The sequence below is a fragment of the Coptis chinensis genome, chromosome 3 (genome assembly GCF_015680905.1).
Source record: "Coptis chinensis isolate HL-2020 chromosome 3, ASM1568090v1, whole genome shotgun sequence".
In the NCBI taxonomy this organism is placed as follows: domain Eukaryota; kingdom Viridiplantae; phylum Streptophyta; class Magnoliopsida; order Ranunculales; family Ranunculaceae; genus Coptis; species Coptis chinensis.
The window spans coordinates 103,951,003-104,095,181 of NC_141458.1; the positions used below are offsets into that span (position 1 = coordinate 103,951,003).

At 35.5% G+C, this 144,179-nt stretch overlaps 11 protein-coding genes, 2 long non-coding RNA genes and 3 pseudogenes across 22 annotated transcripts; 5 read left to right on the forward strand and 11 right to left on the reverse strand.

Moving 5' to 3' along the window:
• Positions 1–739: 739 nt before the first annotated feature.
• On the reverse strand, positions 740–2,566 carry LOC147512403 (growth-regulating factor 1-like). Of its 2 annotated transcripts, none has more exons than XM_086595370.1 (4): positions 2,252–2,566; positions 1,688–2,138; positions 1,129–1,601; positions 740–1,051 (listed from the first exon to the last, which is right to left on the reverse strand). In XM_086595370.1, exons 1-3 carry the CDS (start codon positions 2,430–2,432, stop codon positions 1,136–1,138), a joined length of 1,098 nt encoding a protein of 365 aa, XP_086451496.1. In that variant the 5' UTR covers positions 2,433–2,566; the 3' UTR covers positions 740–1,051; positions 1,129–1,135. The 2 variants fall into 2 exon arrangements, with proteins under 2 accessions (XP_086451496.1, XP_086451495.1); XM_086595369.1 differs by having other exon boundaries at positions 1,129–1,607.
• A 4,047-nt stretch (positions 2,567–6,613) lies between these two features.
• Positions 6,614–12,725, reverse strand: LOC147512404 (O-fucosyltransferase family protein). Its single transcript, XM_086595371.1, has 9 exons — positions 12,210–12,725; positions 10,637–10,774; positions 10,482–10,554; positions 10,324–10,394; positions 10,144–10,232; positions 9,290–9,422; positions 8,562–8,794; positions 7,973–8,449; positions 6,614–7,236 (listed from the first exon to the last, which is right to left on the reverse strand). Exons 1-9 carry the CDS (start codon positions 12,624–12,626, stop codon positions 7,032–7,034), a joined length of 1,836 nt encoding a protein of 611 aa, XP_086451497.1. The 5' UTR covers positions 12,627–12,725; the 3' UTR covers positions 6,614–7,031.
• A 1,325-nt stretch (positions 12,726–14,050) lies between these two features.
• LOC147512405 (uncharacterized) lies at positions 14,051–18,687 on the reverse strand (annotated as a pseudogene). Its single transcript, XR_015214921.1, has 8 exons — positions 18,340–18,687; positions 18,217–18,256; positions 18,064–18,134; positions 17,034–17,129; positions 16,438–16,505; positions 15,552–15,662; positions 15,255–15,419; positions 14,051–14,343 (listed from the first exon to the last, which is right to left on the reverse strand). The product of XR_015214921.1 is annotated as an uncharacterized LOC147512405 (transcript).
• A 694-nt stretch (positions 18,688–19,381) lies between these two features.
• On the forward strand, positions 19,382–21,861 carry LOC147512406 (uncharacterized). Its single transcript, XM_086595376.1, has 2 exons — positions 19,382–19,583; positions 21,091–21,861. Exons 1-2 carry the CDS (start codon positions 19,517–19,519, stop codon positions 21,612–21,614), a joined length of 591 nt encoding a protein of 196 aa, XP_086451502.1. The 5' UTR covers positions 19,382–19,516; the 3' UTR covers positions 21,615–21,861.
• A 1,789-nt stretch (positions 21,862–23,650) lies between these two features.
• On the forward strand, positions 23,651–27,755 carry LOC147512407 (pentatricopeptide repeat-containing protein At4g38010 pseudogene; annotated as a pseudogene). The gene has a single exon (XR_015214922.1). The product of XR_015214922.1 is annotated as a pentatricopeptide repeat-containing protein At4g38010 pseudogene (transcript).
• On the reverse strand, positions 26,978–29,450 carry LOC147512408 (GCN5-related N-acetyltransferase 6, chloroplastic-like). Of its 3 annotated transcripts, none has more exons than XM_086595374.1 (9): positions 29,316–29,450; positions 28,690–28,900; positions 28,537–28,589; positions 28,249–28,285; positions 28,089–28,154; positions 27,798–27,902; positions 27,553–27,706; positions 27,305–27,381; positions 26,978–27,217 (listed from the first exon to the last, which is right to left on the reverse strand). In XM_086595374.1, coding segments are annotated over exons 1-9 (771 nt in total). In that variant the 5' UTR covers positions 29,318–29,450; the 3' UTR covers positions 26,978–27,151. The 3 variants fall into 3 exon arrangements, with proteins under 3 accessions (XP_086451500.1, XP_086451499.1, XP_086451501.1); XM_086595373.1 differs by having other exon boundaries at positions 27,798–27,920; XM_086595375.1 differs by lacking the exon at positions 27,798–27,902.
• A 10,273-nt stretch (positions 29,451–39,723) lies between these two features.
• LOC147512409 (uncharacterized) lies at positions 39,724–42,000 on the reverse strand (annotated as a pseudogene).
• Positions 42,001–43,122: 1,122 nt separating this feature from the next.
• On the reverse strand, positions 43,123–44,348 carry LOC147512410 (uncharacterized). Its single transcript, XM_086599464.1, has one exon. The coding sequence runs from the start codon at positions 44,294–44,296 to the stop codon at positions 43,163–43,165; it is 1,134 nt and encodes a 377-aa protein (XP_086455590.1). The 5' UTR covers positions 44,297–44,348; the 3' UTR covers positions 43,123–43,162.
• Positions 44,349–45,022: 674 nt separating this feature from the next.
• On the reverse strand, positions 45,023–48,194 carry YLMG2 (YGGT family protein). The gene is made up of 3 exons (XM_086595377.1): positions 47,824–48,194; positions 46,114–46,313; positions 45,023–45,527 (listed from the first exon to the last, which is right to left on the reverse strand). Exons 1-3 carry the CDS (start codon positions 48,124–48,126, stop codon positions 45,260–45,262), a joined length of 771 nt encoding a protein of 256 aa, XP_086451503.1. The 5' UTR covers positions 48,127–48,194; the 3' UTR covers positions 45,023–45,259.
• A 9,302-nt stretch (positions 48,195–57,496) lies between these two features.
• On the forward strand, positions 57,497–62,035 carry LOC147512412 (uncharacterized). Its single transcript, XR_015217205.1, has 2 exons — positions 57,497–57,577; positions 61,958–62,035. It is a non-coding gene; the product is annotated as an uncharacterized LOC147512412 (long non-coding RNA).
• A 7,144-nt stretch (positions 62,036–69,179) lies between these two features.
• On the forward strand, positions 69,180–78,437 carry ER (Leucine-rich receptor-like protein kinase family protein). 2 transcript variants are annotated; one of them, XM_086595378.1, is made up of 27 exons: positions 69,180–69,446; positions 70,446–70,578; positions 70,656–70,727; positions 70,828–70,899; positions 71,002–71,073; positions 71,175–71,246; positions 71,333–71,404; positions 71,543–71,614; positions 71,725–71,796; positions 71,895–71,963; positions 72,087–72,158; positions 72,346–72,417; positions 72,558–72,629; positions 73,101–73,172; positions 73,282–73,353; positions 73,445–73,516; positions 73,830–73,901; positions 73,976–74,047; positions 74,133–74,204; positions 74,294–74,365; positions 74,978–75,046; positions 75,147–75,218; positions 75,325–75,398; positions 75,731–75,859; positions 76,550–76,897; positions 77,143–77,513; positions 77,937–78,437. In XM_086595378.1, the coding sequence occupies exons 1-27, from the start codon at positions 69,335–69,337 to the stop codon at positions 78,300–78,302; spliced, it is 2,967 nt and encodes a 988-aa protein (XP_086451504.1). In that variant the 5' UTR covers positions 69,180–69,334; the 3' UTR covers positions 78,303–78,437. The 2 variants fall into 2 exon arrangements, with proteins under 2 accessions (XP_086451504.1, XP_086451505.1); XM_086595379.1 differs by having other exon boundaries at positions 69,187–69,446; positions 71,725–71,791.
• A 6,543-nt stretch (positions 78,438–84,980) lies between these two features.
• Positions 84,981–85,397, reverse strand: LOC147512414 (uncharacterized). Its single transcript, XM_086598725.1, has one exon. The coding sequence runs from the start codon at positions 85,395–85,397 to the stop codon at positions 84,981–84,983; it is 417 nt and encodes a 138-aa protein (XP_086454851.1).
• Positions 85,398–86,556: 1,159 nt separating this feature from the next.
• Positions 86,557–89,591, forward strand: LOC147512415 (uncharacterized). 4 transcript variants are annotated; one of them, XR_015214926.1, is made up of 6 exons: positions 86,557–86,728; positions 86,821–86,909; positions 86,983–87,075; positions 87,925–88,054; positions 88,240–88,477; positions 89,398–89,591. It is a non-coding gene; the product is annotated as an uncharacterized LOC147512415 (long non-coding RNA). The 4 variants fall into 4 exon arrangements; XR_015214923.1 differs by having other exon boundaries at positions 86,565–86,728; positions 86,814–86,909; XR_015214927.1 differs by lacking the exon at positions 86,983–87,075.
• A 30,073-nt stretch (positions 89,592–119,664) lies between these two features.
• On the reverse strand, positions 119,665–121,587 carry LOC147512416 (uncharacterized). Its single transcript, XM_086598726.1, has 2 exons — positions 121,498–121,587; positions 119,665–120,417 (listed from the first exon to the last, which is right to left on the reverse strand). Exons 1-2 carry the CDS (start codon positions 121,585–121,587, stop codon positions 119,665–119,667), a joined length of 843 nt encoding a protein of 280 aa, XP_086454852.1.
• A 208-nt stretch (positions 121,588–121,795) lies between these two features.
• Positions 121,796–123,905, reverse strand: LOC147512417 (GRAS family transcription factor). The gene has a single exon (XM_086595380.1). It carries the CDS (start codon positions 123,557–123,559, stop codon positions 121,931–121,933), a length of 1,629 nt encoding a protein of 542 aa, XP_086451506.1. The 5' UTR covers positions 123,560–123,905; the 3' UTR covers positions 121,796–121,930.
• A 14,042-nt stretch (positions 123,906–137,947) lies between these two features.
• Positions 137,948–140,055, reverse strand: LOC147512418 (hybrid signal transduction histidine kinase M-like protein). The gene is made up of 2 exons (XM_086595381.1): positions 139,561–140,055; positions 137,948–138,579 (listed from the first exon to the last, which is right to left on the reverse strand). Exons 1-2 carry the CDS (start codon positions 139,842–139,844, stop codon positions 138,102–138,104), a joined length of 762 nt encoding a protein of 253 aa, XP_086451507.1. The 5' UTR covers positions 139,845–140,055; the 3' UTR covers positions 137,948–138,101.
• Between the last annotated feature and the right edge of the window lie 4,124 nt (positions 140,056–144,179).

Here is a 144,179-nt window from a genome sequence, read left to right on the forward strand (position 1 = left end):
GTAGGCCTACCAAGACCAAGCGCTACCGAACCCTATTGAGCTGAACTTTCAACATTGAATCATTAGATCACCTTAGCAGTCGGATTGAGTCCGCGTGGGAAAGTTTTGCTAGTATCTGCTATCTGGTGAAGCTGATGGAGTTTGTTAGGTAACAGTAAAGGTACGGACTACTCTACTGTCCCTTCATCAGCCAGCACAAGAATAATGTCTCACCAGCAATTTATTTGTCGAACATTTTAGATGTTTTCCACTAAACATTAATACGTTACGTTGTCATTGTTAGTGTGTAACTGTATACCAACCACTTTCAGAACATTAATAAGAACAGGCCTATCTTCTTGATAATATCTTTTGGCAAGATTTTATTCCACGGCTGATTTGTATATCTCTGTTGAGACATGGTTAGCTACAATCATCCTAACATGGTTGCTCGAGTCTTGACCCCCACTCAGGAGTCAAGATGGGCACAAAACGAACTTGTCTTACAAATGATGCACGATTTTCCATCTTCAGTGGTTAGCAAAGAACAAATTTTCCACAGCCTTTTTCTTTGCTTTCACTGCAGTATATAGAGGTGTGTCTGTTCTTTGAATCTTGATTTGCATTTCTGCTTTCTTTCTCAACCCATTATCTTTTCTGACAACCATACTCCATACTCATGATACCACTTGGACCCCATTATCATTTTAGTCAGAAAATATTGTGTTGGCTACCAAGGAAGAAGCCAAAAGACATAAAGAAACCTAACAAAAAAACGACCAAATCCCCAAACTCCAAATATTGGCTCATCGGTCATTCAAATGAGTTATCAAAGCAACTGAACATAAAAATCAAGAAAACACGAAGTACAGGAATCTTACTGTTTGAGACACATTATTCAATTGCACACTTCAAAACATAAAACACTTCTCAAACCTCACTGATCAAATAAACTAAATAAACTAAAAAAAAGTCAATAAACAATACTAGTACTGAATTCGCACTGAACCCAACCTTGAACTACTCTGTTTGGCCATTAGTCCACGTCCAACCCCATTGAATATTCAACAACCTGTACCAAGAAAGTGAAGATTTAAGATGAAAACAATCAAGAACAAAACCACATTGTACCAAATGCAGTCTAGTTACCTTGGTATCAGGTTCTGGAATTTGAAACTGAGAAGTCTTGAGAAGACATAGGGATGGATATTGACAGTTGAGTGGTTGAAAATGAGGCTTGATCTGACCTATCATCCTCCAAACCCAACCAAGAATCTTTGCTCTTGGGTGGCCACTCATCAAAGAAATGCCGAAGTGGTTGTTGAGATTCTTCCTTCTCAATCTTTGTAGGTCTCTGAGACTTGAAATCAGTACCCAGGACAAAGCAATGCTGTTCTTGTTGCTGGTGTTGTTTGTGGTGCTGCTGATACTGAGAGTATCCACTTTGTAAATCAGAGAAGTTTCTATCTTTCTGTTGGTTATTATAAGAGGTGGAACTCATTTTAAGTGGTGTTAATCTCCAAGGATCATTTAGAGATGATTCTGGTACACTTCTTAGTGTTCCTGATGCTTCTGAGAAGAATGCTTTCTCATCTACCTCTTCCTTCAGCCCTTCGAAGTACCTGTTTCTTGACCACAGAAAACAAACTATAAAATAAAACTTGAAAAAATACAAGAACATATAATACGTATTCAGTTAAAAAAGAACCTGTGATCTTCATTAGAGTGGGAATAAGATCCAGTGTCTAGAACCAAATTGTTAGTATTGTTATGGGAGGAGTAACCAATACTTGAAGGTCTAGGAGAAGAACAAGAGTGAGGATAAAGGAAGGTATGAAGAGGGGTGTTATGGTAAGGATGGTTGTGTTCTTGATGCTGTTTTTCACAAGTTAGTGAGGAGGAGAGAGAGTAAGAAGAGGAGTTGTTGTTGGTGGGAGTTCTAGTGGCAAATGAAGAAATGGGAATGGAGGAATTTGTTGTATTAACTTCCACAGGCTTTCTTGAACGGTTTCTGCCTCTGTGCATGTGTCTCTCACAGTACTTTGAATCTGGGTATGCTTCTTTTGAGCATCTCCATTTCTTTCCATCTGTTCTTCTGCACCTTCCTGGCTCTGGATCAACTTTCCTGCCAAACCCCATCTGAAAACAACTCCATTCCACTGCAAAAAACACAGGTTCCCAAATCTTATTTTCAGAAAAATAAAATAAAATATACTAGTTACTCATTAGAGTAAACATGAAGGGGAAAATAAAAAAGGGTGTAGCTTCTTACTTGGTTGGTGAGGGAAGAGCCTTGAAGAGATTGAAGAGTCGAGACTTCTTTTAATGGGGAAAATGAGATCGGGTGGTATAGGCATTCCAGAAGCCATGTACTTAAAAATGAGAGCTTGATGTTCAAGCTCTTGCCATTGGGTAGCAGTGAATGGATTCCTGTTTCTAGAACTCAACATCATTACCAACACTCCAAAGACCAAGGAGAGAGAGAGAACAACGAGGGTCAGAATTAAAACTAAGTTGAAAGACAGAAAGAGAAGAGAAGAAAGACTAGTCTTTTTAAGCTGTTTGAAGAAGAGAATTGAAGATGAGGGAAGGATGCTTTTGTTACACTAAAAAAGGGAGTTTATTGGCTGCAGAATCTTGTGTGCATGGATAAAGAGCTTAATGGGGTCTTGAAGCAACCTCTCCTGAAGTTTACTCATAATATTATGACTGCAACTCTGTTGCTTCTGCTTCTTCTGCTACTGCTCTGTTGCCTTTGTTGTCTGTTGTCTCTGCCATCTTTACGGAAACCCATAAACAAAAAGCAGAGAGAGTGGATTAAAAAGACAGTGAAACTGTGAAAGAAAAGACAGTAAGAAAGAGAAAGTGTGTGTGTGAGCATGTGTCATAGAAGAGGGCCTGGGGACTGAGAAGATTGTACAGCAACCTCTTTTTCCATTTTTTCATACTTTTTCACTTTTACTTTTTTGTTTTTTTCACTTCAAACCCACATATATTTTGACTTTTTATAATTTGGGAAATTGCAGACTTATCAGAGAGTCTTCTGATGTTTAAGCTTACTAGCTGAACACCTGTGAGCCTATCACTAAAGCCTCTTTGTTTCATTGCTTTTGCTAAATTTTTTAAGTTTTTAACATTAAAAGGTGTACTAATGGAGTAATAGTGAATAAGAGTAGCTAGTTAGCTAAGCTACCTGCCTGGTGCCTATCTATGAATTGCTTGTACTTTGTACAATAAGGAGCGTCTCCAAACCTCCACTGGGTAAAGGGTCAATAGTTCAACAGTTATACATTCCCCTCGTTTTGGCCAGCCATGAGATAAGTCTCAATGAGACTAGCCACTGTAGTAGTTTTCATTAGGATAAGCATTCAATCCCACCCACTGGCCAGCCAAATTGTATACGCAGTACTTTATTTGCAATGTGATATGGAAGAATCAATGAGAACCTTGTTTGCGAGCGACCTTGTTATTACCAACATTGTGTAATAACATTAAACATTGATTATCACCAAAAAAAACATTAAACATTGACAGTTTTCAATAGCACAATAGTTAGCACTTAGCAAGTAGAAAAGGGGTTCGAGCCACAACTTCACTAAACTTTCGCCTCGACATACCTTACCTGGCTTGCTTCTTCTTGTTGGTGTGGATTTTTATTTTTATTTTTTGTTTTTGTTTTTTGTTTTTTGGCTTAGATATTTGAGCATTTGAGCTATATATTATCATCAATTCAGATCTTGCTTTTAAGGGGCTTTTCATGTGGATTAGCAAGTTCTATCATAAAATTTTGGTGCCGAACCAGGTTCAATTATGGGAGTCCACTAATTGAACTGTCTCATTCTCTCAGGATTACTACTTAGAAGTTGGACCTTAAAAGTTTCTTAAAAAGAGTCATATTCCATTTCAGACATATCATTAAATGTGCTGAACTGCGGATATAGGAAAGGGTATTCTGGTAATAGTTGTGTCATGCATTTTGAGTGAGTGAGATAACTCTTCGCCAGTAGTGTCATAGAAGACAGAAATAAGTGCAGGAATAGGTTTTGATTTTGTTTGGTGGCAATTGCATTTCTGCCATCTGCACCTCTTCCTTTGTTACAGATGTTTAGCAGACTGTCTGTCAGGGTTGTGTAAGAAAGTGCACCCATGACACTGTTCTCTCTGCCTCACACACATGCACTTACCTTTTTTTACCCACCCACTGGCCTATCCATTAAGGCACCAATTTCCTCATTTTCACATTTATCAGTCTTTTCAGAAGAAATTCCCTTATTGGCTATGTTTTTACTTATTAGTTAGCTTAGAAATACAGCGTTTACACTGTCCTCCAAATGTAAATTACACTGATGCTTTGACTAAGAGTCCTCAAGATTCCCAGTCAGTAAGCCCTATAATAAGAGAGTCCAATACTTTGTTGATTCCATGTCGGTTCGCTGACCTACTAGGACTACAGCCCCAGCCAAGAAGGTTAAGGATAGAACTAAAACGCATGGCCCAGCACAAAAAAAAAAAGTCCTAAATCGACTGTGATTGGTTGGAAAAAATAAAATAACAAGTTAAATTCTCTCTCTATCTCCTCTCTCCTGTTTTCTCTCTCTATACCAGCCAATCACAGCCGACTTCGGATGGATTTTTTGTGCTGGGCCATGTAGTGTAGTCGCCCCGAAGGTTAATGGGACTATGGGTGACATGACCAATCTCTAATAACTGGTTCATTGGGCCCACCAGATGCCTGATTTTGGTGAATCAACTAATAAACCCAGTTTGATATGTATAAATTCATCATGAAAAATGGTTGAGCTGAAATGAATCAAAATTGGCCATCCCTTCCTAATATGATTGTTTTTGGTGATATAAGCTTATGGGCCATCCAATCCAAATTTAAATACAACTCGACATCAATATGAGCAAATTACAATATTACATACACCAGATTTCGTAGGTTTGTGGATTTTTGGTAGGATTAAGGTTATTGATGCCATATCAATATCAATCGAATTAGTCTTTAAAAAAAAAAAAAAAAAAAAAAAAAAAAAGGTGCTGACTAAAATTGTGAGTGATGATATCAGATGTCTAGAAGTTGAACCGCGCCAATATCAAATAATTACTTATTTCATTTAAAACAGACTTACCAATCAAAAAAAAATATCAAAATAATTATTTATCTTATTTTAGTCTTCAAAATGTTTGCTAAGATCTAATTATAAGTAGATAAAAGTACTGTGTTCATAAGATGCCACTCTTAAATTCGTAATCCACACTTGCACACCGATCGATCTGCTACGAGGAGTAAGAATCATCATTTGGATTCAGGGCGAACGGACAATCTTACTGCAATATTCTCTAAAATTTAGAAAATACTTGAATATGAGAAAATTAGTCACGCTAAAATAATGGTTAAAATAATTGCTATAAATGATGTGAAAAGGAAAACTTGTTCTTACAAGAGAATTACTCACATTTTATTGTGAGCTAAGATAAATGAGATATCTAAACTATTTTAAAATCCGCAGCCCTGGTCAGCAGTCTCCCCAATAGCGATATATATATGTATTTTTTTATGTATCTTTAAATCTCTTGGTCATTTTTGGTCTTATATGGTTTTGTTTAGATTATTTTATTTCTATTTATTTAGTAAATTGACGATATTACCTTTCTATATTTTAAACAAAACGCACAGCCATCAGTCTAGTATTTAAAATTAAAAGGGAACAATATAATTAGTCTGGATGACCAACAAGAAAAGTATAAGGCAAATCCAAAGTTTCGCGGAGTTACTTGGATTTTCAGTAGTTCGACAATCTTACTGGAAACTAGACAACACACACTAGCTTCCAAGATTAAGCTGTGGAGTGTACAGCCATCAGATTCAGAGCTATGTGATATTGTGATGTGGGTCCTTGTGATGAATTATATTTTGTACCACCATTAAATATGCGATAGTCCATGTCTGCATTTTAATGAACTACATGTCTGGAGTCTGGAGACTGGACTACCCTGACTCATCAAGGTTCATGTTTTTTAATAATACCTTCTACGTTCATGTTGTCTAAAGATTTTCCCTAGATGACGGTATCTCTTTCACACTATGGTTGAAAATTCACGGTATCTAGAGAATTGTTGCAACAATAAATGCGACTTGAATGTGACGATGAGTAATAGCTATCAATGACTTGATGATCAATGGAGCTGCAATGTTGCGCAAGATCATTCAGATTTCAGACAGACGTGTTGTTTAGTATTTTCTAGATTCTAATGAGTAAGTTATCTTAGCTATTTCTTGATTCGTTTTCCTGTCCTTAAATTGACAGGGAGTTGTGTAGGCACCAACATGTTTTGGAAGCCTGCAACAAGTCTTTTCCGTCATCCATGGTATTTTCTGGTACCAGAGCTTTTGAATTGAGTACAGCGTGTAGGAGAAGCAGTTAAAAAATGTAACTGCTTCGAACAGGTTCTCAAATTACAAGCAACCCATTTCAAATGACTGCAAGTATTGCTTTAAACTTTGGTCATTGTTAAGGTTTTAAAAGGATTACTTCTGAAAAGCAATGCACAAACCCTGTAACTTGTACTAGCACTATTGTCATAGTGAAACCAAGACAAATACACAGAGACACCTTTACAGAGCTTGAGCTTGGGGTTAAAATTCCGACTATCATTAATGATGGAATGAATTACAATAAGTTCAGTTTGTACTGAAATCTCAGATGGTACATAAATACAGTGCACAAAACCAATCCCATCAAGAATTGCAGAGTTCTGGATTTTCAGCGTGATAATGGACTATTTTCTTTGTTCCCTAATAAGGCTCTGAGTAATCTTTAGACCGTATGTATCACAAGAATCTCGAAATACCATTTCTCGACCAGAACCTGTAAGCTTATTCCTGCTTGAGGGTATTATCGGATGGAAATGATTGATGTTTCTTTGGCTATTAATCTTGAAGTATATCGTCAGACGAGCTTTGCAGCAACATGAGAACTGCTGTGATCCTCGACTTTGAGCAAGGCCTGAGCCATGACTAAAAGTTACAGAGCGTGTAATTGCAGTCTTTACTTAACTTCTTGTGTTGTTTCACATATACATCCTGGATACGGATTAGCGTAGAAACTCTCCTCCAGCTTTGGAAACTCTCCAGGCTCCCTTGGAGCAGGACCTCCAATTCTGTCTTCATGAAGTTTCTTCACTTTCAAACTAAATTTTTTCCAAGTGATCTTCCCTTCATCAAATTCATCGACAAGTTTAACAAAATTCATCCTGCATAAACATAAGAAATTATTTATTTGAACAAGTTCACCATCTAGGCACTACGCCACTGACTTTTCACAATAGTTACAAGTAAATTAACTGCAAACAATATAGGAAATGTCTCCAGTTATTTGGAGATGTAGATTAATTATGAAACTAACACAAGTAACCACACAAACCAGCAACCCAAGTTAACTAAATGCTCTTTTATTAGATTAACTGCAATTTGGTTCAATCGTACCAAAAAAAAAAAAAACATTAACAAAATGTATACAAGTACAAAACCAACCATCCTTTTTCAAAGCTGATTCCTTTCCTTTTTCTCATCTATATACTAAGATAAATGTTTTACAAATCAAAACACAATATTTAGGATTTAATGTAGTACATATAGGGACGCGCATTGGTGGTTGGACCAGGAAAAGGAAAAAGCTAAGAAGGAATGAGCTAATTCAAATCAATATAAAATGAAGGCAAGTCAGCTGATGATGCTTCTGACACATATAAAGAAGAACAAGAGTAATGGTGATAAGTTTATTTATTCCATGTGAATGTGGGGGTTATAACTTAAGACGCTTAACCTGATTGCTAATATGGCTCAGATGAAGTTGAATGGCAAAATAGGATTCCTGTTGGTATGGGTAACAAAAAGGGATCCACAAACGCAGTATAACCCAAAGAGATGATTATGATCATAAGATACAAGACAGAAATGACAAAAAGGATGCATCTTAAACTAAAATACCTGTCAGGGTTGATTGTTTTCTTGAAGCCCTCAAAGCGTCTGTGACCTTGAACAGCCTTTGCCATATTTCCATCATAGGTATAAACAAACGCATCACTTCGAAGGGCGACAACATAGTCCAACCCAGCAAGCATGTTTTGGTGATTCCTAAGAGGTTTCAGCTCTGCTTCAGTAGTAAGTGTAGAGTGGGAGTAGATATTGGGAAAATCACTATTGAGCTGGTCCATGCTTCCATGTCCATAAGCCTCACCAGCCACCAAGTAAATTCTGGTACTAGATGGAAATCCTAATCCTTTGAGCAAAAGAGAAGTCTCCCTCGGAGTCAGGGGGCACCCACCGAGCTTCCTTCTCTCGGAACCATCTATTTCTTTTTCTTTCCAATGGTTGACTTCATAACGCATTGTAGTGAGCTCCTTGTCTTCCTCTGCCGTTAAATTATGACTGCAGCCTGTAAATGCCAGCATATCCTTCTCATATCTGAAAACATACAAACAAGAAGGTTGTTTCAAGAATACAAACATAATTGAAATGGCTACAGATTTCACACTTTGGCATACTTGAACATTTAGTCAAAACTACTAGAACTTACCTTAAATGGAGAGCAACATATGGGCCGCCATTCTGTCGTATCCTTGAAATCAAAGTGTCCCCAAGTTCTTCAATTGGGGGTGAATATTTCAATGCCCTGTAGTTCGCACGGCACCTTAGTCTTTGTATGGAACCAGGGATCCCATTGTTGGCAAGTCGGGAGTCAGTGTGAGTGAAGTATACAACTTTATGGTGCTTTAGAAGTGTGAGGATCTCTGACTTATAATAGCCAACCTGAACAAAACCGACTTTTAGGAAATATTCACCATAAAGTTGTATATGTGGAAATCAAAAATACCAAAGAAGTAAAATATACGCACTTTCCATGGAACATGATACTGTATTAGTAGGTTACCATAAATAAGAATGGTTACTTTGTTACTCCCTCTAAACACCAATTGATTTTTTTATATTTGTGCATTAAAAATTGAAATGTCCAATTGTTATTATTTTGGGTCCTTAAAAAGGTTCTGATCAACCCAGGTATGAAGTTCTAAAAAGTAAAACAACACTGATTTAACCAACCAGTCAACTAATTTTGTCCAGAACAATGAAACAAATTCTTATTTTAAGGTCAACAGATAGTAGATGAACAAATATGTGGATAATCCCTGCAGGTTTTGATGATGATAGGTATTTGAAGCACAGGGTATACACCGTCACCCATCACTGCACAGGTCCATAGAATATGTTTTTTGCTATCAGAAACAAGTTAAGAAATGTTGTCACCTTGGACCAGGATATAAGGGTCTTTTTGAATGGTCCAGTATCAGACAAAGAAGCTGGTAGCGTCTCAACAACGTGGATGTCTTCCTTTAATACTTCCATGAAGTGTTGCCAATCAAATAGGTCTTTGAAGCCACTGTAAATCAAATTATAACAACCATTTAGACTCAGATGAATTCTTTCCACTTGCCATTAAAAAGTCCTTCCTAAAATAACTTCAAAGTAGTGTAAAACATGGAAATCAGGGAAAAAAGAATCTAATCATTGCATTTCTTAGTATATTCACTATTCAGAGATTAGCAGTGAGGAATAAAGTTCGAAATAGATTTGATAATCATACACATCGAAAATAGAACATACTCTAACAAAACAATTAATAACTAATGCAAAAGCAAAACAGGATGTCTTTTTTACTGAGCACAAAGATAAGTGCCTCAAACAGGTTTCTAAAATGGTAGAGGAAGAAACAACATTGATTCGATTAAGGCCGTGTCAATTTGGTTTTCAGATATGTAATGATCATATAGTTCTTTCGATCTTTCGGCATCATAATTTTCTTCCACTATTGAAATAATCATTGACTCAGTCAGTTTCCAAGGTTACATAAACTTTCTCGTATCCATTTTCACTTATAATCGCTATATTCGTCAGATTTTAATAGGACTAAGTGCAATAGCAGTATGTGAACTTGGAGCCAAGTACGAGAGCATTAAACACAGTCTAAACACCAAAATGTGTTTTCACAACCAGAAATGCTTTAGAAAAAGAAAAGAAGAAGAAGAAGAAGAAGAAGACAGTGCTGAAATAATTTAAGTTGAAGACAAATGAACCAAACTGAAAAGAAATTAAGAAGAGACCTTTCATCAGCCCAGTAGGAGGTGTGGTCAAGATCAGGAAGGACAAGTGTAGCCTTCATGACCTTCGCAATGGCAACCATATCGCAGATCTGCATACTAAAATGTTTGTCTATCATTTTTTCTAGAATATAGATTTGAAGAACAGTATATCTAATTAGTTACAAGAGACAATAGCCAGACCCCAAATCTCATCTGATTCAAGCCACCATTAGCATTTATGAGAATGTATCCATTGGTTTTAGCCTCCAGCTCTGAATGAAAGAAAAAATAAGAGATGAGAACCATGATTTCCTGTAGATACAAAGCCATAATAATAACTGAAGCTTCCGGAATGTTACTTTTGTGACTTTTTGGGTGGTCAATGCACGGGACGAAATTATCACTCTGTGGCTTCAACCAGATGCCTGAATACTGAAAAAGAAATGGTCACGAGGTGTTTCTCCAGAGATTTTTTTTTGTAAAATCTTCAACAAACCAACATTTTGAAATTTACCTCCTTCACCGTGTTCTGGTCATTTAAAAGTTCCGATTCTACCATCTTTAATGTCCGTTCGACATCACTTCCACCCTCTTGCTCTCCATGTTCATGAGACCATGAGACCGTCTTGTAATTGTTTGTCTCTGAATGACCCTAAGTATCAAGTAGAACAGATTAGACGCAAAAAAGATGATGAGATCATGTCATGGTAATACTTGATGTCTGGGTTAAAGTAGAACATGCCTCGGAGAGTAAAAACATCTTAAGATAATTTTGATCAGAAATATGAGGTGAAGTATAAATGATATACCATTAAATCACTAATTGTAATAGCATATTACGAAATCCCAATACTACAAGCAACAAAGTAGTTACCCCCTGCATCTCAGGACCGATTCCCAGAATCAGGAGATTGAATACTTGCCTATTTATGAAGGGTGATTTTCCATAGAGCTATTGGACTACATTGGAACTGTCGCACTGCGTGGTACATTTTATTGAAGCATCTACCCATATCAATTTCAATCCCATACCATCCCAAAATTAGGTCATCTAAATCATCTCACAATCTATTATCCAGAATGTTAAACAATTTCTTCCCACCAAATACCGGTAAGGCAAATAAATGCAACCAGAGAACAATAAACTGAAAATATTGGGTATCACCATATATATTGAATTTTGGGGCAACTGTTGCAGACAGATACTAGATACCCAACAGTGAGTTAACGGCGGTTGGTGCCTACTGCCTAGTAAGGCATCATTGCCTCCAAGTTGCCTGAGGCGAAAGGGAAAAGGCGAGACACCCGCCCAAGTCAAGGAGTGCAGAAAAGTAAAAGAAGAAGAAATTCTAAACTATCTTTGAATAAAAGTACTCGTTAATTTCAGAAATTTTAAGTACATATTTCTAGAAATCTATATACCGAAAAATAAAAATAGTATGAACAATAAGTTATTCGAAAACTTCACACCGAAGATACCTTTATACCCTAGATATTTTTGGTAAATTCAATGAATCCAGGAGCATGAGAACATAAAGTGCAGAATCTATTATGTTGGCAACCATTGGTGATTAAAAAAGCTGATCATGCACAAAGTAGGAAATGAAATTTAACTAGCAGCATTTATTGTACCATTTACTCATTTTTCCTAGATTGTAACTAGAAGATCATGCAACATAAGATAGAATCCTGTCCTCTTTGGCAAAGAAAATAAACTCTTTATCATAAAAGGACACCATGTTACAGACATCCATCAGGTAGAATTTGTAGATTAAAAAAGGTCTGTATGGAACTATGGATAATTTTAGTTCTAACCAACATTCCAAACCCAAATATGTAAATTATAAGTACCTCTTTTTCCACTATATCAAAAATACATATTCCAAGAGTCAACTAAGATAAAAATACTCACTGGGTGTAAAGCAGGTAGTTAAGACTTAAATTAAAAGCAATATATTCAAACTCAAGTGCTTTCAAAAGCATTGCTAAACTTGGAAGGATGTTGACTCTTTCTAATGAGCAATCACTAAATAAAGAAACTGTTAAGAGATTTATAATCCTTTTTACGTTCAAATATATAAATTTACCTGAGAAGATCCTCCACCTCTTTCAACAGCAGATCCAAACCATCCATTAGCACAAAACTTCAAAACACCCAAAAACAAACAAACTCCACAAAAGACTAAAAACATCCAATGCCCCAATACTCTCTTCTCCTTTAAACTATTCTCAAACAAAGGAGCAGCAGCAGCAACCTCAAACCCCAAAGGACTAACTCTTTGTTTCTTCTCATCCAACCCATCACTTAAAACACCATTACTATCTGCTCTTGGAGAGTTGATTTGAACATCAATCTCATGATGGGTAATTGAGTTACTATTTTGATTATTATTATTGTTTCGTTTAAATGAGTGAAGTCTTCTGGTCATTGGCCCAGAAAATCTAGGACTATTAATTATATGTGAAACTCCATCATTTGATGAGTGGTTTTGCTGGAACCCCATTTTCTTAGTTGAATGCTGTTAATGGTGGGGGAAGTTATTGCGTGTGTTGAATTTTTTTGCCATTAACGAACCAACTTTTGTTTATTAAGCGCATGTCTCAAATTCTGTGTTTAGTTTTTTAGTTAAAAGTGCACTTAGATTTCAAGGGGGAAGTGAAGTTTCGTAATTGACCTTTTGTTTAGTTGGAAATATCATATCTGCCACTGATGTGTTGAAATTTGTTTACTATGTTTATATGTCTTCGTGAGTCGTGACGACAAACAATTGTTAATGTAGAAAGATATGACAAGCCATATAATTTCTCAATAATAGTATATTTAATTTGGATTTGAATGTGATTGCAATTGATGCCATCCTATCTTGTAGTTTCACAAATGTTCATTTTTATTTGTTGTTTAGCTATTCCGATGCCCAAAGATACTACTAGTCTAAAAATAAGATCGAAGCAATTTTTGGTATTATATTGATTATCCATAAAAAATTTACAAACACTTACATATGTCACACAAATATTTATCATTGGCACTAACTTAAAGGGCGCAGAATGGTGAAAGGGATTGCACTAATATATACATGAATACTAGGGGTGGAATTTGAGTTAATCAACTCGAGCTTCAATATATTCAAGCTCGGTTAAGCTTGACTCATATATTATATGAACGAGTTCGAGAACTTTTTAATAAAATTTGGGCCCAAATAGCTTCGATTATTATTTTATACCTCTGAAAAATATTATTTGAACTTATCGAGATGAGCTTCATCAATCTCATTTGTTATACTACTTAAAATGTAGGCTTAAGCTTGGTTCATTTAACTAGATAAACGAGTTCGAGCCGAGCCCAAACCACTCGGCTCAAACACAGAACAAATTGAACTGCAAAACCGTTCTCCGTTCTGAATAGCAAACTCAATTTTTCTAAACACGTATTCAACTTTCTGTCATCACATTATTGTTTATTACTTGATGCACCCTTCTAAACAACTCAACTGCTTATGATGCTAAAAAAATAATAATTGGCTTGACGATGCAACATTAAAGAAATCGATCGACCTCAAGTCCTTATCACAATTTAAAAGTTGTTGAATATGGATATCTAGTAGAATGGCAAGAATGTGAATGTAGGAACTGTGATGGTCACAATTGGAGGTCTTTATTAATTTTAATTAAATAGATTATTTTGATATGTGCTCCAAACATGATTGGTTTAGTAAGCACGCGTCTTCAGGGTGAGAGCTGTAATTGGCACATGCCCTTCTGGAAGTCTACTTCAATTTCCACTTCATTGCGCACCATGATTGACTTGTTAAAATGATTGACTTATAGATCAATATGGACGAAGTTGCATCGCAATCTTTTTCCAAACTTCTTTAACGACTAAGTATGGACCTTAAACATTTCAGTCAATGCCCTACATGACTATGTATTGAAATTTTTAAAGCAATTCACATTCTATTGTTTGACTTATAAGATTTTTTTTTTGGTAAATATATTTTTTGACTTATATGATTTAAATACTCAGATATCAGAGCTACTATCAACCTAAAAAAAAAAAAATGCACACACCAACAGAATATGGGAGATTGTTTATGTTCTCCCCTAGTTCCCTGGCATCTAAAATGTTGCCTAGTGTGATTGCGTCCATCACCTTCGATAAACAAATTGATAATGCCTCGGCGCTCCCATTTCTTTGATGCAATTCGACTCGCCATTTTTAACCTTTAAGAGAAACAGAAATAAACTCAGATGCATTTTATGTGATATAAAGGAGGAGCACCTCTAGCTGAGTAGTTGTACCAACTTATAATGTCTAGAAAGCACTTCTAATTTAGGATCACAATAATAGAGGATATCCTTACAGTGTATACCAAGGCCAGGAGTTATAGTTCGTGAAGGTGTTCAGCTTCATAAATGAAGTGAAAAGAAATCAGCTCCCAAATAGAGGACAGTCTCACACAGCCAAATCCTCTCCCTTACAAATAAATCGGGAGGGTAAAATATATTATTTAGTGTAATACAGTTAATGAGAGAGAGCAAGATCATTTTCAACGCATGATTACACTTTTACCTGTTTGACATTCAAATCCCTCTTTGTTGTATTATGGCATTATATAGATGAAAGTCTGGTCATACCATACCTAGATATTTACCTAGATATTACGTGCATCATTAACCACTGTGATTGTAGAGCAGGTACTAATATTGTGGATTGATGCATTTTAGTTAAAAGACCTGAAGTAGCAAATCCTTGGGTAAAAATAGCACTTGGCACAGCTATGGCAATTAATTTATTTTTGTGGTTTCTAAAATAGGGAACCATATGAATAATGGAGAAACTCCACGGAAGGAACATTAATGATTCATATAAAAGACATACCTCCTTGTAAAATAAACAAAGATGTATGCCTAACACCAGCCTAGATACAAAGCACATGCTTTCTTGATGACGGATGATGTCCTATATATGTGATATACATGCAAGCAGTATGAACCCAATGAAGTTAGAAGTTGTTATTATTTAACAGAACAGCAACCAAAAAATTTAACGAAAACAAAACATAGAAAAATTAAAATTAAAAAGAAAACTCTTATATGCACGGTTAATTTCGATTTCAGGTACAAGACTTTACCTTCAATAAGCAAAACAGGAGTGAGAAATTCAGACTCATAAAAGTGATTCTAGCTTTTGCATTTCTGGATCCAACTTCTCAGGTTCCCTATCTTCTTTGACTCTATAAGCATCTGCAATTGCCTTTCCTTTATCAAGCACGCTAGAGGGAATTGTCTGAAGGAGGCTGCAAAATGCAAACCGTTAGGAACATGCGACTCTTACAATTGAATTATATTCTTAAGGAATAAGTGTACACTCTAAAAGTTTTCTATAGTTTTCTATACAAGGCGAATAGATATGAGATCAGATGCAATACCTGTCCAATGCACCTAAAGCAGTGAAGATCTTTGCCTTCATTAACTCAACTGAAACCTGCTGGTCATTCCTTGATGCCCGAAGAAACAAAGAATCAAGATCCTCTAAGGCCCTACAGAAGGAGTTAGCAATTGTCAAGAAGTTGGTTTTACATCTATGTCAACAATTTCTTTCTTCCTAAAATATGTCAACAGTGTTTTCCATAATTAGCAAGTTCAAAATAAAATTAAAGATATCCATTTTTTATTGCATGCTGTTGTTTATATAGGAGTGTCTGAGAGTCTTAAAATTAGGAGGATAACCTTTATTGAATTTTGGACATGTGATTAAACAACGCTCCTGTTTTTCACTTACCTGTATTACATGATGTTAGGCTGTTCAGAAGAATAAAGTTGTCTCACACTACCGTCTTGCATAGATGTATGAACACATATAAAGCTACAAATAGGAAACTTAACCTAATAGTTGTTGACCCTGACCCTGATATTTAGCAGATTTTTATTCTCTACGGAAGCTTTGACAGGAACTCGGACATACACGGAAACTGGCTGCAATCAAATGACAGGTGTACTAAAACAGATACTGTTCCTGGGGAACTCGGGCATAAGAAATGAGGAAAGCAGACTCAAAATCTCTAACTGAAACTTACTAAAGCTTATTTCCACATTTTTTTCCACTGTACTGTCAGTGATCTGTGCTGATTCAGACCTTCAGAAAACTGATTTGCATAAATAAAACGTTAACTTAAGCACGATATAGTGAGTTGGCTGCTTTTTTAAGTATGGGATTCTCTTTGAAAAAAAAATGGTGAACTCAGCTATTTTTAACTTTTAAAACAAAATGTTCGTTGACATTAGTGTAACTGTAACAGTAGTTTACTGGAATACCTGAGGCATTGATCGACATCATCAGTAGCAGCTTTACCCTTGCCATATTCTGAAGCATATTGTGCTACCTATAATTTCCATGAGAGAATACTTAAACCTAGAAGGAACTCAGATATTTGTAAACTGCCATAAAAGGATGAGTAAGGAGAATGATGATAGTAAATTAAACACAAGTACAGTGATGACAGAGACCAAACATATAACAATTTCACAAATGTGGACTTATTTTAACACAAATCACAAAATATTAGTGAATGCATTTATTATCTATTTTAGGGAGGGACAGAAGGAAAATCATTAAGGGTGTTAGAGTTCTAAGAGATAGGTGAAACATTAGATAGGTGGGACACTGGGACATGTAACTGACTATGTTTTCTATATAAGAAGTGTGAGAAAATGCCGGAATTATTTAAGCCGTACTCTCTCTTCTCTCTCTTTTCTCTCCAAACTTTCTTCTTCATTAGCAATGATATAATTTTACTAAGGAGTTCTTAGATATTATTTTTTTCTCTTGTTCGTTTCTTTAATGACATGTAGTGTGTTCACAAAAACCGACACATATAGAATCAACAAAAAGATGCAGAGCCTCAACTTACAGCACGAATATTCACACGTAGAGATGCTGCTGGGCCAGAACGCAAATATAGATCTGTAGGCAGCATACTGTGGTTGATCACTTTCTAATGTTTTCTCTGCACAGGCACAACTTTAAATAAAGTTCACATTCCCGAAAGAGAAAAAACCAAACCACTGTCTATCCAGGAGCTATCATTGGGAAATCAAAATACTGGTCTAGACTCTAAAGTCTAAACCATCAAAAATTAATATCTAAAGCAAAGAGAACGGCATAATCGAAAATCTGAAACGATCAACTACTCTTCATCCAAAAAAGACAAATACTTTTAGGTGGTTACAGTTTTAGTAGCATGGTTTCCGTAATATCGACTTGGAAGATGAGTAAGAAGGATGGAGTAAGGGAACTGGACTTAGAGAGCAGTCTTGGGGATGTGAGCATGTCAAATGGTACATAATAATCAAAACCTTCAACTTACCTACTATGAAAAGTAGGTTGAGGAATACTTTGGTTACTTCCACTAGCTAAAACAGCTGATATATATCATTCTAATGCTTAGGCTCTGTCTGGAACTCTGGATATTGTACAATTCTACCGGCACAATAGAAGTATAGAACAACTGTAGAGCCTCAGTGCCTTACAGAAGCCAAGAAGCTTAAGTGTGTAATGTATGTGACATACTGACAGCAACTTAGGTTACTCAGGCAGGCCCAAGTATACTAATATAATGGAATCAGGTATAATTCATCAACCGGATAAGACTTGTCCAAATATGAGACTGTACTAATTCGATCCAGCACAAACACAAAAAACCTCAGAATATCACAGTGAAGGCGCCTTAGGATTTCACATACTAGATCAATCACACAAAAAGTAAACGACATGAGTGAATACCTAACACACAAAGAAATCACAATGCAGGTGTCTAAATCAAATGGGGAAACTATCCTTGCACGTGTATTGAGTAGCGAAGACATCAAATCTTCCTTACACAAAAGAGATATTTAGTTCTACACTTAATAATAATCTTCAAAACATCAAATGTGCATTACCCAAGTCTTTAATCTGTGATTGCGTTAAAAGAACCGGCGGCACATATACCTCCAATGGGTCAAGCTTCTTCCTAGCATGTTAAAACGAAAAGGGGCGTAAACTCCTAAACCAAAATCCAACTTAACAAATTATAAGTAATTAATAAAACTCACTTCTTAACGTATTTGTCAAAAAATCCATCAGCAATAGCATCTGCAAAAGAAACAATTAGACAAAAGAACTGGGCACTCTTATAAAACGATATGGAAAGAGTGGTGGAAAAATGTAGTGCGCACTTTTAGGAATGGAGAGGCAGTGAAGGAGAAGTAAAGAAATGGAGATGGAACGTCGGGTTTCTTGAATGCGTTGAGACGCGCACCTCACTACTCTACGCGATTTATTTACGGGAGTATTAAGCGTAGTGATACAAGATGAAAAGGTTGCGTTGCAGAAGTTGGTGGCCATATCTAGAGAACATGGACAGTGCTGCTGCTCAAAAAATAAAAATACGGATGAGTCATAATATTAAGGCTTAAAACTTGAACGGATAAGCAACGTGGTCCAGTTAACAGGGTGAAACATTTCTATCATCTTTACTCTTTAGGATATTCCTGTCCTTAAATTTATCGTTGTTAGGTACTAGTCTACTATTCAGTCTTCCACTTTCTTTCACTTATAAATGTGCCTATTATATCGGTTGCTGAGAATCAAATTGGCCTAGTAGTATTATAGGCTAGAGACAACAGTTGAAAGATTACTTTAAATAGACAATAGACTATTGAGGATACGGATGAAGACACCTCAATTTTGCTATTGTGCATTTCTAAAGTTGTTTGCATTGCATGTTATCATGTTGATGAGGATGCAGATTGAAAATACATTATCAACTAATTCTCAGTTATTGTTGTTTATGTAATGAGTTCTATTGTTTACCAGACTATGCTTAACGAAACTATGTGGTTCAACCTTGTTGGAGGAGAGATTATCCTTAAATATGTACACATAAATTTAGGTCGTGTCACACTCTAAAGTTCTTAGTATCTCCAACACTTTTTAGTTTTATTATTATGGCTTTATTATTATGGGGAACACTCATCCAATTATTTTCCGTTTTACTGTGTACTGAAGATTCTATATCTGGTATTACTTTTTATGGTATGGCCTGCATTCGGTTTTGAAGAGGAAGGTGAAGTTTATAATGGATGTGTTTCACATTTTCTAAGACAGATATTTTGTATGATTTATCTTAGTTTGGATATCAAATAAAATATATTATATATAAATAAATAAATAAAGAGAAAAAGCGCAGATAGTTTACTATTTGCTATAAAGAGAAGTTGGATGAAATGAAATTACTCAACAGCAAGGACTATAAGATAGTTCCACACAAAGAAAAAGCGCCTCTCCCAACCCTCCGATTTTCTCTCTCTGCGTTTCCAACGTTAACAAGGCTGAGATCTCGGTAAAGCAGTAATGCAGCTCGCCACGTGGATTCTCTTAACTTCAGTATTCCTCGTCTCTGTTTCTGCTAACAGTAAAAGTAAGTAAATAATACCAACTTTGTCCATTTATCTTATTTTGTTTTTTTCTCAGCTGGGGCAGAACTCAGTAGCTAGATCTGTTTATAAACTATATAGATTTGCCTATATCTATCTTCCTTTCTTTCAAACTTCGAAATGCTGCTACTTCTACTCCTACATTTCAAGATATATATTTCTTTTCTTTTCTTTTCTTTATCACTGAATTATTTAGTTTGAATCTTCGGACTGCATTTATTGATCAGTAGAGCTGATCGATTACTATTGAATTGGTCAATTATTTTTATGCAACTCAAATTCTAGCTCACAACACCATGTCCAGACTGGAAGCTGAGGATAAAATTCCTTCTAGAATGTGGCAATGTGATATACATTTCTTTCCATATATTGGTCTTGTTAAAATTAAATATATGGACTGTAGTATTTTAGTATGTCAAAATAGGAGACATTGTTTCTAGAAAGTCTAGCTAGAAATGTTAGTCTATGGTATTAACCTATATGCTAAGAATAGTAAGTACTTGTCTATGTTGAATCCATGCATTAAATTTTCAGTTCTGTATGTTTTGATGGACACTGAATGGTGGTTTTTACTTGGAGAGCAATTTAAAATTATGGAGAATCTATATTGGAGTGTCTTTGAAGATTTTAGTTCATAGACCCTAAATTGATTAGAGAGCCATGTTTCGGATGCATGTTGAGTTTAGGCCATTAAGAACCTTTGTTTGATGTCTCTTGGAAGGATTTTCTTTTTGTTTCTTCTCCGAAGGCAGATATAGTTAAGCAATGTCAAATGCATTAAGATTATGGAAATTGTATAACAAGCCTTGTGGGGAGTGAGAAAACTTTATTTCCTCAAAATAGATATTAAATTCATCATGTGACAGCAACAAATCCCAATTGCTGAATTTTGAACTTTGAAAACTTTCTTGCCTTAGAAGTTTGAAAAATATATAAATGATATTTACATTTGAATAACTGAGCAGAAGCTCAGTGTTTCAGATAGTTGGTAGTTGATAAATCCAGTTCATTTTTCTGTCTGTCGAGCTTGATGGGGAATCAGAACAAATCTTGCTGAGCTATGGTCTAGTAGCTTCTCTTTTGGTAATCGTGGTATGGAAGAGTGTGTGAGTCTATAAATGTGATGACAATTAGTTACCGACGATAATGTGTTCCTTGCAAACCCTACTAAATTTCAAGCCTATTTTCACTCTGTTCCACCTGCTTTATCAACCTTTGTATACATAACTCTTTTGTGTTGTCCGTCCTTTTCAATTCCTATGAACTTCATCGGTACTTGTTGGCACAAACTTATGCATATATGATTGTATTGCCTATATAAAAAATTTGTTTTTTGGGTTTTACATTTCTCAAATATATTTCACATTCACATATATAGAGGACAGGTCTGATGCTTGAAAACTGATTCCTCTATCTATTTATATATTTTTTTCTTGGCATAATGGTGCACATTTCGTTACTAAAATTTCTGTGCTTGTCGAAAAAAACCAGATAACCCCGCTGATGAGCTTGTATCAGTGCTCAACAGCAATCGAACTGCCCACAAATCATCTACCCTCCCTGACAATGCAGGCTTAGCCTGCATTGCTTTACAGTATATAAAAGCATACCAAGGCAAATGTGATGATGTTGGAGGATCCAATGCCAAGAAACCTGCAGATGCTGAATTTGCCGAGAATTTTGCACCAAATTGTGGCGTCCAAGTGTCAACACTTGCTCCAATCAGTGGTCGTTTACTTGCATGTCAGTCTCGTTATGTTGGTGCTAAGGAAGTATTCTCTAACATTCTTATTCAGAACCAAAAGAGTTTGGACATATTGTACAGTAAGAATCATACTGAAATAGGGGCGGCTGTTAGTGGCTCTGATGGTGGAGCACCATATTTCTGGTGTATTTTGTTCAGCAGCGGTAATTCCACTAGCAGCTTCGTTTTAGATGGTGGTGTAGCAAAAACACAACATCCTGGGTGCTTTAGTGGCGCCAATGATGATTGCAGCGGTGCTGACGAAGTTTGAAGTCATTTATGGCTATATATAGCAATTGTTTACATTGCCTTGGCTGTCTTTGGATTGTGATTGTTGTTTGAATATTATGTTGCTTTGGCTTGATTACATTATTTAGTCCTGTTTTTTTTTGTCACCGGAAGTGAGATTATGTACCTAGAAACACATTGAATGTAATGTAGAAAAACCAGCAAACAGTTAAATTGGGCCGGCTTGATGTAATGGTTTTCGATGAACTATAATGATGTTTTCTTGTATACGTCTGTCATGAAAGGTCTGGATTACGTGACTTGAAATGATACTGTGAAGTCTCATTTGTTACAATCTCAGCATAAGCCTAGGAGCAGCTCTTCAGACAATTCATTGTGGAGGACCTAATCTCAGTAACCATGTTGTTAAGAAACCACTAGACCAATAACAGAGAAAAAACAAAACAAAAAGAAAGAAGATCCCAGTCATTTAGGCGATTGCAACCCCGCTTATCAACAAAGAAAAAGATTGCAAGCACCAGGAAAAGAGATTGACCCCAGAGCTACGGAAGACTGCTGCAACCCCAAGATGCCCAACATTTTACATACATCCAGACTGCAATTACAGTTTAGTCGTTTACACCATCTGGTGAGGTTTGAATATCGGACTACACAATCCAATATAGAGCTAAGGCAAACTCAATCTCGACGACAGTTTTACTTGCATTTTACTCTTACTACCATACTGCCTAGTTTCATGAACGCTCTTTAAAGTCCCTGTATGATGTCATTGCTTCCCCCTCATTTTTGTCAGTATCCACATTTTCGTCATAGCTCTCAATTGAAAGAAGAAGAATCGCCCATTCAGCAGCAGCAGCAACCACTCACTTCAGTTCGGCACATACTTCGGTTATATGTTGAACTGTTATATCAGTCATTCTCGGAACTGTTCGAGATTTCAGAATTCTTGGAATTCCGACAAATCTAAAAACCGAAATTCATCAAATTTTGACTCCTATCATATTCGGAATTTCAATTGACTTTGGAATAATCAATATTTCAACTATATATTTGGAATTCTGATTTTTTGAAAAACCAAAATATTAGACGGAATTCCGAGGTTTCATTCGGAATCACGAACACTATTCTCGGCTACACACCGAAATATTATACACCAGGACTTGGGCTTAAAGTTCGGTAAATTATGGGCTGGTCCTAAGGCCCCAGTACAACTATTTGTAAGTTGTAACAATATTGACCAAATTTGTCCATAGTATTTTCTTAAACCAGATTTCAGGTTTAATCTCCCTCACCAAAAAAATTGTTACACAAAAAACCCCCAGGAGCGAACAAATGTATAAAACATCCTTATTATTTAAAACATAACATCAAAGCCAAAACAGATCAAAATACCCCTGTGAAAACCGGGCTGACGTCATCCTATATAAATTTGTATTTACATATGACAATATAAAATTACACAGTCTTCTTAACCTATTTAAATTTAAATTTTCATATGAAATTTTTTTTCATAGAAAAATTTAAATTTACATGCATAGTATTTTTACATATTAAAATTAAAATTTACATATGTAAATTTAAGTTTTCATATAAAAATATAAATTTACATATAACAATATAAAATTACAGAGTCTTCTTAACCTATTTAAATTTAAATTTACATATATTCTGTGAGGAAAAATTTCAAACCCAAAAGTTACTATGTAAATTTAAGTTTTTATAACTCCAATTACTATGCAAATATATAACTATGTAAAAATACATTTACATATAGTCGGGAAAATTTCAATCCCAAAAAGGTAAAAAAGGAAATAAAATAAAATGGTAAATAAAAACAGACTAGATTTTATCTCTTTTTTGAAAAGTAGGAAAGTTATTTGATATGGGCCGATGGGAGGGAGTTTATACTCAACTGAATTAGAACAACTGAATTAGAACGAAAGAGCTGAGCCTCATTTCTTGTTTCTTAAACTTTATGGTTCGAAGCTTCATTTTCTTTGTCATAACCAAAAGTTGGAGGGGTATTTTCGATCTTCCAATCACAAAATCTCAAAGTCATTAACCCGGGTACTCGGGTAAACACTAGTACATGTACTCTGTTTGCAGACAACGTCATTTTTCCCTCCAAGAACTAATAAATGTGTGATTCATGTCGTCGAAACTTTTCCAAAAAATAAAAAAAACTCCTTCACCTCAAACTCTATTCAAAACCAACCACCATTCCCTCCATTCCATCTCTTATAACAACCTTTTCAACACTTGTTCATCTCTAACAAACCTTAAAATCATCCATGCTACAATTATAACAAATGGGTATTCACAAAACCTCCCTTTAACAACAAAACTCATCACTCTAGCATGTAAACTATCACCAACAATGTACTATGCTCGAACACTGTTTGAACAAATTACGCAACGAGATGTTTATATTTATAACACTTTAATAAGAGGTTATACTGATCGTGGACCTTGTTTTGAAGCTTTGGTTCTTTATAAAGACATGCATTGTTCTGGATTGTTCCCTGATAATTTTACTTTTCCGTTTGTTGTTCGGTCTTGTGCGGTTTTATCGGCTTTGAGAGAAGGGAAAGAAGTTCATTGTAATGTTATTAAGAATGGGTTTCATTCAGATGGGTTTGTTCAGAGTTCTTTGGTGAGTATGTACTCTCAAAGTGGAGAGATGTTGAGTTCGGAGTTGGTTTTTGAGGAAATGGTTGTGAGGAATGTTGTTTCTTGGACTGCGATGATCGCTGGGTATGTGCAGAATGGGTTTTATAAAGAGGGGTTGGGAGTTTTTTGGGATATGGTGGCTTCTGGGACTCAACCCAATGCAGTTACACTTGTGAGTGTTCTTCCTGCTTGTGGTGAATTAGAGTTTTTCAATTTGGGGAAGTTGATTCATGGGTATGGTGTTAAGGTGGGTTTGGATACGGATATTTCGTTGGTTAATAGTCTTATTGCATTGTATGGCAGGTGTAAAGATGTTGAGAGAGCTCGGTCGTTGTTTGATCAGATGGATGTTCGGGACTTGGTGTCATGGAATTCCATGATTGCGGCATACGAACAAAATGATGATGGTAGGGAGGCGATTAGGCTCTTCCGAAGGATGTTAAGAGAAAGGGTTGAATTTAATTATATCTCACTGGTCAGTGTTATTTCAGCTTGTGCTAGTTTGGGAGCACTTGACACGGGAAGGTGGGCACATGAGCTTGTCACTAGCAAGGGACTTGAAACTCATGTTTCAATTACAAATGCACTCATTGACATGTATGCTAAATGTGGAAGCATAGATTCAGCGAGGAGTGTTTTTAAGAAGGTGCCTCAAAGGAGCGTGATCTCTTGGACTGCAATGATTGGGGCCTGTGCAGCTCACGGCCATGGAGAAGACGCTCTTGAGCTCTTCTCAGACATGATAAGGGAGGGGGTGAGACCAAACATTTTTACCTTCACTGCTGTCTTGACAGCTTGTAGACATTCGGGACTCATAAATGAAGGAAGGAAGCACTTTGAGAGCATGGCAAGAGACTATAAAATTGTGCCTGGTGTAGAGCAGTGTGCTTGTTTGGTGGACCTACTTGGTCGAGCCGGTCAGTTAAGTGAAGCTTATGAGTTTGTCAAGAGGATGCCTGTCAAACCAGACGTGGGAGTGTGGGGAGCTCTGCTTAGTGCTTGCAGAATACATGGCAATCTTGATCTGGCTGAGCTTGTAGCAGAACATTTATTCAAACTAGACTCTCAGAATGTTACATGCTATGTTCTTATGTTGAATATCTATGTGGAAGCTAGTAGGTGGGACGATGTAGCCAAGTTGAGGAAGCTAATGGGGGAAAAAGAATTGAAAAAGATCCCTGGCCAAAGTTTGGTGGAGATAAATTGAAGATTCCATGATTTTCTGTTAGGACTAAAGACCCATCCTTCATGATGGAAAAGATAGCCACTTTTAAGAGATTCGCCTTTTAGAACTTGCAATGGCGTGATAGTGTTTTTTCATCATACGATCTCACTAACTATGTCAATTAATGATTACATATTCACATTCTTTAGCACAGACATTGCGTTCTTCTGTCTGCTGCTGTACAACTTACATCAGGAAAAAACTTGTGCTATATACAATTGGGAAGTGCAAACCTGGAAGATCAATATGGCCAAGCTACAAACTTGCTTATAGTGGCATTGCATGGAAGAAAGAACTCGCTGAGGGTTAAGTGGTGAAAACTAGATTGGGCTTGTGCTAGAAAACAATGTTTGGTTGTTTACTATGTTATACAAGAATTTCAGTATAAGCAATGGAGGTGCGGGTGCGGGTGTTCTCTTTAGGGATAAAGAAAATCAGATACTAGGTGTTCTTGCACAAGGGCTTGGAGTAGTAACAAACTTTGAAGCAGAATATTGGGCAATCATCTTGGCAGCAGAACATGCCGTGCGTAGAGGATGGCTGAAGTTATGGATAGAATGTGATTCATTGGCTGTGGCTCAAAGCCTTATGGGAGAGAACACGCCATGGAAGATCAGAGCAAGATGGAAAATAGCCACTTCGAAACTTAGCTCCTGGCGAATAACCCATACCTTTTGCGAAGCTAACTTTGGAGCTGACGCTGCAGCAAGGCATGCTTCAACTCTTGATAATAGACAAGCTGTTTGGAGTGACATTCGACCAGGTTTTGTCCCAAGAGTGGAGTGCCCCTTTCGATCCTATTTTAGATTCTGTTAAGTCAGATGAAATGTAATCTTATTATCTCTCTGTAACACATTCTTTTATTCGTAATACTACTCCTTACTTGCGTGCAAAAAAAATACAAGAATTTCAGTACACTGTCAGGTAATTGAGCCACTGAAGATCCAAAATCTTCATGCCCATACCAGCAAACTTGTATTTACATTTATTTTAGGAGCATCTGTGACAATAGAGCATCAATTTAATCCATATGTCAATAAATAATTGGATGATATTGTTAACGGTTGATATTAAGAGTTACAGAATTCCATTTGTTATTAGAATCAGATATGCATGATTCTTACTTATTCAGTTATTCTTGCTTAAATTCTCCAGCATTCATTTTTTTTTACCTAAAAAAGTTATAAAACAAACAAACAAAAGAAAGAAAGTGTTCTGAACTCAAGGCACCTCGCATCTTTATAAGAGCCTCAACTCACATCTCATATGTTCCGAAATTTAATGACTAAAAGGTTGTTCACCTTGTTTCTTGGACGTTTTTGCATCTAAAATTTTAGCGATTTCCGTTTGTTCTTTGTTCCTGTGCAGTTGAAAAAATATTGTTTGCTCTCAAGGTAGTATGTATAATTCACCTTCAGTTTCTAATTCAATTTCTTTTTGAAGGAAGTTCAAACCGTAAATGAGGTCGTGCCCTATCTCAGAGACAACAATTTGCCAGTATAAATCCACTCATATCTATATTTTCAATTTTCAATTCTTTGTCATACAATGCATTGGGATGCAGGTTCCAAATCGATCACAGTGGTCAATGGTTAATGGTCACTGAATTTTACATTTTGAGAGGACAAATGTTTTTCTTTGGAAGGAAAGGTGGAGCTTCAAAGTCATGACTTCAAGCTCATCAAGTAGTTCTCCTCTTGTAATAAATGAGAGGTAGCCATCTCCACTATCTGAAGGAATAAGCACAAGCTAGATCAGCCCATTATGGATCATAAATCACCATGAGCCAATTTTAAGTAACTATATGAAAATGATACCTGAAATCCCATCTTTTCATATAGTTGTTGTGCCCGTGTGTTCTCTCTATGTACATGAACAAATACCTGTCCTACACCTGCCATTTGAACTGCAGAGTTAGCAAATGGTTTTCTTTCGTGCTTTGAAGTCCATTTATTTTTATGTGTCTTAGACTTCGACCTCATGCATTAGGGCCTGAACCCCTGCACTTGTGAGTCACTTATATTCCTTTCCCATTAGTTACATGTTTGCTCAAATGCTCATGTACCTTGTAATCTTGCAGATTCAATTGCAAAACTCAGCATATTGCTTGCAATGCCTTTACGGCGAGCAAATTTGGAAACACACAGGTTTGCGACGTATCCGTATTGATGTGGGCTCATTCGGTTGATACTGGAAAAGATTGGGGGCTTATCATTATCCTGTTGGTAATATTCCAAATAATGATACTATTAGTTTATTGTATCTTGCAGAAGGATGAATTCAGAAACAGAGATCAATCAAGCAATTTACCCCAGGAAACCTCTCTCCATGTAACAGGTTTCTGATGCTTAAATCTAGTGTTCCAACAATACTCTTTATTACGGTACGTTTAACATTCTTCTCTTCTTTCTTTATCTGGTAATTTGAAAGAAACTGGATAATGAAAACCCTTTTATGTAGATGATAAAAGAGATCTTTCTAAAGAAAACAAGATGCTTGTATCACAAGATGAAAATTCGGATGATTCAACCTTTTAGTTTCAATCATTAATGGAAACTTGGGAAGTTATCTAGCAGACATGGTGGTCTAGGGACATCTTACCGCAACAATGCAGGTACACTTTTGTATATGCTTCACACTGCATCGCCTTTTTAACGCATTAAACTCCTGAACACGTAGAAATGTATGTTACGTGGGCATCTGTGTTGTGGTGTACTTTTGAATGTACTTAAGCAATCACACAACATGGATTCAAAAATACCTGGTCTGCGTATTTTCTTTTGTAGCTCTCCATATATCTGTGCTTAAACCACAAATAAGTTAGCTAGTTCTGATGCTACTACCACGTATAGATTCTAACAAATCATCTAAACTGTATGGCTTAGCACCCATTCTTAACTTCCCATTAAAAATTGATAGTAGAAGGTATAGTATTGCTTCATGGAGGCTAAAACATTGGTCAAAACTCTTATCAGGGTTTTCAGGAAAAGGAAGAGATGCTATGACTTTTGTATTCCTGTATTCTATTGTTTTGTACGAAGTTACTAACCGCTCAGGTGGCCGATCCTCCCAATGACTCTCTGCTCTCAACCATGCTGCCGTCTACCACAAAACCAAAACCACATACCAATCAGAGTATATAAATGAATGCCTTGTTGAAAACTGCTTAAAATATTATGTCCATTCTGTTTAGACTTCTCACCCAAAATTCTTCATCAACTATGGCTGCTCTTGCCACGTATTGTCCGAACTCTATTTTATGTGTGACATCACACTCCTTATCTGACGTCTGAATCCGGTCAAACTGCATGTCAGAAGGTGTGGAAGTTTGAAGTTGAGAAATCGCCGGGTTTTGAAGCTCCATAGAGAAATCTTCCTGCCTCTGTGATTGGGAATATGGAAGATTGACATTCCTGCATTACAATTCAATTTTGCAACTGAAAGACTGATACACTCTTATAATCTAAAATGTCAAAGAAATGATCTTGTGTAGTTAAATGAATGGCAATAAATTTTTGTTTGTTTATCTTTTGTATCACCCTGTTTCTGCGCAAGCAATCATTCAATGACGGCAACACATGTCACTTGCATGTGTTCCGCTGAACTGATTCTAGCTTTATTTCTGGGTAATTCCAAAACTTAACTTCTACACCTGATTAGCAAACTAGGCAGATTTCACATAGATATGAACTGTAATTGTTTCTAATTTTTCTGTTCAAGTAGTATAATCCTATGTTGAGTAACACCACAGTTATTCTTGCAGAAACAGAATGAGTACTTCCCAGTGTGACACGAGAAACCCGAATCAGAGAGGAGATGACAACTCACATTCTAGGAGAAAAAAAGTAGAACCGTGAAATTGGTGATGAGTTTGAATTCCATGCTGAGACAAGCGGGAGAGATTAACCCCTGAAACCAGATGGTTGACATGGATGCTTGGGCTCTCCAGGTCACCCAAACAGCTTACATATGGAGGCAACACTTGATCAACGTTTTCCCTTTAAACCATGGGAAGAGACCTTGAAGAAACAGACAGTTTTGAAGGAGTTTGATTTCTTCTATGGTATAGCTGGCTATTATAGAAAAGACAATAATTCCAAAAACAGTATTCCATTTAGACAATTGGACTTGGCCAAATCATGTGAACAACATGGTGTTGAACTTCTAGAAAGAGTACTGACGATGTCTGCAACTTCCTTTAGGCTTTAGATAATGAATAGTATGAGTAATGTATGGAATGATGAATAGTATGAGTAATGTATGGAATGGATATATGAAATCCAGGTGAATATAATTGATATACAAACCGAAATTGGTTACTATAACATGGTTTGGGACTTGCACAATAACGAACTATATTAAGCACTATGGTGTGCTTTTTTTAATGAGATTTGGTGAAGCTGAATCAGTGTGACCTGTATTTGCTAGGTCACAGGGAATACATATATTTAAGATCTTAACATGCCACCATACTTGTCCACCAACATTTTATTGGGTCTAAATTCTGTGAGTTATATTATCTAGGTCCACAAATCTGCACCCCATGAGTCTCTTCAAGGCTAGTAGGCGGCGATGGACTTGGGTGAATATGCACTGCCCTAATAAACGCACGTTTAAGATCTACATTTAGACTTAACTAATCCTACTGTGCTTGAGAAGCAATTTTAGGTACCATTTTATATGTTGTACCCAGTGGCTTAAAGTAGATAGACAAAGGATGAGTTCTTTAGAAGAACTGACAAAAGACCAAGTATTTCTGAAAAGCATCTGGTGCTTCATTTCAACTCAATAGTTTTCATCAAATATAGCTAACTGTTAACGTATGAAAGATTACCATTACAGAAAAGGACGCACGACCACCACCATGATGATAACAAGGCCATACTGGTGATATTGTGCTCGAGTGGTCCAGAGGGGCGGGGTCCCCTTATCTCAATCTCTATCTATACTATTTATAAGTGGCTTGGCGAGCTAGCCAAATTGCTGTCTCTCGATTCTAACTTCTAACAACCTATTGGACGGTTTTGCCCCTATTTCAGTTGTCGTCTCGGTTCTGACAACCTATTGGACGGTTTTACCCTTTTCTAGTTCTTAAATTGGGCAGCCGTTGTATTTGACCGATTTTTAGATAACAGGGGCAAATTCGTAAATACAAAAAAGTACAGAGCCAAAATAATCAAGAGAGAAAGAGACCCAGAAACAAGAGGCAAGAGATATATAAAATATAATTAAATACTGTACTATAACTGTAGATGAGCCTGAGATTTTATAAAATAGTAAAAATAGTTGTATACATACCATTTTAATTGTTGATACGGGTGAAAAAATAGTATTATTTACAACTTTATAAAAGGCATGGCCCATATAAACGATTTGGCATAGCTAGCCGTATATCGGTTCTAACCCTCCCTACTTTTGCTGCCCTAAACTCTTTTTAAATTTTTTCTTATTGGCAGCAAAACATATTGGGCCCAATGCCCCTCTTTCCAGGTCTGTCGGCACAAAGCGCGTGCATAATTGCTAGTCTTTCTTTAAGGAACTGTGGTAGGAGAAAGAACACAGTTTGTAATAGAAACCAGCAGCTTCAGCAGTGTGAGATTTGCTTTGGGTTGAATGGATATTATTGTCAGTGGGCCAAGTGGAAACCAACTTTTTGTGCTTCCTACTGGAGGAAAATTTGAAAATGCATCTTATAAATAGGGTGAACTAGTGTTACCCCCACTAGGTGAGCTAATTAGGATTCCCTTTCCCCCACTACTCCTACTAGATGGGAAATTAGGGTTTTTTTCCTAAACACACGGTCAACTTGGTTTGACAGTTAACTTTCAAGTCAAACAATTAGAAATGACATAAATGCCCCCACCTAATTAAAATTGAACATTTTTTTTTTTTTGATAATGAAAGACATTTGTGTAATTTTCAATTGTTTGACTTGAAAGGTAACAGTCAAACCAAGTTGACCGTGTGTTTAGGAGGGATACCCTAATTTCCCATCTAGTGGGGGGGGGGAGACACTATCCTAACCTTAAATACGAAATTTTCAATAATTTGGTATTTTTTTCATTTTCAAAAGAGACACATTTTAATAAAAACACCCAAGCAAACACCAAATCGGCTAAAATTTGGTGTTTGCTTTGGTGCTATATCAAATCTCTCTCGCGAGGTTGGAAAAATCGCGTGGTATTTCGAACATCTCATGGGCTTCGGCTAGAGTGTGGGCTTTAATGACACAGTTTTGTGAAAATCGCGCGATTGAAAGAAAAGAGCCACGCAGAAAACACGGGGTTAAAAGATGATAGCAGCGCTGTGCGCGACACACATGCCGCTTCTGAAAAATAAGCGTGGGCTTGGTCTTTTGTGGTGAAGCGTCTATAAGCGTGGTTTCGCGAAAGCAGCGTGGACTATATGGCGCGATTTATCTAAAACCGCGGCATTTGATATCAACTTTTTGATATCGCGGGCGTCTATAGCGTGGTTTCGCGAAAGCAGCGTGGACTATATGGCGCAATTTATCTAAAACCGTGGCATTTGATATCAACTTTTTTATATCGCTCCTGAAATTGGTTGGTGTAAGTTTGGTTTGGTATTTGGTTTGGTTAAAATGTTTGATGTTTTTTTTGTATCGCTCCTAAAGATGCTCTAAGGAATGAAGAAAATAAAATAGGTTAACAGATGTATGCTAACAATACTCTTTATTAACTACATAGAGTGCGATACCGCAATGTACAGTTGACACCATCTTTCGTACTCGAGGGCAGGTTAACTGGTTTGGACTTCGATAATATTTGTCACACTCGAGAAAATATTTTTTTCCAAAACTCAATTGAGTCAATTCTGTCCATTTTTTAGGGTATGACTAAACAGCACGAATCAATGCCAAATATTTAGGAGTCCCTATTTGTTTTTACAGTTTTCTAGTTTTATCCTCCCAAAATTTAGGCCAATTAGTTTTACCCCCTCTTCCAGTTCTTTTATCTAGAGGTTTACCCCCAAGACCACACCACATCCAAGTCAACCATGCTTGACTGTTATTTTTTTTGTCAATGCGTGTAAAAAAGCTTCATTGCCCTTTGCTATTTTAATAGTTTTCTAGCTTTACCCCCTCCCCCATAACTTAGGCCAATTAGCTTTACCCTCCAATTCTTTCATTTAGAGGTTTACCCCTCCAGAACTTAGGCCAATTAGCTTCCCACAAGTTCTTTCATCTAGAGGTTTACCCCCCAAGACCACAACACATCCAAGTCAACTGAGTTTGACCGTGATATTTTTGGTCAAGACAAATGAAAATACTCTAATGCTCTTTTCTAGATATAATTACATAAATACCCTGTGACTTTGGCAAAGACAAAATTGGAATTCAAATCATCTAGAACACATGTCATGATCTTTTGAACTATATCCGATGGCTACCACCAATCCTTATCAAATGACATCCACACCCTTAACATTATGAAATTACACCACTACCATCACTATAACATTATCTTCTCCAAGTCATACACCACTACCACATAAAAAAACTTCATTGCACTTTCACGGTTGGTTTTATCCTAGCATACATGTAGTTTTAACAACCGAAATTTCATAATGTTAAGGGTGTGGATATTATTTGATAAGGATTAGTGGTAGCCGTCGGATAGAGTTCACAAGATCATGACATGTGTCATAGATGATTTGAATTCTAATTTTGTTTTGCCAAAGTCATAAGTATTTATGTAATTATACCTAGAAAAAGGCATTAGTCTTTTCATTTGTCTTGACCAAAACATCACGGTCAAATTCAGTTGACTTGGATGTGTTGTGGTATTGGGGGGATAAATCTCTAGATGAAAGAACTGAAGGGGTAAAGCTAATTGGCCTAAGTTCTGAGGGGGGGTAACTTCTAGATAAAAGAACCGAGGGGTGTCAAGCTAATTGGCCTAAGTTCGGAGAGATAAAGCTATGAAACTATTAAAAGGGCAAAAGACAATAAAGTCTTTTACATATATTGACCAAAAGATAAATATCAAACATGGTTGACTTGGATGTGGTGTGGTCTTGGAGAGAGAGGTGGTAAATAACCGGGGGATAAAACTAATTGGCCTAAGTTCCCGGGGAGGGATAAAACTAGAAAATTGTTGTTTTATTAGGTGGTCTCTTCCTCCTCCACTTCTCCACATCCATGAAAAAACAACCACCCTCCCCTTCTTACTTCTCTTGTCCCCTTTCAATTGAACCATTTAATCCTACTCGGTTGAATTACATCACCTCACTACATCATATCACTCCTTTTTTTTTTTTTTTTTTTTGATGGCACTACATCACTCCTTAATTTCAATTGAACTCATGAAGGAACTAAACATCACATTTAGTAAATAATGTCACTCCCCGTGAAGAAAATCAATCAATTAAAAAATTAGTCTAGAGGAGTTACTTATAAATATTTAGTAGTCCTGAGACTCCTCTTAAATTTTTTTTAGAATTTAATACCCCAATTTGACCAGAATATGGAACTGACACCTGTTACCCAACTTTACCATGAATAGATGAAAATATCCTCACTTATAAACAAGCAGAACCGACTATCTACCCAGTAAAGTAACGTAATGGGATGCAAAACAAAATTTTGATTTTCACACAAAAAAGGAAACTGAATAAAAAAAATTAGATATGAAAAGTTACTCAATTTAGGGAACTAAATTCTCGAGAAAATTAAGTTCGTGAGAGATCAAAAATGAAGAAGACGGTCAATTGTGAATCGTGATCAAAGGTATGTAATAAATTTGTTTCCAATTTTAACAAATATTAATATTACCATATATAGAAATTTATTAATTAGTGAATTCAACGTATAGCAATTAGCATCTTCCATTACTTTCTCATTTATTTCCAAAATCAGAATTCATATTTTCAAAAACATTTTCAAAAAACGTAGATGTTTCACTCACTTTCCTTATAAAGTTTTTATTTGATTGGTTAGCATTAACTATCATTGTGAAAAAAAAAAAGAACTGAATTGTTTACAAGCATTGCTTACATTGTAATTAGTAAATAAATGTTTCAATTTGTTCTAGGAATGCGTATGCCAACTTTTGAAATGTGAAATCTCGCAACAACATTTAAAATGTAAAATCCCTTCATTGGTCATACATTTCAAAATGCAAATTCATTTTGTATTTCATTTTAGCAGTGCAGATGGGGAAAACTCTGACTCAGATTTTGAAGATGATCCAAAACATAAAGTTCAGAAGGAGATTCCAAAACCAGTTGAAGAAGATACGAAAAGTAGCTCATTTGGAGAATATCGATGCAATCTCAAGGGACTATACGACTTAATCAATGGGATCCGGGACAAAATCAATGAGCACCACTTGTACTTATTTAGAGGTACACCTTTTGGGAGTTTCTTCATGTTGTTCTACGAAAAAAGATTCGATAGGGACTCTATCGTGACCAAAACAACAAGCAGCATAATCTCTGTTATAGGAACATACTCTTATGAGGAAGATGCCTTTAGAATTGGTGATAAACTTTTGAAACTATCAGAGAAAGATATTGCATTAACGCTTGGGCTCCCACTAGAAGGAAAAATGGTACAAGTTTTCCCAAGGAACACATACAAAGCGCCAAAGAGTGATTTCTATTTGAGGAATTTTGAGGGGGAAGGAGTCTTACAGAAATCTGTTGTGGTGGATACAATAAAGAACTCATTAATTAGACGTAATATATACACATTAGGAGATTTTGTAAAACTAGTTATAATGTACATGGCTGCAACCATCTTCTTCCCAAGTGCTGCAGGGACTTTAGCAAGCTCATTTATCCAACACGTTGATGATTTTGATACCTTTAAGAGCATCTGCTGGCCTTCTGTAATCCAGCATGATTTAATGAGCAGAATAAGAAGCCGTCGCTCAAAGCCTACAAAGTTTACAGGATGTGTTTTGCAGCTTCTGGTAAGTAATCTTATATCTCAATAATCTAGCTATAATACCTAGGTTACTTGTTAATTTGTTTTTAATAATTTTTTCGCACTGTAGTATTGGGTGTGTGAGCACACATCAGTAATTCAGCCACTACAAATAGATGCAATCACCTATCCACGTGTTGCAAGATGGAACTTAACAAAAATGACTAAAGCAATATCCAAGGAGATGCTACTGAACTTGCCAAATAACAAGGTAAACAAATTTGTAATATAATATATATTTGGCTTAACTATGCTAGTATATTGATTAGTGATTGTAACCAAAATACAATTTTGTTTTTATCTTGAATAATGTTGATTATACAAATATTTGCGGGTTTTGAAAAAAATGTATACTTGCCTTAAATGACGAAGAGAAAAAACTGATAGGAGAGGCAACAATTGAAGACAATGAAGGTGGAGAGTTATATCGACTAAGAGTTGCAATTGGAAAACTGGAGTTTGAGAAGCATGTGCTGCTGGGACAACTCATATTGACACAAACAGAAAATATGGAGTTGAAAAAAAAATAAAGGAGTCAGAAAATGATTTAAGCATAAGAGAAGACATGGATAAAGTCCTTTTGGGTGATGATCTGGTCGAGAAAGAGAAAATAAGATTGTCTAAGAGAGCGACAAAGCGACAACACACAGACAACGTTTACCCTAGCTCAGAATCTAAAAAATCAAGAACCGAGTATGGAAAAGGGAAAGGAATAAGCGACACTGGTCATTATGAAACACCAGTACTAGATATATCAAAAGAAAAATTGAAAGACGTATGTAAAAGCCCGCTATGGAGGTATTTGAATGGCGACCAAAAGTTAGTAGTGAAAACTTTCTTCAATCAAGCTACTAAAAGGTAATTGCCATCTGATTTTTTGGTTAATCTAAATCCCTTTGTTATAATTCTACTTTTGATTTTTTTTATCAAAATTTGATTTGGCAGCACAAGTGCATGGACAAGCGATGATCTAACCATTAAAGGATTCCTACTTGAAGATCTAATGTTTAATCGATTCATCAGTGACGAGGTAATATTTGTGAATGAATTTTAATATCTATTCTAAAAACTAATTTACATAACATCAAAATTAAAAATATTTGCACACGTTTATTAACATATTACTTTTTTGGTTTATAAGATAATTGACTGGTTCACCTCCTATTTGAGAGAAAATGGCACAAACAATGCAAAGAGCAAATTCTTTGGAGCAATGTGTAAGGTAAAGGTTATCAAAAATCCCAAATGATATATTAACCGAGTTAATCATTTTCTTATACAGTAAATGTAATTTCTTTCTCACAGACGTTTGTAGCTCAAGGGAACGAAAAATATGTGAAGATCTTGCTAGAAGATGTTTTGGAAGAAGCTGATGATGACGTCGAATTCTGTTTCTTTCCAATGAACACACCGAAAACCATTAAGTCGAAAGAGGGCTACCATTGGACACTACTTAGACTGGATTGGGATACTTGGGAATGGCTCCTTTTCAATTCAATGAAGCCAAGAAGTGGATCAAACAAGTACATAAGAGATACTTAAACAATGGTATGACTTTGATTTTATATGCATCACAAATACTTGCATTTCAAAATATGAACACCAATATGAAGTGACAAACAAACTCTTTACACTGCTTGGTAATAATTGTTTCAGTATTGCAAAATCATTTAGTAAAATTGTTGACCAGATGCTTCATTAATTGCTACTTAGTTGGTTAATCAGTTTCTTAATTTGACGTCTTCATCAACGCGGCAATCTTCATCTTAGGATTCATCTACCCATTGATTCCGCTTTTGTTTACATGCATCAGGGGCACTCCACCAGAAAGCTGAAAATGTTTTTGATTGATTTTCAAAAAAAATTGTTTTTTTAGCTCAAAACATACTTAGAGTTTAACTGTCCAGCAGGTAGTAGCCCATATCAGTGTTTGGCTTGGCTCTTTGCCTGTTTCATTGTGCTTTCATTGTTAGTTTGAGGCACACTAGAAAAGTGTTTTTAGCCCCTTGTATATAGGAGAATATTTTTTTTTCAAAAAATTGTATATAGGAGTTCCATAGCAACCTGTGTTGGTTCTGGCACCTTATGTATAAGGGGGTTTGCATTCTGCATATTTCATTTTTGTTGCCTTACTTAGAGTGCTGACAATGACTTTGTATTTTAAATTGCATATAGTGTATCACAAATTAAACTTGTCGACACTAGGCCCTAAGCCTAAACCCTAAACCTCTACACACTAAACCCTAAATCTCTATAAATTAGACCCTAATAATAAACTTTAAACCCCAATAAACTAGACCCTAAGCATGAACCCTAAAAACCTCTAGACACTAAACCCTAAACCTTAAGACATCGAATCCTAAACCCCTATAAACTAGACCCTAAGCATAAACCCTAAACCAACTCATTGCATTTCATAATAGTTGGTCGAAACTACTAAATAATAAAATGCATTTTGTGAAAAATGCATATCATTACGCATATACATTTTAAAATGCATTAGTATTTTAACATTGGCGGTTTATATTTGTGCAATATGCATTTAAAAATGCAAAATAGGTGGTTATAATTGATTATTTGTAAACTTTTCTAAAAGAGGCTCCTTGACCCAATTTCTTGATTGTTAATCTGCCTTTGTTATTCTTCCCTAGTCTAACTAAATGATTGAATTTACAGAGAAATAAAGTGACCGAGTTGGTTAACAAACATCGCAGTAAAGAAGGCAAAAAATTGTGGCCTATTGATTCGTCGATTCAAGTTATGGACTGCCCCCAACAAGAATCATCGCATGCCCATAGTCCCAATACTTTTAAAGTTTCTGTAAATTATTGACTCATTATGAAGACTCTAATATCAATTATGATTTTAGGTGGACTGTGCAATTTATGTATACAAGTTCATGCAATGGTCATATAAAAAAAAACAATGCCTTCTTATTCACATCAAGCAATTGTGGAGAAAAAATTCAAAAAGCTCGTGCAAAGTTGACATACAAGATCCTGTCTGACAAGAAAAGAAGTTGGAGCTTAAAGCCTGAATAAAATGTGGTGATTGGAAAGGAAGAATGAATCACTTGAAACTGAGTGTTTCGATTTTGGATTTCAAGTTTAGTTTAAGACAAACACACACTTTGATGTTATACTAGGGAATCATTTCGATCTGTCGCGGACTTTGTCATTGTTTATATAGGATCTGCTGCATTTCTTTGCAATTAAAAGATAATTGTTGGCATTCTTGAATAATCTATAAGCTACCAACATATAGCTAGCTAATATGCACAAAAAAGACAATAACTCAATGAGAAAATATTCTACATTCCAATGCTATGTTGAAAACTATACATGTTTACTTACAATACCTACAAATATCGTTGCAGTACTTTGAAAAGCTTCACATTTATTTTTCTTCATCTTAGCACGAATTCAAACTATAAATCAAAAGTAATGGAGGTCAAAAACAAGCTATGCATTTCAAAATGCTAAGCAACATGACAAAGCTATTACTAATCCCCAAACCCACTAAACACCCATAAATCCTAAACACTAAACCCTAAACCAACTAAAACCTAGACCCTAAACTCTAAACCTAGTAAACAATAAACCCTTCAGCACCTAGACAATGCTCTTCAATTCACATTTTTTGCTGCACATTTTAAAATGCATTCACAGTTTCTTGTTGTGCATATAAAAACACTAAACCACATTTTAAAATGTGATTCCCAAATTTTGCAATTTTTTTAAAACAATGACTTCATAGTTTAACCCTAAAGCCCTAAAAACTTAACCTTAAACTACCTAATCAATAAACCAAAAATCATTAACTTTGAACCCTACACCCTAAATACCTAAATCATATACTTCAATTCACAAATTTTGCTATGCATTTTAAGATGCAAATTACAATATTTGCCTTTGCATTTTAAAATGCAATCATGCAGTCTTGGTGCAAAGAATTTGTAATTCAAAATTAACATCATCAAGAGTAACCAAAATTTGACAACTCTCGCAATTTTCTTAAAGTATATGAACATAAACAAGAAACAAACTTTAATACTAAAATAATATAACACCAATCAATTGATATAACAAATCCCATATAGAAAGAAATAAAACAAATAATACATAAATGTTAATAAATTGACTAAGATATTTCTACAGGGAAGTAGCACGATTATGATAAACCTTTTGATTGCACCTTCTCGCGACTTCATGGCTTCCTAATTTTCACACCCTTACTCTCTATTCTTTTGTTCCTTCTCACGACATGGAGTTCTCCTAGTTTCGGGGGCTAAATATGAGCACCTTTATTCACCTCTAGTAGCTTCTCGTAATCAGGAACCGGCTCAATGGCATGTGAGTACGACTCACGAAATGCATTCACTAAAAAATATGAATCATAGAACTTATAAACATCTTCACCAATCTGTAAAATGCATTGTAAAGCATGCGCACAAGGAAACCCTTGAATAAGCCAACGTCCACAACTGTACCTAAAACAACTCAAATCAACACAGTGAGACCACTCATAGTGAACTTCAAACACAAAATTAGATGATTTTGTCACTTTCCATGTCCGACCTATAGTAATATTCTGAGCCAACACCTTCTCCATTTTTAGACATAGCTTAGAACTCCATCCCCTACATTTTTCCCGACGCTTAGACATCATATCCATAATCTTAATACGAATTTTATCAACCATTGATGTTACCGGCATGTATCGTTCAGCAGCTATCCAAGAATTGAAACATTCGGCAATATTCGAACACATCTCTCCGTACCTTATTCAAAAAGAAAATTTTACCAATAAATAATTAAATTAGATAATTAAAAAAAATACGAAACAAAATCAAATAGTAGAATATTAAAATGTATCCAAATAGCAATACTTAACACGATTAAGTAGTATAAAAAACAGAATTATAATAATAGAAATAAGTACCTATTTCCCGAAAAATATGAATTAGCCCAATTCTCAAAAGGCACATCCTCATTCAAATAATTATAAACTCCACTGCTAACAAGTCTTAAAACCTCCATGGCTTTCACGAATTCATCATGAGTTGCAGCATAAGCACAATCTGTAAACAACTTCTCAATGTAGGAACGCCTTGTATCCATGCTTGAGACTTTTGATACTACATTCTTCTTTAGATGCCAAAGGCAGAAACTATGGTATGAGTAAGGAAAAACTTTTGGGATATATGTAACCAACCCATGATGCCTATCAGAAAAAAAATGTAATTCTCCTTTGAGGCGAAACAACCTTCTTCAAATTCTCTAAAAACCACTCCCAATTTGCGTCATCCTCTGAAACTACTATTGCAAAGGCCAATGGAAATATCCCTAAGTTCATAATTGAAATACTTAGTAGCAATCATTTAAGTAACAACACAAAAAATAATAATAATAATTTGATGCTCAAATATTAAAGCAAAATTACATACTATTTAACTAAAAAATCTATAAAATGAATTTTGAACATACCTTGATCAGCATTTTTCGATGTTGACGATAACAAACAACCCTTGTATTTCACCTTCAAAAAAAGTGTCATCCAAGCAGACCATAAGACGGCAATAATTAAACCCATGAATACATGCCTCAAATGATATAAAAAGTCTCACAAACTAGCGTGTATTCTTGTCCAACTCCAACTGAATATGACTACCAGGATTGGTTCTCTGTAAAGCATCAGTATACCATTCCAACAGCGTATAAGAAAAAGCATCATCCCCATATACCTCCTTCATAACCAATTCTTTACCTGTGTACGCATAATAATAATTTAAATCCAATCCATAATCTCTTTTGAATTCTTTTATTATGTCTTTGGGTTTCAACAGCGGGTTGTCCTTCACTTGATCAATAACAACACTCCTCACAAGTTGACTTGTCATCCTAGGATTCAATGAATCCTTAAAACCAACACCACATGTATGATTAGGTTCCATTTTAGTAATTTCAAATAATTGGGTAACTTAAACCTCGCAGTTGCACGAATTCTCCAAGGACACCCCATCTCCATATAGTTACCACAAACCGCCGTCACTAAATAGGGGTTATTCTTTTTCAACTTGTAAACAAATCCATTCTCATTGCAATATTTCAATAAAATATTCCTAAATTCAACCGCACCACCAGAAAACCTTTGTCCAACCCCAGTAATCAATGTTGCCCACAAACTAGATTTCAAAGGCTTGCATACTTCCAGAGTTGGTGCAAACAACATGCTACAATTCTCAACCTCATCACAAATCAAATTTTGAATTGAGTCATCCAAACCAACAAAAATCTTAAAGGAGGATTTTCCTTTTGCACAAAGAAATAAAGCTAATGATTGTAACTCTGAATCAGTATCAATTGAAGACTTTTTCTCATCACGAATAAAATAAAGCTTACAAGCCAATGGAGTAACATCTCCCCATTTATCATATATGTTGCGCTTCAGTGCGCTAACTGTAGAATCCAACCCAATACGAATAGCAAGTGTATCATACAGATATGATATCACAGCAAAAACATGATTTTCCTTTTGAATTGTATGTGTATCAGTATTTTCCATTGCAACTACACGAAAAAAAAAAAACGTTCTTATTATGTCTGTATGAAATATGAGCAAAATATGAGTGAATTAACAATTCAAAACAATTCCATTTCAACACAATATGTACTTATATGAAATATGAGTGAAATGACAATATAATGCATTTTAAAATGAGAAAAGAGTCTGACCTTATTAATACCTTGAGTATTGACAAAAATTTTGAACACTGAGATTGTGGAAGAAATAAATTAGAAATAAAAAGAAGGAATTTAAGTGAAGAATATGAATCACAGAAACTTTGAAGTAGTTTTTTTTTTTTTTTTTTTTCAAAAAACGGTTAAAGGGTAAAAAGAGAAGACGAAAAAGTTTGAAAAAAAAAGTTTCGCGGGCGGTTTCGAGTCGTATCCCCAATTTCGAAAACATTTTAAAAATAGCGACTTTTAGTAATGAAAAAATCCAAAATGGTATTAAAACCCAAAAATAATATTTTCAGGTCTTTAAAAGTAATTTTATTTTTGAAGCGGCTCTGTAGCCCAATTTCTCGATTCGTTGAACCGCACAACCTCAAATTGAGAATTTAATAGATCAAAAATATTTGTGAAATTTCCTAACCCATTTTGGGGTGGTCTCCATCCATTAAGTTATAGAACCTCGTGAATCAATGATTCTGGTTCATTAATCTGTTTTTATTTTGGTCACACCCCAACGAGAATAGGAGTAGAATCTGGCTTTTGCAACAAATTTGTTGTATGGCGATAGTTTGCTCGGGTGTGACCAAGATTACCCTTGGACTTTGGAGTTTGGGCTCGTGTCAAATGTGATAATTAACCAAATGTGGCTCTGCTGTTAAAGTTAAACAGCTGAACCCTTCGGACGGAATCATTTTTGGGTAGGTCAGAGTAGTATTTAATCAAACGCGTACAACACCACAATCTGTCTTTGGAGAGGCTTCTTCACATTAACATGCACCTTTAGCTAAAATGCATTTGTTTGAAAAGAATTATAATCCCTACCACGTTAGGTAGAAAATAATGTGAGACATCTTCATCATAAAACAAAAACATAATAATAATGTGACTATGTGAGGCACTCGGTGTATGTGAGTCAGGAGGCATGTCTTGATACAAACTGTCTTTTTTTTTTTTTTTTTTGTTAATTATCATATATATATATATATTAATTAGATAGGAAAATTTACATTGTTTCTGTCACTGCTCAGAATGTCCCGAAGCCACAATGGCGGGGTTATTAACCATTCTTGAGGAACAGGGGAGGATTTTCCATAGCAAGCTAACATATGGGCCACTTTGTTTCCAGATCTGTTTATCCACAGAGTACAAAAGAGTTCCTTAGTAGCTAATAGGGCCAGAGCCTCAATAAGATATTGCTGAGAAGACCAGCCTATATTTACATTCTTCTTTTTTTCCAAAAAGTTACTGGCAGTTTGGGAGTCAGTTTCCACTTCCATATTCCTATGGTTGAACTTCAAGCTCCATTGGATGGCTCTGAGTATCCCTCTGCTTTCTGCTTCTTCTGCTGTGTTGTCTTTTCCTTGTTCAGTTCCTGCAGCCAAGAACAGACCAGATGAGTCCCTAAGCACATAGCCATATGTTGTGTTCTTTCCTTTTGTGAAAGAAGCATCAACATTTAGTTTAACCCAGTTTGTGTGGGGTGGTTTCCACAAGATCTGATGAACAGTTTTCACTCTTTGTTCCTGCAAGATTAAGGTGCTCTCATTACAGTTAAAGAACCTTTGCATAGCTAAAGACAACTTAAGCATGTTTGGTCTTCTTCGATCATGGTATACCGAGCATCTCTCCGACCATAAAGTCCAATATAAGTGTAAACAGAATTTGGTCCAGAGCTTACGATTGATTGGCCATTTGGGTGGCGGATTATACCAAAAATCTATCCATTGTTTAACATGAAGGTGTGCAAAGTGTACTAATCTTAGATTCCAAGGTGTTAAGAACCAGAGTGCTTTAGTAAAGTGGCATGTCAGAAGAAGGTGGTGGATAGTTTCCTGTTGCTGTCCACATAACAGACAAGATTTGTCAGGTATATGGAACAGCTGGCCAAGGTGATCACGAGTGGGGACTATGTCATAGTAGCACTTCCATGCAAACAGTGTGGCTCTAGGACTATGAATGTTCTGCCAGAAGGCCAAGTTTGTTTTTGATTGTGTTGGCTGTAAGAATTTGGAACTGAGGTGTTGATATAGTGACTTGACTGAGTGTATACCTCTTTTTGTAAGGTTCCATTGGATTTTATCATCAATAGGGGATCTAGGGAGGTAGATTTGTTGGATTGCCATACTGGTATTATGATCAAAGAGATGGTTAAGAATAGGTATGTTCCAAGTCTTAGTGTGAGAACATCTAAGGCATTAACGAGTTGGATACAGGTCAGAACAATTATATTTTATATCCCTCGTCATACCTATAATTTATATTATTCGAACAATGAAATAAAAAATTATTGCAACTTATATGTTCCATTAGCATAATAAGCACACACTGTGTCGATAACAATTTCACCTCTTCTCGATATCGAATAGTGACATTCCTGATTGACCAGTTTATTCCAGTTTTAAGAAAACCATGAGACCTTTGGTACTGAAGATGGTTGATGCAAGCTATGACTAGAGTTGTGGAGAATGGTGCACTAAATTATTCCAGGTACCTGGTTGTGGACTTATGGTGCACTAAATGGTGTTTAAGAGGACAGCAATCTGGCTACCAAAAAATTGTATACAATTTAGACTACCATAAACCAGAGGAAGGGCAAATGAAAAATGCTCTTGATCTTATAAATTACATGATGAACAGTTAGCAAGAGCTAACTATTTGATAGAAGCCAACAAAGCTGCAACATACTTGGAGTCAATGCAGGGACCTCAAGGAACTAACTGGTTCATCAATTCATTGAATAGGAAGTTACAAAGTATAGTTGCCGAAGACAGTAGGAAACTAGAGGCACCTAAATGTAAAGCAATGTAAGTATGTAACTGCTGAGAGAGGAAATCCATGTGAGGACCTAGTGACAGAGAAACTGTATTTCATTTTTTTTTTTTGGGAATAAAATTACAAACCACTTGCATTTTTGCAAAAAAAAAAAAAAAATATCTGATAGAAGAATTTAAGAGATATACAAAATCTGTATTCAGTTAATGTCAATTAATGCATCAACTGAAAGGTTACAATCCCGTAACTCCTGGTTTAAGTGTTTAAGCATAAGCTCGAGGACAACTGGTTATCAATTATTCAGGCTTCTCAACCTAATCGACAGAAGGAGAGTTCTTTGATTTCTCGCCACAGACCCTTTTCATCCATTGCTTTTGTGCCATTGTAAGATTAAAAAGGTGTGGAGCTGATGAGGAACGCTGTGGAGATGGCCCTTCAACTGGCATTTCAGCAGGCAATGCGGAAGCAGTGCTGGTTATGGCATTTAGAACAAGGAACGCTAGTATGGGGGAAAGGTCCAGTGTTCCTCCAAGAGGTGGAATAATCCCGCGGAATATGTTCAAGTAAGGATCACATATAGTGCTGAAACCAAAAGCAAAACCACATTAAGAAGCTGAAATAGTAGTCAATCATCACAAATAAACAAGATTATACAGGCAAGTCTATAGAAGGCGCCAAAACTTATATTCACATAGCTTAATGAGACGATTTCTAAAACTCATCAAATTGTTGAGGGGTAAAGGGCCTTGAGTGATTCATTTTATAGCAAGGCACAACAATGTTTTTCATACAGTTAAACATAGATGAAAATAAATGGTAGACATGCTGAATTCTAGCATCCTCCTATTTCAGACATCTTGGATACATTACCCCCCACTAGATGAGCCAATTAGGATCCTAACCCCCACCCCCCGCCCCACACACACTAGATAGGCGATTAGGGTCTCCCCCCAAGTACACACAAAAAAAACATGGTCAGGGGTTGACTGTGTTTTTTTTGTGTGTACTTGGGGGGAGACCCTAATTTCCCCATCTAGTAGGGGGGAAATCCTAATTGGCTCATCTAGCGGGGGGTAACACTAACTAACCCTAAAACTAAATAATAACAGATAATTCAAAAATCAGTCAAAACCACTAAAATATTGTGATCAAAATTCAAAAGGGCTACCTCAGAGGGCTAACAATGGCAGCTGGAGAGTTAGGGAACCAAGTCAAAACAAGCCTGACAATCAGCAGCGTGTTGTAGATGTTCAGGAAATTCAATACTCCATTGGCAGCCACAATTCCAGCTACTGAATCACCTGGTAAAATGGCAGCGAAGTTGTGCATGGACAAGGAGTTCACAGTTGAGTGGTTTCTGAAACGGATCTGAAGATAAGAGTATAACAACGGAACCATGCCTTTTTAGTGAAATCACCCAATCAACTTGGAAAACTGAAGACCTAGTAAAATCTTTCCTATATTTGAAGCAAATAAAAGTAATGTGATGCTTTTGCAGAAAAGTGGAATAAGTTTCATAAAACATAGGGGGGGGGATGACAAATAAAAAGCACTTAGAGATCAACATATACTATAGCAAGAACAAAAACTGCAAATAAAACACGTGATGCAAAAGGAAAACTTCCAGAGAAGTAGTTTACCAATATTGAACAGAAAACACCCTTTGAAAGAGCAACACACCATTCAATGTTTGCTAGATCCATTAAGGATACTACATATGTGCTATAGACTAATAGTCTAATACCAGAAAATCTAACCTTGAAGCATTTTTGGAAAGAAATGAGTAACTAGGGTATAGATTTAGGCCATGTAAAATGAATTTGTAACTAGTGTCAGAACAGACGAAATTGAGAGAACTGTGTTCCCAAGAGTCAAACGAAGTTATTAGATGATTTCTGCTGTGATGAATAAAAAGATTCAATACATTCGAAACGGAGCAGTTTTGAGATTATGATTCGCAGATGACACACTATTACTTTAGAGATTCAATACATAAGTTGTAGAAGATAAGTACTATACAGAAGAACTAGCAGAGAATTGCTTTAGAGTCCAGAGGATCTAGATAAGTCAAAGCAAGACAAGAAGTAGGATTCATAATTTTTAAGGATGAATATAGAATGTATCTTCATCCAAATATTAATAACGGACAAATAGTACCAAGTAGCAACCGCTTCCATTATATTTGTTCTTTTATGAATACAGATCAGGAGGGAAATGAGGATGCCACCGATATCACTGGTATTGGACCTTTGAACTATTGAAGTAGAGGTGCACTTCAATAATAAGCAATGTAACAGGAACATACTAATAAAACTATATTCCGAGTTCTCTTAGTTTACAGAACAGAACAACAAGATTTTATGAGGAAAAATGTTGGGCAACGAAGATATAACCAACACATATAATATATTAACCTTGTATCACAAAGACTAGGGATGTAGGGATGGATGGATGATGAGTTTGTAAACATGATATTAGGCAGGCCTTTTCTGTTAATTTATAAATCTTTAATTTCAATAGGGCATAACCCAAGGGAACTATAGTCTATAGACATTGTTTCAGCATCAGTTTTATCTAATCTTCAAATGTAAATAATGTATGAAACTCAAGTACTCAACAATCATCTAAATAGGAAACACTATTTTTTTCAGGCATTATGGTAAATTGGAAATAAAGACACACGCACACATTATGAAATTCAATTTGGGAATATCAACTGATAAGGTAAAAATTTCCATTCTTTTTTGCTTAAATGTATGGTTAAAGTAGGTGTAAAACTGTGAAACTAGCTGTAAATGTGAAAAAAATATAATTAAGAAACTTACTTCTAAAATATTTCATTCCTAGCAAGAATAACATTCTAACAAAACGAACCCACCTGGAAAACGTTGCGAAGATTGTCGGGCAAAGAGAAAAGCTTCTGAAGTAAAGGATTTTGATCAGCAATAGAGTTTACAGTTCTAAAACATTGGTCGAAAACTGACGAAATAGACTTGTGTAGGTCCCGGAAAGAATCGGGATTGGGTGGTTTTATCGTGTGTCGAAAAAATGGAGGAGTAAATGGTGTTCTAAGAAAAGCGGAAGAGAGTAAGCAGTTTGAAACGAAGTGGGATGGAATGTTTGGCTTTTGAGTAGCATCTTCTGATGATGATGATGATGATAAAGAAGAAGAAGAGGCCATGTATGGTTTTTGGTTACTAGTCGTTAGTCGTTACAGAGTGGAGCAACTGAAAAAATATCGTTGGTTGGATTGGATCACAAGATAACGTTTCTTTTGAAGTCAGCAAGCCACGTAGCATATTACCTTATGGATGGGCCCAGCTTGAGAGTTTTGGGTTTATTTACAACCCAGCCCAATGTTACAAAAAAGAAGCCCAATGATCTGGACTTGGGCTTTGTAGCCCGCTACGGTATTTTGAGGTGACATACTGACGTGAACGTGCGGATGAACATAGCAGCTACTTGCATCTATCTAACTACGTGCTTGCGTATATAACGAGGTTTTGCGGAGACAGGCGCGTAGCTGTCATGGTGTCCGACCGATGTAAATTTACTTTTAAGCACTAGATAAAAAAATTACTCAATTAATGTGTTTCAGGGATATAAAGGTAATTATATCTTAAAAGTTGTACACACCAGATCAGAGGTCTTCATCTTTCAAAAAATTGTCCCCCTCTTACTCAATTCATACATGCCAATGATTTATTGATATTTGCCAAGAATTATACTGTTGAAGCAAATGTGATTAAAACGGCTCTTCAATCTTATTGTAATACTAGCCATGCAGCCCGATCTGTGGTCTGCTATTCTTAAACCCATTATGTGTAGGCTTATTAATTTTCAGGCTTTTAATTTTGGTTGATGTGCTTAAGCTCATTTGTATAATATATATATAGTTCCTAGCATTAGCTTTTGCCGAAACAGTAACATTATAAAGTTACAAATATAATTAATTGAAGATTATAAGTTCAATTTCTTTCAAATTAATCGCAAACGTGTTAACATAACAATGGAAAAAAACGAATGTTATTGAAGAACAATTTTAAGAGTAAGAAAGTTCTCATATGTTATTTAACAATATTAGCAAACCATTGTATTCAAAGTTTCTCAGTAAATAGAAATTACATGAGTTATAACTTTTAAGACGTGGACATCACTAAGAACTTAACATGGTCTTATATCGATCAATGGTCTTTTATTTTCCTATTATTTATTCATAGCTAGCGCAAAGAACCTCACCTAATGATTGTGTTATGCAATCCCAGCCATGAAACAAAAGATAAAGTAAGGGTTGTGATGCTTGCAACTTGGTGAAAGAGGAGATATTTGTTGTTGAAGAGTAGTTGCAAACTTCTAACTTGCCTTGAAAAAAACATAATAAAGTTAAAAGAATACTAAAAAGCTTGAAGAAGTAAAGAGAAGATGATCATTGAAAACACAAAAATGAACTGCCATTGCCATTGAACATATCAGTAGATAAGTAGATACACAAAGATATCAATAGACACAAAAATACGACAAAATTCCGTACGTTCAACTTTATATTTCTCTTTCACATTTCACATAGAGAGCAATACATTTACATAACTAAATGATCTCATTAGTAGTCCTAAACTCTCACATACTCCAAAAACTCGTTCAAGTGTACATTTTTTTTTGCTTTTTCATACAAAAAAACTATCTGCATAATCTAATCACTCTCTATGGTATACCACATAATATAATTGTTTTCTACAGTGATCTTTCATTGTTTGGTACTTGTACGACCATAAATAGTTGCAATTCGTTGTGCACCATGAACATATCTGTTGTGCACCTTGAAAGTGGTCATGTGATTAACCACTGATCTTTGCATCCCTAGAGTTTGTTCTACCATTCGTCCTGCAATGCCAAAAGAAGGTCAATATACCACACTAATTCAAAAGTCTATACAAAAAATCTAAGCTATGTGCTTATATATAACAAACATGCATATTGTGTACATGTCGGTTTTGTATCTATCTATGCCAAATTATGTTGTTACCAATATGTCTAGCCTAAACTTTGAATAGAATATCTAATATATTGCCAAATGTAAATAAATATATTTAGTGGTAGTTATAACTGTATATATAATATATATCACAACCATAATATTTGTTAAGCAGGGTACGTTGGACTCACTTTGCTTGTCGTTGGCTCGTAATGGTCTTGTTTCAAATGACCGTACAACTTTTCTAGAGCCTTCAAGCGAGTGCCTTTGGTTCTTCAAATTTTTAAGTTTCTATAGCTGCTGAAATTATTGATGAAAACAATATTAGAAATTTTAAATGCAAGAGTAAACAAATTATCACATTTGTCACCGTTATATATATCTTGACCGACATCCTGAGCATAGGTAACAAAGTGCCTGATCAAAACTAATGGAACCATTCTATGAGACAGCTTCTCAAACAGTCAAACTCACAATTAAAACTATATGATCACATAAAGAACATAGCCATTAATAATTACTAAAAGAATAAGAAAAAAATCAAACTTTCATAGAAAGCAAAAATCTATATTATTAATTATTAGGAGGGACAACCAAAAGCTACATAACGTCTAAGAGCTCCAAAAATGCTAAGCATTCAATCGTTCATTACTGACTTGCAAACATCTTACATAGTAAATTGAAGTCGATAATATAATACTATTTTGATGAGAAATAGAAGTTATTTTAGCGAAATTAGACCTATATTTCCACCAATGTGACACACCACAAAGTTAGTTTTCTCTTTTGGTGTGGGAAAGTTAATCAGTATGGAACGAAAAAGTAATCACTAACTACTTTAGAACCATGAACCATGAAACACATAATAAAACAATTGCATAGAATCAAAGGAAATAAAGATTATAGATAAACTAAATTAAACCCGATAACTAAAAGAACTACCATGTGAATTGCATTTTTCTGAGAAATTAAAAACACAAATGAAAATTCAATAAAGGGCCAGAATCCAATATCAGACAAAGACGCAGAAAGAAGACATAGTTGAACTATGCGTGCAATCTATCAAGCTGAACTTTATAGTAAAAATATAAAACATAGTATGTACAACATATCGATGATTCATTGTACTCATATAAATGCGCCGACAACAAATTGATGATGGTATGCATCAATGAAGAAAGAATAAGCTATTTTGTAATGAAGATAAATAAGACTAATATATTCATCTCTCAACAAACCTCAAGAAGCTTCATGTGTACCCTAGAAATCTCTACACGCTCCATTCATTATTATTATTGAATTCTCCTAGAATACAAAAGCAGAATATGCTCATAGTGAGCCATGTCAGCAATTTTTTTAAAATAGTCTCTACTTGAAAAATAATTATTTGTCTTCTTACCAAAATAACCCTAAATTTGGTGTCCTCTCTAATTTAGTATAAATTAAAATTGTCTTTTTCATGTGTGTTGGAAAAAAATAAAATAAAACTACGTCCGTTATTTCAATTCTACGGCATGGCCTATTTTAGTAATTATGAAATAAAATAAGAACCCAACCATTCATCGCCTTCTTCTTATTGACAGAAACAAAACCCTGTTCGTGAAACACCCCACTTCAATCTACTTAACAAAACAACGGTATTAAATCCTACTTCTTCTTTTTTTTCCCACCGCTACGGCTTGATAGGCAACGACTACTTATTGAGTAGTGTAGCATAAATAGACAAAATAAAAATGACAATACATTGTCATTCCATACCTGAACTCTTGATATGCCCACGATGGATGGTAAAGCATGTCTCAGTTTTTACAAAAAATGAAAAATCACAAAATTTGAAGCACTAAGAGAAGTTTCTCCCATAAAACCGTCGGGAATATCTCAATATCCTATCAAGCTTCACACACCTAATTTTCTTTCCAGCTGAATCTCATCGTCATATTCCCCATCATCATCATGGCTCTCCCCTTCTTCCTTGCAAGAATCTTGTTAATCTTGTGTAGCTCATTGGTGAGTTTCTGATCCTTGTTTTGTTTTACGTGCCTTTACGGCATCCCCGCATCTTCACACCAAATTGGAATGCCGCCTTTGGCATTGCTTCCTTCATTCATTGTATGTAGCCCATTCCTCTTGATCTCAAAATCCCACCTATGAAGAGGCGACCCTTTGCTGTCAAAAAGAATCCAATAGCCTTATAAGTATCTATATATATCTCCAGTCTTGGTTTGAAGCTATCCCCTAATGATTTCTCAAATTAGAATCACATATTACATTGCACCAGATACTGTACTGTTTCTCAGTCAGAAAAAAATCTTTCATGTACCAGCCTTGCATTTAATGTGTGTGTGTGTATATATATATATATATATATTACATTTCATAATGGTGTAATGTCATTCATTGTTCATTGTTCACAAACTTCAGAATTGAAGAAATTACTATCTATTAATTCAAAAAGTATCAAGCATGTTCTTACCAATAAGAAAACGACTTACTCTGCCACCCATATCCATTTTTGACAAGTCATCCTCATCGTCACTATCCACGACTTCACGGTTATATTCCTGGTATCCAGGATAGCATTTGGAGTAGCTCTAAGATATAAAACCAGGATCCTTCTCCCGGGCATCCTTTTCCCTAAGTTGCTGAAGCCTTTCATCATCACGTTTGAAAACCGACCCAAACCCCCTCGATCCTTTTCTGCGTGGATCTTGTGGGAAGTTAGTGCCAACTTGCACATCATAAGCTTGCAAATTTTGTTGGAGATATTGTTCAAGATTGGTGAACTGCTCGGCATTAGGGTAGTCAAAGCTGGAATTGGAGGATGGATCGGTGGTGTTTATTAACTTAGTTTTGTGATTGTTTTTTGGGTTTTGTATTTCTAATGGTGAATAGGAAAATCATGCGTGTGTTTACTTTTTCAATTTAAACACAATTGAAAAGACCAAAAAGTTCTTATATAAATTACTATTCACACCAATAATAAGGTTAACTTGGTAATCAACCAACTAATTATTTGTTAAGTGATGACTTTTTTGAAAATTTTGCTGATGTGGCTCACTATGAGCATCCTGGGAGAATGGATATTAATGTAGGTAGGATTTATGGTTCAATCTTATTGTAATATTTATGGTTCAATCTTATTGTAATATTTATGGTCAAATAATCAATAGAGTAAAATCACATCTCATCCATCATAAAAACATGCCAAGAATAACGTCTATTTCTATGGTGCATAGTGTATCTAAAGTTCCTTGTACTACTTCTTTTCCTAATTACTTAGGAGTCCCATCAATACTTGGTAGAGCAACCATGGATCAACATTCTCATTTGATTTTGAGATTTCAGAGTCGATTGGCAGGCTGGAAGTCTTCTTTGATATCAAAAAGTAGTAGGATTACATTAATTAATTCCGTTATATCTGCATTACCTACTCATATTATGTCATGTATTAGACTTCCAGTTCATCTTATCGAGGAGTTAGACAATTACATGAAATGTTTCTTTTGGGGGCATGATGAGAAGGGACAGCATAAATTACATTACTTCAATTGGCACCTTGTGTGCAAACCTCCTAAAGGAGGGTTGGGTGTTAAATACTTTGAGGTTCAAAATGTTGCATTATTAGGCAAATAGGATTGGTCTTTATTGAATCCAAAGTCTATGTGGGCGACATATATGCAAGCCAATCGGGGCAATTATCTTAGAGCAAGTTGTCTATCGTCTACTTCATTGGTTTGGAAGTCAATATACAAACTTAGACATCTCCTTGCACATGGTATTCGGTGGAATATTAGAGATGGTTTATCTGTTCGGGCATGGCTAGATTCACGGTGCCAAACACACTTTGCCCACTCCCATTACTTCCAACTGGCTGTATTTTAAACTGTGTCAGATTTTATTGATTAAGTTTGTGAATCAGTGCTAGAATGGAGAGTTTGTTCTTACTCATTAGCCAATCCCTTATGCTAACATAATACTTTCACTGCCTTTTCATATCGTCGCCCGTGAGGATTCCAAATTATGGGCACTTGACAAGCATGACATATACACAGTCAAGAGTGCCTATACAGCTGTGATGAAGTTTCTTAATCTTGAACGGGATATTTACTCTTCTTTATATTTGAAGATATAGAAACTACAAGTGTCATACAATATTCGTTTCTTCTTATGGCAGGGTTCTCAAAGGGTCATTCCAATTGCAGATTTTATGGCTACTAAATCTTTTTTAGTATATCCTACTTGTTTCTTATCGCTACAACAAGAGGAAACTTCGGTTACATCTTTTTATCGGGTGTCTTTTTGCTTGGGCGATCTTGTTTGGACTTAATTTTTCTCAGGCTATAAATGCTGCAAGGAGAGATCACATGAAGTTCTGGCTATTGGATATATTCTCTATGATTCGCACGTCAAATGATTTTCAATACCAGGTTATATTGTTTCCTATGATGAGTATGTGGGTGATTTGGCTGGAGCGAAACAAATATCGGTTTCAACCTACAATGCAGCCACCCAATCCTTTCAAAGTCATTCGAAATGCTCAGTGACTATCTAGTGAGTTATTGAATCTGCATTCTAGTATGAAATTCTCCAAACATATGAGTAATTCAATTGCAATTTGTTGGATCTCCTCCTCTCCACTCTCTCAAATTCAATGTCGATGGATCCTCTCTCGGTAACCTTGGTTATGTAGGTGCTGGTGGTGTTTTAAGGATTGGTTTGGGTGACTTTATGTTTGGTTTCTCTGCACCAATTCGATATATATGCGGAATCCACTACTCTACGAACTAGTATTCAACTAGCTACTCAACTGGGAATAACAAATATCATATTTGAAATTGATTCCCAATATATCTTTGAGTGCATTACAAAGCACAACTAGACTATACCATGGGAAATATGATTGATCATCATGGATGTTCAGGACCTCCTTCTATCTCACACTTCATTTAAACTCCAATGGATTTACAGAGAATGAAATTGTGTGGCTGATGCATGATCTTACAAAATTTGGCTCTACTTTCGGGCCGGTGGCTCAACCCAAAGTGTGGCCTAATCGGATTTCAATTCATATCGAGGGCTTTTTTTTTATCAAAATTTTAATAAAGAAAAATAATCGTAAAGGCGTAAGAAACTAAGAATTGAGCCCTATAAATTTTGGGAAGTTTTTTTTCCCACATATTGTGTGTGGAGTGTTTTTTTTTTTTTTTTTTTTTTTTTTTTTTCAATCAAGTGGAAATTTTATTAATAATGATAACGAGTTTTACAAATAATTATGACATACATGCAAGAAATCTGCGCCATGAAGTCATTTCCCGAATAGCAAATCTTATCATTCAAAAACAAACTCATTAGAACCAGCTGTCTATAACTTTCGAAAGTCTTTTGAAGAGCTCAACAGACTGCTGTTCCAAAAATCCAAAAGTATCGAAACTGATTGAATGGAATAAAACAATGTTGGTTAGCCCTACATGCTTTTCCATCTTCCCTGTTGTTACCCCGCTTAGCAACTTTTCCCACCTCAAAGTCACCATTCCCCAACCCTACTAACGGAGAGACTCCAGTTATGCATTGACACATGTATGTTTTCCCTCAGACCAATTGTAAATCAAAACACCCGTAGGCAAAAGTGTCGATTTGCTCTTATTCGAATCAGTAAGAAAGTTAACAGGACTTTCTTTTTTCACTTGTACCCCAACCCTTCAAAATGCATCACACAAAATGTCCCTAACATGATCATGTCGGTAACATAAGTTTTTCTTTTTTGTTTGTTTTAATTATTTTTAAAAAAAATTTCCAGAAAGGAATTTACATGTTTAGAATCCTAGTTTTAGAAAAAAAAAATAGAATTTATGATATAAACAAAATTAATTAAGGCCTATTTTTAACATGAACTTTGGGGATTTTCCAACAAACTAGGCAACTTATGAGGGCTTTCTCAGAGAGAGGCCTTAGGCAATCGAGCCATCACTGACTCAGGCTAAGAGTAATGAACGGTAGCTCAAACAAATTTGCCAAAAGCTCAACAACTCATGTCTCTAGGGCATACTTCTGGATGGTGTAATAGACCACCACCTAGTATTGATAATCTAGTTTTCAATGATATAACTGTTGTATGTACTCTCCATAATGTTTAATAAATAAAGGATATGCAGTTACCCAAAAAAAAAAAAAAACTCTTGGGTAGTTATTCTATACACCAAAACAAGTCCTTCACTTAGAATCTACCTCTCGACTCATTAAATTCATCATTTTTTTTTCCTTTGTCTAGTGAAATTAAAATAACAAAATACCTAAATTAAATCATTACTCTATATATAATATAGGTATAATAATTATATATATAAAAAAATAGTGTTAAATTTCTCCAAATTTAAAAATACAAATAATATTTGCTCCCTCTAATGTAGGTACAATTGTACAACTATTGGACTCATTCATCCAATTATCGGAAAAAAAAGGGGGTAGATTAGAAAGATGAAAAACTTAATATAAATTATTCTATATGTAAGATGTAAAAATGTATATGTGCAAAAAAAGTAAAATTAGGTTGAGTAGTATTTATTTGTATGTGATAATTAAGGCTTGCCCGAGCTAGCTGGGTAAACCGTCATGGTGTCCGCACAAATTTGTCGTTTTTTTTTACCCCATCGAATAAACAATTAAAAAAAAAAAAAAAAAACAATAACAACAACAACAACATATTTGTCTTTCAGTAGGACTCTCAATTCAGTGTTTAGAAATTCGGACCAAACTAGTGGTTGAACCAATCGAAACCAGTAAAATTTCTGTTCGGGTTGGTGAAAACTAAACTTTTGGTTGGACTCTCGGTCTAAACCAAACTGGGGTTGAATCGGTGAACTGGTTTGATTTTAAACCGAGAAAAACTGGACCGACCATAATTTATTCTTTAGCAAAAAAAAAAGTAATAATTTATTTATTTTTTGAAAAATTGATTGTATGTGGACATAGTTCGGAATTATTGAAATTCTAAAAATCTAGAAAACCAAAATTTCAACCCATGTCATATTTTGATTTCGATTAATTTTAAAATTATCAATATTCTGACCCTATCTTTTTGAAAAACCAAAATATTTGGAGAAATTCTAACTTTCCGTTTAGAATCGTGAACACTGGTGGGGAGTTGAACTTAACACCTAAACAAAATATTCCAAGCTCCAAACCAACATGTTATTATGTATTTTTATATAACATTTCTATTTTGATTTATAATACCAATTAATATTGAATTGAAATATATATTTATTCATTTCATTATTACAAATATATAATTTATTAAATTTTTTGCTAAATAAGTATCAATCGGTCCAACCGAATCAAACTATGGTTAAACCATTTCAACAAAAAATCGGTTTGATTACCGGTCTGGAAAACATTGAGTCTAAATAGAAAAAAAAAAATAATAATAATAAAAAATAGAAAAGAAAATTTAAGTACGTGTAAGGTTGGGGAAAACGTGCAGAGCACGTGCAATGAGCTAGTAAAAGGAATGCATGTTATTTTCTATCTTCTTCACCTATAGTGTCCACTGTCTAGTACAACATAGGAGGCAGACAGGTAAGTGTCGTGTTAGATCAAGTGCTTATACATAATCAAGTGATCTGATTTGGGGTGCATAGGATAGTAGCTGGAATCATTGAAGGTATGACTTTGTGATGCGGTTTTTTCATTTATTTCGATAATAATTTTGTGGATGGGTCACATAACTACGTAACTAGCACGTCCTTCTTCTGCAACTGTTTGAATTGGGTGTGCAAAATTTCCTTATTGAGCATCTCCAATAATGGATTGTGTACTTTTATTAGTTTTACACCTCACATAGGCTCCACAGGTGCCATTAGGATTTAAACCAACCCCACCCCCTGGGTGTGCAAAATTTCCTTATCGAGCATCTCCAATAATGGAGCGTGTACTTTTACACCTCACATAGGCTCCACATGTGCCATTAGGATTTAAAAACCCCCCCCCCAGAGGCAGGGGATCCCAGGGCACACCCTAGCGTAGCGTACTCTCAACATTCTATTAAATAGTTATTTATCACTTAAGACTTAATCACTGTATTCAACCAAAAAAATGAAAAGCCTAAACAAACAGTAAGCCTATACTTATTTCTCTCCTCCTCTATTTTAGTTTTCTACCCAATCTCTTTTGTTATATTTTGCTCCCCCCCCCCCACATACAAAAAAAAAACGCACACACACACAACAATTTGTCATTGATCACTCTAAACTTTCCCACTCAAACAATTAATATCCTTACACGGTTTTATTTTCAGTTTTCTTTCATCTTAGTCAAGATTTTCCTGGCATGAATTGTATTTTTACTGAAGGGGTCATTACAACACGTAGTAACTAATAGGGTCACAGTCTATTAGCATATATACTATGTTTGTGAAAACGGTTTCAGGTTTTGAAATATGTTTTAATGAGAATCTATCTTATTTATTAGATGTGTTGGTTGTGGTGTTTTATATGTAATTTTTTTAAAAGCATATGCATGATTGTTATTCTCAGGTGATCTCAAGTTTGATGTATATAATCTCAGCTTGTATTAATCCAAACTTACTTATTGTCAGTTTATTCTTTCCAGTTGAATACTTAGATTCCTTCAAAGTACTTACTATACAAAATTTAAACACTAAAGATGTTTTCATTTAAAGGGAAAGCAGGCTGAATTTCATTACCGTTGCTTGTGTAGGCGGATGAAGCATGTTAGATACTACATGCAATGAGTCAGATCGAAACTTAACTTTTAAAATTAGGCTTTTGTGCATCCGTGTATAGCAAATTAAGCTTTGGTCTTGAGAAGTAATAATATCATTTTTTTTAAAGGGTTGGTAATATTGATCATATTAGAATTCTCATTTTTTCTTTCTTAGTCGTATATATGGTTCTCTAGGTGTGATTGTGTTGGACAAGGGATGTAAATGGGGCGGGTCAGGGTTGGCTCACCCTCACTCAATTTTCTGGCTCCCCATTGTACACCACTAATCAAGATGTAAGAGTGTGTTTGTTCTAAGGAAAAGGCTATGGAAAGGAAAGGAAAATAGGTGTGATCCACCATTTCCATAGTTTTTTTGGCTGTTTCCATGGAAAGGAATAGGGCTTTCCATATGGAAACCAATGGAAATGGCTTTGTGTTCGTGCCCTATTCCTAAAAAAAATTACGGAAATGAAAGGAAAAAAAAAAGAAAGAAAGAGGCGAACCACTCCAACAGCTTATGCCACCAGACCCTTTTTCTTATCTTCTCATCTCTCATACCACTCAACTGATAGGGTTATATACTAAAAACATTACTTTTGTATTAACTCTAATTCTTTATATTTTGAATGAGAATCATATGGGCAAATGTTATGAATATTATATATGTTATTAGTTATATGCATGAGTCTAATATTTTATGTTGTAGATGATATGGTGTGTGGTGACACACAGAAGATCATATCATCAGTACCTTATAAAGTATAAATAAACGTTCACAACTTAGATAGATTTTGACAAACCATTAGTAAGGTTGTAGTATAATCTAGTATTAGTCTATCTTGACTACAGGATTACACTAGTACACTTTGTGTGTATTGAACCGGACCAAGTGAGATTGTTTCTCTTTATACTGACTATATAATAGAACAAACACCTATGTTATTATGGATGCTTGTCCTCTTAATCCAGATATAATAACGGACGTTTACGTGCATTGTACATTGTTTTAAATCATCAATGAGTGAGATTCATTTGTGAATTAACAAACTTGATGGATTGGATAATGACATTGTATGTAAGGTGTGTTGTTGATTATAGAAGGAATCCGTGACTCGCAAAAAGTCGGGTTGATGATGTCCCCTTGAGGAGTTCATAAGGATTGTCATGTAAACTTTGCAAGTGGATTTAATCCAACATGACAATGAGGTTGAGTGATACTACTCAAGGACATAAGAAGTTGATTAATGTAGTTGTCAGTAACTTGACTTAATCAACGGGCATTCGATATCTTAAACACGGGGAGATCAACGAGCACATAATATGGAGCCCATAAACGTAACACATAATTTGGGATTAGGGCGGTAGTGCAACAATGACCTTTAGTGGAATAAGTCATTTGTTGACGGAGTTGGGCAGTGTGTTCTAGGCAAACATGGAAAGCCCAAGCCCATCAGGAGACCTAACCCTGATTTCTCCTCATGGTCCCTGTTGTAGCCTATAAATAGAAACCTATTTCTCTGGCCGTTTTTCTCAAGGTTTTGCTCAAGAAAAGTAGATCCAAAATTAGTTCCGGATTTTATGAGTGAGAGAGGCCAATAGAGAAAGAAGAGGGTGGTAGATCATTGCCCACACAATGTCCATTCTAAAGATATGAATACAACAGAAGATCAAGAGGTTGCTGATTTGTAGAATTCAGATTCTCAGAGTTATCACAGCTGATAAAAAAGGTATGAATTTCTAACCAAACCGTGAACACCCTTTAATTCCGCTGCGCATGGTGTTTAACGGTTCGTAAACCATTCGGTGAAACTATAATGGTTCCTACATCAACATCTTTCTTTTCAGCTCTCAAACTCTACCTCGGGTACTTTCTTCTTTCCCTGCCCTTCTCTTTTTTATGGGATAAGCATGTTTTTTAGATATACTTTTTTCTTCTTCTTATTATTAAAATAAATTCATTAGTTGGGAACTTCATTAGTGAACTATCTCATAAATCTTGGAGCACATACAACAACTATGATAGTTTATATGGATTTCCCCTGAGGAACGAAGACCCAAGTCTTCAAAGAGATACAAAAAATACCCCTGTAATAGCTCATATCAATTAAAATCATAAATTTGGTGAACTATAGCATTATTTCTCAACCTTGTTATGAAACGCTTCCTTACGTTGTCATATATTATCTCGTTACTTTTGTTAGTAGTTAATTATGCTATTATCATTTCGATATTGCAGACATTTTCATGTTAGTTAATACTATATATGTTGTTCTTAATATTTTATTCGTGCTTAATGAAAATATTATTATTATTATTAGACAATATTATATATGAGTTTGCAGATGTCATACAAGTGTTTATACTCTTATATTGATAAAACAGGGTAGTTTTTGTCATTTTTTTTTCCTATGCTAAATTCATTTTAATTTACAAGTGTCATGTATATATCCGCAAAATGAAAAAGGTCATGCATTTTGTTTTTTTAATTTTTTTTCCCAAGAGCAATGAGTTTTGGAGAAAAATAATAAGTAGTTTGGAGAAAAACGATAAGTAATATGGATGAATTATTCATGTTTTTAGCTTTCTTTTCTTTTCCACATATTTTGCATAACAAACAGGATTATTCATTTCCTCAGTCTTATTTTTCTTTTTCATAGTTTACCAAACAATCACTCTTTCCTTTCCTTTCCATTTCATTACTTTTCGTAGTGGACCACTTTTTTTATTTCATTTTCTTTTCATTAGTAAAATTTTAACAAACAAACCCCTAAATGTAAGCATCGAGAGTCACCCAATGGAAAAAAAGTACGCTACTTCAAGACCTTGCACATTGGTTTGAATGACAACCCAATTCATTACATACACCTCAAGCACCTCAATTCAACAAAACAACTCATCTTGTAATTTAATTAAATGATTAGTATAGTAATCTAAAATTGTGTGTCTTATTGAATTGATGAGTACGTTCAATATGTGTCTTTCTCAAATTGAGTAGAACTGAACAATACCCAATTTGGGCGTCCATAAAAGTCTGTAAAGGTAACCCATTTTTTTGTTCTCCTTCTATTTAAAAAAAATAAAATGAAGAACCAAGCTTCAATTTAAAGCACTTGGGTGTGCAACATTATCTTCACAAGTTTCTGCACATGGTGATGCTATTAAATCCTGTGAAATTGAATTAAAAAAGTGATAAAAAAAAAAAGGAGAAATTTATATTAGAAGAAGAAGAACATCAAACAATAACCCAAATTTAATCTTGATGTGTTCGTTAATATTTCACTTTGACGTTGTTTCCCTTGATTTCCGTTGTGTTGTGAAGTGGCAGTGAAGGAGAATGATTGATGGAGGGGAAAGAGATATGGAGGAGAGAGAATGAACAAACGTGAAGTTAGATGGGCGCATAGTTCGGGATTTCGGAATTCTCGGAATTCCGGTAAATCCAAAAACTGAAATCCAATAAATTTCGACTCTATAGAATTCGGAATTTCGAACCCTTTCGGAATTTCAATTATTTCGACACTATATTTAAATTTTCAATTTTTTGAAAAACCGAAATTCCGAGCGGAATTCCGGAGTTTCGTTCGGAATCACGAACTATGGATGGGCGTATGTTTTGTTTTGTTTCTCACACGGTCATTTTAAGTGACGTCCATAGGTTTAACAATGTGGAAACGGCGGAGGGGAATTTCCCATTTCTTTTTCAAGTTGTTAGTTCTTGTATATGGTTTACACACTTCATTGGGTGAGTATTTTTTAAGGCAATGGTGTACATTTTTGGGGCTTTTTTTACTAACCCCCCCATTGTATGGTTGCATTTGTGAAAAACTCTCAAAAGTAACAATCGTCACAAAAGACTCCTCATTTTGTCTCGAAAATGCTAATAAGTGGTTTGCTTTTTTGAAATACCAAATTTATCTCGAAATTAAGTAGTCGTTAAGAGTTCATTCATATTCCTTTATTACCAATGACTTTTTTCATAACAAAAGTCAATTTTCTCACTATTGTGTTCTGAAATCCTCTCATGTGCGGTGATTTTAATAAGGTAACTCCAATTCAACTTAATTTTGGCCCGACTCGTTATCAATGGAATCAAGGATCTCTTATTTTTCCTCCAATATTCATCTTATCTTATTGGTTTATTTGAACTGGAAAAATGTGTGTATAATAAAAAAATTTCAAAAAAATTAGGGGTAAATTTGGCATTTCAAAAACGGTCTGTTGATAGTTTCCATACGGAATAGGGAGTCTTTTGTGATGATTGTTACTCCGAAGGGTTTTTTTTACCAACGAGACCATACAATGGGGGATTAATACAAAAAAAAACCCCTAAATTTTACTCTTTACATTGTTTCCACTTTACACCCTCCATTGGAGTTTTCATGAGGAGTAAGATTTTAACTCGCCTTTGAGCCCATTCAAATATAAAATTAGGGCCCCAAGGTAGATGGGCTGGACCTAACGTACTATAAAGTTTGTTGCGTTGTTCGCTCCAAAGTCCAAACTATTCGAACCCGAAATGCATCTCCTTTTATTTGATTTCCTACATTCTGCCAGCCATTAGCCCATTACAATCAATCGGCGAACAAACATTAAGCTCTGGATTCACCAAATTGTTCTACAGTATAGAGCTAAATTCCAAATCAAACTCTTTTGTCTGAATAATGATAATACTAATGATTCAGAAAACCATTAATCGCACAAAACAGTGAACATCCAACGATCTATAACATGATCTCAACGTACATAATATCATCTCAACGTACACAAGTACATAAAGTTCAAGATTATGAATCAATCAGATATTCAGATGTCAAATAAGAGTGGTGAACTGGTGATGCCGCGGGACCCAAAAACTCCCAACTCACAGTCATAGACATCAGAATGAAATGAAAGGAGTTAGCTTTCCAAGGTGAAAGGATAAAAATATAGAATCTACTTGCACAGGTAACCCAAAATGAAGATACGTATTCCTTCCTTAACCGTGACCTTTACCATTTTTTTGTTCTTTTGAATGGACAAACTACACAGCTGTACTATTTATTCAGCAGTTACCATTTTGTTATACAGTCGAAAAAAATTACACAATGGAAGGAAAGGTGCGTGCGTTCATGACTCTCAAGATGATAGCAACAACTCATGCTCTTTCATTCAAGTCCCCATATATAACTTTAATCCTTCCTCTGTCTATATGATTGTTCTGAAAATGCCAGGAACCCCATACGGCTGTCGTTATTTGCTGAATGCCTAATGCTTTAATTAGCATCATTCTTCACAGTGAAGAATATGTAGGAAGTCGGATAGAATGATACATACTATCTTTCTGCGGATTGAATGAGACTATGGGAATGAGAATTATAGGAGGTCGACTATCATGGTAGCTTCTAAGTGTAATTCTACTTTGATTGATCTTTAGACGCTGAAAGTTGGATTTCAGTATAATCCTATTGGGGGTCATACAATTATGCGAGTCGAATAATCAAATGTGGTTCTGCTCGCCCTGATTTCAATTAAAAAGAATAAGTGTGATTAGATGTATGAAATTCTAAAACAATAAATGATTAAGCTTTGGTCCTACTCTATTTTGTTCACAAAAAAATAGTAATTCATACGGCAAGTCATGTCTTAGTCCAACGCCAAATGACCATGTTTATTACTGTTACTTGACAAAATTTAGGAGTGTTGAAGTGAAATTGAACAAATATTCTGTCGCTAATCTGGAAAACAATATTGGTGAGACTGTAGGACTTCAGACACATTTCAAATTGTCAACATCTCTGTAGGTTGAAAACTTTGAACGAGAGACTTTCCTTTCATCAATCAGTATGGAGAATTTTTACAATATTGAATTATTCGGATGGAAAACAAAATTAAAACAGACGCACTACTGCTGTTTTCTATCTCACGAACAAAGTCAATCTTCACATATTTTCATGCACCGATCAGGTACTACCATGCACAGTTATTCTTATATTTATTAATAAATCGGATATATTGGTACTCTACTATAGATTACTTGATCTACGAGAAGTTTGAGAACTTTATCCCTGAGTTTCAACTTTCAAATGATAACGAAGTATCGAGGAAAATAAAAGAGAGTTCAAAATGATAACTAAAAAGATTATTAACTGGTAAAATAATGAGAGAAAGCAGGAAAACATTGAACATATGCGAACTTATGTGTTTGGTGGAAGAAGTTAAAGGCACCTCCTATTTATCTTTTGTATTTATACATGAGTACGATAAAAAGGTATTATCTGAAAAAATGGTACTGGATGGGACCTTTTATCACGTGGGATACTGGGCACGGCATTTATCCAAGTAAGGTGTAGTGCACCCAACAGACGCGGCAAAGTATCTATTGTATTCCTTCCAGGTGCAATCGAAGTATCCCAAATTCCCAATTGAAGAAACATCATCATCTATCACCTGCTCTCAGAAGCGGCAAACTATCCATGGCTTTGCCAGTTTTCATGGCAAGTGTGCGTGGTCCGAAACAATATATAGAAAATTACCCAACACAAGTGCCAAAGTAATTGGAGCGAACACTAGGACAGAAGGACTATAGCTGTTCATTTATATTATTTGTTTTAGAATGAGCATTAGGAAAGGTTTCAACGGTATCTGTATCACTGTATGCATTACTGCCCTGTGCCTTCTTTCACATGCTATATTTGATAGCAATATTTGGTATTAGGTTAGATTGATATTTGATAGCAATTTAGGATTGGTAAATAGAGAGTGACATGTTAATAAATGTAGAAAAAGCATTTTGAATTAATTTCTCCAATAATCGAACCACGCACTAACAACAAGTGATTTTGGTTCAAGTTCCTTTCAACGGACAAAACGCAAATAATGAAAAAATTGATCGTATACCAGAAACATTAGCCATGGAAGTGCCTAACGCATGCTAGGCTGCTAGATTGCTTAAAGAAGGTAAATATAAACACGTCAGAACGAACTCAGAACACGGCCCTATCATCATTTGCTTAATACATCCCCAGTTCCTAACCCATGCATTTGAATTCATTTTGCTTCAATTTTTTCTCAACTCGACATAGCTTTTGACATCGGATAATGGCTGAACTCCAGGGTGCTGAAACCAGGACTGCAGGACATTGCCCATAGGTTACGAAGCACTCCCGTCTGATGAACCAGCACCCATCAGTATAAGTTGGGGTCCAAAAAGACTCGAACATGGGGCCTCACTTAGGTATAGTCGGATATATGACGTCTTAGTACACGAAACGTCGTCGTGTGAAGTGTCGGTGCTTGCTAGCAACTCGCCAACTCGGCTACTCCTACCAATTAGTCAATTACCAGCGGAGCTGTGAGTGGATTAGACTTGATGGTAGTCTTAGAATCGAAATCCCGTTCCAATTTATTTGGAAAGATTACCATATCTTACTTACGTCAGAAACAAATTTTCGTAATGATCAAATGGAAGAAAAATGTTGGGATTCATAGTTCGTATTGTTTCCTGGAGTTGGACATGTTTAATAGAAGCATGTGACGAGAATAAGAATTACAATAAATAATTGTTTATTCATGGATAGGGCAACCTCGATGAAGCTGTTAACATGGTGTAATCAACCTGAATTCTCGTATGCAAGTAAAATCATGAGTGGTCCACTTATTGATTGTTGAGCAGGTCCGGAAAAAAGCAACTCACATGACACAAAAACGGAATGGGACCCAGGAGCAGCTGATACTAACTCTTTCTCTTCAAAGGCAAACAATTAGCAGCGGTATCAAATGAAGTTTTATAATGTCCACAAGTGATGTAAGCCTGGTTAAAGCTTAATGTCAAATGAGGGGACACAGTTGTGGATCAGTTGCTCCAGGTCCGAGCCAAAATTCTAAACTCTGATACCAGTCATACCACCAAGGCACCAATTATTTTTGGCTAAGGTTTGTTTAAGGTCGATTTTCTCATATCAACTTCAAAGATTTTGAAGTTGGCAGCTAGCCCATTTGCATTATTAAAACTAACTTATTTCCAAAAGGGGTTTCCAAAAAATTTGGAATTTTTATTTACAAATCAAACTTCAATATATCGACGGTATGCAATATGCAATTTCATACAAGGTGAAAGGGGAAAAGAAAATGCATTTACGAACGTTATTTTCTTTAACCATTTTTAACCATTACCGTAAAAAGAATGCTATTGCGCGCTAAGATTGAGTATTTACATTGCGAGGTAAAACCGTAAAAGCACAAGCCGCCAACAACATATGCCAGCCGTAAGAGAGATCCTCACACTAGCAGCAAAGATAAAGAAGCCTAGTATAATGAAACATAAAACACTCAAGCGGTACGAGCAGATGAGACCACAAGATTTCCACCTCACCCTTGAAATATTGTTCACAAGTGATATTTTTATATGGGAATATTGGAACAATATCTCTTAGTCCATATGCAGCTTCTTGTTCTGGACCTTTGGGTCATTGGTATGGATCTTCGGGTCTATGCTCTGTAAGGAAGAGGTTCGTGGTTTCTGTGGAAACAGGTCATGATTCCCTTGATGTCAAGATCCGGCAGGGGATGAAGTCGATTGAAGTCGTTTTATGTTTTAGCTTGGATATGTTTGTAATGTATTTGCTGTATTTGATTGTATTTTTTTTGGGTTGTTTGTTGTTGGAAAGGTTTGGTTTTTATGAATAATACAACCAACAGTTTCACTATCTATCGTGGAAAAAACAAAGGGTCGTCCATATGCATGTTTTATATATGTTAATGGTTACATAAACTCCTTTTAAAAGTGATCCCAAAGTTATTTCACTACTAAATACAATGAATTAGAAGTCGATTTTTTGTGGAGATATTTTTTACACGATAAAAATCACCCGCACAAAAAATTAATTCATTTAAAGATATACAACATCGTAAAAAAAATCGTTTAGAATGTTATGAAATTATCTAACGGCGCAATTTTTTTAAATTTCATAACAACTTTTGTCAAAATAAAACATAAGCAATTGAAGTAATTTTCAAGGTTATCCATCATGTTGATGTATATATCGTGTCTTTTAATATTTAATATAGCCCTAATGAGAAGTCACCTGGCAAATTATGACAATTTTGAAATTCCAAAAGTTACAAAAAACACAATATAATTCCAATATATTCCGAAAAAAACTCCAAAATATGATAATTTTCTACTCTAATAATGTTATTACTTATTACAATTTTTCAAAAACTGAAATATTCAACAAAATTTAAAGATTCCGTTTGAAATCATGAACTATATTATGATGTGAGTCATATTAACTATTTTTTTTCGCTACAAAAGGATTTTAAATTAAATTTTAATTGTAATAAAATAACAATTATTTTAAGAGTCATTTTAACTCTTAAATGAGTTTGGTTTTAGTTTTATTTGGTCAACTAATAAGAGCATCTCCAATGCAGGTGTAAAATTACATCTTCACTTATGTGTCATTAGGATTTTACACTTCTAATTGTATAATATTGTATAGCCTATAAATATCCACTCTATATTCTCTAATAGAAAAGTATAAAAAAAATTAGATTTTAAATTCGGACGTCACTTAACGTTTATTTTTAATTTAAACTATGTCTGAGTTAAAAAATTACTTTAGAATTAGAAAGAGACGTTATTTAAAGTGACGTCCAATTTTTTTTTTTACTCAGACATCTATTCCAGTATCATCTGGGCTTTTTATTAGCTGATAATTAGAAGGGGAATTTTCCACCCTCTCTATCAACTAATACTCTATTACTGGATAACACCTCTAAAAAGAGTTTTTTGACATTTGGAGTGTAAAATTTTCACTATATGCGGTTTCACTCCCATTATAAATACCCTACCCATTTAACAAATTGTTTTTTTTAATAAGTATCGTCATTTCTGTGGCTGCAGCCTCTAAACCCTCAAGTAAAAGAAAAGTGACAAACCAAAACGAGGTGGTTGTTGGGGGAAACGAAAGATTCATGAAAAATATGAGCTCCATTGGACCACACTTACCAAAATAGGATCGTTTATGGTCCCGATACTAGCCTGACCCCATATAACCGTTTTCACTTGCACAAGAAAGAAACTAGATAATAGAGAAACAGCAGATACATAAAGAAGCGAAGGAAGTAGTCATTGTCAGTCCAGAAAAAGAGTTGCAGCCTTATTATTGAGTAGCCTCTGAAATCTCTGATGATGCAGAAAGCGAAAGGGAGATAAAAAGAAGAAAAAACACATGCAGTAACTATCAACAGTAAAAAAACAAAGAAGAGGAGAGAGAGAGTGAGAGAAATAATAGGTGAGGAGATGAGCTGTGGAAATTGCAGGCAGGTACAAGTTGTGGCAGAGAAAACCAACTGATGGAGTGGCAGAAGAGTTTTAACTTTTTCTTTCTTTTTTTCCCACCAAAAATAATTCACTACCTTCCCCTCTCTTCATTTACTTCTTTTTCTAGAGAGAGAAAGGCACATAGAGCCAGAATGATGTGATGGAACAATCTAAACTTCCCCCACCTCCCAAAAACAAACACTCTCTCTTAAAACCAACTTAACACACTTCAAAACTCAAAGCACGAAGAAAAAAGTAAAAACCCCACACTCTAAAAAAACATCTTATTTGTTTCTTCTTCTACTTCCAAACTTAGTTGAGAGAGAGAGAGAGAGAGGAGAGAAATGAGCTTTGAGCTAGTTTAGAGTGAACTGTTCACTTGCAAATGCTATCATGGCATTTGGTTTCAGAACTGATGGTTTACTTATTAGAGTGTTTCTTGTTGCTGTTATGCTTCTTCTCACTTCTTTGAGCTTCATTGCAGCTGATACTGATGACGATGACGGTGAGATTGTTTTCTTTTACTTCTTCTTCTTCTTCTTCTTATGTTGTCCCAGTGTGTGTTTTTCATCAAAACAAGAGTGCAACTTTTCTTCTTCTGAAACTTTCTTTTTTCAGCTCAATTTGACCCAATCTTATGTCATTTTCACTGTTGAATTGTTTGTCATATTTCTTTGTTTTGCTAAAAAATGTGCCATTTCTGGAGTTTTCACTATATATCTTAGCTTTTCTGCTTATTAATTTTATACTGTTTCTGTTTGAAAGTTTTGATTTTTTTTTTCTTGGTAGGGAACTGTTTGATTGATGTATAAGTCTAGATTTTTTCCTAATTTTCTAAGTTGTTTTTTTAAGAATGTTGGGTGTTGAAGGCTTTGACTTTGTTATAATAATCAAAAAGCTAAATTTAAAATTTTTTTTCTTAAGGACTTGCTGTACTACTCTTCCCAAGTGACAAAAGTGATTAAAATTGGAACTAAATGTAGAAATGGAACGCTGGAAGGAATGACCAAATTTCAGTGAAGAAGAAAGGAGTACTGAACCCAAAAAAAAATTGATGATAAAAGAATAAAATATCATGCATTAGTATATGCTCAATGTAGAAGTCTCCTTGCTTTCAATTAAGCAAGTTTGAAGTCTCTTGAGTACAAACTAGAAAGTTTTAAAGTTTTGAAGTAGGGAATTACATGAAGGGTGAACGAGTATTAGGCCACATGCAACTTCACATACTCTAACCACATTCCTGTTGCATCAAACCAACTTCTAGGTCTTCCTGGTTCTATTCTTCTCTTTGTACAGTATATGTCTACAATTCACGCTTTTATGTGCCATATGGAAATTGCCCTAGTTTGCCTTGTACATTTGATGGCAGATGATCATAAACTTTTTAGATGGCTCGTGCATAATTTTTGAGAGTTTTTTTTTTAATAATTCAGATAGTTATTATTGACTGAATATTGATCTATTGGTTTATAAGTTACTAATTCTAATTTTCTTCAATTTGAAGGAGCGACACTTTTGGAGGTTAAGAAGTCGTTTCGGGATGTTGACAATGTTTTATACGAGTGGACAGATTCTTCTGACTATTGTTTTTGGAGGGGGGTGACTTGTGACAATGTGACCTTTAATGTCATTGCACTGTAAGTTGTGGTTATCTGGAGTTGTGGACAGGTAGCTTTTGTAGTACATTAATAAGACTTGCATTTTGGTAATGCAGGAATCTTTCAGGACTAAATCTCGGCGGCGAAATATCACCTTCAATTGGAGATCTGAAAGGCCTACTTTCCATGTATTCTCTTTCATCTTATGCATTTGTGGTTGGTATTGTGTTGCTGCTTTGTGTTTGACTTCTAATTTTGATAATGATTTGCCGTTTTATTGTGTGGCAGTGATCTTAATGGAAACCACCTCTCTGGGCAAATCCCAGATGAAGTTGGGGACTGTTCATCTCTCAAAAGCCTGTAAGTATTATTAGGTGTTATCGGAGTTTGGTTGACACTTATGCACAGTGAGCCATAGCTTTTGTTTATATGAATTTGACTTGAAGCTTGATTTTGGCTCAGGGATTTGTCCTTTAATGTTATTGATGGCGATATACCATTTTCAGTTTCAAAATTGAAACAGTTGGAATCATTGTAAGTTTTTGTGAGCCCTAAAAACGTTTTAGTAGAATGTGTTATTTCTGAACTTCTGAACTATGTACTGAATCCATGCTATAATCTTTCTAATTTGTCAGAAATTTAAAAAACAACCAATTAACTGGACCCATTCCTTCGACGTTGTCTCAGATTCCAAATTTGAAGTTTTTGTAAGTAACAATGCTCACTCCCCACCAACTATATTTTTTGTTGTAGTTTGATATCTTACTATGACCTTAACAATTGCTTGTTTCAGAGATCTGGCGCATAACATGCTGAGTGGTGACATACCTAGACTCATTTATTGGAATGAAGTTCTTCAATATCTGTGAGTGTAGTGAAATTTTTGTCTGAAGTGAATCGTTTTTCTTGTTTATTACTATTGTTATTGTTGATGTTATGATTATTTTTTCGAATCCGTTTTGCTTAAGTTAGGGTAACAATTGGTTTTTTGTGTTAACTCCAGAGGTCTCCGAGAAAACAATTTAACCGGGACTCTCTCGCCTGATATGTGCCAGTTAACTGGGTTGTGGTACTTGTATGTTTTCAGCCTCTTCTCATTAATATTTCCAATGATCTACATCTTTGTCTTGTTTTGGACGGGTTCCTTAATGGTATGTTTGTATGTTTGTGTTTCGCCAATTGCAGTGATGTGAGAAACAACAGTCTTACTGGCAGCATCCCTGAGAACATTGGGAATTGTACTGCCTTTCAGGTCTTGTACGTATTTCGTCTTAACTGAATTCTGTTGTGACTTGTGGGGAAGTCTTCTACTCTTGAAAAGTTGGTGGTGTTTAAGCTCTTTCTTTCATTTGTAGGGACGTGTCCTACAACCAGCTGAAGGGAGAAATTCCTTTCAACATTGGATTTCTGCAAGTGGCTACATTGTGAGTAAATGCTACTGTATTTTATTTTAGTTTGTTGTCTTTGGTAGTGTAATGTAATTTCTCAATGTCTGATAATAATGATTTAACTTATTCATCATCTTTTCCCCTCTTATTACATGAAAGATCTCTGCAAGGAAATCAGTTTACTGGGAATATTCCATCCGTGATTGGTCTCATGCAGGCACTTGCTGTACTGTAAGCATTCTTAATTTACTTTTGTTATAAATTTTTTGATATGAAATATTAAGGAGTCCTTAATTTTTCCTCACGAGTGTGCAGTCACCATACTTGTATAATGTCATCCTTGAGCATCATCCTGCCATCCTCCAATAGCTCTGGTAGATTATTTGACCATTGTCTCTCCTCTTTTGTTTCTATACAGTGATCTCAGCTGCAACTTGTTAAGTGGACCAATTCCTCCTATACTCGGCAATTTAACTTATACCGAAAAATTGTAAGTGGTTTTGCTGTGGCTGGTTGTAGAATTTTCGCTTTGGTCAAATAGAAAGTATATGTGTTGACAGTTCATTGCTTTTGTTCTTAAAGAACCTCCACAAATATATCTTAAGGAACCATTATTTTCTTCAATTCTAGGTATTTGCATGGTAACAAGCTTACAGGATCAATTCCTCCTGAGCTGGGGAACATGTCAAATCTCCACTATCTGTAAGGAAGCTTCTTCTCTACTCTTTGATAAATTTTCTTATTGGTCGATGGTATTGTTGAGATTATGGTGAAGTAAGCTCTCATGCTTCGTTATGCTTGTTTTCCATGGGGACACAACTCGAAAAGGCATAGTGCTATTAACTGCCTAAACCTGCTGATTACCCAGGCCCCTGATTCTATTGACTGACAATATTCTATTTGAACAAATTTCTCAAAATGTGGTCTTTTGGATGATTCGACATCAGAATTGTCCAGTTGCATTAACTTTCATTGGAAAGTTAATTTTGCCTAATAGGTGGTCACTAGGAAATATGTTCAACCTCATGAATAGTTGTTGAATGCATGCAAGTGGGCATGCATGAAGTTATACTGTGCTGAATTATGGATGATCATTGTTATTCTTAGACCTTTTGGGAAGAAAAATAGTATTATTTTACTATTTTTTGAGCTACTAAAGTTTTACATCCCCAGGGAGCTGAATGATAATCGACTTAGTGGACATATTCCACCTGAACTTGGGAAGCTTACAGATCTGTTTGAACTGTAAGTGTCTTCTGACTAAATGTATTTTAGTACCAGCTTTAGTCTTCATTAATTTCAGTTTTACCAAAGTTTTGTGAGTTGGTTTGTTGTGCCTTTTTCGTGCATGCAGGAATGTTGCTAACAACAATCTCCAGGGTCCTATTCCGGATAACCTAAGCTCATGTACGAATCTCAATAATCTGTAAGCTTCTAACTATTTCCAGGGGGCTAGTTATTTGAATTAATTGATGTCACTATTTAATAATCATATTGACCAAATGATTTGATGGCAGCAATCTCTATGGCAACAAATTGAGTGGAGGTATCCCACCTGGTTTTGAAAGACTTGAGAGCATGACGTCCTTGTGAGTCCTGTTATTCAACAATTTTTCGTAGTTCAGAATGTTATCCTTTTAACAGCCGTACCCCTTTTTTTGTGCTGTGGTCGTATGTCATGCCATCCTACTTTTATATCTATATCTTGGATGGGTTGGAGTAGTCTGCATCTACAAATGCATGCATTGTGTAAATGATAGGGAAAAAAAGGAAAATTGAGAATTAGCATGTTGACTATTTTATTATGTTCAAAGAAAAACTCTTTAATGCTCTAAGTTCTGTCATATACTCGTATGGATGGTATGGTAGCTTATGGGTATGTGTTGTTCTTGTGAACCACAGGAATCTTTCCTCCAACAATCTCAAAGGCCCTATCCCTATAGAACTGTCACGGATTGGCAATTTAGATACTTTGTAAGTACCATCAAACCAAACAAGTGTTTTTGATCAGCCCTGGAATGTTTATTTCATTAGTTTCTTTTCCTCAGGGATCTCTCAAATAACAAGATTTCTGGCTCCATTCCTTCTTCTGTCGGTGATTTGGAACATCTTTTGAAACTGTAAGTTCTAGTATCTGGTGCCATTCCATCTCCATTTTTCTTCTTTATAGAGTTATAGCTAATGCCTTGTATGTTTATCCACTAGAATTCTTAGCAAGAACAGATTGACTGGTTACATTCCGGCAGAGTTTGGAAATCTGAGAAGTGTTATGGAGATGTAAGGAACCTCCAGTTTTTCCTATTTTATTACATTAACATACATGTGTAATGTTTCTGAACCAATCTAACCATGCTATTATATTGTAGAGACCTGTCAGAAAATCAACTCTATGGTCAAATTCCTCAGGAACTCGGTCAGCTACAGAATTTGTTTTCACTGTGAGTTATACTTCTGATGTTTAATATTAGAGAATGAATCCCGAATTCAGCCTCTCGGGGGAAGAACCTCAGGTTTTAGACTTTTAGGACATTGGCTCTGTGACAAATGTGTGTTCAGTGCACCTTTTGACAGATCCCTAGCTGATGCAATCACAATTGCAAAGAACATCAACGAATCTCTACTAATCCAATATTCAATTCAACCAAAAACTATTATGGCCAAAGGCCTACATAATTTTTTATACCCTATAAGAAGGCGTACAAATTAAAAACTAATTGAAAGGAAACAACTAGAAGCAATACCTAATTCAAATTAGAAATAATCTAAAAGGAAAACTAGTCTAATTAACCTAATCACATTACCAACCATCTTCTAAATCAAAATGAAAAAAATGAAAGAAAGAAATTCAAGTGGGAACCTTGAGTGTTTTATCTGGAACATAACAAAAAGGAGACTCGTTCTAGCTGATAATGATACACATTCATTGTCAGGTGCCCTTCTGAATATTTTGTACTGTGCATGGATTCTTATTGTAATACTTGGGCGAACATAGGACCCTTTTAATTTTCTGCGTGTTTTTCTTGTATCATTTTGAGTTCAAAATAATGCAGGCGTGTGGAGAACAACAATTTAACTGGAGACCTTCTTTCACTTGTCAACTGCTTCAGTCTAAATGTTCTGTAAGTTATCTTTTTGTCTGGGAACTCTATCAAATTTATTATTAGGTTGATTATAGGTGAAAATTGCAGTCCTCATAGTATCTTATTTGCATCTAAGCAGAAATGTGTCATACAACAACTTAGCTGGTGATATTCCTTTGGGAAAAAAGTTTTCAATGTTTCCTCCGAGCAGGTGAGTGATTGTAAACATTTTTTCCTGGTGGGAGAGCTTACCACTTCAGCTTTCTTGACATAGATGGTTCTGATTTCGTATTCTGGGTGGACTGTCTTCTCTGCAGCTTTGTTGGAAATCCTGGGCTTTGCGGTCCTTGGGTTGATTCTCCTTGCCACAATTCTCACTCTCCTGAACGAGGTACACATAAGTTCTTAGATGGATCTTTCTACTGTCGCTATTCTCCAATTTGTTGCTCGTTGTAACAAATCTGTGTGGTCGTTGTGCACATCAATATCATGGGCACTACACGGGACCTATGGTTTCCTTATTCCTGTAAATGGCTGCTGTATCTTCTCAGATTATTCACTTCATGAACATGCCCTTTCAGAGTCATCCCCACTTTCTAAAAACCATATCATCGAACTCATTCATTTTCTTGAAAACCAAAATTAATGAGGTTATATTTGCGTTTAATTGTTTTTTCTAATTCTTGGTAATTTCATTATTTTCCTCCAACGTGGTGTTTGCAGCCTCAATATCTAAAGCAGCTATCCTAGGAATTGCTTTAGGTGCACTGGTCATCCTTCTCATGATCTTAGTGGCAGCATGCAGACCGCACAATCCACCTCCGTTTTCTGAAGGAGCTCTGGACAAACCAGGTGCGTCCCCACTCCATATCTACTCGATAAACATCAATTCCATAATATCTGAAATATCCTGTTCACAAGAGCATGGGGATTTTGCTCATGTATTTGCTAGACATTTGTTTTCTAAACTTGAAACTGGTCGTGAAACGATTGGCAACTTGAACGTTGGGGTTTCCGTTTGACACTCACTGTTGACATGAGTTGGATGCCCCATTGGTTCATTGTTTAATATGGTATAAGAGCAGGCTATTGTTGTGGCCCAAAAGGCTTGTTTACTCTCTGTCACCTATAAATATGTTGTCCAATGTTTAGTGCGCACCAAGATGATTAAGAGTCTTAATTAGCTAATCGTTTGGAGCTTTTGATGAATAGTAGTAATGGAAGCTTGTGGGTTGACCACTTGGGTAAACATTGGGAGCATTCAATTCGCTCTAAAGGCCTAATATTGCAAGGAAATTGCTCTGATACATTTAAATATGTTATCCTCTTTGTAACATTGTAAGCACATATTGCATATAAAATGATAATACATTCTTTATCTAAGTCCCCTTTGGCCTGTGGAACTTCAGTTATCTTGTAAACTTTATATCATCAGTATTGAATCAATCTTTGGTTTATGTAATTAACTAATTACTATGTGCTTTGAGAAAGATACCTGCTCACTAGTCGGTACTTCTTTTTCTCTCCTTTTTTGAGCTTCAGTTTATCAGATCACACCAAAGCTGGTGATCCTTAACATGAATATGGCTCTTCACGTGTACGAGGACATCATGAGAATGACAGAGAATCTGAGTGAAAAATACATTATTGGTTATGGTGCATCAAGCACAGTGTATAAATGTGTCTTAAAGAATTGCAAACCAGTGGCCATAAAGAGGCTCTACTCTCATTATCCTCAAAGTCTGAAAGAATTTGAGACAGAGCTCGAAACAGTTGGGAGCATCAAGCATCGGAATCTGGTTACCCTACAGGGATACTCCTTGTCACCCTCTGGAAACCTTCTCTTTTACGACTACATGGAGAATGGCAGCCTCTGGGATCTGCTACATGGTAAGTGTTTTTTTAACATTACACTTGTGGTCCATCTGAACTATATCTGTGGGTCTGAGCAGATGTTATTTGATTGATGTACTTTATGGTTATGAAAGTTTCCTTTGATATTCGTACTTAACGTTGATAACATGTGGGGTTCGGGCTTGTTTATGCAATTATGTAGTTTCAACGGCTTTAAGATTTTTTCTTGCAGTTAAATGAGTTATTGAGTTTTTATTAAATACCTTCTTACTTTTTGCAAGGCCCCGGGAAAAAGCAGAAGCTTGATTGGGATACTCGTCTCCGCATAGCACTTGGGGCAGCTCGGGGACTCACCTACCTTCATCACGACTGCAGCCCCCGAATAATTCATAGAGATGTGAAGTCATCTAACATACTTTTGAACAAGGAGTTTGAAGCCCATCTTACCGATTTTGGGATTGCCAAAAGCTTGTGCATTACCAAGACTTTCACCTCAACATACGTAATGGGAACCATTGGCTACATAGACCCCGAATATGCTCGCACTTCTCGCCTAACTGAGAAGTCAGATGTTTACAGCTATGGGATTGTCCTCCTAGAGTTACTGACAGGAAGAAAAGCTGTAGACAATGATTCCAATCTTCATAACCTGGTATGGGACTTCCTACTTCAAACTATAGTTTCATTATGTGAATTCAGTTGGCATAATTGAATATCAATAATTTTGTGGTTCCATTATGCCGGCAGTAGAAATTTACTAAAATCGAGAAGACCAACTCAATTGAAAGCATTTGTAGAAAACTGGTTGATCTATATACAGAGGAAAAAAAATTTGTTCAAGTAGATCCAAGTAAAATTGGGTACAGTAAGGTTGGAAAATAGGATTGTCTGATGTATTGTTTGCCAATTTCAGTATCGGTTTTAAATATTTTCTACAGGTGAAACATTTGTCATGAGCCAATAATCTTGACATAAAACGAAAATTGTGCACATTTTAAGATGCTCATTGTTCCTACAGTTTTTGATACTTTTTGCAATGTGAAATAACTGATGTTGTCATATTTTTCGTAAACAGATTATGTCCAAGACTCTCACCAATGGTGTGATGGAGACAGTAGATCCTGACATCTCTGCCACATGTAAAGATCTCGGAGCAGTTAAGAAAGTATTTCAGCTGGGTCTTCTCTGTTCGAAGATGCAACCCTGTGATCGGCCAACCATGCACGAGGTGACACGTGTGCTAGAGTCACTTGTGCCAGTCATTACTCCAAAACCAGCAATGCCACTACCTCTACTACCATCATCTACTAAAGTAGCAAGCTACATGGAAGAATACTCGAATATTAAGAATCCTGGCATGATAAACTGTACATCCATGAGCACTTCAGATGGTCAACTTTTCCTGAAATTTGGTGAGGTAATATCTCAAAACACCGAGTGACCGCATATAGGAAATAATATCAGCTGTAAAATGTGTATAATCTAGTGAATGATGAATTCTAGTAGATATTGTAGTCTACTCTTTTGTAGTAGTTTTGTTGTATTGTTTCTAGTATATATATATTGGGATTAAGTATCTGCATATGGTTGTGGGGTTGAGAACATTGGCAGGAATTCATGTTAGCTTTCCTGAGTTTTCCTTTCCGGACGAGCAGACTGTCTCCCGTGCCAAATTTAGTAAAGCCTTGCCATTGTCTATCTGTGTGGGCTCCATGACAACTTGCTGCTGGCAATCAGTGAATTTTCCAAGATGATGATATTCTGATTATTTCCTTAAATGATTGTCCTGATTGACAGTGACTGATCTCTCAACCAAATCTTGTTACTTGATAGTGGGGTGGGTATTCGTTTCTGGCTTTTAGTGAGTGGGGTAGGTGAAAGTTTTTCAGTTATCTGGACATTTACTCCTCCTGTACAATATGCAGTCCGTGACTAATGCTTGTGTTCTAGGAAAGTTGAAATTTACTTACCAAAACGCTTTGAAAATCTGTGTAACAGTTGTTTCCACGTGAGGAACAAAGCAAATTGTTGAATATAGTCCTAATAGATATCCAAATCAACCAAATATTTGTCATATACTTCAAAGTTAAAACAGAAGAGTGCATATATTTGTTCAATTGTGCTCAAGGCAAAGAACTGGGACAAAATCCTAGTAACATTAGTTCAAACTCAAAGTGAAACTGAAATTGTCCGTAAGCTTAACTGAGTCGGTATAAACGGTTTTAAAAAAAATCCCAAATCGGGCCTTCTCAAAATCATCACATAGTTTGAAACAAATTAAGATCAGTCAAACAATAACTGATGAAAGCAGCAACACTCCGCTCCAGGGCGTAACTTGTCCCAAGCAAACATGTTATTTGAGTAAGCAGTGTGAGCTAGCAGTATTTTGAGTAAGTAGTTCATAAGAAGACATTAAATAACTTTCATTCGTATAATCAACAGTACAATTGTAGCAAGCGGAGATAACATTCTTAGTTGTAACACTAGGGGGTCGGATCATTTGAAATATTAAGAGAGTTTTTTAAATGAAAAGAATAACGATTGTAAGAGAAAAAACTTATTACAAGCATAGAAACAACGTTGCATTTGGAAACACTGAAGCAGATCTAACAACTCAGTTTCACAAACTGGTTGAATTGAGCTTTTCTCGCGAGTGAGGTTTATTTAGCGTTCCTTCCCTTTCTTAAGCTAATAAAAACAAAACATTAAACCCTAGAGTGGAGTGTTGCTGCTTTCATCAGTTATTGTTTGACTGATCTTAATTTGTTTCAAACTATGTGATTATTTTGAGAAGTCCCGATTTGGGAATTTTTTTAGATTTATCTTGGACACACCTATAAAAACACTCTCATACCCAATAACTAACTAAAGTTTTTGTTATACCCCGCCTCAATCCAATAATATCTCCCAAATTAATTTGAGGTATTTTCAATAGGAGCAAAAAAATGGAAACAACACATGCCTAAAATTTGATTCCAATTTTTTTTTTCTTCATCTTCATTAGGCTGGTGGTATTCATCTCCATTACTGGTTGATTCAAATCAAATATGGGTTGCTTGCATGTTTATTAGTGAGAGAAATATTGCTAAAGAAAAGGTTATTAGAGAAGAAATCAAAATCATTTATTTTATAGAAGAAGCAGAACACGTTGTTGTTTTTTTTTTTTTTTTTTTTTTTTTTTTTTTTCCAGTTACAAGTGAAAAACTTATAGTATCTAGGGTTTAGTATTGGGTCCTTAATAGTGCAACGATGTATATATATTCTAATAAATGAATTGTTTTGTCTTCGGTAAGTCTAATAAAAAAAATGATAATTTAAGAACATAAATGTGTCTAAAACAATTTTATTTATTTATTTTAAAGTTGAGGTATAGGAGTGTTTTTATGCGTGTGTCCAAGATCACCTTTTATTTATTAGTGAAAAAACATTTTTTGAAAAAATAAACATGTTTGGTCTCTATTTTTCTAAAAAGTTGTTTTTTCACCCAAAAAATATTTATTGGTAAAAAAAAAAATTATGATAAATAGCAAAAACTTGTTTTTCAACTTAAAAAACTGTTTTTTTGGGATAGTATATGCATATAATGGAAGTGGAGACCGAGACAATATTCTTTACCAAGAGACTAAGGCGATTGAAGTAGGAATGACTCTGAGTCTATCTTTACAATATAAGCACCTAGCTTCTTGTGGAGTCTGATTCACTGAATGCCATCCAAGCTATCAACAAGCGTGAAAAATCTCCATAGTTTTGTGAGGACTTGATCAACTCTGTCCACTCTTTAATTAGTTATTTTTATTATATCTCTTTCACTCATATGTATAGAGAGTGTAACAGAGTGGCAAATTAGCTGACAAACTTATATTAGGTTGGTTGTAATTATTATATCTAGTGGTCTCCTCCCCTAGATGCTCTTTTAAATATAATAGTGGAGGAAGAAAATAAACTCTGAAACCCTAGAATTTTTGTTTCTTCTTTCTTAAGCAATCAATGTTACAATTGTCTATTTGTATAGTACTCCTAATACAAGATTACAGAAAACTATTATAGAGAATGATTAGCTGTCCTAAACAGTTACAACCATAGACTTCTTGACTTAACTTCTTCATGTCTCTGACTTATCTTCAGATGACGTATTACCCCCTTTCAAGTTGAAGGGGAGAGGGAATAACCGAAAGCTTGGATAAGAGCGGATGGAATCTCGTGTACATAATCCTTTTGTGAATATATGCGCAAGTTGATCTCCGGGTACATAAATACTTGAGATCAATGACTTTGTTGATCACGAGCTCTCGAATATAATGATAGTCAATCTCCACATGTTTTGTGCGTGCATGAAAGATAGGATTATTAGCTAATGCAATAACACTAATGTTGTCCGCAAGTGAAGTTAGGGAGATTGAGATAAAGGAATGTCGCGAATCCTTTAACGAAAGACAAATCCAATAAATCTCTCGAGGCAATGTGTGTGCTAAAGAACGATATCACCGGCTTGGTACTAGATTGAGCAAGCGTATGTTGCTTCTTGGCGAACCATGAAATAAGATTATTTCCTATGAACACACACATACCCAGTAATAGATCATCTATCTATAGGACATCCAACCCAATCAACATCGGTATATGCATGAATATTGAAAGAACTTCTAGTAAACCAAATACCTTTATCAAGTGTGCCCTTCGGATACCTTATGATGTGCTTAATCTGGCAAAAAATGAGGAGCTCTTGGGCCGGTGCATGAACCGACAAACCATGTTGGCAACAAAGGGAGATGTCGGGCCTTGTCCAGTGAGATCTTGCAAGGCTCCTACAAGAGATCCGTAAGTAGTTGGTTCCGAGTACTTCTCCTAAATGTGAATCTAGTTTGCAACTAGAAGAGATTGGAGTTAGTGCGGGCTTGGCATCCACCATGTTTGCTTTCTTCAAAAGATCATAAGTGTATTTTGTCCGACATAGAAATAAACCCCTTTGATCTTTTGTACCTCCAAACCTAGAAAGTAATGAAGAGTGCCCAAGTCTTTCATAGCAAATAATGAACTTCAGTCTAGCAATAACTTAATGATATACGAGTTTAGAGCTCCCCTCAGTAATTAGAATATCGTCCACATACACGTATGAAAGTAATCCGACATTGAGTCTTTCATAATGAACAATGAATGATCCGCTTCAAGAAGTATTAAAGCCAATAGCTAATAAAACTTGAAACAACTCTTCATACCAAGCACGAGGTGCTTGTTTAAGACCATATAAAGATTTTAATAACTTGCGGACATAGTGAGGCTTTGTAGGATCAACAAATCCCTGTGGTTGTTTCATAAAGACCTCCTCTTTGAGATGACCATGTAGAAAGGCATTAGAAACATCCAATTGCCTTATATCCCAATTATAATGAACTATGATGGAAATTATTAGTCCGATAGTAGTAGGTTTAGCAACGATTTGAAGGTTTCAAGGTAGTCAAAACCATATTCTTTGATTGAACCCTTTAGCCACCAATCTTGCTTTATGCTTGTCAATAGTACTATCTGCTTTTTGTTTTGGCCTAAACACCCATTTATTATCCACAATATTCTGAGAAGGAGAAGGTGGTACTAGAATCCAAGTGTTGTTTTTGGGAAGTGCATTAAACTCACTAACCATAGCATATTTCCAGTTTGAATCCTTAATGGCTTGAGAGAAACAGGTAGGAGTAGAAGGAATGAATAGCAGAAAGATTAACTTGAAGTGCATGAGGTAAAGGATGTTTAGTGGAGTTTAAAGCTTTTTGTTTAGAAATACCATGCTTAGCTATTGTTTGCATAGAATGAGTATTAGACGAAGAAGGAATTTTGACAGATGAAGATTGAGAAATGTTAGAAGGGTTGGAAGTGATGATATTAAGTGTATTTTTATTGTGTAATGATGAATCTACAGTGGAAACTTGTCTAGGTATGATAGAGGAGAAATTAGGATTAAAGGAAGTTTGAGGATTGACAAGTTTGAAGGGAAATTCATGCTCATTGAAAATCACATGTCTGGAAATGTATACTCTGCCGGGGTTGAGATGAAGACATCTATAACCTTTGTGATTCAAAGAATAATCAATAAAAACACAAGGTTTAGACCTTAACTCTAACTTGTTGGAAGTATAAGGTCTTAACCAGGGATAATAGCTACATCCAAAGGTTTTGAGTCTAGAATAATTAGGTTTCCTGTGAAATACCTTTTCCCATGGTGAAATGAAGTTTAAAGAAGATGAAGGCAACCTGTTGATTAGATAGACTGAAGTGGAAAAGAGATCTACCCAGTATTTAGATGGAATATAGGATTGAGAGATGAGAGTTCGAGACATATCTAGAATATGTTTGTGCTTTCTTTCCACCACTCCATTTTGTTCGGGAGTGTGAGGACAGGAGAATTGATGTGCAATGCCAGATAAATAAAGAAAGTTTTTGAATTTGGCACTAATGAATTCTCCCCCATTATCAGTTCGAACAACTTTGATCTTGTGAGACAAAAAAATTTCAATGAAAGATTTAAATGATTCAAAGATAGAACAAAACTGAGATTTAGAATGCAAAGGAAAAAACCAGCAATATTTAGAGAAATCGTCAACAATAGTAGCAAAATATTTATTTCCGCTAACTGAAATAACAGGAGAGGGGCCCCACAAATCCATGTGAAGCAATTGCAAAGGTGCAATAGACTTACAAACAGACAAAGTAAAAAGCAATTTGGTTATTTTTCCTATAGTACAATCATGACAAAAAGAAGATTTTGATTGATTGTGAACTTCAATACATTTTGCTTGAATGAGTTTATGCAGAATTGGGGTAGCAGGATGACCCAATCGACTGTGCCAGATTGTATGAGAAGCTGTATTTGAAATGAAAGTAGTAGGAAAAGATGGAAAATGAGAAGGCTGTGCTGAAAAATGCAAATGATACAAGCCATTCTTAGTTTGTCCTTGGAAAAACATCCTCCCTGATGCCATGTCCTTGACAAAAAAAGCATTGGGAGTAAAGATTAGTACACAATTGTTGTCTAAAACAAACTTGTGTACACTCAAGAGATTGTATTTTATACTAGGGACATGTAAAACATTTTTCAATTGGAATTTATGATTGGAATGTAAAGTATTAACTGAAGTAGAACCAGTATGTACGATAGGCAAACCTTGTCCATTGCCTCACGAGAACTTTGTCGGATCCTTTGTAATCGGTGTGAGAATCCAGTTGTTGATATTAGCGATAAGATGATTAGATGCACCAGTGTCAACATACTAGCAAGAGTCATTTTGATGAGAACTTGATGCTTGATTTGAGGCATGAGAACCATTACACTGAGCACCATGAGAACCATTATATTGAGCATCATAATAGGAGGTGTCATTGCCATTATACTGAGTATCATGAGAACCAGTATACTACGCATCATAATAGACGGTGTCATTGAACTGAGAAGAAGCATTAAACTGACTAGATGAAGGAATGTCATGAAAGGTTGCAAGCATTGCAAGTTTAGCTAGTGGAATTCTGCCAATGAAACTATGATTCATTCGATTGTGACAGTCTAAAGCAATGTGCCCATACTTGTTACATATTTGACATTGTGGCCTTGAAGATCCTGCATTATTGTATCCTGAAGCCTTTAAGTAACCATTGCCACCATTGTTATACCCTGAAGAACCAGCATGATTATATCCTAAATTCTAATTCTGATAGCCTTGAGTATTGTAAAAACCTCTTCCTCTATATGCTCCATTTCCTCTTCCACCATAACTATTGCCTCTTCCACCATTTCTTCCATATGAACTATTTCCTCGTCCTCCATTTGAGCCATAAGATCCTCTATTAGAGATGTTAAATGTTGCAAAGGCTTGATGGATTTGTTCAGTACTAAGATGCCCTTTAGTTCTTTGTTCAATAGTCAGTTCCTCATTAAGAAGTAATCCATATAATTCTTTCGGGATGAACTGGATCATTAATTGATCTTGTATGAATAGAAGTTGTAAAGGAGTTGTACTCAGCAGGTAAACCTCTCAAGGTATGATATATTAAATCACCATCGAATGAGGAGAATCGAAGCGGCTAAGCTATCGGTAATTATCTTGATCCTTTGAAGGTACTCGGCATTGTTAACTCACCCTTCTTCACTTCTTGCGGTTTGTGTTTTAAATGAATCACATGGGCAAATGTAAATTGTGCCTAACCTCTTTTCCAAAGTCAACCATAACTCTCTAGAAGTGGATACACCAACAACATATGGAAGTAATTCCTCAGATAAAGTAGCATTTATCCATATCAATAGCATTTGATCTCGTTTTACCCATGCTATATATTGAGGATCAATTACAGGAGAAAAATTTCCAGTACCATTAAGTAGAAACTTTGATGGACAAATGTTAGTACCTTCTATTAATCCCATTAGATCATGTGTTTTGAGTAGAGGTAAAAAGACTTGTTTCCACATCAGATAATTATCACGCTTGAGCTTCAAAGGTACCATACTTGAAATGTTTTGAAAAGAGTAAGAACCTGTTGTTGGTGGAACAGCCATTGGAGCGTTAAAGCTAGTAAATTAAGGAACTTAATTTGGTATTGAAGAGTGAACACCGTGATACGTTATGTTAATGGGATTGAAACCTTGAGTTGGTTGCTGAGATGGATGCAAACCTTGAGTTTGATGTTGAGGCTGATGTAAACCTTGAGTTTGTTGTTGAAACTGATGTAAACCTTGATTCTGTATATAGAAGTCTTGAGAATTCTGAACTTGATATTGATTATGAGAAAAATTCGCTGGAATTGAAGCAGCAGCGTTAAATTGATTGATTTGATCTTCAGCTACATTGTTTTGAAGATTAGAATGATTTTGATCATTGTTTTGATCTGTAACTCCATTAATTTGAGGAGTGATTTGATGATCACCACCATTGATAATAAGATTAAGGTTTGATGATGGTTGAATCGTTTGATTTGTTCTTGTCATAGTGTTTGATTGAATAGAATCAATGTTTAGTGAAGAAAGATTGAATCAAAATGAAGAAATTGAAAAAATAGGATGGATCTACGTCGTGAGGCGATTTTCTAGTTCCGATACCAAAATAAACTCTGAAACCCTAGAATTTTTGTTTCTTCTTTCTTAAGCAATCAATGTTACAATTGTCTATTTATATAGTACTCCTAATACAAGATTACAGAAAACTATTACAGAGAATGATTAGGTGTCCTAAACAGTTACAACCATAGACTTCTTGACTTGACTTCTTCATGTCTCTGACTTATCTTCAGATGGCGTATTAGAAGACGCATCTGGCACGGTGTATCAAAGACTTTAATTATATATGCAGGTGAGGGTCTGCCTAACCCTAACTTATTTGGTAAAAAAAAAAACTTACAAAACTGTTTTTTTTGACACTACTAAAAAAAGGGCTTCTTAAAAACTAATTGTGATGGTTTTACCCAAAAGTGACACAACAAAATCTCTTGTGTCGGTTTTGTTTAGAGAAGAGTTTGTTGTGTCCGTTTTGAGAGATGTGACACAAGAAATTTGTTGTTGCGTCGCTTTTAAGTTGGACCACACAGAATAAATGAGTTGTTGTGTCGCTTCCTTATTTTTCTCGCCTAAAGTTTAAAAGTTTTTCAGCAAACCGACACATCAAATAAAAGGACTTATGGGCCAAGGCCCAAATAAACTTAATGGCACCTTTACTCTCACTATGGTCTTTCTTCAAGGACAAAAAGAACAAAACCGGTCTCCTCCCTCCATCTTGTTTACTCAAGTTTGCATGAATTTCTTGTTTACATTATCATTTTTGGGTTGTTCAGGCACCTCTCACTGACTTGGAAATAGAAGATCTAATTAAAGAGCTTTAGGAAGTCGAGAGTAAGGTATGTATCTTTTTCATCCGAGTTAATCTTTGTCTCTTGTGTCAATTATATGCATTCTCCCCTTTTCGCTCATTCTAATTATTAGGCAGCAGAGGCGCAAGAATCACTGGAGAAGGAGTCACTCACACAAGTTGAAATTGATGTAAGAGCAGAATTAGCTAAAAATCTTCATGGGGAGGAGGTGAGTTTCTCTTTTTGTTTCTCCATCCCTGGGTACTGTATTAGCATGTAATGAGACAGTATTTTTCGTTTAGTTGGAGTTGGCTATTACTACTGAAATGAGAAATTTCGTCGAAAACTGGGAGACAACGCTAGATGAGTTGGAGGCTTAGAGTGCTCACTTGGTGGTTTGTTTCTTTCTTCAGTTTTATTTACAAATTTTGGTTCTTGATAGGGTGTTTTAACACTTGAACATTTACTCGTGTCTTCAGTTGATTTTTGATATAGTATGAATCTTAAAATTAACTGTGACATGCCAGACTTCTTACTGCATTGGTACAACATAGTTTGTAAATGTGATAAGTTTATGCCAGGTCAGGTTAAAAAAAATCATGTTAAGGTCAAAAGTAGCAAAAAGAGCAGCATGGAGAGACTGCGCATGTGGTGGAAAAAAGTGTTTCACTTAATTATATACCAAATTTCAAAACGTCATATCTATTTATCTACTAATTGCGTTTTTAAAAAGTTGGTATTTTAGGAAAAGCTCTATAGACCTTTTAAAACGAGACGCCAGTAATTACCAGATTCTGGAAAAGGAATTAATTTTGAGTCCAAACTCCAAAGAGTGGGACATAGTGGGTGAAGTAGGCACTCTATCATGTGTACTAGGTTTGTGGAGTTTGAAATTTTGTAGTGTTTGATCCACGTCGGTTTTTACATAGTGATGTTTTGAAAAGGCCCTCCGAAGCTACAACACAAGAAAGTGGTAGCCTTGTTGACAAATATTCCCGCAGGCACAATGCAAGCCCTTATACCAACTTTCCTGGACCTGTGCATGCATAGAAATGTATGCTATTATGTAAATTTGCTAAGAAGTACAAGGTGCTGGACTTGGCTTACATACTTTAATTTTAGAGTTTATTTTTATTTTTTGGATAATTTTTACACTTAATATTTTTGTACCTGTTGTATAGGAGTAAAAGGAAACTATATCTCAGCTTAACTCTTGGTCATTTTCTTGAATGTTTTATGTACAGGAACAATTAGATGGGACTGGTGTTGATTTACCAAGTCTTTTTAAGTGGATAGAAAGTCAGATTCCAAATGGTTGTTCTGCTTAGGCTTGGAAGAAAAGGACACACTGGATAGGATCTGAAGTAACTTTATGTATGATCTGATTTCTCTCTCTCTCTCCTCTCTCCGATTCTTCCGTTTGTTTCTCCTTCAATTTTTTTTTTTGAGAATTGTAGTAGCCAACACTGTTGTTTTATCCATTGATCTAGACATTTGGGTGTGAACAAGATCCCCGCCTTCACCCTCTGCTAATGAAACTTTGTACACATGAAATGCAGAGAGACGCAAGCAAAGGCAAAGAGGTTAGCACGCTTTGGTGTTGAACTAAGCCAACCAGTGCAAAAAAATATTGATCACGCAAGTTGCCAGCAAATAGGCATGAGGAAGCTTTGGTGGAAAGACTTAAAGTTGTTACTGATCAACCCGTTGAACCAGGAGGAGATTTCATGCTATCCGATTATGAAGGCCCGGAGTCATCTAGTGTTATCATTGGGTTATGCCCGGATATGTGTCCTGGTATGCTATGCTATCTATTATATTTTGCTCGAGCCTAAAGTAACTGGTTAAATTTTTAGATTTTTATTTATAAGAGTAGTAAATAATCTGTCTCACCATTTTAAAAGGGAGCGAAATGTGATCCCTCATTTTAGCTTTGGTTTAACTCAGAGGTTAGTATCTGGAAATTATGTCTCATTTTGGCGTTGGTGGTGGTTGTTGTAAAATGAAGATAAAAAGGTAAGCTAGTCGAATACGTCTGAAACATAGACATAGACATAGTCAGTAGAAAGTAGACACTCACTGACTCACACATAGACCCATAGTCATAGACAGAAAGACACTCACTGAATCAAAGTAATAGACTCAATACTAACTTGTTGAAACAGTGGGAAAAAGTAAATAAAGCAAAAAAAAGAAAGAAAGAAAAAGGTTTGGCTGGGGTAATACCCGACTTCTAGTGAGGCTGAGCCTTACTAAGCCTTAAAGTGCATGTCCCACACCAGTGAGGCTATAGCCTCATATAATCACATTATACATGTATAAATTTGTAAGGCTTATGCTTCAAGGTGCAAAACCCCTAGAAGGCTTAAGGCACGCGCCTTTAGGCTTAAGCCCCAATGCGTTTTTTAAACCTCCGTCCCAAGTTAGGGTAGTGTTATTGTTAGAGGTGACAAGGCTATGCAGCTATTGGAAAGTGGGTTGAAGGTGAAGAAATATGAGCTTTAGATCACGTGTATGTACTTATCAATGGATGGTGTGTTTTTTAGATTTTGTTAGTTTTACTTGTTTTTTGCTTATCTTGACTTAAAAAGCACATATTTAAGGTTATGTCATGTGAACATGTAGCGTATTTGCATTTTGTACTATAATGAATTTTGTCGTTTTACGATATATTGAACCTAACTACTTCTTTTGTTTTGTTTTTTCTTTTTTTGTAGATTGAACTTAATAGAACGCAGCTATGATGGCTAGATGGATGGATAAAAGCTAGACGTGAAATCATTTTCTCACATGGTGTTAGGTTTTATTTTGTGGGTTTTGTTTTTGTATTTTGGATAGTTGGTTGGTTGGTTGTAAACAGATGTTGGATAATGGAATTATTTTGTAATGAAATGAAATTGTTTTTGAGATTGTTAGTTGTTTTACATTGATGTGGATGGCAATGTTTTCATACATGTCAATTATTGTTCTACATTTTTATTTTTCGTAAGAGGTGATCCACTAAAACTGACACAAGAAGGGATCCATTTTGTGTGGTTTAAAGAAGAACAGACACAACAGTTCTATTTCTTGTGTCGGTTTGTGTTTTCCCAAAACAAATTTACAGTTGTAAAAGGCTAAAACCGACACAAGTAGTATACCAATGTAGGGTTTTTACCGATATCTCATGCATGATTTCTACGATATGTACAATTACGCTATATCACATGCATAAAGTAGTCGTGAAAACGTAAGATCGTGACTTGGTCACAACTTTTAATTCAAAGTTCCAAGCTTTGATCTACCTGAAGTTGATGTTTTTGCACACTCAAGATCTTCTTCTTCTCAACTTAGCTAGAGTCAAGTTCCAACCACGAACGGGAAGCAACATTTGTTCACAAACCAAGAACCAAGAACAGACAATAACTAGCAATGGAGGTTACCACCTATGGAATCTTTACGAAAAACTAGCTTCTTATTTAGAAAACATTGGAGGCCACTATTAAAAGGAGGGAGAGATTTGCTCGTTTTTGGGATGATCAATATGTGAGGGTTCTATTTATAGAGCTCTCCCACCTCCTCAAATTCGGCTAGGATAGAGTTCCATACTTATCCAAAATCGGCTAAGGATAGAGTCTTATACTCATCCCAATACCTGGTGGTTATCCTTATCCCGGTGGTTTATCCTTATCTTGGTGGGTGTTTATCCATATCAGGTATGACCCGACCTTATTTCCAACATCTCCCACTCGCCCACAACGGCGAAGAAGGTTTCTAAGAGAAGCGTTTAAGTAGAATGCTTAGCCATTCGTGTGTCTCACACGGCAAATGGTTCATGTAACCCTAACACACGTATCATGATATCTGTGAAGTAGCAAGTCGCAATGAAAAACACGACACAATGATCTACCATGAAAGTAATCTTAAAGAAGACGAATCTGGAAACCTAATATCCGGAGAGTGTGTGTATACCTCAAGATCTGTTTGTTTTATCACTTTGACAAATAGCACTCATCCCTATGAGTCCACACCATAAAGTAAAAAACGTATCACATGATTCACAATTATCATCTATTGTCCTGGCCAGGTAGAATCCCAGTGATTGTGTGATAAACCTTCAGTTCTTTTAACCTTTGCAAGCAAGTCATTGTCGTCATAGTTCTACCAACTTCCCAGTATGCATCCAGCCAGCCTTTTAGTAAGAGCTTGTGGGGAGCAAACCAAAGTTACGAGTAGTCCTCTTATTTTCTTGACAAGGTCAAAAGTTCAAGGAGGGTACCATTCGATATGTCTTAAACAAAAAACCTATCAATTGAGCTCACATAACAAGAATTTTTAGGGATATTTATTTTCTTGCTCTCAGGTGGTCAACTATATACATGTTGTGTGAAAACATGTCATGGCAAAAGTATCTAATTTGTTTACTCAACAATAGATATTTGTATGTCCACTCATACCATGTAAGTGTTGCCATCCCTAATGACAATTCCAATGATACTTTGCTTGCACTTGGCAACAACCGTTTGTAGGTTTAGACAGAATCTTCCCTATGAAGCCTGTTTCTTCTTATCCAATTATAAGAAGGGGCATGACTCGGCACTAGGTCCACCCTTCCCATAAAGTTTAGTGACTTGTCAAGCTAAACTCCCACTGTTTAAAATGGAAGTGACTGTTCATGTGAGTGAACCAGTCAACCCTACTGACATACATATGGGATGATAAACAATATAATGAGAATGCAATCGAACTGGAAAGAATGCACATTTATTCATTAAACCATCAAAGTGTTCTTAGCATAATCACATCCTCTTTAACCTAAGCATTTTTACATGTGCAAGGAAGAGTTCCTTTGGAATAGGTTTGGTCAATGGATCCACAACCATCTGATCAGTGGATATATGTTGTAGAACCACTTTCTTCTTCAGTATCATTTGTCGTATGTAGTGGTACTTTAACTCTATATGCTTGGTTCTTCCATGGTACTTTGGATCTTTAGCATATGCAAGAGCAGCCATGTTGTTAGTCCAGATGTGAACTGGTTCAACAACTCTTGAGAACACTGACAAGTGTTTGATGAATCGTCACGAGCCACACACGGGCTCACGTGTGGCGAAAGCAAAGATATAATATACGGCTTCCATAGTTGAAAGTGCTATGGAAGTTTGTTTTTTGCTGCTCCAGGATATAGCACCTCCATTCATTATGCAAGTATATCCTGAAGTTGACTTCCTCTCATCAAGGTGTCCAGCCCAGTCGGCATCGGAGTACCCAATCAGCTTAAGATCTTTCCCTTGGTAGACAAGCGAGTAGTCCACGGTGCCTTTGAGATACCTTATTATCTTCTTGACAACCTTCCAGTGTGCGACCCCAGGATTTGTTTGGAACCTTGATACTAACCTAACTGCATAACAGATGTTTGGCCTTGTACATGCACAACATTGCATACATAAAGCTTTTGACTGTGCTTGAGTATGGTACATTTTTCATAGCCTGAGTTTCAGTAGGATACTTGGGAGACATTTCATAACTTAAAGACTTTCCTAAACTTACTGGGAGATCCATTTTCTTGCAATCAGTCATGTTGAATCTTTCCAAAACCTTCTTGATGTATGCCTCCTGAGACAAAGACAATAAGCGTTTGGGCCGATCTCGAGTTATTTTAACTCCTAAGACATAACTAGTTTCACCCATGTCCTTCATTTTGAAGTTTAATGACAACTACTCCTTAGTGGAATTTATCAATGTCTTGTTGTTACCTGCTAACAAAATGTCATCCATATATAGAAATAGAATCACAAAACCATTTTTAGATGTCTTGACATATACGCAATGGTCCTCATTTACCATTTCGAATTTGTCTTGAAGCATACTTCATGGAATCTCAGATTCCACTATCTAGATGCCTGTTTTAAACCATATATGGATCTGTTCAGTTTACACACTTTGTGTTCCTAACCCTTGATTGAAAAACCAGTGGGTTGATCCATATAGATTTCCTTTGCAATTCTCCATTGAGAAAAACAGTTTTGACATCCATCTGGTAAAACTCTAAATCTAAGTGGGCAACCATTGACAATAGGAGATGTATGGAGACAAATCTCACTACTAGTGAGAATGTGTCCTCATAGTCTATTCCTTCTTTTTGGGTATAACCTTTTGCAACAAGCCTAGCTTTGAATTTGTCTATGTTCCCTTCCACATTTTTCTTGATCTTGAGAACCCACATGTTCCCAATAGATCTCCTGTTTGGAGGTAGATCAACTATGTCCCATACTTTGTTTTTCTTCATCGACTCCAAATTTTCCTTCATAGCTTCCATCCACTTACTTGTATTGGACCCAGAAATGGCCTCCTTGAACGTTTTAGGTTCATCAGATATTTTTGTAAGTGCATTGGTCATATTTATCTCCCTTTCAATCTCAAACCGACGTTTGGGGATATGGCCTCTAACACTCTTACGAAGTTGGGATTGACAAATGCCATTGTCACTGGAATCAGGGTTGATGAAAGTTTCATCTTTGCCTTGTTCAACAGCAGTTATAAGGTTGTCAACTTCGTAAAGTCGTAGATCCTTATCAACCTCAACCCTCATTGGGTATTGATCCTCTAAGAATCTGACGTTACGTGCTTCTATTTCTGTGACATGCCCTTGAGTATCCTTCCCTAGGAAGATATACTCCTTAGAAGTCTCACTGTATCTTATAAAGACACACTTCTTTCTAGGAGCACTCAACTTCCCAAATTCTCAATTTTGAGAAGTGACAAAGGCTGCACACCCCCATGGTCTAAGGTAGTTCAAAACGGGTTGTCTACTAGTCCATAGTTCATAGGGCATTTTGTCAACAGATTTTGAAGGAACTAGGTTAAGTATGTGCGTAGCCGTTAACAATGCATCACCCCAAAATGAGATGGGCAAGTTAGCCTGAGCCATCATAGACCTAACCATGTCCAGTAGGGTTCTATTCCTTCTCTCAGAGACACCATTCTGTTGAGGGGTATAAGGAATAGTTAGTTGTCTAGCTATATCCTTATTTTCACAGAGTTCCTTAAACTCATCAGAAAGATACTCATATCCGCGGTCAGTTCTTAAGGCCTTTATTGTTATATCAAGTTGATTCTCAACAAGGTTCTTGTCTAGCAACCGTCCCCTTGCTAAGCGGTCTATCCTACTGTATCCAATATGTCCTAGTCTAGCATGCCATAATTGGCAACTAACCATTTTAGACATAAAAACTTCAGTTTGTGCTAAGTGTAATGTCATAAAAGAATCCATTAAATAAGCATGACCTATCAAACTGTTATTCAAAAATATCTCAAGCGAGTTCTGGAAAAAAATTAAACACATAGGATTCTTGAAGTAATTTCAAAACTGATAAAAGATTTCTCCTAATTGAGGGTACAAAGAGTACTTCTGCAATAAGGATGGATTTCCCACTCGCAAAATCCAACCTACAAGTGTCTGTGCCCAAAACATCAGCTACACTTTGGTTTCCCATGTGGACTCTCCGAGTTCCTTGTGGAAGTTTTCGGAAATCTTCAAACGAGGGACCTATCTCGGCTTATGTGGTCCGTCGATCTTTGAATCTACAATCCAATATTGTGATGAATCGACAAAAGATGACAAGATTTAACACATTGACAAAGATTACTTAAAGTAAAACTTACCTCAGGAGAAGGACATGCCCTAGCATAGTGTTCCATCTGATGACAACGGAAGCATTCAACACTAGTCATGTCTATCGACTTCCTAGGTTTCTTTTGCTGTGGGTTAGGCTTGGCCTTTTCCTTGCCTTTCCCTTTTCCACTTTTCTTATTCCAAGGAGCCTTCCTCTTTTTGGAGTTGACAACATTTGCTTCAGTTTGAACAACAGGCTTTTAATTGAGAAGCCTTTGTTCCTCAAGCTCACATTTCCTTTGCACCTGTGCAAAGTTTGTGATATTGTCGTCATGCGTCAAGATAAGACGAAATTGTTCCAAAGTTTTAGGTAAAAACCTAATGACAGCTTGAATTTGCTGATCATTTGATAGGACCTGTCCTGCTTGGGCTAACTCAGGAACCATGTTCCTCATCACCGTGTAATGTTGTGTCATAAAGGTATGAGGTAGCTTGATAAATTTGTCAAAGCTCATTTGTAGCCTCCTTAGCTGTGCAGTAGTCGTACCCCCAAGGTCCGCCTTTACTGCTTCCCATAGCTCTTTAGCCGATCCAAGGCCATCATATCGCATCATGAAGTCATTCCTCATGGTGCCAAGTATGGCAATTCGGGCAACATTGTCTCTGCTTGTATACTCATTGTACTTCTTAAGTGCAGCAGTATAAGCAGCTTGTGTTAATCCTTCCGGTAAGGTAGGTTACGTTTTGTCTCAGTTATTACGTCAATGACCTTCCTATCTGCCAGAATTAGCCTAACTTTCCTAGACCAAAGTTCGTAATTCTAATCATTTAACAAGTCCTTTTAAGGTAGCATGGTAAACGGGGATTTTCCATCGGGTGCCATTCTATCAAGTTTGAATTCCAAAAAAAATAAGATACTACGAAGAAGAATCATCTCTTAAAATAAATCTAAGTAATCCACATTTTTACATATGAGATAATCATGATAATCTACTAGCATGATTCTAGCCATTAAATAAAATCAATGCATTTGACTATCAATAACATAGAATATGCAAAAAATCTATTACTTAAATTTCCATTTAATAAAATTGTTTCGACAAAAAGGAGTTTTCTATCTTTCAAAAACAATGTGGAACTAAAAAGAGCCAGTCAACCATGAACATAGAAACGTCCTGGGTACCTAGGGGGGTCATCCTCATCCTCACAGTCACTATCAGCTATTTGAAAAATACTAGCAACTTCCTCTTTTTCCCTGTGAGGTGGGAAAATAAACCCTGATGACACATCATATGGATTTGGTTCCTTAGCATCGTCCCATAACCGATGTAGGAGAGATTTAAGTGGTCGAGCCTCATTCCTATCCTGAATAGGACTGGGGCTCTTTGGTGTATATTCTGGTGATGGTGGCTTTGTCTTTATCCTATCAGATTTCAAGACAGTATGCTTCAAAACTCTCATATATTGCTTTGCAGTCATGCGTTTCTTGGAAGCCCGTCTCCTAAGATCTGGTTCAGTTTTCCTACAAGTCTCGGGTCTATGCGACTTAGGCATTGTGCCTTAGTTTTCATATGACTGATGATAGAAAACAGACAATTTTATTTACATGCAATAGTAAAAAATCCAGATTTAAATAATTACCGCATGGTAAAAATAAACATCCTAATGTCAAATTTTAATCGTGAAAAAATACATGTGAAAAATCCTAAAATTTCTAGAGAAATAATCTCATAAAATAAATTTCCATGTAAAAATTTCTAAGGAAAAAAAAAATTCCTAGAAAAAAATTTCCACTAAAATTTTAATTAAAAATAGCCAAATTATTTCCCATAAATAATTTATTTTGCAAAAAAAAAATTAAACAATTTCTAATTAATTTTAAACAACCTGATTATTTAAAAATTAATTAAATTTTTTTGAAAAATGCAGTTTTTCAAAAAAAATTAGTAGATTACAAGATCAAAACTACAAACAAAAACATGCAAACCATGGAAAATCTGGCTCGATGCCAATTTACTGATATCTCATCTCATGTATGATTCCTACGATATGTATAATTACGCTATATCACATGCATAAAGTAACGCAGCGGAAACAGAAGATTGTACCTTAGTCACAACTTTCAATTCGAATTTCCAAGCTTTTGATCTACTGGAGAAGTTGATGTTCTTTGCACACTCAAGATCTTCTTCTTCTCAACTTAGCTAGAGTCAAGTTCCAACCACGAATGGGAAGCAACCTTTGTTCACGAACCAAGAACTGACAATGGCTAACAATGGAGGTTACCACCTATGGAATCTCCACGAAAAACTAACTTCTTAAGAAAACGTTGGAGGCCACCATTAAAGGGAGAGAGAGATTTGCTCGTTTTTGGGATGATCAATATGTGAGGGGGCGGGGTTCTATTTATAGAGCTCTCCCACCTCCTCAAATTCGGCTAGGATAAAGTTTTATACTTATCCAAAATCAGCTAAGTATAGAGTCCTATACTCATCCCAAAACCTGGTGGTTATCCTTATTCCGGTGGTTTATCCTTATCTTGGTGGGCGTTTATCCATATTAGGTTTGACCCGGTCTTATTTCCAACATCTCCCACTCGCCCACAACTGCGAAGAAGGTTTCTAAGAGAAGCGTTTAAGTAGAATGCTCAGCCATTCGTGTGTCTCACACGGCAAATGGTTCGTGTGATCCTAGCACACGTATCATGATATCTGTGAAGTAGAAAGTTGCAATGAAAAGCACGACACAGTGATCTACCATGAAAGTGATCTTAAAGAAGACGAATCCGGAAACCTAATATCCAAAGAGTGTGTGTATACCCCAAGATCTGTTTGTTTCATCACTTTGACAAATAACACTCATCCCTATGAGTCCACACCATAAAGTCAAAAACGTATCACATGATTCACAATTATCATCCATTGTCATGGCTAGGTAGAATCCCAGTGATTGTGTGATGAACCTTCAGTTCTTTTACCCTTTGCACGCAAGTCATTGTCGTAAGAGTTCTACCAACTTCCCAGTATGCATCCAGTCAGCCTTTTAGTAAGAGCTTGTGGGGAGCAAACCAAAGTTACGAGTAGTCCTCTTATTTTCTTGACAAGGTCAAAAGTTTAAGGAGGGTACCATTCGATATGTCTTAAACAAAAAACCTATCAATTGAGCTCACATAGCAAGAATTTTTAGGGATATTTATTTTCATTGCGAGTTGCTACTTCACAGATATCATGATACGTGTGCTAGGGTCACATGAACCATTTGCCATGTGAAACACACGAATGGGTGAGCATTCTAGTTAAACGCTTCTCTTAGAAACCTTCTTCGTTGTTGTGGGTGAGTGGGAGATGTTGGAAATAAGGCCGGGTCAGACCTGATATGGATAAACGCCCACCAAGATAAGGATAAACCACCGTGATAAGGATAACCACCAGGTATTGGGATGAGTGTAGGACTCTATCCTTAGCCGATTTTGGATAAGTATGAGACTCTATCCTAGCCGAATTTGAGGAGGTGGGAGAGCTCTATAAATAGAACCCCCCTCACATATTGGTCATCCCAAAATCGAGCAAATCTCTCTCTTTTTAATGGTGGCCTCCAACGTTTTCTAAAGAAGAAGCTAGTTTTTCGTGGAGATTCCATAGGTGGTAACCTCCATTGCTAGCCATTGTCAGTTCTTGGTTCTTGGTTATTGGTTCGTGAACAAATGTTGCTTTCCGTTCGTGGTTGGAACTTGAATCTAGCTAAGTTGAGAAGAAGAAGATCTTGAGTGTGCCAAGAACATCAGCTTCTCCGGTAGATCAAAGCTTGGAACTTCGAATTGAAAGTTGTGACCAATGTACGATCTTCTGTTTCCGCTGCGCTACTTTATGCATGTGATATAGTGTAATTGTAGATATCGTAGGAATCATTCATGAGATATCGGTAAAAACCCTACATTGTGTCAGTTTATATTTAAAAACCGAAACAAATACTATATCTGTTGTGTCGGTTTGACAAAACCTGTTGTGTTACCACTACTTGTTTCACTTTGTAAATTTGAAAAACCTGAAACATCAGACTTGTTGTGTCACTTAAAAACCGACACAACAAGCCTTTTTTTTTAGTAGTGGGAGTTTTTCACATTGGGTTCTCAAGGCAAATGGGATGCCGGATGTATTAGTACTAGCGATATGCCAAAATATTTCGATCAATATCGCACAAAATCTGTTAGTTTGATAAAATAGCTTTTAAGAAAAGTCAACCAAACATGTTTATTCAAAAAATGTTTTTAGAAATAAATATTTTTTAAAAAAAATTTTTTAGAAAAAATGAGAACCAAAACTCACTTATTCTTTTCATTAAAAACCCCTCAAACAAAGCCAAAACACAATAAAATATTCCCGCAACAGGTTAGTGCCGACTAGCAAAGTCGGTAAAACCTTTGGGTGATGATAGAAAGAGATAGAACTGCTTCAGGCAACTTGAAACCAGCTTCCAATCGACATAAAATGGATATCTCTCAAGCTCCTTTTGTTGTCAATGCTATAGTAACGACTGCCTCTCCATGGAGTTCTTTATTTAAAGGTTCATCAACACTCACAAATACTGCCTTGAAGAGCTTTACTCCTGTTATGCAAGACAGAGTTGCTCAAGTGCCTCCGAATATAATCGATCAAGGTAAATCTCAATGGAAAGACTACTTAATTGAATTTTTTCTAGAAAAACGCCTTTCCTTTCCAATGGTAAAGGAATTTCTTACAAAAAACTGGAAATTGAAAGCTTCTTTTGAAATCACAACTAATAAGGAGATGTTCTATATTAGTTTTTCAAATGGTGAGGATATAAAAATGATTCTTGAGGCTGGGCCAGTGTTCATTGCAGGTGTTTTTGTTCTTAAACCTTGGACAATTGAGATAGAAAAATATAAGAGTAAGATTGTTAAAGTTCCAATCTGGGTTAAGCTTAATGATGTTCCAAAAGAGATGTGGACACTAGATAGGATCTCTTATGTGACAAGCTTAGTTGGGGGACCTATGTTTATGGATGAAGCTACAGCGAAAAGGAAAAGACTTTCCTTTGCAAGAATATGTGTTGAGATTCCGGTAAATCATAAGTATAAACCGACGGTCAAGCTAAAGGTTAAGGAAAGAGAAGTGGTGGTAGGAGTAGAATACACATGGAAACCATCGTCTTGTGAGAAATGCAAGATTTTTAGGCATAACACTGCTAAATGTGTGAATCAAGGTGCTCGAGTTTGAGTAGTGAGAAGGTCTGCAACTGAGAGAGGTGTAACAAGTGGTACACCAAATGATTGTCCAATAGTACAAGTAACAAGAGTTGATGCGGTGTCGAACACTCTTCTTGTGGAGTCAGTACCAGTAGTTTGTGTGAGCCCTTCCACTGTTAGAACATAAGAAGTAGGCCAGAGTAGTCATGATAAGGGGAATGGAACAGAGGTTGAAGAGCTCAACACTGGTGGACATTATATTGGAACTGATCTTTCCATTGGACTTCAGCTAGCACTTTATGTGCCTGCTGAGATAACAAATCCTATAGTAAATATGATTGGTGAAACTATGGATACTCCTCAATCGCAAAGGGGAACTTCAAGTAACCAGAGAGATAAGAACAATATGGTTAACCAATTGCCAAGTAGTAGATAATGAAACATGTATGAAGGGCTAATTGCTTGATATGAGGATGAAGATAATGATCTCTCAGAGAATGAGACTGAGTTCTTTACGGATGCTACTACAGTAGCCCCAACTATTGTTTTGCATAAGAGCTCATCAAGGTATGTTGCGCCTTCTAAGGATCAACATCAATGGACTATTGTGAAATAAAAAAGAAGCAAAAGAATACAAGAGCGTTCTTCAGGAGAAATAGAGCCTACGCTTGCAATGATGAAGAAGATAAAGTTGTTGAAAAATCTTGAAGACTACACCAAAGAGTTTTGGGATGATACTTTGGGACTCACTTATGTGTGTTGTGCTTGCAAAGGTTTCTTTTGCAACTATGAAAAAGCATAGACTCATCTTAGGAATGATCATCCTAAGATTGTTAAAGAAATCATGACTAGGAATTAAGACTACTATCTCTACTTTCTTAGGCTCGACTGTAGGATGACTATGATGTTATCTTATGTATGTTAGGCTTGTAGCCTGCCGGTATAGTGTGGCTGTGTTCCTCCTTTTAATGATCTAACATTTTGCAATAATAAGCAGGTGGGGGTCAGCCTTAACCCCAGCTTAATTTTTCCCAAAAAAAGGTTTGGGGCTCGAATCCCGCCAGCATCAAAGAGTTACTTTCATTTAAAATAAGCTTACCAATAAAAAACAAAAACAAAAAACAAAAAAAACAGGTCAGTGCCTATGCCTATCATTGTGGACATGATATTACAGCCTAGACACAGGCCCAAGTAAACGGGACGGAGGCCTAGTCTCTAAATGAAGTTGGTCCTTTGGTTAGAACTTATAAACTGGTGTGTACTGTATAGTGTCTAGTACGAGGATGATCTGCATGGGTGATATCCTTTTCATTCTTTGCTGGAAGGATCTCGAATATTTGTGGTGCCCCATATAAAAAAACTCAAATCTTGAACACTGGGAACGGAAATTTGCCCGTTCTGTATCAATAGTTGCTATGATGCTATCTAACTCAGAGAATTCACGGTTAATAAGAGATGTGCACATTTTGCTAAAATCTCCACCCGGTTGCAGACTATATAAGTCATAAACAGATAAACATACAAGTATCAAAAGAAATATGTTTCGGTGTTTGTGTGCATTTGCCAATGTGGTGCTTGTGTGTGAGGCACAAAGATATCTCCTTAACCAGTATCCCCACTAGATGAGTCAATTAACTAAGATGGGACACTGTGTATTGTGGGGGGATGATTCCTAATAATAAACCTTTGACCTTTAGTTTCTAAGAATTCTTTGCGCGCTTTGCCAACATAAGCTTCTGTAACTGAGAAGACAGAACAATATCAGTACCGCCGTCTTTCGATTTCAAATGGTATGCACTGTATAACAACATAATAACAAGATCGCTAGCTTGAATGTGAAAGTAAAACTCAGGTCCATTTCCATAAAATTGGAGTGCGAAAGCGCGAGGTGTTTGACTAGCCCATGACTTTTTTCTTATATTGGGAATCTTTCTTATGTCGTTGAAGGAAGGAAAACACTGTTTTCATATAATTCATGTCGAGGCATACTTACAGCACTTCAGTAATAAGTAAACTTTTTGGATCCTAATTTATTCCAAAAAAGTGCATTTTGGTTTATTTAAAAAAAAAAAAAAATAGTTTTTCATCCAAAAACACTTTTGAAAAACTTGTTTTATGATAATTAGGTAAAACTTGTTTTTAAAAAAACTATTTTTTTTAAACATTTTTTTTCTTAAAGGCAAATGACTGATGTTTTTATTTTACAGAAATATCGAAAACATTTTAAATCATTGATAAAATAGTTTTTAAGGTGTTTATTGAAAAACTGTTTTAGATTAGTTATTTTTTAAAAAAAAATAATTTTTTTGAAAAAAAAGAAACCAAACACCCACAAACATTCCTTTTACAGAAAATTTCATTGATAAATGTGGTGTATAAAAAGTATTAGTACCTTGTTCAATTCCTTTGAATATTCTGAAGGGATTTAAGTAGAGACTCTTCCGTGCCGTTGAGCTGCAACAGTGGACGGATCCTCCCAAACACCGAAAACGTTTGCACGAGAAGTGCTTATTGAGCTAATTTGCCAATGGACCACAGGAAACTTTGAAAGAAATGATATTATCAACGAATAAGCTTAGAGCTGAAATGAAATCATGGAAGCTTTTGACACATTCTACGGGACATTGAGGGGAGATGGAAAATTAATTTCCTATTTTATGTTCAACTATTAATTAAAGTTTCTTTTAGGATAACATTATCGTATACTTACACACTGTAAGATAATGGTAAATCCATGTATATAGAGGGTTGAACCACAACATGGTTTCGCTACTTAATCGGTTGAATTACACGCTTTAATTCCCCACTTAACAGCCTAGCTTGGGCCAGATATGGGTGCAAAGGTTTATCTGAAAAGGTCTCAGTACTGGTTAGAGAGATCATTCAGATATGTTTTAGTGTTGAACCACACTCAACATATATGGGACTATGACGTCGCTCCAAACACTCCTCAGTCCTATCACAAAATGCAGATAATGATTTACTATCACTCAGCGGGTTCAAATTAAAAAGTGATACACTCGGAAGCCAGGACAAATACCAAAGAGGAAGAAAATCCTAATCAGATGTTTGTATTCCTCATTGAAGACAAATAGTGCACATACCTTTTGTCCAAATAGAACAGCAAGATCAAAAGCGGAAGCAGAATCGTTGATGTTCAAAGATTCGTCGCCACAATTACTAAAATAGTGGCTTTGTTTTCACACAGTAAAACCCTATTTAGCTTGCCAATGATTAATGGAGAGAAGAGAGAGTGAGAATTGGAATTTTAGAGATATTCTACGTTGGTTTACTCTTCCCTTCTTATAGGGAGAAAGTGATATATACATATCCAAAGTGATATTTGGTTTATCTCAATCTCAATAAGTAGAGTTTTGCTTTAATTGGAGACTTGAGTCTTTATCCAACTTGGACGTACGCACATAGCCCATGTCTTACACTCATATCTGCAGGCCGGTGAGACTTTAAGAAAAAACACGGGTTGAGGGAAAGAGCAAGGGAGGAAAATGTGCTAGCGTTTGTTAGGAGACCTAAAGGTAAAATCTTCCAGCTAGTTAAAATAATTTCCATATACTCAGTCGGTAGAACAATCCTCATTAAAAAAAAACATAGTAGAACAATCTCTGGTTTGTATAAATATATAATGAGCATACCTCTACCTTCTGGTTCCTGCAAAGACCAAAAGGAAGTAGAATTAAGATTCAATTTGTCCATATCCTTACACCATCAACTAGCTTAGTGATAAAGTGTCACAGCCCGAATTTCTAAACAATTACAAAGTGAATATTTGAAATATAAATATCTCAAACATCACTCGGTTCAATTGTCTAAAAACCCAGACTATGATGGAGTGGATACAACACGTGTCAAAACCTAAAGCCCACATCATAAAGAATCAACTTAACAACAAAATATCTCCAAACTTTCTCAACCATCACTTTATTAAAGGACTATCTTCCGTTCAAAAATCATCAATATAAAACTCTAAGAATAAAAGGTCTTCAACATTGTATTCTCATGTCATGATGGATATGAAACTATGTTATTACATGTTTTCAAAAAAAAATCAGACCTAATAAAATTAAACTCCCGGACTGATCCAGAAACAAATTAAATCCAAACCAAATGCCGTGGTTCCAACTGCCTTCCACCTATGTTCCCAATAACACACCCACGTTGCCAAAACAAAACAAACATGGGTCAGCAAAATGGAATTTGATGGTATGAGTAGACTAACCACATATAAACATTTCCAGTCTTTACTTATCATAACTAACACTTTAAAGATCATAATATAATAATTCTCAGCTTGGAAAACAGATAGTTCCATCATTTCAACCGGCATAGTTTCTTTCCAAGCAAGACTCTCATCTTATTAACTCGTTATAATAACTTGTTTTAATAACTAAGTGATTGAATTAAAACTTACCGATATCCACTGCTATATAAGGGTAGGACCGCGTCTCTGCACAAAAGGTTATTAAGTCCTATCATCTCTCCTGCAAAAGAAAGTTAGAACTTCTATATAACATATGTAGATATCCTATAGGTATTCAAAACTAAGCACAAACACACTCGCATAATCAAATCAATTTCTCTTATCAATTAATCAATTTCTTTTCTTATACACCCACCATTTAGTACTTATGTACCTTAGGTCATTCCCGCCACATTCAAGGAATACCCAACCCTACATTCCCGTACACTCAAGAAATACAACTAACCCGCAAGGCGAATACCTTAGTTCCTCTCTAGGGCAGTCCAAACAATCTAGTCATTCATGACAGATTCAATTAATACCCGGGTCATTAATGGCACATTCAATGAATACCCAATTATAACGCTAACGGGCCATTTATGGCATATTCAATAAATGCCCATCTATCACATGACATCTTTAGTCATAAGTCTCATTTCCAAAACTTGATGCGTGGAGAGATCTAAAAGGTTGCGGTAAATTGTTTACGCATTATTGGATTTTATTGCATATATTATCTCCGAGAATGAAGGAGTATCTTGTTTCATGTATTTTTGTTACGCGTTATTAATATACCGATGTCTAAGTGTCATAACGTTGCATATCATAAAAACTGAAATGTCACATAGTAATTAATACACATACATACGTATATATAAAGGTCTTAGCCTAAAGCCAAGCATACTAATAGCCCTAGACCTATCCTAATAGCCCAAATAATAATCTGAGTTAAAAGGTCAAATTGGGTCAACTGGTCAAAGTCAACCCTGGTCAAAAGTCAATTCTGGTCAAAGTCAACTCTGGTCAAAGTCAAAGTCAACCTGCCAAGAGTCAACATCAGTCAACCAGTCCCAAACTCTTCTAACCCAAAAGCCCAAAGTCTAAAACTAAAATTCAAATTGAAATTTCAAAAAAAAACATTCAAGCCCACGTTTTTAGTTCGGCCCAAGCCCAAACCAAAACTAAAATCGCATTGTTCATCTTCCTCCTCACAGCGCCTCTCCCACCAGTTAACCACCATCAGCCACCGCTCACCACCACTTTTTAACCTAGCGGTTTGATCCCTTGTGAAAACCCCTACCCAATGATACTAGCAAAACAAGATTTCCCATCAAATGCTAGGTCGTCTCTTCCACACTTCCTCCACCACCGCAGAGCTCGCCGGACCACCACTCACCTCCCAACAGTTCGGTTTCGCTCCCTAGCAAAACCCCAACCCAACTATACCAACAAAACAAGATTTCCCACTCATATCATACAAGCCGATCCGACTCCAGTAATAACCATTCCACGCCTCCACAGTACCCATTCAAACCTCCACACAATTTTAACCCAACAAACACCAACCACAGTTCAACCAGAGCCCAAAAACAAAAAACGACAGTCCGATCAAAACAAAATTCTTTAACACACCAACACTCAAACAGAGAATCAACAATTCTACTGATACTAAGGACCTTGCCAATATATACTAATAACTACAATGGTTAGTTTAATTAATCAGATTTGAAATCTTTTATCACTAAAGTTTTTGCGTATCGTTTCGACAGTATAACAATATCCAGCATGGTTCGAGAATAACAAAACAAGACAGTATAAAACTTGTATTCTCTACAGAAATCTATTATAGTACAGTATAGGTTGGAAGCCACCAGAAAATCCAATAGTTTAGTAAAAGGTAAAATATCTACTCACTGTTTATAAACCGAATAGGTTTCCGAAAGCGGGAAAAATCCCGAAAGACCGAAGTCGACCGTTGCGCGAAAGGACGATCTTCCTCGTTCAAAACCTTTTCTTCTTTTAGTAAAACTCCATTTTTTTTTTTCTAAAACCCTCGTTGTGTTTTTCCCTCAAAACTCTACGTGAGAAACCCCTTTTTTTTTTTTAAAACCTCCCCGAAAATAAGGGTTGAAACTTATCTATTTTTACTTACGGGACTTTTATCCCTAAGCTGATAGTTATCCTATATTTAGTTTAACCTATTATCATTATTCTTATTATTCTTATTATTATTATTATTATTATTATTATTATAGGAAAAGTAAAAGTAAAACACGGGGTGTTATATAAAGGGAGGAAAAACTATACTCATCACCAGAAAAATTTCTGGTATCTACATTATGATCACTATTTTTATAGCTCCTCTGCAGTGACTGCAAGAAAATGATATAAGACCAGCTATATGACATATCAGGAAAATGGATAAGTATTCTCTTGTAACAGTTAATAAAAGTTAAAGTATATCTTACTTTGGTTGTCAAAGCTTTCCTGCAAACAAGCAAACAGGGGAAAAATTATATATTTTCAACTATTACAACCATAAGGGTATATCAATCTTAATTAGATAAAACATTTTTTCCTTCTTTTAACAAAAGACCATACCCTCTAGTTTGTTGTTTTACTGTTAATCCACCGTAATATCATTCCATAATTGAAGCTAAATCCCTGAATAATAGAATGCAAAATATGTCAACCACAATGTATTCTAGAAAAAAACTATCAAAGGCGGCAAAGATATTACAGATTTGACACATCATATATTTGAAAATTGTAAATGTAGATCTATATTTGTATGTACATCTAATCAAAATAGAGCTAATTAGAAGCATAAATACACATGCATCTGTTGGAGTTATCACTCACATGAGAATGAGAAAGAGGAGAGAAAGCCGCATCGCTAGGTGTGAAGATGATTGATGGCTGCCAGATTGGCCTAACCTTGCCCAAGGCGCGCCTGAGCCTTGTCGTGAAAAAAAGATAGTTTTTTTTCAACCTCTCACGAAACAAAGTTACTGGACTTTTGGTTTGAGGAAAAATCAGAGGGCGTCGTGACGCCGATTTTTTGCCTTTACCGAGATACCAGCTCATGTATGTATGAAATCGCATAATTCTATTTCTGCAGTAACAGCGAAGTTTTTTTTGGGAGTAAAAAAACAGAACTAGGTTTTGGAAAACCTAAGTCAAAAAGTCACGAATTGAAACCCAATTTTGAGAGCTATCAAAATTGAGAGAGAGCCCTTGCAAAGAGAAAATCTTGTAAGGAGAGAGGAGTGATCTAATAAGGTAGAGAGGCTTGAGAGGAGTGATTGTAATCTTCCTTCCCACACTTATAAAATGATTAACTCTTGTGGAAGTAGGCATCTTTGGCTGAACCACGTTACATCTTATATTGTGGTATATTTTACTTTCTTTGCACTATTATTTGTTTGTGATAGTTGTTTAGAAAGTTGGGCATGCTAGGTTGGTTGTAGTGAAAGTTTAGATTTTTGTTTAGAGATTGTAGTTGGTCAAAGTACAAGTTATCTTAGTAGTGGGGATTGATTGGTATCGTTATTTCCCAACAAGTGGTATCAGAGCCAGGTGGTTAGATTAACCTAGGTTATTATCTAAACCTTGCTTGGAAGGCATTAGATAAAATTCCTGAGAAGAGGTTTGAGTTGAAATAGCTTGTAGAAATGGAGCATTCTGTGAACACTCGAATGACGTCTAGTCTAAATAGAGCTAACTATACTATTTGGAAAGCCAAGATGAAAGATTTGCTCTATTGCAAGGACTTGGCACAACCCATTGAAAATGGAGGGGAAAAATCAGAAGCGATTGCTTTGGCTGAGTGGAGCAAGCTTGACAGAAAAGCAATAAGGTACATTCGATAGTGAATTGATGACAGTGTCTTCCACCATGTATCCTAAGAAACTACTGCTTTTGGCTTGTGGAATAAACTCGAAGACCTTTATGAGAGGAAGTCAACCGGAAAGTCGGAAACAAAGTACTGCTCATTAAAAAGTTTGCTAACACAAAGTATAAAGAAGGTTCTTCAATGTCTGAGCATCTTAATGAAGTACAGAATACCATTAATTAGTTTCACTTGATGAAGATTGATATGGGATATAAAGTTGAGGCTTTGTTCCTATTAAACTCTCTACCCGACAATTGAGAGATGTTAGCAGTTTCTCTTAATGGAGCCGCTAAGGATGAAGTTATTTCCATAGAGATGGCTACCGGGGCATTTTTGAATGAGGAGACAAGAAGGGTTTCAAGAAGCAGCTCCTCTCACTCAGAGATCCTTGTCACAGAGAAGGAGGGGAGAGGTAAGAGCAAAAACCATCTTATTCTAGAGGTGATGATAGAAGCAAATCTAGGAGTGAAACTAGAACTCCTAAGGCAGAGAGACAATGTTACTATTGTGGCACCAAGGGTCACTTCAGGTATGAGTGTAGAACACTGAAAAAGGATGAGAAGAATAACAGTGTACATGAAGACATGATAAAGAGGAACGGAAACACAGAGATACTACCGTACTAGTCGATGATGGTCTAGTGAGAATTGTGTCAGAAGTACCTCATGTCAGGATACAGAGTGGGTGATAGATATTGGAGCATCCTATCACATCACACCGCACATGAGATTCTTCACTACCTACAACTGTGGTGAATTTGGTGAGGTAAAGATGGATAACAGTTACATCTCGAAGATTGTAGGCATTGGGGATGTTCATATAGAAACCAATATCGGCTACACCTTGACACTCAAGGATGTAAGACATGTCCCTAACATTCGGTTAAACCTAATTTCCACTGGGAAGTTAGATGATGATGACTTTCTAAACTCGTTTGGTAACGGGTATGGAAACTGAGCAGAGGTTCCATTGTAGCCGCCAAAGGAAATACCGACAAGAACGGGTCGGATATGATGACCAAAGTATTACTGAAAGGTAAGTTTGGTTTTGTTGTGCTACCGCCGGAATGGTAGCACACTCCTCCTGTTGATTTGGAAATTGCATGGAGGTATTCCCCCTCATTGTTCATGAGGGGGAGATTGTTGGAGTTATCTCTCACATGAGAATGAGGAAGAGGAGAGAAAGTAGTATTGTTCATGTGAAGAGGTCTGAGCGCGTGCGCGCTCAAATTGGCCTTGCCTAAGGCGCGGGCCTACGCCTTTGTCGTGAAAAAGAAGTTAGTTTTTTTTTTCAGCCTTTCGCGAAACAAAGTTACTGGACTTTTGGTTTGAGGAAAAATCGAGAGGCCACAAGACTTCGATTTTGCCTTCATCGAAAGCGTGCCAGCCATAATGCGAAATCGCAGAATTCTATTTCTGCAGTAACATACAACAAAGTTTTTTTTGGGAGTAAAAAAACAGAACTAGGTTTTGGAAAACCCAAGTCAAAAAGTCACGAATTGAAACCCAATTTTGAGAGCTATCATAATTGAGAGAGAACCCTTGCAAAGAGAAAAACTTGTAAGGAGATAGGAGTGATCTAGTAAGGTGGAGAGACTTGAGAGGAATAATTGTAATCTTCCTTCCCACACTTATAAAAGGATTAGCTCTTGTGGAATCATTGGCCAAACCACGTTTAATCTTGTGTTGTGGTATGTTTTACTTTCTTTGCATTATTATTTGTTTGTGATAGTTGTTTAGAGAGTTGGGCATACTAGGTTAGTTGTAGTGAAAGTTTAGATTTTTGTCTAGAGATTGTAGTTGGTCCAAGTGCAAGTTATCTTAGTAATGGGGATCGATTTTTATCGTTATTCCCCAACAACACCTACTTAATAAACAGAACTTTAAATTAGTAGATTGAAACAACTGTCTACTGATGTATATATATATATATATATATATATACCATTCATACAACATTATTTAGAAGCATAATTTAATAGTATGTTAAGTCCCAATAGGCAGAACATTAACATTGTGACAACTATACGTACTGTTGTATACTTGTACGTAGATCTAACCAAAAGAGAGTTGATCTGAGGCATAAACAAGAGTCTATCTCTATATCAACATGCAGAACTTTATAGTCATAGCTTGAACAACTGTATCAACAGTATGACTATATATAAGAAAGATCTTATTAAGGTTTCTTTTGTAGGGCGATGTTTCATCATTTAACGTACTGGATTTGGATTAGGAGAAATGAGTATTCATGATTTGAAAATTGTGTGGTCTAAAGTCTACACACTAGTTCTTTTATTAAAATCTAAGGTGTACTTAATTTACAAAATACTTCCTCGTAATAGATTTGATATTGAAGACACATTTTGTCCGTGAAGATTGTTTTTGCATATATGGATTCAATAATTCTCATCTCAATTTGGAATCAAGGAAACAAGCTTTCCTAGGGTGTGATCTTGGACACACCCATAAAAACACTCCGGTACTCCAATTTTAAAATAAATAAATAAAAGTATTTTAGACACATTTAATTCATAAATTACCCTTGTTTTTTATTAGATGTACCCAAGACAAAACAAGTCATTTATTTAATATATATCATGGGACCATATATGGATATAGGGGGTGCGTGTTGGGGAGGTCGCACCCCTGAGAAGTTTCACTACCACATAACTAATTGCCTAGAAAAATCTTCAAACTATAAGGACTCGCACCCCCAATTTTTTTAACAAACTTCCACTACCGCACCCCCAAAAATTTTTACAACTATAGTAAGAATATTATCAACAAAAAAAATATATATAAAAAAAAGAATAACAAAATACATTCCAATAAACCAATTTTTTTATTTCTCTTTTTGCTCTTACAAAATTATCATTTATCATTTATTTTAAATTCAAAACCATTAAAGAGGGACAAATGTGTCTTTGAATATTTGATAGGTTGATTAGACTAACAAATAGCCAAAGGCCCAAATCCCAACCGGCCATTTTGTATAATTCTAATCACCCATAACAAATTCGTATGGTCTCTTTCCTTTTTTTCACTCTCAATTCTTAAACAAACGGTCAGACCTCAACCCAAAAAAAAAAAAAAAAAATAAAATAAAATAAAAAACAAAAAACACATTCAGAAAGGACGTGCAGCGCAACACAGCTTGTTGCACGCTTGTCCCCTAATTATTTGTAAAACTCATTATCATTATCAATAAAATTTTCACTTTAAAAAAAAACAAGGTAATTTTTTATTTTCAATGTTAATCTTTTATAAGTCTATATAAGATTATAACATTATATAGACTTATAATGTTATAATGTTATATAGACTTATAACATTATAGGAAGTTAACAATTTGTTGAATTATTGTAGACTTGTGGACTAAATTATGTAGATATATATATGCATAGTAGTATCAATTAATGACTTGAGTGCTGAAGTAGTTAACTTCATCAGTCCATATTAAATTCTTAGTAGTCAACGCATTCTAGTTTTGTGAATTGAAATAAATGCATATTTTTGTTGATCTTTATTGTTTAGACCTTCTGACAAAAAAAAAAATAATAATAATAATAAAATTGCATACGATATATTTTTTTTTTTGGTTGGGGTAGGGTGGAGTGTGCACATAATCTCGCACCCCCTAGCTTAGAATCCTAGCTCTGTCCCTGCATGGGACTCTATATTAAATCATATATATTTTACATTCTTCACTTGTAATTGAAAAAAATCGTGTTCATCTTCTTCTTTTTTCAAAAGAAAAAAAGTGTTATTGATTTATTCTTCCAAAAGAACGAATACCCAAAAGACGTATTGATAAAGAATTAAATTGGACATCACTCCAACTCACACTTATATCAATTATCTTACTCTCAAATCATGTTGAAATATAGTTCGAGTAAAGGTATCATCCCATGCCTAACATTGAAGCACGTTTGGTTTACAACTTATTTAGACTAATCACAAGAAATCTTTAATGAAAGAAGGCTTTTGTTGGAAGTTTTTACACTACACTATACTTTAAATTCACTTTCAAATTACAATCAACAAATTTATTCTAAAATTACTTAGAGAAGATAGAAGAGAGAAAAGTGTGGAGGATTGATTTACCATGTGATTCAAACTACTATTAATGAAAGACATATTTCAATTGTTAGTTTTCATATTCACTTTGATTCGTAGACAAATCAAAGTGAATAATTAAACTTTGATCCCTAGTAGAATTTCTAAATCTCTAAAGAGATTCTACTAGCATGAGAGATTAAATTAGCACCTTATCTCTAGAACACTTCTTCAACCTCTAGTTTGTTTTTCACTTCTAACTATTTTGTAATTGAAGTAAAAATCAAACTTGTTAAATTTTAAGCAATTGAGTTACATCTTCATTAGTAGAGTTATCCTCACATGGGTTTATCTAACCCTCCACAAGGGATGAGTTAGCTCATAGTGAGATAACTACAACTAATGAAAATAAAGAAGACAAAATTTCCTAAACTTATTTTCCTAAATATATAAAACTAAAAGGGAAAGAAGAAGAAGAAGAAAAAGAAGAAGAGTGAAGGGCTACAAGGCCACAAATCACAAGTAAATTGACAAGTTTATTTAGAGCACCACCCCTCCTATTTATAGTTTCAAAAGAATGAGATGGGTGACCAAGATTACATCTTACATTTTCAATCCAAAGGTTACAAATTAATCTACTTTTATAATGGAATTTATTTAATCTAAGTGGAGAAAGTGGGTGAACAATAATTCCTATTACAAGATAAATAATTAGGAGTGGTTTGTGCACTAATTAAGTGGAGAAAGTGGGTGATTACATAAGCTTCCACTTAATGACATCATGATGAATAGTAATTAGATTTTTACTTTGTCTTGATTCAGACCTATTTTAATTTTCAGTCTAGTAAATTGATGAAAGCTATATACCATTGTGTAGAGTTTGTTACGCTGATCGTTTTGACAGGTCACACGCCCCAAACGGAGTTCGGAGTCAAAAGATATAATTTTCCGAAGTTTTGTTGACTTTTCTACAAGATTTCACCAGGGTTGACCCAGAATTTACCATTTTGACCAGGCTTCATGGGTTTGAATTAAGCTTCCAATGGGCTTCTTTTGGACTTGATAAAAAGGCTTTGTTTCCACTTAGCATATTCACCTTGTTTCTATGCCAAAATGCCGATTTTGTTAAAATTTCATCGTTTACGTGTTGAAACCTGCAAAAGCATGAAAATACAATTAATTTGCATTTATTACACACATAATAAACTAATATGTAATATTTCTACATGGTTTATATTACATTTTTGGGTGTTTATCACGTATTGTTATTATTATTATTTTAATTATTTTGCCCTTATTGGAAATATCCCAAATTAATTTGGGAGATATTATTTGATTGAGGCAGTTATTGGGGTATGACAAAAACTTAAGTTAGTTATGGGGTACGGGAGTGTTTTTATGGATGTGTCCAAGATCACCACTTTTCTATTCTCTTTTTTTCTTTTCTTTTCTTACTTATTTTCCATCTAGGGCCGACTCTGAGGGGTAGGCAGCATAGGCATCTCTGCCTAGGACCCACACGAAATAGCCCACTAAAAAGGCCCCCACTTGGTATGACCAATGCAACACTAGGTCCAGTTTTGTGTAAACCCTCGACCCCGAGTCGAATTTGGATTGAAATGAACAAAGTGTAAGGTTATAACCAGTAGATCACTCACATTTTGATGTTGAGAGAACCTTAAAATTAGTTATTACTTATAAACAATATGCATATGATTTTTCACTAGATATTTTGAGTTTTACAAAAGCCCTTTTAAAAAACTTCGCCTAGGGCCCCCACAATCTCAGAGTCAGCCCTGTTTCCATCCATCTGCTATCTTTGTTAAGACAATAACAAGATTTCTATGAACTCTATAAGCTTCTCAGTAACAAAATGAATAGATAAGATTTGTGAAGATGACTACCTCTTTTCATTGACATATAGAGATGCCTTTCTGCCTAGGAAAACGTTAATATAGAAAGATCAACGTCACAAAGTGTTGCTAATTGATTTGCCATATTCATCAGATCTTTCTTCCTTCGATCTGGTATATATATAGTCTGCCTGGCATATAGTGTTTCCAACCTATGAATATGTGCTTTTGGTCTTCCCAGTTCCCATCCTATTCTTTGTTGCAATGCAATGCTTCACTTTTTTCCAGTCTCTCAGTTTACATAGGAAGAAGAAGACGTACATTAAATTGTTTTAACTATCATTTTGAAATAGGAAATCATTATAGAAATGTCTAGAATTAGATTAGAGTGAAATTATTATAATTAATTAGTACAATAACTAATACAACTTATTGGTGAGATTACAACCTTAGATTTTGAAAGACATTAATATAGATCTTATTTAAGGAATCCTAGCTTCTTCTTTTTACAGTGTTATCTAACTTAGACGACCATGATGAGACTTTAGAGGAACAGATCTATGAGTATCAGAAACAACATCCGACTTTGTCTTTTTTGAAGGACAATTACGACTGTCATGATCAGCATAAGAGTTGCAAGAGTGACATTTTCTTTTGTTCTTACTTCCTTGTTCTTCCATAGAAACCAAGTATCTACCATGTTTCCCTTGTGATGCATATCATCTTTTTTGGGTCTACCTTTAGTTCGTGAAACAGGGGGATCTAAGAGCATACTGGAGGCAAAGAAGGGGCATCTCTTGAAGCACATGGTGCTGATTCACTTGGAGCATCTTCCTTGACAACTTCCCCCGGAGTTATACATGAGATTTTTTTATTGAGTTCCCGTAAACCATCTAAGAATATCTTGTAGCTTGCTGGAGTTCGTGAGGTAATACATGCCCATTTAGTTGCTTCTTGGCATAAATAGCTAAGGTTCATCGCATTAATTTGTTCTTGACATTGTGATCATCCCTTATCATCTCTCCTAAATTGATTTGTTAGCCCCTTTCAACCATTTTTCTTTTATGAAACATTTAGGAATTTCATAAACATCAAGTTTGGATAATACCTTTAGTAAGTGGGCACAAGGTATTCTAACAAACTCATAACGATGACATTCACAAACACCTTCACAAGTTTGTGGATTCCATTTCACAATCCAATGCTGATTTTTGCCATCAATTTTATTGCGCATGAACTCCACCTTATATATATTCAACTCACCACTAACAAGATTAGCTTTATACAACTTGAGATCAAAGTACTGAGCCCTAAATTTTTCATACATCTTTCTTGTGTATATATCTTTGCTGCATGCTTCAAAATAAAACTTATTCCAGTAACAATACAATTTTTCTGCTCCGACTCAAAATCCTCATGTCTCTCTTTTACTTCTATAGTCTTCAAATATAGTACTACAAATATAGTCTTTGAAAAAACTATTAATTCCCTCACTACGGCCAGTAGTATTCATACCATCATAGAAAGTAGTTCGGTTATACACTGGAACCCATGCCTCTCTATCTTTATAGAGTCCATCCAACCACGTATTTTCAGTCAACCCATATTTAGCCATCAATGATTTCCATTTCCTCTCAAAATCCTCAATCCTAAATGTAAATCTAAAATGTTCCTTCATGGCCCTTTTGAAACTTGATTTTTTGTAGTACAAATATCCTAATTTTTTACCAAACTTCTTCTTAATATGCCAATAACGTAACCTGTGTCGTGTGGTAGGAAACACCTTAGGAACAGTAACTCTCATGGATGGATCTAAGTCAGTAATAAAAGAAACTTGAGCCTTTTCCCCCATCACTTCCTTCTAAAACTCTTCTCTGTTTCGTCTTGTAACAATGCACACCCAAATTGGATAGTTTGAAAGTGATGGTTTACACCAGTGAATGGTGCAAGGTAACTCGTACTTGTTAGTCTTGTATGTTGTAACAAAAGTGACTACAATTCCAAACTGTTCGTAGGACATACGTGACCTAGCATCAACCCAAAAGAAATTAACAGCTCTCCCTTCTAAATCACATTGACAAGCATGATAAAATTGAGGATTATCAATTTCTCTTCTTTGGAAGTGATTAAGCACCCACTAAGCATCACCAACATCAAGTTTTTGTCTCACATCACGAAGATGATTCCAACAACCACGATCGTTGACACCAATCACTTCACCTCCAAGAACAATATTACATTGACTTTGTTTATTTGTAGATTTGCGTCATAAAAACGCTCAACCATACCTTTCACTGCATCGGGCATTTTTTGATTTGGCTTTAGGTGGTTTCTTTTTGAGAGTGCTTCGAATGACCTTAATATACATTTGTGCTTTGCATTCCTCTCTTTGTGTTGAGGTATTCAATCGTAGCCTTGACACCTCCTCATTAAACTTTTTTTTTGTAAGACCCGAAATGCGAGCATGCAAAAGAGATGTTTGTTATTTTCTCACAATTACTCCAAGATTTGTTAGACAATCTTTTAATGATTGAATTGAAAACCCCTTGCTAAGACCATACTTTTCGTAGTATTCTTTCGCCTCTTCGCCTGAATCAAAACCTATGCCCACAAATGGTGTTGAATATTATGTTTAGCATCCTCATCAGGAAATCTGGTGACCTGCCTCATATCTTCAAACAATCAAAACCTATGCCCACAATGATTCTTCCATTTTTAACAACACCGCACCTGTAGTAAAATTTTAGTGATTAGTTACTTAATAATCCAGAAACTCAACTAATTTTGTTCATCTCAAATAAGGCTTATTTCTTTAAATTAAGAAAATAACAAAAAGAATAAAAAAAAAATCATAACTAATACACTATAAAGAATCAAAGAAATATAATACAATGGAAAGAGTATATTAAAGGAAAACAAAAATCAAATTGAAAACCTTAATGAGTCTTGTAAATGAGATTGTGGATTGTCCTAAAAAAAGTGTGAACTGGAAGATATTGTGTCTGTGAGCACAGAATTTTTGGTAGAATTAATTTTTTTAACAAATGGAAGAGATAAGAGATGGGGGTAGTGGGGGTGGGGGTGCGGGTGTGTTGAACTCTGAAGAAGAAAGAGAGGAGAGAGAGAGAAAAAAAAGTTGGGAGAAAGAAATAGAGAGAGACCATAATAGTTTGGTGAAAGGCTTGCTTGCCCATTAGTTGAGCCTTATTTTCAATTTTTGAGAGTCAATTATGAAAGATGGACTCTCTTGAAGACCCTAGGATTCGATGTGTTGTAAGGTCTGTTGTACAAAATGTGTTGTATACTGATCCCTATATATACAATAATTCTCTAAAAAGTAGCTATTTAAGTTAACGTAAAATAAGTACGTATGAAAAACTTCACCTACAAAATGAATTCAAATCTAATTTTTTGTGATTATAAAGCACTCACCATAATGATTATCTTTTCAAAATTTCAGCTCATTTGGAAACCTCTAGCATAGATAAAAATTGTTGGCATCTTTAAAAAGAAATCAAACGGTCCAGAAATGTTGAGTTTTTGTAATCATTTTTTGCCAATGTTAGAGGTTTCCAAATGAGCTGAAATTTTGTAGAAATGATTTTAATATTGAGTATATCATATCCACAAAAAATAGGTTTGAATTCATTTTGTAGGTAAAATTTTACTTACGTACTTATTTTAAAGTTAACTTAAATAGTTACTTTTTAGAGAAGGACTGTATATATATATACGAGCCGGCTAGGTAGACAGCAAACTTTCGGACAACATCTAAATAGCAAAATGTCGGCCGTTGGATCAAAACAAATCAGATCAAGATTAAAAAAACGAAATTTCGAAATTGAATCCAAAAAATACAAAATTTCAATTCTCACAAAATATGAAAATTTGAAATTTCCTACCAGCAAACAACAAACTCACGATCATGAGAGTTTTGAATTTTCCAAATTCATACAAACTCAACAAACAACAAATCATCAACAAATTCAAAACCACCGAAATCCCCATATCATGTTTTAAGCACTTGGACTACTGTAACAGTTGGAGATATATCTTAAGAGTGGCTCACCCCGAGTTTTATTCAAAATGTTAGACTAATTCTCTTTCAATTAGTTAGTTTAAGTTGCGTTGGTATAAAGTTAGATTTCGTTGGATTGCGATAGAAATTTAAAGACTTGAGTTAGACTGTTATGATGTTGTAGTGAATTTAAAGAGTGAAGAATTTAACGAGCTCCACAGCCATGTAAATAAGAATTTGGCTGATTAAATGTACATAAATAATCTCTTTCATAAGTATCCACAATATCATATCGAGGTGTAGGTATTTCAGCAACAGTTTTCTTAGTGGGAATTCGATGTACCTCATGCTTTCAAGAGCAATTTTCTGGATACCAGGATTACAATCTTGAACTCTCTCAACATAAAGTTCCAATTGTTGCTTCAATGCCAAATCCTCATCAGACTACATATTGAAAAAAAAAAAAAAAAAAAAAAAAAAAAAACCATAAATTATTAAAGGCAATAAAAAAAAAAAAAAAAAAAACAGGGTTTTAAATTTGAAGGTTTTACCAAGTCGTCATCTTCATTATTATTCTTGTCATCTTTCTTCTTCGGGTCTTTAGCTGGTACTTTAACAGAAGAAACATCTCTCTTCTCTTCAGTTGCCCCTCCTTCATTACTCGGATCTATCGCCATCTGATTATTAGTTTATCCAAAGGAGACGACTGTAAAAACACCAGCAGTTTCTAGTAGACAACTTAAATTTGCAAACCAATTTGTTTGAATAATTTATGAATTTGTTTGAAGGGTTTGGGTTTTGGAGAAGAAGAAGAAGACCGAGATGAGTTTTCTTCTCCAATTTCGCGTTTTTCCCTTATTTCGTTTTTTCGATTTTGAAATATTATGAAATTTTAAAATTTCCGAGTTTTTGAGTGTATTAGATCATCAGATCTTGAGAAGAGATCGAATGGTTCAAGAGAAGTGTGAGCCTAACCGTATATATATATATATATATATATATATATATATAAGCTTATGACTAATATGTCCTCGTTTAGGATAAAGTCTGGTATATATATATATATATAACTACTCTTACATAATCAGGTTTTTTCTTAAACGGCGCGACATATCATATAGTGTCTTGCACAACTTATATAACGTCGTCCATTAAACAAGTTAATAAACGTAAATTAAAAAGTTGTTCAAAACATTATATATATATAAGCTGCCCATGAACATGTTTGTTTAAGAGAAAACCTGCCTTACATATAATACATAAACTAATATATGTATTCTCTCACTGCCGATTCGTAACGCCTAATTAGTATGGATCTGATTAGGAAATCAGGTCTGGTTTGAGATTAGGCTATATTTACAATCAGACTATCTCATAAAAAAAACAAATGGTCTATTTTAGACACATTTAGCTTCTTAAATTACCCTTCTTTTTTATTAGACGTATCCAAGATATTTATTGACTAAAACAAGTCATTTACTCTAAGTGATTCAGAAAAAAAAAAGATTTTTTTTCTTCTTCTTCTCCAATAATGGTGCACCTTGCAATTCAAAACATACAAATAACAGCTATTAAAGGAACTTAATTGTTCTTGTTTCTTCAATCCTCCTCCCTTATCGTTCTCCATCACATACAGACGCACACGTTTTGTATTTCCTTCAATTCACTGTTCTTCACATACAGACGCACATGTTTTGTATTTCTTTTATTATCTTCAATTCAAGGACTTTGTACCTGACTTAATCTAATGCACTGCATATTCTTCTCTAGTTGAGTGCATGAAGACCAATTGGCAATATTTCAATAGATGTGTTCACACAGTAGGTGACACAAACACGACTCACTTGGCAAAGATATATTGTTCATCAGGACTTGCATTCACAACAACAGAATCTAAGCAGTGTAACAAATTTTATGAAGTTAAACTTTCTGTCCAATATTTGTCTCTGTACCCGTTCGTAATGTTGACAACAGCAACTCACAAATTTGAACCAATGCAAATATCAATAAAATTGAATTGTACATCTTGAGGCTGATTTATGTTACATTAGTATCCATGACTCCATGCACCAATGCACGGACACAACAACATACATACACGTTCATGTCCTATTTAAACTCAGAGCTTGAAAAAGCCAAGGTGGCTGCTGCAAGCCTTCCCTATCAAATGCTGCACCGGCACTACCTGTGTTGTTTGTTCGTTCACTGTAGTGATCTCCTGCATCTAATCTGATTGACAGAGATCGATCCAACTCCCTTCTTTCATAATTGTTTGGTTTAGAGCAGCCTGATTCTAGACTCGAATGTGCTTTGCAGTTTTTTGAATTCTTCTTATTAGTGCGAAATACAATGCTCAATGTCAGCTCCACCTTGTTTTCTCCATCATTGTAGAAACATGGATCACAGGAGCTGGTGATGTTCATCTTATCTTTTGAGGACTTCAAGGAGTTAGGCTCAGCTTTGTCTTCAATAACACTGATGTCGTTGGAGATGTCCGCTTCAGCGAGTCGCTCAAGATCAAATCCCCTAGGCATTTTAGAAGTGTCCCTGGAGCAGCTACTACTCTGTTCCTGGAGGTGTGGATCGGCTCTCATGCTAATGAGTGTATTAAAATTATATCCGGAGTTGGTCTGGTTGGATAAGCTGTGGTTCCAACTACTAAAAGGGGAATGGTTAGTTTCAGATATAGTCGCAGTAGTCCAGAATCCAGTTTGGTTATCTGTTACGATGCATTTCCCTCCAATCCTTCCTGTTTGCGAACTTAGAATGGTTGCAGAGTGGAGTTGTGGTTCATTATTTCTGAACTCAGCCATCAACAACTTTTGAACTTTGTAAATCCTATGGAGTTCCCGTACCTGCAAGTTCCATCAACTAGAATTAGTCTCAACATTATTATAAGAACAATTATAATTGGCATTCTAGGGAAGAGCATGTGATTTGAAACCAGTGACCTAGAGAGAGATTTGTGAGTCTACTGCCTCGAGGTATATCGAAAATGCCCAAAAGATCTGGAAAAAAAACAAGTTATATCAAAACACCACAAAATGACTTGCTGGGAAAAATTGGAAAGATGTTTACATAGAAGTTATAAAGGAATATTGTATATGACTTGAAACAACAAATGTATTTCTTCTACAAGATCATCCACGAGTTCTTTTATAGTCTAGCTTCTTAGAGGAACTCTGGGTTTATAAAGAAGAAGAGTGTGAAAAGAAACTTTCACTCAAAACAAGCGGGTACCAAAAAGAGGTGGTCGTTATTTTTATTTTTATTTTTTATTTTATTTTGAGCCCCTATTAGAAATACCCCAAATTAATTTGGGAGATATTAGTGTATTTAGACAGCTATTGGGGTATGACAAAAATTTATGTTAGTTATGGGGTATAGGAGTGTTTTGTTGGGTATGTCCAAGATCACCCTTTCCAAATACCATTTATCCTTTACATATTTATGATGTCCTTAGAATTTAGATTCATTCTTCTCCTTTTCTCCATGTTCATGTTTTGCTGTCCAAAAAGTTCCAAACAATAGTGGGCATGATTGGTGTTGTGGTGTCTGTCTGTTTGTTTGTTTTCCTTTTCCTAATTAAAGATCCGATTCAGTTTTTTATATGTTTATTCTTGGTTATTTCATTATTATTTAGAGTTCGTCTACCCCGAGGATATCCTCATAGGGACGAGATCCAAACCGTTGGATGTGTGATCCAACGGTCTGGAACCCTCATCCCTATGAGGATATTTTTAAAGCAGATTTTTAAGGGTATAGTTTAGCTAACAATCTTTCTTTCACTTGAAGTAGCTATACCGTTGGATACGGGATGTCTAATTTCACCATATATAGTTTTTGTCTATTTAATTACAATCAGTTCCAAAACCTTTCTGATCAGACAGCATCAGGTGTTACTTGTTATTTTGTTAAGCTCCTGAGCTCGTCACCTGACAGGTCTGTGCACCAGAAAGCAGACGGTGAGATACAGGACCCTTTAAGCTAAAACTAACTGACCCAGACCAATCCACTGCACCCATACTGAAACCTAGTTAGTCTGGTCACAATAATCTCCCCATCATCTGATCTGTCCTGTGTTTTGGCGTAGGGCCTGGCCACTACACTGCAGAACCAAGACACGTACGGTGCAAGTGTGTAGAACCAAGGTTTGTGACCAAGCTTGAAAAGAATTTGTTAAAAACTCAATAGCAAACCATGAACAGTAGGTTGAAGTAAGAACTAAGAACACATGATCAAACTATCTCTATTAAGACTTAACACTCCATATATCTAGTAAAGAGGTATAAATCCAAAAAGGAAGAGAAGAAAAGAATAAAAAGAAAGCCAACTAGAAGGCCAAAAAGTACAAGAAAAAAACAGTTTCTAACTTTCTTTACCACCCTTCTTCAAAGTCCATAGCGAACAAAAGGAAACAGGCTGACTCTTCCACCACAAACAGACGCAGCCATCTCTCTCATCTATTCTCATCTCCCAATTTGAATCATATTTCCTCAATAGAGCTCTAGCTCCATCAATAGCATCTTCTCCAAATACCTCGCCAGCAAACCCGACTCCTCTCATCTTTTCACACCATTTCTCTTTTACTTCATTCATTTCCAACGTGTTAATCAGAGCTGTTGCTGCTTCTCCTTCCATAACCCTTCTTTCTTCACACTCTCTTCCTTTAAATGCGGTACTAGTTGAATCCAAAAACCTCCATAAGTACTCGACGCGTCTTGAGAACCCCGTTGTGAAGTCCCCACACTGGTTGCAGCTACAAGACATGTCATTTTCGCATAGAACCACAGCCTTTGGCTCCAAATTTCTCATCACTTTGAGAAATGTCATTCGATCGTCAGGTGTTGTATGGTTAAGGCAATGGAGCCTAAACTGAGCACATACAATTAAGGTTTCGTTAGGGGAGGAGTTTAAGGTTTGAGGATTTAGTGCTTGCAATGGATGGTTAAGAATATTTATTTGGAGGTTAAGGTTTATTGACTTTGCAAACCGAAGAAGGCGAGAGGCAAAGTTATCACCAATTGGACCTTTGGAAAATGGAGCAGCAATACCATTGTTTTGCGCTGAAGAGTCAGCAACAATTGTAAGCCTAACAAGAGCAGGTTGTCCACCGGATTGATGACTCAAAGCCTCAAGAAGAGTTGGCCATTGGAGTCCGTGGGAAACTCCAATGTCAACAATGTGAAGACTTCGCGAGGAATCTTTTTCTTGGCCTAGAATTTGGAGAATTGAAGCATTGGCTACTGTGTTTGGAAACGTGAACCATGGACTTATCTCACAGAATTTGAGTAGAGAACGTTGGAATAACCGTGGATCAGTTGAAGTGAAAGTGATAGGCAACACGGAAGACAAGGTGGAGGAAGTACTTGAAGAGAGGTGATGAGTAACAGCTCGGAGACCATGAGCAGCTAACCGATGGTTTGCATCACCCGAAGGAGAAGCAAGTTCATGGAGAACATACAAGAGGTGTTGCACTCTTGTTAGATTACCGTTGCTAATGGCTACAGCACAAGGATTAAGTAACTGCTCAGCCCACCTTCCTTCTTTGTTATTACCGTTATTACAGTTATTCCCATTCGCTTTCGCTGCACCTTTCTTGGTACTAACTGTTCTCTTCACTTTCACGACTTCCTCTTCCACCAGCACTGCATCAGTGCCACTAGTTTTACTAATCCGACAACGTTGGGATACCTGTTCTTCAGGTGATTTTGAATTCATAGTGTTGGGTGATTTACGTTTCTTAGATTGTTCGGACGGTAAGGCAGGGTCGTTAACCTCTACAGTGGTTATAGAGGTGTTATCACTAGTGATATTAAGAGAAGTAGTATCGACGAAATCTTGTTCTTGATCTTGATCCCACCAATGATACTCATTAATCTCGTCGACATTATAAGGATTGTCAGGAAATGATGGAAGAAAAGAAACAGTATCTTCTAACCAATCTAAAATGTGATCCGAATTCAGGATGGGATCAAATTCTTGAATGGGGGGCATAGTGGATTATTATGAAATGAATGAAGATAGTAATGAAGGAAAGATAGTAAGTAAATAGGAATGAATGAAGAGTGGGCCTTTTGATCATTGACTTGAAGAGGGAATGAAAATGACATATTTGGAATTTGGAGATAGAATAATAAGATGGCAGCGATGTTTTTGGCAAGTAAGGACGGTAAGGAGTATATTCGTCGGTAGGTGTGTTGTTTGCTTGCTAGTTACGGTATTTATTTAAGGAAGTTTGTTCAGCCCAAACTGTTTTATTTTGTTTGGTTAGTGATTTGTATGTCATTATGTTTGGGATCAAGATTAGTATTGGTGAATGAAAGTGGAGGAAAAGGTGAGGAAAGCGATGGCTGATTCATAACCTGGAGCTTGTAGAGAGACGGCAAACTCTGTTTTTTTATAAGCACTAGGCCGTCTTATGTGCAAAGATTCCCTCTCGAAGTCTAATTTAAAACTTGAAATCTGACCACATTTTTGACAATTAGCATACATATAACGCACAAAAACTGAAAATATAAAATCCTATAAATTTGAACCAACGGGTGAAGGGGGATGTTCGGCGCTCCAGGCCTCGCGAGGGAATCTTTACTCATCTCGACGAGTTAGATGATTTCTATCAAGAATAAACTTCAACGCGTGCTCCTTCGACGTGAAACAGGTCACATCCTCGTTACATCTGCCCTGAGTAGGGAACTAGGGATGTCGATTTGAAAAACCCGCTCTACTAAAAGTAGTAGTAATAGCCATGCCTATTTGACCCAAAGATTTTTCTTATCTGGGCTTTTGCTCTCAGTCGAAAGGACAGCTTAACAGAAACCAACCTGATTTTATATAATCCTAAACAAACCTGTCACCCAGCGCACAGTCATCATCTACAGGCAAGGATGCAACTATGACTCCCTCACGGCCTCACCGATAAATACATGGTAACAATTTGTAACTATCACGTATCAACTAGTCTATGCAAAACTGACTCCCACCCAGTGTTAGAATAGTTGTATAAACACAACAACTAAAGTAGAACGTAAGAATGAAGAAAGAATGAAAAAAACAAGCGACAACAAAGAAAAAAACAAGGATTGTCAGTTCTTAAAAAAGATTTCCTTCCAATGGTGCGAACCAAGGCGCGGATTAGATGGTTAATGGTGTTGGGGATTATACCAAACCAATTTCGCCCCACTACACCAATAACTTGTATGAACTCAATTCAACTCCCGAAAATCCAAATATCAACTACAACCTATACTAACATGCCTTCAACTCGCTAAACAACTATTAACAACGGTAATAATGTAAAAGCAAGAAAAGCAAACCACAACACAAAGATTTACCGCACCAATGATGCCTACTTCCACAAGAGCCGCCTAATAAAATGGGAAGGAAGATTACAATCTCTCCTACTAAAATACTAGATCAATATTATCTCTTTTACTCTCTTTGGAAGTACGAAGAAAGTTTTAGTCCGATTCCAATCCTCCGACTTGACTTTGGTTTGAGTTTTTGATTTTTGGTTTTTATCTCCAAAACCAAATTCGAAAAGTTCCCACAAAAGTCTCTTCTCTCGCCAAGACCAACTCACAAATTGAGCTATTTATAGAGGTTAGGAGAAAAGAGACCAACTCCTAATAACAAACAAGCGAAAAAATAGCAATATAACTCTCTTTGACAGAAGAAAGAGAAGAAGAAAAAATGACCGGCCAAAAAAGGCAAAAGTCAAGTTTAAAGCCAACTCCTAATATTGGGTCAAACCACTACCCACAACTGTAAGCCCAAGCCCAGGCCCGAACCCTACCCGATGTGGTGGATAACCAATGTGGGACTATCTACTATGCACTAAAATGGAGAGAACACCATTTGTTCATCTCCTCCACTTTGCACACACACACTAGTATTTAGAAATACACAAGAGATTCTAACAATCCCTCACTATTTCAAAATACTAATAGTCCCCCACTATTTTGGAATAAGATATTACAAAAGAAATGGGTTAACGAAATGCCAGAGAGAAACGAAAAAATAATGTATAAGATACTGGTGCTTTATGGGCTTGAACCAATCATAGGGTAACATGTCTTATAATACGTGAAAGTGGTGGATTAAAAAATCTTTGAACCAACATTCCCTTGTAGTAAAATAGAGGACATGCACCCACATTGCTCTTTCATTATATGCCTGTTCTGCGGTGTTGCGCTTTTTGGCCCTTGCGCTACCTGTGTTCCATGAATGCTCTAGAGTACTTGCCTGAATACTCATAAGAACCGACCCAGTTCTACATTCACGTAGGTGGATATCCATCAAGTGTACATTGCAGTTAAAATACACTATCTCATTATAAAAAAAATGGACTATGGATTCCAATAAGAGATATAACTCATCCTTACTCATTGCAATTCTAGTTATACAAAGTATACTATAGTACCATCTCGTCATTGGGTGGGACGTCTCATAAATAAATAAGACGATAGTACTGCAGGACGACGAAGTGACTTGTTTTTCCCTTTGAACCTACTTCATGGGATCTCCAATCACATAGGTAGGGTTGCCGTCAGTGTCGCCCTATATCTGGGCAAAAGTCCCATCCCCCTCGACGAATAACCACTTGCCTCCAAAGAAGTGGTGCGGTTAGACATGTGGCCAAACTAAGTCCAACCTAACATAATCTCTAGCAGCTGCTTGATTAAGTTATATCTCAACTTACATGTATTCTTTTCCCATTGCACATAAGATAACATGTCTTAGCTATTGCAAATGAGACAACAAAGCATATACACATCGAGGTCGCTTAGAGCCAATGGGAAGATTTGCCAAGAGGTTGCTAACCTACTCAACATCATCACATGCTTTTTCTAAGGCGATTAGCTTGGATGATATCCAAGGCACTCAATTTCCACCAAAGGTAAACACATAAACATTACTGGATCCAGTTTATAACATATTACCCTTCTAACAATGATGGAAATCTACTAAATATCAGTCCATAATCAATGGCTCTGCTATAGTACTTGGATAATCTGACAATATACATCAAAGTTCCTTATAAGGACACAATGGGTTATCACCAAGATGCCATTAATATAGGCAATGTCATGTCTCACATACATTATCCATCAAGTACAATTGGCTACCATTGATATTGACATATTTAGTATGAGAAAACACAAGGAGATTATTTTTCATAAGATGGATATTTGCCACAAAAGGTGTTAACACATGCTTACTATTATAATACCCATACTTTTCAATGAAAAATATTTCTACTAAGTGCTATAACAATATAATGAGACCAACATGAGTTTTAATTCCTATATTCACCAGTCATTCAATTCTGTAGTGCCCAAAATTTCCCTATACCATCCGGCCGGTCCGGTTTAAAGATGCGTTGTGGCCTTCAACCATATTCAAACGTCAACATCTTGACAACCTGAATATAGCGATTCTGAAATGAGTTTAACAACATAATAAACTATCATTTTCAATGGCGGTTTATGATGTGTTTCAAATAGAATTTCTCTCGTCTCATACACATTCTCAATGCTAGCACTCATGATATTAAATCATCTAAACAAAGAGAGATTAACACATATGTCTTGCTTTGCTCTAAAGAAAGTACACATTTTTTATCAACAACGGTACTTTGACATCCATATGACACTAATATGTTGTTGAATTGCTCATGCCATTTATAGGCGCTTGAATCAACTCATACAAAGATTTAACTAAATTGTATACCTTCAACTCATCACCTAGTACTACTTGGTATTGTAGTTCCGCACAACTACTCAACTAGAGTCTTTAGAATTTTGTAGAAGAAATTCTAGTTATATGAGCAAGGTTTCAAAATAGTATAAATTTTGTCTCTGATTGAAACCCCTTGGCTATTATTATTAGCATTGTATTTTGCAATACAACTATCACGTTTTAGTTTTCTCTTGAAGATCCAATTCAACCTATAGATCCCTCAATAAATCAAGAGTCCAGTTTAGAGGAGTTGTATCCTTCAAAAAGGACACTTCTCATAGACAGACAACTTTCTTATAGGTTAATGAATCTTCCTCAAGAAACATATAAACATCATCACCGTGAATGGTGGAAATACTCATTGATAGTATTCCAAATTTCTTGTGCAGAAATAATGGGATTATCTTATATGTAGTTCAATATGAACATTCAACCACTCTATGCCAATTTCTCAGAAAGCACAACCTCAAATAAAATTAGCATATAAGACATTCAATAATAGTGTGGTATCTACAAAATTGTTATCACTCATGACAACTGAAAACAAACATCACTATTATGAGTTTCACCAATGAACATCTACTAGATAATTCTAGGTCTCAAAAAGACTTCTTTTAGATTCATTCACAATAGCCTTGGCAAGACACCCCCCACATTTTGAAGCATTTTTGGATAGGCCCAAGACCTTTCCATACTTTGTAGTTCAAATGTCTTTCCAATTATCTTGTGAGATGAACTATGGTAAAACAGTGTTATGCATATGGGTCACCACCCCCCACAGTTCAATAGTTACTCAACTTAATCAAACTTACATGCAAAACACATTATACCGCTACAAACACTAAAAGAAACAACAATAATAAAATGCACTCTTATGACAAGAATATACTTTACTCAAGTCTATGATTCTGGATCATATTAAACATAGTCATATTACGTTCATGTTATCTATATGAAAGGAAATCCACAAAAGATTCTCATGAATCTTAAAGAATAGAAGAATTAGATGAAAAGGGTTTTACCCGAGATAATATCATTATCATCCTTCTTTTCATCATTCAACATTCCAACTGTCATAGGAAGACAATCCACGCACTTGTACATCACCTTGGCTATTTATCCATAGTCATAGGAGGATAATGCCTAATAAGACAATCTACAAGCGTTACATCTCCTTGTCTAAAATAGTCACTAGAGGATATTGTCTAAGAAGACAAACCATTACCTTACATCTCCTTGACTAAATTAGGTTTAAGAGGATATTGATTGTTTCCCATATTGTTTCCTCTCATAGACAACAATGCTCATTACTTAATAATATATAACATGGTTAAACTTTATGTCAATGTTAAATAATGCATTCATGCCAAACATGGTAAATATCATATCATAGGTTCATGAAAAGTAAACTTTAATTGTACCCCTCACAACAAAAAGTATACGATATTTAAGCAAATCTAGCCACTGAATATGCAAAACAACTGAGGACTCCACCTCCTCTTTTTACATGAGCTCAAGTAAGATAGACCCTATCAACAAGACCTCAAGTACTACCACAACATCTAATGGCTCACCCATTAATGTCTTTAACTAGAAAAATTTACCAATAAACTATTATCAAGTTTAAAGTAAATCCACGATGATTAATATCCAAAACTAGCATGTTACACAACTTTAACATATGCTATATTGGATATAAGCTACAAGTTACTTCATCTAACATGTATTTTCACAACAGTACAATTATAACCATCGTCTAACAATACATTCACTCAATAAAAGTAAACAATTATGCATTGAATACATTATAATTACTATCCAAGATTTGAGTGTGGTTGATATTAACTATCTTAAGGTCTCTCTTAGACCATTTATATACATCTACATATGTACAAAGAAAATTAATATCAAACTACTTCTAGTCAAACCAATTAATTCATCAGTGATAAACACATATAATTTGTTGACTAGGTTATTAAAGAAGTTTAAGCTTAGGGATTTCTCCTCCTAAGAAAACTAGCATGCAACTCAAGGCAAGAATATCACCATATAAACAAACCAAAAGAATTGCAAAGAGTGAAAGAATATGATACCTAACCGATTGAAAAACCGGATTACCATATTTTCCTCCTTCTAGAAAAATAGTTCAAAAGAACTGTAATTCTAAACCAGCTCAGGACGAATTGGGTATCAAGCCTTATACCACTGGAAAGCTCTTTGAATCAGCTATCCAACACAAGAAGCGGATTGCAAAACCGAGCTCTTACCTGAAAGTTATAGCAGTTTCCGTAACGAGTGACGCAGCTGTCAAAAAAGACGAACTTTGACGTTTTTCTTGATAGAAATCTCATATTTGACTCCCACAAACGTAGGAGAAAGGTCTACAACCATATAGGGTTTGATAAACCACAAAAGATCAATAAATATTCAATCTTTAATTGGTTTCCCTATCAAAAACGAAATTATTAGAAATTTTTTAAAGTCATAACCCAATAACACAAACAATAACTCAAAGTAAAAGACTTATCTTTTGATTGTCGTATTAAAGCACTCTCCTTTGTTCTACTACAAAACTCTTTCCTTAAGATTGTTAGAATAGTTGTATGAACACAGCAACTAAAGTAGAAACGTAAGGAACAAGCAGAAGCAATGAAGAAACAAGGACAGGCGATGGCCGGGAATAACCAAGGCGCTGATTAAGTCGTCCTTAAGAAAAAGATTTTGCCCTTCCAATGGTGCGAGAAAAGGCAACAAGCATGCCTTCTTCCTCACAGGATTCAATGGTTAACAAGAGCCTGACTTTGCACTTTGCACTAGAAACAGAATATAACTCTTTTTTTGGCGGTGAAGAAGAAGAGAAGAAGAAAAGGACTGGTTTGAGTTTTCTGTTTCTCTGAGTTGAGTTTCTGATCAAGTCTCTTCTCTCTATGAACTCACAGTCCTATTTATAGAGGTTAGGAGAAAGAGAGACCAACTCCTAATAGAACACTAAAACTTGCTGCTCAAGAAAAAGGCAAAACAAGTTTAGGCTATTGGTCAAACCACTACCCACAACTGTAAGCCCAAGCCCATGCCCGAACCCTACCCAATGTGGTGGATAACCAATGTGGGACTATCTACTATGCACTAAAGTGGAGAGAACACCATTTGTTCATCTCCTCCACTTTGCACACACACACTAGTATTTAGAAATACACAAGAGATTCCAACACCCAACACCAACAATCTAGTAGTTTATTCACCAATATATACAACATCGCGACGTAATGTGGTTTAATTTAAATTGCCGATCATCTACAGCATTACACTTTCTTTTCTGAAAATATCTACAATATTCTATAATAACAGTAAATATAAATCTATCTACAGCAGTAAACTGAAGTTATTTAATATAATTAAACAAAATTGGGTTTTAAGTCTTTAGTACCTCCATCTGCTTCGCTTAGGGGTGACTTTGGATTAGAAGGCGGAAAAATTTCCAATTTTTTCCGGACGTACAAATTCTTTTTCTAATTCGGAAATTTCGGAAAATCAAAACTTGGAATCGACAAAATTCGAAAGAATATCAAAAATTTGAACCATATAATCGAATTATCTTTCACGTAAACCATTTTTACCCGGTTAATACATTCATTTGTTAATATAATGCATTTTAAAATGAGAAAAGAGTATGACCTTATTAATACCGGAGTATTGACAAAATTTTTGAACACTGAGATTATTGTGAAAGAAATAAATTAGAAATAAAAAAAAAAAAAAAAAAAAAAAAAAACAAAAAACAAAACAAAACAAAACAAAAAGGAATTTAAGTGAAAAATATGAATCACAGAAACTGTGAAGTAGATTTTTTTTTTTTTGGTTTCTATAAAAAAGGGTTAAAGGGTAAAAAGAGATGACGGAAAAGTTTGAAAAAAAAGGTTTCGCAGGCGGTCTCGAGTCATATCCCCAATTTCGAAAACATTTTAAAAATAACGACTTTTAGTAATGTAAAAGTCCAAAATGGTATTAAAACCCAAAAATAATATTTCTAGGTCTTTAAAAGTAATTTTATTTTTGAAGCAGCTCTGTAGCCCAATTTCTTAATTTAATAAATCACTTAGACTTTTTAACACGTTCATTTAGCAAATATTTTCAACATGTTAATGTATTAATACAGTAAATAGAAAAATGAGAGAAAGAAAAACACATACAAAAATGATGGTCTTGATTTTTGAAAGTGTGAGTGAGACAAAATTCTACTTCTATAGGGTTTTTATTTTAGTTGTAACTTATTTGTGATTTTGATTTAGTAATTATATATAAAATTGATGGTTAATATATATTAAAATTTTAGAAAATAGTCGGAAATCATACCGGATCAGATTTTGAAAACATATCCAATTCCAATCCAATTATTTTTCTGAAAATTCGGACACCAGAACACAAAATACTTGCCAAAGAAAATATCGGATCGGATTTTGGAAAAATCGGGTTTTCGTAAGTAAGTGGCACCACTAGCCTCGTTACTCGAAATGGTACGGGTTTCAACCTGAATCCGATCATATCCGAATATGGAATCCGAATGAATCCTAATATGATAAAGAGTTTTGAGTGAGAATCCAACCCAAACCCGCTCCATTTCCAGCTCTAATTGCTACATGCCATCCACTTTACCAAAAAAAATACAACTATATACTATAATAATCGACCCAAAGCCAATTTAGTGACAACAGTCGACCCAAGGCTTAAATATTGAAACAATGCATTTGACTATTTGTCAGTATTTGAGACTGAAAGAAGAAGGCGCTAAAAGTCCAACCAAAGGCATATACGGTATACCTTTCCAGCTTTCCATTCCCTTTGGCTTTCTGGGGAACCTTCAATTATGAAAGATGTGTTCTTCCTAGAGTAAAAACACAGAAATTAATCGTATGAAGCACAGTGTTGCTTCCATTGGTTTGAAAACAACCAGGCTGAGATACAATGGTTTACGGTTTACTAGTCTTATGATAGCCCTCAACTTAGTATAGAAAATAGTTTTTTTTTGCATCTATTATTAGCTGCTGCTCTAGGAGTATTTATAGAGGAAAATCGTAGAGCACTTAGTAGATCTGGATAGGGAACTGATCCAGTTTCCCGATAAGGATTGGATTCTACAAGTCTATCACATTTGTTTCCCAATCCATACTCAATTCTGTTTCCAAACTTATCCGGAAATAGTTTAAGAAAAATGGTCTACCAAAAAGAAGATAAGGAATCAAAGAGAGCCCAAGCCCAAGTTCACCTCTTGTTTTATTCAAAATAACACAATAATCCCCCACTTATTTTTTATCAAAACAAAATACAAAATATACTTAAGGGCAATCAATATCAGTATCAACATGTTATGCATAGATGAAGGTGTCCACGACTTAAACCTTTACGTAGTGAAAATTACTAAAAGTATAAGAGTCATAAGTGACTAAGTCTTAAACTTAAGTCTTGAGTATACAATAAGTTATAATCACGCACAACATATCCAGTGTTCTCCTTTCATGTTTTGCACATTAAAAACCCTGTGCTCTCCTGGATTCGTGAATGATCTAGAGAATCAGCCCTCATTCTCATCCCCTCTACTTTCACATTTACTAGGTGAGTCTATCAAGAGTGCTCCTGTAGCTATGCACTCCGCCCATAAGGACCATAGAACTTCATTAAGAGTTTTTCCAGGATTTCATACATTTGACTATCCAACTACGGGACAGATAAGTAACAATGTATGTCTCACAACCAACATTCTATGACTTGTTCTTCCCTTTAAACCTAGTTCTTGGGATCTCCAGTCCTTAGGTTGGGTTACCATCATAGATGTTCACCTTTCAATTAGCTTCAGTCCCATGCTAGTAGAGCAATCCACATTGTATCTCTGGCCAGAGCTTTGGTTTGTGAATCTGCAAGGTTATCTTCAGATCTCACAAAATCAAAATAATATGGACTCTCCTAGTAATAGTTGTAATGCTATCAACAAAGTATCATTGTAACTAATATCGTCTATCTTAGACTAGTATATAAGTAAGAAAGCCTAGTACTCAACTAGCTTCTTCACTCATACTAGCCAAAGCAATAATCTTAGACTACATAGCATACTATGCTATTATGGTCTGTTTCTTGGACTTCCAAGATACAACACCTCCACCAATGCTAAACACATAGCCACTGGTGACCTCGGAGTCTTTTGAAAGGATGTTCCAATCCGAATCTATTGCCTGCTAGTATACCTGAAAATAACACCTACTACATAGGCAATGTCAGGTCTTATACACTCTATAGCATATCTCAAACTACCAATGATACTTGCATATTCCTTCTAATTCACAGGTTCACCATTATTCGCAAATAATTTAACACAGGGATCAAAAGGAATACTCACAGTCACGCAATCAAAGTAGTTATACTTATTCAACATTTTCTCAATGTAGTGTGACTGATCCAACAATATGCCATCAAACGATTTTGTAATTTTGATTCCCAACATTACATCAGCCTCACCTAAGTCATTCATATCAAAGTTAGAAGACAATAGGTTCTTGGTTTCTTTCACAACATATAAATTGGAACCAAAGATTAGTAGATCATCAACATATAAGCATATAATAACACATATCCCATCAGAATACTTATGATAAATGCACTTGTCACTTTCATTTATCTTGAACCCACTGGTAATTATAACCTCACCTAAGTCATTCATATCAAAGTTAGAAGACAATAGGTTCTTGGTTTCTTTCACAACATATAAATTGGAACCAAAAAATTAGTAGATCATCAACATATAAGCATATAATAACACATATCCCATCAGAATATTTATGATAAATGCACTTGTCACTTTCATTTATCTTGAACCCACTGGTAATTATAAAGTTATCAAACTTCTCATGCCACTGTTTAGGTGCCTGTTTCAACCCATAAAGTGACTTAAGTAATCTGCATACCTTTTTACCATTATCTGGTTCCATATAACCTGTTGGCTGATCCATGTAAATCTCCTATTCTAAATCCCCGTTTAGAAAGGCTGTCTTAATATCCATCTGATGAATAACAAGATTATGAACAACATCAACAGAAAATAATACTCCAATGGATGTTATCCGTGTAAAAGGTAAATATGTGTCAAAGAAACCAAGTTCTCTCTCTGTTTAAAGCCCTTGATAACAAGTTTTGCTTTAAACTTATCCACTGAACCATCGGTTTTAAACTTCCTTCTTAAAACTCATTTGATTCCTATAGTTTTACAACCAATGGGCAAATCAACAAGTTTCCAAGTTTTGTTTTCCATGAGAGAATCAATCTCTCTTACATGACTTCTCTCCAAAACTCAAAATCAAAAGATGTGAGAGCTTCTTCAATGGAGGAGGGATCTCCTTCCAAAGTACAGTAACAAAGTCGGGTCCCAAAACCTTAGTGACCCTAAGCTCTTTTATATCTTCTAGGTTCATTTTCTGTGTCCATGATCCTATCATGTAATCTAGATATGGCAGTGTCAGAAACATCATTATTAGGGGCCTTGGATGATACTACCCCCACTAGCACCCCCACTATTTATAGATAAATATGGAAATCTATCTTCAAGAAACTCAATATAAGATGATCAACAAAAACATTACTCTTCATATCTAGAAAAACGTAGGCATTGCTTTCCATTGCATTGCTTAAAATGACACACTCATAAGCTTTGCTCTCAAGCTTTGAGATCTTGGGATCATGCTTCCTTACAAAAGCCAAACATCCCCATATTCTGAAGTAACTCAAATTAGGCTTCCTGTTCTTCAATAGCTCATAAAGTGTAACCTTTGTATTAGAATTAGTAATTCTATCCAACACATATATAGCTAATAATCAAAACAGCTTCCTCCACAAATTTGTGGATGCTCCAGAACTAAGCAACATAACAACAATTAATCCCTTTAAGTATTTTGTTTTTACATTCATCTACTCCATTCATTTTAGGTGAATAAGGAGCTATCATCTCATGAATAATACCATGTGACTGCAAGAAAAAGATTAAAATCAGCATAACCATGCATATCCAGTACCTCAATCACTTTGAATTATTTTAATGTTCCTATCATGCTGATTTTGAACCTCAAGTACATAAACTTTAAAAGCATAAAAAACATCACTTTTTATCTTCAGCAATTAAACATATGTAAATTTCGAGCAACCATCAATAAACATAATAAAATATTTTTACCACCTCTAGTCAGAACACTTTCAAACTCACAAATATCAGTGTATACCAAGTCTAGCAAATTTGTATTTCTTTCAACTGATTTGTGTAGTGTACAAAATCATCATCATTCAAATAAGGAATTAAATCAAGTATGCTCATGTTCTTAACATATTTCCTATTAATACGACATAATCTACAATGTCAACATTAACAGAACAAGAAATCATGTAAGTAAATGTATAAGATTATTAAGATCAACAACATCCAATTCAGTCCATACACCTAACAATCTCCACCTTGGACCGAAACTGGTCTAACCGAACCATCGACTTTGTCTCACCAGTCAGACATGACCAGGGCCAAGCCTAGGGATCATCCATGGTACCCTCACAGATGTCTTATCCAAGACTGATACTGTCCCCAACCTTAGCCATCACTTGGCCCAAATCTCAGTTGGACCTCATCTAAGGTATGGGGTTCTATATCAATAGAAGTGTAGCTCCATGACTACTAGATGTGGGATCAACAAACTTCAATATCTCCTTACATACATATCTCTTACCAGTAAAGACACCAACCTTGGTGATCATATATGTACAAATGAGAAATTAATCTCAAACAATTATATCTAGTCAATGAAAAAACTTTCAATGCATGTTAACCAACACCCAGTGCCACAACATATTTACTAGATAAATAACTATAACATATAGACTTAGGTTTTAAATTTCCTTAAAAAAAAACCCTAGCATGTAATTTTATGTTTTAATCCATCTCACAATATAAAACAAAGAATTGCATAGATTTGGTAAAGAATACGATACTTATCCGATTGAAAAATCGGATTACCACGATTCGCTATTCGACGAGAAATTGGCACATAAAAAACTGTAAAACTGAATCAGCTCTGGATGAATTAGGCTTCAAGTCATACACCGTTGGAAACATCTCTGAGTTAGCTTTCTAACGCAAAAAGCGGATTATGAATCCAATCATCGAGCAAAAAGTTATAGCCGTTTTCGCCAGAACAGTCTTACCATTCCGAATTTTGAACTTTTTTTTTTTTTTTTTTTTTTTTTTTTTCCAATAATCTCCAATTCCGAATTTCGAACTATTTTTTTTTCCCAATAATCTCCAAATCTCGAAATCATATTTTGTTCATTCCTTATTCCTTGCTTAGTAAGCTCCTGATGTAACCATCACCAAACTGGCTGAAGAGCCTATACAAGTATCCATATGAAACACTTCTCTGTATCGCTAGAAGAAGAGTCCAAGATAACTTATATAAAGATTCAATTTTATCTTTCTATCTTCAACGACCAAATATTCATAATACCAGTTTCTAAAAACCGACCAAAAATTGAGTTTTTTTTTTTTATTAGATGAGGATGTGACCATACCACCGTACATGTCACACTTGAAGTTCAGAATAATCCGCCCATTGCTCATCTTAGATGGCACTCTTACTTTAATAAGTTAGAAGAGTCAGACCAGGTTTGTCGAAACTACAGTTTCACTTGTTTCTCCCACTAGCAGTGGTAGTCGAGGATCATGATCCTCATAGTTTCCCTGAATCAAGAAGTCACATACCAGTAACCCCATAACCCCAACCAACCGGCCTCATCAGATAAGATGGTACAACTCTTAATCCCTTATCCCATAAACGAAAACCGATAAACAAATTTTAACCTTTTTTCATATTCACTGTAGAACAACTTTAAAACTGTTGGTAACAATTGCTGTAACAAAAACAAACTGTGAATAAGAAAGCTGGCTGAGGCACGGATCAAACGCTTTCTTTAAAGTTGTTTCGCGTTTGTTCCTTTTATACAAACAAAACGCGTCAACCTCCAGAATACAACAACCAGATAGACTCTCCTTTGTTTACTGCAGATAAACCAAAAAGAAAATAAAAACCACGATACTGGTCTTATGATAGCCCTCAACTTAGTATAGAAAATAGTTTTTTTGCATCTATTATTAGCTTCTGCTCTAGGAATATTTATAGAGAAAAATTGTAGAGCACTTAGTAAATCCAGATAGAGAACTGATCCAGTTTCCCGATAAAAATTGGATTCTACAAGTCTATCACATTTGTTTCCCAATCCATATCCAATTCTGTTTCCAAACTTATCCGGAAATAGTTTTAAAAAAATGGTCTACCAAAAAAGAGCCCAAGCCCAAGTTCACTTCTTGTTTTATTCAAAATAACATAACACTAATTTGGATATAATTTGCAATACAACCTCAAACAAGAAAATAAACAACTAAACGATTGTTCTGATAATTCTCAAATAACTTCCTACTATTATATAAGCTATTCACATGTTTTTCCATCATAAAACTTAAACGAGAAACTCCTCACTTTTTTATCTCTTTACAGAACATTTTCATCAAGGGAAGCAGATTTAACAACTAAACTAGTACACAGAACACACACACACACACACAGAGAGTACAAAGTGTGAGCTATTATCTTCCGAAAATGCCCAAACATGATATTATAAGCTGAGCGAAAGGAGCATACACCTCAAGTACATAATTTACAAACATGATTCAGATGATCATATAGTATAGTATATAAAAGAGAGAACAGAACCTCAAACGTTAATGATGTTTCTTGTTCTCATCTCTGTTACTGATGGAAGAATTGTGATTCTCATTAGCTATTTGTAGATCGATCAAAGAGAAAGCCCGTCGAGGAGAGAAATTTGGTTGAGATGTCCAAGCACTATTGAAAGGTGGTTTTATTTGGGGGTGAAGAGGAGGGAGTCGACGTGGGGGTGAAGAGGAGGGAGTCGAATTCTCACTTGTAATACTTTCTGAGCTGCTTGTGGGAGTACCAGTAAGATTGAATGTGTGTCGCCTGGCGTTTGTGAGTCTCTTAGAAATGCTCCCTCCAATATAACTTTTCAAAGGACTATTTTTGTTCTTGTCCACTAGAAAACTCATTGCTATATTGTTCTTCCTTTTCCTTGTTAATGCATTTTCTGGCTTGGCAATTTCTTTAATGGAAGAAGAGGATGCATCTGCTAGGCAGGTGAATGATTTCGATTTCCCACTATAAAACTTTGAGATTCCTCTCCTGCAAACACCAAGTCATACATTTCAATACTCTTATAATGAGATCTTAACAACCAATAAGAGGTACCAAAACACAAAACAGCAATAATTACAGAAGATGTATTCCCTTTTCATGCAGTCAAACAACAACTCAAACATATTTTGTTAGTCTATAAAACATTTGTTATGGAGTAACTGGATTCTCCATCTAAAGTGTGCAGATAAACCAAACCTTCATTTTGCAGAAATGCATCTGTCATGACAACAATTACATATAAAGTAAATAACTTTCAACCTTGTCTTCACCATCCTCGTGTTGCAGAAGATATATATTGCCAAATTATGATCCTGATTCTTATTGCAGATTACCTAAGATCTTATATAAGTAAGCTACAAAACTGCCATTAGGAAGGAAGTGACCCAGACCTATTTCTTTTCCCAATATGTATGACAACTAAATAGATATATTTTAAAAAATGTAAAGCCATTTATATTCATTAAAAGTCCCAGTCCATAAGTTTAATATTTCATTTTATCCCCTATTCTTTCATTAGATCTATATGCCGAGACGATCAAAGGCCAGTTTAGTTATCACCAATTAATTTAGGCATAAACAAAATATCAGTTTCGCAATGAAGAAAAGGAGCTATGCATACAAATGTAAGTACTCAGAGACAGAGTCTAGTTGTGTCTTTCCGACTGCCACACCTGACACCATTAACAAGGCTTTCTCGAATTGTGGTCTTTTAAACTAGTTGTATAAAGCATAATTATCCACATATACTGCTATCCTAAACTTTAACCTACAACTAAACTACTTACTCACATTGGTTATACTGGAAACTTTTTCTCACTGCTAAATTATTACATCCTTTTTCCTATAAAATAAAACATACATAAAACCTTATATTTCATAATCAGAATTATATGTTTTTATTGATAAATTAAATTATACTTAAATTACATTAAAACCCAAGAAAGTAAACTATCATCAAGAACTCACCTAATGGGTAAAACTTCTTGCAAGGAATCAAGTGAATCCAATGGTCCTTTATAACTACTTTGAACTTCCCCATCCCCATCATCATCTGATTCACAATCACTATTTCTCCCAATAGAAGAAGAACTACAACTTTCCAACTCCTCATTCTTCTCATCATCAATTATTACAGCCATATTATTAATATTATTATTATTATTATTATTTCTACCTTGTTTTTCTTGTGTTTCAAATAACATACAAGTTAACCCATGAATAGCAGCACTATTGTCAAAAGCAATCGACATAATAGTGAACCAATTGTTTTTCTGTCAAGTTGGTGTTTGAGATGAGATCGAATGGGAGATGGGTTTTGAATTTAAGATTGAATGGGAAAGAAAATATGAATCAAATGTTCAAGATCTTGGAACAGAGAGAGATATTAAGAAACGATAAACAGAAAGAAAGAATAAATAAATGAAGAATTGAGGTACAGCCTTATCCTCATCCACTCAGAGACTTTAACAAAAACAATTAAACGTTTATCTATTACTATAGTTTTTATCTACTACTCACTATCTTCTATACATCTATCTTGCTGTTGTAATCGTACAATGCTCTAATTCACGATTTTATCTAGGTTTTAAATATACTGTCATATTGGCATTATCCTTTGTTGATGATCATGTATTATATGGTCTTAATAGACAGTTTACCACATGATTTGACTTTTGAGTTACTTTTTAATTTTTTAAAACTACCGTATTAATGGGATAAGAATTAGGTATCATAGTGATGGCAGTCTGTTATTTTTGTAATAGTTTCCTTTTGTTTTAGTACGATTTACAGACCATATATTAGTTAGATGTAAGAAGGAGATATTTTAATTTAATAGTGCGTGAAGTATAGTAAACTGGTCTACTCATAGGGTCCGTTTCTTGAGGGAAAAGGATCAGGCCTTAACGTCTAGCACGTGTTGCTTCTAATATCGTGGCAGTAAATCAAGAAGAAGATTGGTTGCAATAGAGGCGGAAGTGCGGAACATGTTCTTTTTTTAGTTTTGCCTGTAAGAAAGTTGGAAGAGTGACTGAGCGAAGTTTAGCGTGTTTGGTTACGGTGGGACTACACACTTGTCTAACATGTAGAGAAGTCATGAGCTGGTTTTGACTGGCTGACTTCAGTTATTCGGATGTTGTATGAACTATGAAAATTGTGGGTTGGATTCAAGTATTTAGCCTGATTTATCTTACCAACAACTGCAGACATGGGTTATCTTTTGAGTACGAAAACGGGAAAGTCCAACATAGTATTACGAAAATGTATTGAAATTCGTCCAACTTGCTGACATTTAAAATTGTTATCTCAGCATGTTGAAAATTCTAAAATACGTTCTGAATTTTTTTCCACTTTAGAATTTTTTCGTTAGTGTTTACGAAAAACATAGAATTCTCAGTCCTTCCCACTGCAATTTCTCCGGTCTAGATTCTGCTCCAAATACTACAGTGCTAGTACCACCACCGCTGCTAGCAACCATTTATACTACTCCTGCTTGTTTGATAAAATTCTAATTTCATTATTATTGTACATTTTTCATGTCTTCTTTCACAGCTTTTACTAATAAGTGGTATTTTGGAAGAGTAAATTACATAGGCCTTGTATATTTCGAATATTGCAACACATACAGAGTGTGAGAACAAAGTCACCTACCACTCGGCAAATTTTATCCCCTAGTAAGTACATATATATCATAAATCCAATTTTATATCAAAATTTGATCCAAATTATTGAGTTGATACTTATAAACTATGATATTTTACTTATTATATAGATTGGAATCAACTTAATCTCCAATCGAACATATGGACAACTCTCGAAATCTGATGACGAACCTTATGTAAAAAAAAAACAAATCTGATAACATACCAGGTTGTCTCATCCTCTCGATCTCCTCTAATCCAAGAGAATGCAACCTAATCAATACTTCGAATTTAAAAAAAAAAAAAAAACGCGATTTTAACAATTTGGGTAAATAAACCGATAAACTGCCTAATATGAAAAACATAAAATAATCTACTAACTAGATCTAAGAATTTTACAAGTAGTACTTATCCACACCCATAGATGGATATAGGAGAGTGCATGTAAGGGCGGTCGCAACTTCTTGATATTAGAAAAACTCTACTACCACATAACTAATTGTCTACAAAAAATTTCAAACTATAAAGACTCACACCCTCCCAATTTTTTTAACAAATTTTCAGTACCGCACTCTAAAAAAAATTACTACTATAGTAAGAATATAATTAACAAAAAAAAAAAGTATGAAAAAAAAAACTAATAAACCAGCATTCCAATAAACCAGTATTTTTTTTTCCTTCTATTTTTTTTCTTACAAAATTATCATTTATCATTTATTTTGAGTTCAAAATCATTAAAGAGACACAAATGTGTCTTTGAATGTTTGATGAGTTAATGAGACTAAAACAAATAGCCAAAGACCCAAAGCCCAACCGGTCATTTTGTATAATTCTAATCACCTCTTCTTTTTTTTTCTTTCACTCTCAATTCTTAAACAAGCGTCAAAGCTCAACAAAAAATAATAAAAAATTATAAAGGAGTTGAGGCGCAGCTTGTTGTACGTTTGTCTTAATTATTTGTAAAACTCGTTATCATTATCAATAAAATTTCTATTTAAAAAAACACAAAAAACAAAACAAAACAAGATAATTTTTTACTTTCACTCTTAATATTTTATAGTTTTCTCTACATGATAGTAGGGTTATATAGACTTGTAGGAAGTTAACAATTTGTTGAATTGTTGTAAACTTGTGAATTAGATTATGTAAATATATATAGACATAGTAATATCAATTAATGACTTAAGTGCTTAAGTAGTTAACTTCGCCAATCCATATTCAATTATTAGTAGTCAACGCACTCTAGTTTTGTGAATTAAAATAAATGTATAATTTTGTTGATTTTTATTATTTAGACCTTTAGACAAAAAAATAAAAATAAAATTGCATACTTGATTTAGAATTCCAACTCCGTCCCTGTCCACACCAGCTTTATCTCAATATGAGGTGTACACTTCACATTATTCGGAGTTTCGGACATGGATGGCGGGCTTATTGGAAGAAATGAGCAACGGCCTGTTCTGTAAGAAATTTGGGCTTGGCTAGAATTAACCGTTCATTATTCGTAGGAGTGTTGAGATACTCCATATCTTAGAGCATCATCAACGCGTTGTTATTTTTTATTTTCAATGTGACAGTTGACAATTTTTATAGCAATTTCCGTCACCAACGCGTTGTCAAATGATCATTTCTATTTTAAGAATTGTCAAAAGTGGAGCCAAATTGGTTAAGAAAATAGAAATGGTTCGCACGGTAAAACTAGACCCGTCCAAGATTACGCACGGGAAAACTAGACCCGTCCAAGAGTAGAAATGTGTGCACGGTTCTACTTTAGCCGTCCAGCATTTTTTTTAATAAAAAATTAAAACGGTTCGATTTTGTACCGTTGGAATTAACGGCTATATTAACGACTATATTTAGTTCTATTGGACTGGGCCTATATATATTCCATATATGCTTAACTCATTTTTCACTAGTTCACTTCATCTTCTTCTTTCTTCTTTTATTCTTCACCAAAATCACAAAATGTCTTCACAAAGATCTAGAGGTAGAGGAAATAGAGGTGGTAGAAATAGTGAAAACCAAAACCAAGAAAACAGCCAACATACCTATGTTCAAGGTCGTTCAAAAAATTTCACAACTGTTGAAGATGAAATTTTATGTCATAGTTGGATTTTTATTTCGGAAGATCTGCAGTTGTTGGAACGGGCCAAAATAGGCATGTTTTTTTTGAGAAAATTGCTGATGAAATGAACAAGCGTATGAGCCGCCTTTGGTCATGCGGGGCAACCACTTAACCGATGGATCGGTTCAAGCGTTTTCACATCATCAACCAACGGTAAGTTTATTTCAAGGTTATTATGATCAACAATTGAGAATGAATGCTAGTGGTAATAATGCAGATGATACAATGTCACGAGCTCGTACTATATTTTTAACTGTTCAAAAGGAACATTTTAAATTTGAGCATTGTTATTGGATTTTAATTTTAAGTCCAAAATGGAATCATTTATATCAAGTTAGAAGTGATAGTAGTTCAAAAAAACAGAGAACCACTTCTAGTAGTGATGTTAGTGGTGGCATCAGTGGTGGATCAACCGCTAACAATATTGGAATAGCCAATATTTCGTTAGATGAAAAAAGTCAACCATCAAGGGAAGTGCCCGGATCAGAAAAACGGCCAAAGGGAAGAAAGTTTAAGAAAAGAGATGCTGATGAAGTTGCACACCAAATGGCACAAACTCTGGAGGAGGTCAGAGACAATCAACTTACAACTGCAAAATATCTGCAAGAACAAACAGAGCTAAAACGACAAATGTTCCTCTCAATGAAAAAGGAAAAAGAAGACGAAATATTGAGGCTTGAAGCACAGAAATAACAAGATATCATGATGCTTGATCTAAGCAAGTTTAGCGGTATTCAACTGACATTTTGGGAAACTAAGCAAGCAGCTATCTATCGTAAGTGGGTTGAACAAGAACAAGGTATTCCTGCTGCTCCTTCTAT

Coding starts and splice junctions, on each gene's coding strand:
- LOC147512403 (XM_086595369.1), bottom strand. CDS start 2,432: ATGATGTTGAGTTCTAGAAACAGGAATCCATTCACTGCTACCCAATGG. Junction 2,139..2,251: donor GCTCTTCCCTCACCAACCAA/GTAAGAAGCTAC, acceptor TGTTTTTTGCAG/TGGAATGGAGTTGTTTTCAG. Junction 1,608..1,687: donor CACTCTAATGAAGATCACAG/GTTCTTTTTTAA, acceptor TCTGTGGTCAAG/AAACAGGTACTTCGAAGGGC.
- LOC147512404 (XM_086595371.1), bottom strand. CDS start 12,626: ATGGGGTTCCAGCAAAACCACTCATCAAATGATGGAGTTTCACATATA. Junction 9,423..10,143: donor TCCTACTGGGCTGATGAAAG/GTCTCTTCTTAA, acceptor TTTGATTTACAG/TGGCTTCAAAGACCTATTTG. Junction 7,237..7,972: donor AAAACAATCAACCCTGACAG/GTATTTTAGTTT, acceptor ATGTTTATGCAG/GATGAATTTTGTTAAACTTG.
- LOC147512406 (XM_086595376.1), top strand. CDS start 19,517: ATGCAGCTCGCCACGTGGATTCTCTTAACTTCAGTATTCCTCGTCTCT. Junction 19,584..21,090: donor TGTTTCTGCTAACAGTAAAA/GTAAGTAAATAA, acceptor GAAAAAAACCAG/ATAACCCCGCTGATGAGCTT.
- LOC147512408 (XM_086595373.1), bottom strand. Junction 28,590..28,689: donor TAGTTGATGAAGAATTTTGG/GTGAGAAGTCTA, acceptor GTTTTGTGGTAG/ACGGCAGCATGGTTGAGAGC. Junction 27,921..28,088: donor AGTGTACCTGCATTGTTGCG/GTAAGATGTCCC, acceptor TTCATTATCCAG/TTTCTTTCAAATTACCAGAT.
- LOC147512410 (XM_086599464.1), bottom strand. CDS start 44,296: ATGGCAATCCAACAAATCTACCTCCCTAGATCCCCTATTGATGATAAA.
- YLMG2 (XM_086595377.1), bottom strand. CDS start 48,126: ATGGCCTCTTCTTCTTCTTTATCATCATCATCATCATCAGAAGATGCT. Junction 46,314..47,823: donor ATCTTCGCAACGTTTTCCAG/GTGGGTTCGTTT, acceptor TCTTATCTTCAG/ATCCGTTTCAGAAACCACTC. Junction 45,528..46,113: donor GCCATTGTTAGCCCTCTGAG/GTAGCCCTTTTG, acceptor TTTTGGTTTCAG/CACTATATGTGATCCTTACT.
- ER (XM_086595378.1), top strand. CDS start 69,335: ATGGCATTTGGTTTCAGAACTGATGGTTTACTTATTAGAGTGTTTCTT. Junction 70,579..70,655: donor ACCTTTAATGTCATTGCACT/GTAAGTTGTGGT, acceptor TTGGTAATGCAG/GAATCTTTCAGGACTAAATC. Junction 71,797..71,894: donor TGTACTGCCTTTCAGGTCTT/GTACGTATTTCG, acceptor TTTCATTTGTAG/GGACGTGTCCTACAACCAGC.
- LOC147512414 (XM_086598725.1), bottom strand. CDS start 85,397: ATGGCTGTTCCACCAACAACAGGTTCTTACTCTTTTCAAAACATTTCA.
- LOC147512416 (XM_086598726.1), bottom strand. CDS start 121,587: ATGGGTGCAGTGGATTGGTCTGGGTCAGTTAGTTTTAGCTTAAAGGGT. Junction 120,418..121,497: donor CTGGTGCACAGACCTGTCAG/GTGACGAGCTCA, acceptor TGGAACTTGCAG/GTACGGGAACTCCATAGGAT.
- LOC147512417 (XM_086595380.1), bottom strand. CDS start 123,559: ATGCCCCCCATTCAAGAATTTGATCCCATCCTGAATTCGGATCACATT.
- LOC147512418 (XM_086595381.1), bottom strand. CDS start 139,844: ATGTCGATTGCTTTTGACAATAGTGCTGCTATTCATGGGTTAACTTGT. Junction 138,580..139,560: donor CAAGAAGTTTTACCCATTAG/GTGAGTTCTTGA, acceptor TGGTGTTTGCAG/GAGAGGAATCTCAAAGTTTT.